The 143,100-nt window shown below is 41.6% G+C and overlaps 7 protein-coding genes, 1 long non-coding RNA gene and 2 pseudogenes across 8 annotated transcripts; 6 read left to right on the top strand and 4 right to left on the bottom strand.

Moving 5' to 3' along the window:
- Positions 1–6,543: 6,543 nt before the first annotated feature.
- LOC127769548 (uncharacterized) lies at positions 6,544–9,322 on the bottom strand. The gene is made up of 3 exons (XR_008016814.1): positions 9,180–9,322; positions 8,837–9,096; positions 6,544–7,715 (listed from the first exon to the last, which is right to left on the bottom strand). It is a non-coding gene; the product is annotated as an uncharacterized LOC127769548 (long non-coding RNA).
- A 10,693-nt stretch (positions 9,323–20,015) lies between these two features.
- On the top strand, positions 20,016–28,805 carry LOC127769547 (subtilisin-like protease SBT3.3). The gene is made up of 9 exons (XM_052295143.1): positions 20,016–20,144; positions 20,347–20,438; positions 20,594–20,691; positions 23,604–23,759; positions 24,489–25,105; positions 25,248–25,312; positions 25,406–25,808; positions 27,780–27,951; positions 28,033–28,805. Exons 1-9 carry the CDS (start codon positions 20,034–20,036, stop codon positions 28,554–28,556), a joined length of 2,238 nt encoding a protein of 745 aa, XP_052151103.1. The 5' UTR covers positions 20,016–20,033; the 3' UTR covers positions 28,557–28,805.
- A 3,268-nt stretch (positions 28,806–32,073) lies between these two features.
- On the top strand, positions 32,074–39,386 carry LOC127769546 (subtilisin-like protease SBT3.8). The gene is made up of 9 exons (XM_052295142.1): positions 32,074–32,223; positions 32,388–32,479; positions 32,617–32,714; positions 35,950–36,105; positions 36,552–37,171; positions 37,278–37,336; positions 37,429–37,819; positions 38,282–38,453; positions 38,564–39,386. The coding sequence occupies exons 1-9, from the start codon at positions 32,074–32,076 to the stop codon at positions 39,088–39,090; spliced, it is 2,265 nt and encodes a 754-aa protein (XP_052151102.1). The 3' UTR covers positions 39,091–39,386.
- A 761-nt stretch (positions 39,387–40,147) lies between these two features.
- Positions 40,148–46,495, top strand: LOC127770144 (wall-associated receptor kinase 5-like; annotated as a pseudogene).
- An 8,901-nt stretch (positions 46,496–55,396) lies between these two features.
- Positions 55,397–59,801, top strand: LOC127772012 (subtilisin-like protease SBT3.8; annotated as a pseudogene).
- An 11,932-nt stretch (positions 59,802–71,733) lies between these two features.
- LOC127771591 (mediator of RNA polymerase II transcription subunit 15a-like) lies at positions 71,734–77,059 on the top strand. The gene is made up of 11 exons (XM_052297518.1): positions 71,734–71,875; positions 72,565–72,676; positions 72,982–73,720; positions 73,850–73,902; positions 74,029–74,106; positions 74,221–74,519; positions 74,776–75,589; positions 75,686–75,952; positions 76,097–76,291; positions 76,396–76,481; positions 76,578–77,059. Exons 1-11 carry the CDS (start codon positions 71,769–71,771, stop codon positions 76,795–76,797), a joined length of 2,970 nt encoding a protein of 989 aa, XP_052153478.1. The 5' UTR covers positions 71,734–71,768; the 3' UTR covers positions 76,798–77,059.
- An 11,004-nt stretch (positions 77,060–88,063) lies between these two features.
- Positions 88,064–92,413, bottom strand: LOC127769944 (cytochrome P450 89A2-like). The gene is made up of 3 exons (XM_052295602.1): positions 90,930–92,413; positions 88,681–89,688; positions 88,064–88,608 (listed from the first exon to the last, which is right to left on the bottom strand). Exon 1 carries the CDS (start codon positions 92,390–92,392, stop codon positions 90,947–90,949), a length of 1,446 nt encoding a protein of 481 aa, XP_052151562.1. The 5' UTR covers positions 92,393–92,413; the 3' UTR covers positions 88,064–88,608; positions 88,681–89,688; positions 90,930–90,946.
- A 14,345-nt stretch (positions 92,414–106,758) lies between these two features.
- LOC127770149 (cytochrome P450 89A2-like) lies at positions 106,759–108,222 on the bottom strand. The gene has a single exon (XM_052295812.1). It carries the CDS (start codon positions 108,220–108,222, stop codon positions 106,759–106,761), a length of 1,464 nt encoding a protein of 487 aa, XP_052151772.1.
- A 4,342-nt stretch (positions 108,223–112,564) lies between these two features.
- Positions 112,565–114,192, top strand: LOC127771789 (uncharacterized). The gene has a single exon (XM_052297722.1). It carries the CDS (start codon positions 112,620–112,622, stop codon positions 114,012–114,014), a length of 1,395 nt encoding a protein of 464 aa, XP_052153682.1. The 5' UTR covers positions 112,565–112,619; the 3' UTR covers positions 114,015–114,192.
- Positions 114,193–122,216: 8,024 nt separating this feature from the next.
- On the bottom strand, positions 122,217–124,311 carry LOC127769772 (probable indole-3-pyruvate monooxygenase YUCCA5). The gene is made up of 2 exons (XM_052295399.1): positions 123,170–124,311; positions 122,217–123,074 (listed from the first exon to the last, which is right to left on the bottom strand). Exons 1-2 carry the CDS (start codon positions 124,199–124,201, stop codon positions 122,847–122,849), a joined length of 1,260 nt encoding a protein of 419 aa, XP_052151359.1. The 5' UTR covers positions 124,202–124,311; the 3' UTR covers positions 122,217–122,846.
- Between the last annotated feature and the right edge of the window lie 18,789 nt (positions 124,312–143,100).

Raw genomic sequence — 143,100 nt, forward strand, 5'->3', positions numbered from 1 at the left:
GATGAGTCTCCTGTTAATCATAAGTACTGCTTTGAAGCATTAGACCGGACTCTACGGGATATATTATCTGATACCAGCCCACATTCAACACACAGGCAATTTGGTGGTATAACAGTAGTTCTTGGTGGAGATTTTCACCAAACACTTCCAGTCATCCAAAATGCAACAAAGCAAAAGATTTTGAAATCTTGCATTGTTAATTCTTATTTATGGAATCAGTACATACTACTTCATTTAACTGAAAATATGAGGCTTAACTCTGCATGTCTTTCTGCATCGGAAAGAGAAGACCTCAAAAAATTTTGCTGAATGGCTTTTGAGAGTAGGCAATGGTGCAGAACCTTATGTTGATATCCCAGACCAACCAAAGGGAATGTTTATAGAGATCCCTCAGTCTCTCCTTCTATCTCCAGATTGTAGAAATTTGGATGGGTTGATTTCTTTTGTGTATGACTCATGTTGTCAAACAACAGATCTTAGATCGTACTTATGCGAGCATGCAATTTTAGCACCTACAAATGATGTAGTTTCAGAAATAAACAACAAAATGATTGCTCAGCTAGCAACCACTGAAATGTCATATTATAGCTCAGATTCAATTGATGATAGTTGTTCCAACCATACCACTTTAGAGGCACTATATCCAACAGAGTTTCTAAACACAATTTCTATAAATGGACTTCCAGAACATGTGTTACACTTGAAAATTGGTGTGCCTATAATGCTCTTGCGTAATCTTGATGCATCAAGAGGGCTCTGCAATGGAACTAGGCTGATTGTCACACAGCTAACAAATCGTGTTATCGAGGGAGAGATAATCACAGGAAAGGCAAAAGGTACAAAAGCATATATTCCTCGCATCATTACAACATCAGCTCAGTCCAAGTGGCCCTTCAAATTGAGACGCCGGCAATTTCCAATACGTCTTTCATATGCTATGACAATAAACAAGAGCCAAGGGCAGACCTTGAGCAGAGTTGGTCTGTATCTGCCTTCTCCTGTTTTCTTCCATGGTCAATTATATGTTGCATTCTCAAGAGTTACTTCCCCCAAGGGTTTGAAAGTTCAAATAGAAAATAGCCCTGCTTCTTATGAAAACTGCACACAAAATGTGGTATATGCTGAGGTATTCAGCCAAATATCAAGACACATGAACTAAATATCTAGGTATATTGTGCATGCGCTATCTTATACAATGTTTTGTTTCATTCTACTTTTATCTACATACTCTGCTCAATAAAAATAATAACTTAGTTATCTAATATTATTTGTTATTGTTTCAGATTTATTTCGATGGCAAGCTCGGCTACAGCACTCAAAGATGTAACTATTGGCCAGCAAAACTGCAAGGTTTTTGGCCATCTAATAAGATTATGGGATGCTCTAAACATGAAATCAAAATCAGCAGATCCATTGATCAGCATTGATGGAATCCTATTAGATGAACATGTGTGTCAATCTCTTTTGTCTTACACCAAATATTAACCATTCATTTACATTTCGTTGGTCTACTCAATATTAACCATAACAATCTTATGCATAACAATCTTGCAGGGTTCCATGGCACAAATCAGTGTACCAAAAAAGCTTGAAAAACAATTTCGCCCCTTGCTAAATGAAGGATCAGTCTACCTGATTACTAATACTACTGCTGTTGATGCTAGAAGAAAGACTTATATCTATCAGCACCAAAACTACATGATCCAGTTCAAACACGAAACAAAAGTGAATCATCTTCTCTTTCAGCTTTTGCCCATTTGATCAAATTCCAGGAAAAACCATCACCTCTAAACCCCTCATAGGTAATCCTTGCTTTTTAATTTACCCCTAAACACTTCCTATTATACTTGATATTCTTTTAACTTTTTCCTTCAGATTTAATTGGGGTAGTCAGCCGTATTGGTCCATATGATTTCGCGAGCCCAACATCAGACAAAAAACTCAGAAGAATTCAAATTCAGAACCAAGAGTATATGCCTTTTTCAAACATTAAACTGATAATTCAATATTTCACTAATTGTTTTTTATGCTCTACCTTTGTAGAGAACAGACTCAAGAAGTACTTCTTTGGGGACAACACGAAGAATCATTTAATGAAGCTGTAGCACTTGAAAAATCAAAGGAAGGAATTGTAGTAGTCATCTTTGCTGGTCTTACTGCAGGCAATTTTGTAGGTTCATTCCATGAAAAGAATATGCCTCCTCACATAACATACCTACAAAATTTAAACTTATCATTTACCACATACAATTGCAGGTAAAACAGAAGCATCTTCAAGCTCCGCTACTCAAATTCATATTGACCTCGATATACCATAGGTGGAACAATTTCGCTCCAGGTAATTTCAATTTAATCCCTTCAAACTACTTAAAGTTCAAGTTTCCTGTTCAATATTTTTCTTTTTCGTATCAATTATGATGCCAACCTATATTGTTGCAATTTTAAGCTATAAACTGGGATCTCCAAGCCTTCAACAACAGCATCCTAAGATTGTACGTTTATCCCCACTTCAAGCAGTAGGAAAAATTTACAACTTAGAAGAAATATCCGCTATGCCTGTTTCAGCTTTTCAGATAAAACTGAACACATAAACAAACATCTATATTCTTATTGGAATTCCATATTTTTCTTCAGACAAGATATAACTCTTATAATTTTCTTCATTTAAGGGAGGAGTTACTTATAGTGCAGTTGCAAAAGTGTCTTCAATACTGTCATCAATTAAGTGGTACTACATAGGATGTCATCGTTGTGACAAAGGGTACAACAATAGTTCTAACTCCCCAAGATGTGATTATGCGGTTTCATTCCCCAAACCAATGTCAGTTTCTCACCTTACATTCCATCAATTAAAAATAATATGATATAAATAACATATATGCCACTGACTATTTTACAATGCTTTAGGTATAAACTCCCCGTGACAATCACAGATAAATCAGGGAGTTTAGATGCAGTGGCATTTTCTTTTGTTGCTGAAGATTTAGTTGAGCTTGATGCAGCCCAAGCTTCTCAGAACATGAAGATAGACTCAGTTGATCATCCAGTAACTCTTAATAAAGCCATTGGAAAAACAAGACTTTTTATTATAGGAATGAATACTGATTCATCTTCTAAGTTCCCTATTAGCTATGTGCTCAAAAGGAGTTTCTCAATTGATGATACTATGCCAAATCCGCTGCTGCCATCTGAAAAGGTTAGTAAATATCATCTGAAGATGCTATTTATCATTGGTTCAATATTTCAACTGAATTAGCTTTAACTATCTAACTAATTCACCTCTCCAAGAACAAATATCAACTCCAACTCCCACCACCTATGACATACAAGTAGCCCAAGGTTTACTGTTCTCTCATTTTTTTCTATTCATCATATCCATATAAAACTATACTTACTAACTGCTAATGGCAAATTCATTTCAGCACAACTATTGATAATACAGGATTATCCAAAGATAGTACACCTCCAGAATCATCTGCAGCTGTCAACATATCCACAGAAAAGAACATGTCAGAATTACATATTCTAACTACTTAATTAAATACATGCATTTATTCATTAAATCTATTATATATTTCAGCAGCACATCTACAAAACGAAGCATTGATTTCAGTGAGGACTCCACTGACAAAACTAAAAGGTATACCTCTACTGCACATAGCTCATTTAGTTATTTAAATTTCTCAGTTACAGTTTATCCCTTGCAATAATTTTCTTCTTCATGGCAGTATCAAACAACTTGATCTACCTGCTGTCAAACGTCAGAAGGAAGAGTACATACTTCTAACCCACCTTCCAAATTGCAAAGTTAAACTATAATGCTAATTCCAATTTCTTATGAACCATTTCAAACAGCAAAAAGCTCCAACCAGCAAAGAAGGATAAGCTCACACAGAAATCTACATGATATGCATGGTACTTGCTCTTCACAGTACTTCAGATACAATACATCATCATACAAGCAAATCTTATTATCATTCATTCTAATACATTGTCCAACAAAATTTGTAGGTCGATACATAGCATACAACTTAAAGCCTGAAGATGCTTCCGAATAATAATCTCTGTTGGTTACTATTTCCGCAATCATCATCTATTGTAATTTGTTTTCGTTGCCAGACTATGTCCAAACTAAACACTCTAAGTGCTTCCAAATAATCATATCCATTGATTACTGCTTTCTTATTATTGATCCATCTCAGCTTCCTTTCATTCTAACAAAAACTTTCGTGTACCCTATCAAATAATCAAAGTAATATTCACATATTGTCTTACTTTACAGTCCTTTTGCTTTCACTACAAACTATTCTTCTAAATTTTTTCTACAAGGTTCCACAGCAACGCGCGGGGTACCTTCTAGTTATTGAAAATTAATCATGCCATATAATTTGATTAGAGCATCACCAAAACTGATTTTGAGGGATTTTAGTCAAAAAAAATAGCTCCAACAGATCCCCTACTCTGCTACCCAAGTTTTGAGTTCCCTTCTCCCGATTCCTCGCTCCGTTTATATGTGGGCACAAAACTCGCTCCCAATCTTGCACTCCTGCCTCTCTCATCCCGTTCCCGCGCGTGGAGATAGCGATCTTTCTGTGCGTGAAAGAAAAAAACTGGAATTTTCTGTTGGTAGTTTAACAGAAGGGCCCACTTTTAAGTTTTGGGGATTGAATTTAGGCTATTGTTGGAGGGAGGAGTTTTTTCACTTCCTATTTTCAGTTTAGGAAACCCAAAAACAATTTTTTGGGGAAAGATTATACGTAAGCTTTTGGTGATGCTCTTAATACATTACATCTTTTTATTCGTAAACAACATATCATTTGGTAACAAAATACTAGCGCTTATGGCTCATATTCATTTTTGATGAACCATGAAAGGGCTATCGGTGGGGTGAATATCTAGCTTTGAACATGATTTGTTTTGATTCCCATTGCAACGCACGGGCACACAACTATTTATGAACAAATTAACAAATTAGCATTGTACATCGTTTGCTATATTGTTTATATGTGATTGAGAAAAATTCATTTTACTTCCGTGAACTAATTCAATGGAACACTTAACCCTCTAAAGTATTTTTTTTATCTCATTTTACCCCTTAAACTATTAAAAATGGTTCACTTTACTCTGAAACAACATCTCTTTTTGTTGCTTTTTTGTATTTTAAGTTGAAATTTGTCATGGCTATTTGGTTGAACTTTAAAATTTTGATGTTTAAATCAATCTTGAGTGCTTTAAACCCACATAAACAGGTAAAAAAATGAAAGAAAAAAATATTGGAAGCGCAAGTTGTGAATGCATCTATGTTCTATCAAATTTTCAGTGCAAAATAGTTCTTGGGTGTAAAATAAGAAAAAAAAAAGAGAAATAGCGTTAGGGGAGTGAAGTAAACCATTTTCCATAGTTTGGAGTGTAAAATGAACCCAAAAAATAGTTTATTGGGTTAGGTGCTTCGGTGAAATAGTTTAGAATATCTACTAGAAAAACGATTTTTACCGATATTGGCTTTTATTTTTTCAGACGGATAAAAAAAATCCTCTTATAACCATTTGCGAAAATAGCTAAAGAACCTCTATATTTAACCCCGTATGCGAAAATCATTTTTTCTAGGCGGATCCCTTAAGAGGTCCACCTGCGAAAATAAAGTTATTTTCACATACGGATCACTTAAGGGGTCCGCCTGAAAAAAAATATGATTTTCGTAGGCGAAAACTTATGTGGTTGCCTGCAAAAATCATGTCTGCAAAAAAAATATCTAAGTACCGTCCTTATCTTCTCCTCCACCTTCCTATCCTCTCCACCACTCATTTCCATCTCGCTCCTCTCTCTCTCTCTCTCATCACGCATCAGCTGAGTAGCGTCGACAGCTCTAAGGTCCGCCACCGGCTGCAACGACGGATGATTGTGGTCACCCCGAGTCTTATACCATCTAGTGTCCAACGTGACCACAACATACTATTGGAGAAGTGGGATCCATACACGCATAAATAGCCACTCGTCCTCAATGTGTCCATGATCGCGGTTGACAACCTTCTGTTATAATAACCGGAATGTCGAGTAGTGAGCACAAGACATAACCGTAAGATAGCTTGCTAGTCCACTCCGTCATATGTCTGTCAACCACTCGAAGGTGGCGACCAAAAGCATACCCCAGTGACTCGATCCAAAGTGCTATCCCCGATTATCTCAAGCGATCAAAACCCGTTACTCATGCTTAGCTAGTCCCCAGGAATGTGACTAGCCTCACACTTTCATCGCAAGCAACTAATAAACATACCAAGTACCATAATAGGGTTAAAGTGCAACGAGGTACATGACACATAATAGGGTCCGAGGTCCCAACATTCAACACATAAATATAGCAGTTGAAGTCTCAAATAATAAACAAAAGCATAAAGCAAAACCGGTGGCGCCATAACCCCACTAGGGCAAACCAACTAGGCAAGAGCCAAGCTGCAAGAGATCACTCATTGCCCTCGCCGCCATCGGCAGAGCAATGACCACACAAGAAACATAACTCATAACCGGAATCCTCTCCTGAAATTGCAGACACCGGGTTAAGTACAAGATTGTACTCGCAAGTCCTACCCAAAATTATATATATACATAAGGGAGATAGAAGTATGCAAGCTTTCTAGCCTATAGTGGGTCTCTAGGTTCAACATTTACATAAAGCTAATTTTATTGAGCAATTAATGAGTAAAATAAGCAAGGACAAGTAAATCTAGCATCATTTTAATTTATGGACAACAAGTATATAATTCTGAAATGTATAAGCAAATGAGCCCAAACGGCACTCTCATCATCAACCATGGACTACCAAAGTCCATACCAACATGGCACAACATGCCAACACCACCATCAAACATAATCCCATCCATAATAATCCACACGAAATGAACAAAGATCAAATGCTACACACCCCGTCGAGTGCGGTACACAAGTGATTCAAGCTCATTACATGCCCTTTCTTAGCCCCACCCCAACCACCTATACCACGCTGGGGTTCCCGACGACTCAGTCACATGCGTGCGTGATGTGACCAAGGCGGGCGCGCCACGCGGGAGGCACCCCCGGCCAAACCTAGGCACTCGAGGCCCTCCAAAGGCTACCTGCCTCACGACTCTCCAACGTGGTATAAACGATCACAGTAGAACTAGTAACAAGCCGATCCCAAATAAGGCATGTGGTAAGTACGTAGGGTGCTTGATTAGATGTCAAAATGTTCGGTCCTTAACGATCTAGACGGGGCTACTTGCATCAGGGGAAACCAACCTCCCATCATCGCCCTATCACCCGTCCAAGTCCAACATATTTCATCAACCATTATTTAGTGTAAGTGCTCAAGTTTTATGCCCAATAATGCAAGTTGTTTATATACCACAATTAATAGCACTGTCCATCCCTATAGTTCTATTAGCACTAAGCATGGCTAAGCATTAATGAATAAGACATCCCAAGTAATTCTAACCAATGGTAATAGGATATAAGGACAGCAATAACACAATAACTAAATGCATAAATAGGTTCTACCCATACACCATAAACCGACAATATTAATATCTAGGCAATGCATGCATATATATACGTATAGATTGCAACCAAATCATTTTTAGAGAGAAAGTATAGGTTCTATATGCTTAGGTGCTTGCCTTGCTGCTGTGTGGAAACACACTCAACCTCAAAGTCTCGCTCCATGAACTCGGAATTCTCCGAATCTACCGATAAGAGGCAAATATGCAAATAAGATTCAAATAAACATGCATATGCAACATGCTCTATAAATCATAAATCATGGCCTAATTACAGTAGGTAGAGAGTATGATAAACTGGTTTTAGAAACAAGAATCATCTCATTTACATTTGTGGTTTGAGAGATATAAAAATAACAAGCCATATACACTGAAAATGGCATTTCTATAATTACATACGAACTACCCTAGGTCATATGAAATGCTGACATTTTCTAGTTAGATTTCACAAGTGCTATCATTTTTAATTCAAAAATCATAACCCACTGGTTCTAAAAAAACTTGGCTCACTACATTTGGAGTTAAAATATTTAGTTATGAATTTTACAACTTTAATAAAAAGAGGATTACTTAATCGCTTTAGACTTACTTTAGGAGGTAGTTTTGTCAAATTATTCCTTTTCAGATAAAAGATTATATCTTTATAAGGTAACCAAAAGTGGTTTCATAATTTTAGGATATAGCATAAAGTTCCTAGAGATTATACAACTCCTCGGTGCAAAAATAAGTGTTTTTACGAAACTCACAATTTTAGTGACTTTTTCAGTACCGAAGTTGTAATGTTTTAATTTACAAACATAAAGATTACAAAAATATGAATACATAGAAATTTGGTTCACTCGAAAATGAGTTAAGATGAATTAGTTATGTATTTTTGAAGTTTTCCTAGTTCTCATATATGTTTTCAATTATTCTTTTGGACTGTACTTTTGCATGTCGAACCCTGAGATTTCTAAAACTTGCAACAGGTCCAGGTTCTTCTCCACTCGAGCAGGAAGCAGCGACAGCCATGGCTGAGCTCGATCTCAAGCTCGCCGGCGGCAAACGGCGGCTCTAATGGGGGCGAGGTCAGAAGATAAAATGTAGAGCAACACATTGTGATTCCATTCCTCAACTTTTCCCCAGCCAATGGTGACTGGAACGACGCAGGCGGCGGCTGCAATCGGAAGCGCTCGGGACGCCATGCATGCATCGATGCGTCACGGTGGACGGCTCGATCTATTGCATGCATGTCAAGAACATCACATGCAGGATGTAGAACACCACCTAAGGTTGCTACTACTGCAAGAAATCGACAAATGGCTCACCGGTTGAATGGGAATCGACGACGGAGGCGCTAGATCGGAGTTGGAGAAGACGGTGGTCGATCTCCCTCCTCGCTGCACGGTTCTGAGGGATTCTTGGGGCGTTTTGGAGAGGATGGTGAGGCGAAGCTGGTGGAGCAGCAGCTCAGCCGGATTCGCCTCGAGGCGACGGGAACAGCTGCGCGAACCCGCGGCTGCGCGTTGACGACGGTGTGGCCGCGCTCCAGAGCTCCCGTGGCGAGGTCGGCGTTCCCAGAGATCGGCTGCAAGAAACGGGGCGAGATCAGAGAAGAGGCTATGGCGTGCAAGGGTGAATCGGGAACATAAAGATGGCGACGACGATGACCAGTTGGGCGGCGGTGATGGCATCATCCCGGCGGCCGGCAAGAAGATGATGGCGAGGAGAGCAAGAAGGAGCTCTCCCACTCTGGTTTCTTGGATCTAGGGTGGACTACAGAGTGAGGAGGGATGGCTGGGAAAGCTAGAGAGCAAGGGGGTGAAGAAGGAGAAGGTGCCACGATGTTGCAACGTGTCGGTATTTTTCTCTTATTCAAGGTGGGTCCCACGCGATAAAATGGTGGAACACGTGTGAGCAAGCCAAAGGCACTGCCATGTGGGTCCAGGTCGTGGTAGACTAGGTAAGGGTGAGGAGAATGGCTAGGAACACATGTAAACACATGTTTTATTCAGTTTATATGATTTTCAGAGATTTTTTTTGTTTCTTTTTCATTGAAGTCCAAATTGACCAAGTTAAAATGATGCTAAAAATTTGATGATTTTTGTGGTGATAACCTATGCTACCCAGATTCCATTTCTCAAAGTTCACTCAAAAATTTGAAATATTTTAATTCTGACAAAAAGATGAAAAGGGGTAGGCTGAGAACTAAATTGAATTTTGAGGAGGTCAAAACTAAGGGTAACAATTCTTGAAAAATTATATTAACTCTTGATAAATACTGTAGCATTTGAATAAATTATAAAACCTATATCCTTCTGTTCAACTTAGGCACATTTAGAAGTTGCTTCATTTTGCCAATTAGGTTTCTAATTAATTTAGTTTGACTATCTTGACTGTTTTACTTGAGGTAGTAAAAAGTTTGATACAATCACAAAACCTTCATAGTGGTCATCTTAGGTTGGCTAAGTGACAAGAGGATATTCATGGATTTTATGTTGCTTAGATTTATTACATAGTCTCTAGGTTTATTTAACATGCATCAACCAATTATGAACAACATAAAAATCACTGCAAAAGTGTACACAAGCACACAATCACTAGTTACTTATTCTACTAGCCAATTGCTAAGCATGATCGGGTAGATTATCCAAAGAGCGAAAGATTAACGACTATACTACAACGTTTCTTAACTACCGCTTGACCATTTAATTTGGTTATATACAAAGAGGCTTGGACAAAGCTTAGAAGCTAAAAAGTAGAAGACACCAAACACCAAACACCAGAGCTTCATGGATTATCAAGCATTGAGTCAGCTTGGTCTCTTGAAACAATATTCCCCTCGTGAAAGGGAAAACACAAATTAGTCGAGCTACTCCTCAAAAGTGTTGTAGATTTTATTAGCGCCAAAACAATCTCTGAACGTTGGACGAGTCTCTAAAAAAAAGTTTTCGTTTATCTACCAAAAGGTTGTAGGGTCATTAGTCTACCTATAATGATCACTAAAGTTTCATATTAACTCAAACCAACAGTTTGGGAAAATGGTTTTAATTTCTACCCATCTTTTTTATACACAAATTAACCGTATGAGGTTTTGAACCCAAATAGCTTTAAAACTTCCAACTTTTACTAAGGACATACCCCGATTTCCACTTAAATTGATTAATTAAAACTGCAGGATGTTACAATGATTGCCGTCAAGACGAAAGCACCGACGGCTGGGTCTTGCCGCCAGCTGCAACGACGCCGTCTAGATCCGCCGCCGGTCGGTCTCGGGGAGGGGATGGGAGGCGGCGGTGACGAGGAGGTGAGGCCACAGCAGCGGCTCAGCGACGAGGAGGGGAATCGTCAGCCGTGACGAGGAGGTGAGGCGGTGGCTCGGTTCCTCCCACTCCTAGCCAGGCCGACAAGGAGGGTCAGTAGCGGCTTGGCGACGAGCGAGGATTAGAACTTCTTGTATGAGTTTGGTTCATGGCTTTAGGCTTCCTACCTCATGTATTATTAGAGAGGGAGGGTGTGGCCTCCCGGTATCGTTTTAGAGAGCATCGAGTTGAGAGTTTAGTTAGGGTTTTGAGTTTAGTCGAGATTTTCGTGACGAGTGTTGTTTTTGCACTTTGTAAACATAGAGAAAAGTAATAAAGTTGTCATCTACATCAAGAGTTCTTCGATTTGTGTTTGCTCGGGTTCAGTGGTCCAACCGGCGAGACACCGGCGGTGTCACACCCCAATCTGGCACCGCCGTACAACGGCACCTGACAGGAGCGTGTCATAGGAAAAACGGCGCAAATCGCTTCCTACGAAACCGCGATCTCAGTACCAGTCCCAGGACATAGCACTGGTACCCACAGTGACAAATATGAATCATTGCAATCCTTAAAATAAATAAAGGACTTATTTACCTTAACTTAGGTTACAGCTCAGAACAGCCCGAGAATGCAACCGATGACGCTGACGAGAAAACACCAACAACAGCGGCAGCAGCGGAACCAACGGTCTAACACCCAACACCACAGGCGACGGCTGGGAACCAGGACGAAGCCCTAATCTTCACTTTACTTCATCTTCAACTTCCGGGCGGAGGAACTATATATATATTTATATAGAGCAAGGGTGAGTACTTTCGTACTCAGCAAGTCACGGGAATTTAGGTGTTTAATGCAAGCTTGGAAGAGAGGCAAGGTTGTTTTGCAAATCCTTTGTTTGAAATCATTTTGAAATCACTAAGCGATTTACTTCTTGTTACGTTTGGGTCGAAAAGAGACTTGCGTCTCAAATCGACTTAAGAGATGCTTTTCAACAACTCAATTGGTAATGTACCGACCTCCTGGGTCAGATCATTACTTTTCAGCTCCCAGAGCCATTTCATTTGATTAATCGGCTCCCAGAGCCTTTTTCATTTTCTCGGACTCCCAGAGTCCAGCTGCCCAGCAGCACAACAATCCGCTTCCACTCGGGAAGCCTAGTCTATGATGCCCGTAGACATCCCGAATTACACAGATTCGTTTCTGACCACTTAGGTCATCCATCTGCCACAAAGGCTGATTCTGGTTACGATTCCCAATCCACAACAACTTTTCACAAAGCACAGGCAAACAAATCTACGCAACGGGAACCACCTCACATCCGCCCATGACCGTGGGCACGGCTGTTCGAACAGTTAGTTAACCTCTGCAAAGGGGTACACTTTACCCACAAGACACGAACTTACTCCACACACTGGCCGGTGTCAGAGGTTCGCGACAAAGCCTTTCCCAAGCCGACTCAGGGTTACCTCATGCCACATAGAAGGATCAAATCCTCACATAAATATAGGCCATTTTAGTTTTCATAAATCAAACTCCAACCACCTCGATCGGTAATTCAGCAAGCTTCTCTTCCTTGCTTACCAGGAACTCGGTTTGGCTCCAACCGACCCCGCCCTGGCGTTCCCAACTATTGGCATGCGACGTTTCCCTGAACCGACTAGTTACTTAGCCAGGGTGTCCCATTCCACCTTGTGGTTGCACATTGATTATGTTCGATGAGTTTCCCACAGGAATCGATCCTTATATGCGAATACGGGACAGGGCCTCATAGGCACAACCCCCGCATCGCGAGTTTTCACAATTCATTTTATTTTCAAACACACCGACACCACATGTCGGGCTTTCAAAGCTTCACAAACCCATTTCCCAAATTTTCGACAATCAACGGTGTGTGTGGGATACTTGATATACGTGCTCAGAGAGCACGGATACCGAGGTACCACAAGGGTGGAGCGACAAGGAATCAGGGTAGTACAACCTACAGGAATTAGTGCGACTACTGGGTAGGTCCGTCGGTTTGACATGCAAACCGAGGCCAGGCATGTTAAGTGTGTGATTCTAATAATGCAAGTTGCAAACAAAATAATAATGATTTTCCAATTATAGGAGCAATTGGTCAAAGGGTGACTTGCCTTGCTCAAGGTCTTTGCGAAGCTTCACGAATCTTCAAGAAATCCTCGATTGATGAAAATCCGCAACCGCAACTATACGCAAACAATCAAAAACTTAAACAAAAGACCAAAAGAAAGATCCTATTTAGACTAATTAATAGTGCCATTAAATAGATCTCAATTTTATGGAAATACTGGAAGTTGAACGGAGTCAATCAGAGCTACGGATTGAGAGATATGAATTTTGGAAGTTTAATTGGAATTTCTGGGCAAAGGAAGATATTTGTGGAACAAGGGGAAATTGATTTATGAAATCTATAGAAATAATATTCTCAAGAATATTATTGACAGTCACGGACGTGCGGGACCAAGGGAAATGATTCATGGAATTTTGGAATAAGGAATTGATTTATGGAACAAGGGAAAAAGGATTTATTGCATTTCCTGGATTAAAGAAATGATTTATTAATTCATGGAAAAGAATATTCCCAAGAATATTCTTTAATTACTCATTGACACACGGGACCAACAAGGGGGGACCAACAAGGGGGAAAGATGGACTTTTGTGTAGGGGAGCTGATTTGATGGAGGGTGGACTTATTTCTTAATGGGGTCGGCCGATGGGCCAAGCCCACGAGCAAGACAGAGAGAGGAGGCGGCTGCGGCTGACTGGGCAGGCGCGGACTGGTCAAAGGGGCCGGGCGGGCTGAGGTGGCGGCCACGTGGTCGCCACGTCGGATGGGGAGGGGAGAGGAGGCCGGGAGTGGCATCGCACGGCTCACGGTGCGCGGCGGAGCCCGGCGAACGGCGGCGAGCCGGAAGGGGCGGCTAGCACTGGCGGCAGGAGGAGGAGAAGGGGAACTCATTCCACGGCTCGGATCGGGAAGTCGACGCGCGACGACGGCCAGCGGCGGCGGCCAAACTCGTCGGCACGCCGATGTGGCTGCGCGCGAGGAGGGCGAAGGGCGCGCGGGCTCGGGCTTAGCCGAACCAGTATGGCGTTGCGACACGCACGCGGTGACGCAGGACCCGATGGTCACCGGTGACGCACGCGCGGCGGCGTTATGCGGTGGCGGAAGCGGCGACACGGCGCGGAGACAAAGGAGAAGGCCAGCGGCCTTAGGGCAGCCAGGGAGAGGTCAAGGGGATCACTAGGAGCGTGGCGGCGAGAGGAATCGGCGCGAGAGGAGCCGACGATGGTGGATTGCGGCGGCGGCAATCACCGGCGAGCAAAAGGGGAAAACACGACGAGACGACGAGGGTTCGATTCAAAGGGGTGGGAGCATCTCCGGGGTTCAAGGAATCCGTTTTCGGCGCCGGATGGGGCGAAGGAGCACCGAGGAGGGCTAGCGACGGCGGCAGCCTCCGGGAGTGGGCGGCAATGGTGGCGAGGCTATGCCGAGCGGCGGCGGGGCTTGGGGCTTCGTCTACGCATGTTCGAGAGGCTAGCCAAGCTACCACGCGAGTTGGAGGTGGCGAGAGAGAGCGAGGAAGGGGAACGGAAGGCTACTGCGTCAGGACGGGCACTAGGAGATGGCCGACGGCGCGGGGCGGGCTCTCCGGCCTCGGGCCGGGGAAGGGGAAGAAGGAGGGTGCCCGGAGTCCTCTTCGGCTCCTCGCGCACACGCCGGCTTCACCAGCGTGCGCGACGGCGAAGGGAGGCGAGGTCGACAGCTGCAAGGCGGCAACAAAGGCGCGGCGGCGGTGGAAGAGAGATGCCGAGAGAGAATGAGATGGGGAGGCTCGGCCTGGGCTTTATAGATGGAGAAGAGGCGGTTTGGGAGGGGGAACCGACATAGGCGGTCAAGGGTGCAAGGACGACGAGCTGGCGTGGTCAAGGTGGTAGCAGGCGGTGACGCCGATGGTGGTCGGGCAAAAGGAAAAAGGTAGAGAAGAAAGTGAGCTCTGCTCCTTGCTGTTTCGGGATAAAGGAAAGGGAGAGGGAGCGAGGCCGAGGGCTCTGCCTCCCTCCCTTGGACGCATCCGCACAAGCGGGGCTGGGCGACGCGCGGTCACGGGTGCGGCAGGGCTGACGGCGGCAGCGACTGGCCGGTCGGCCACGCGCGCGCACGCGGGAAAGAGCGAAGGCGGTGGCAGATTTGAACGACAATGCGGCGGCGCGGAGCGCGGGCGAGAGAGAGCGAGAGAAAACGAGAGAGAGAGATCGGGGGAGAGAGAGGCGCTTTCTCTCTGGCAGGGCACGTGCAACGCACGTGAGGAGGGGAGCGGGCTGAGAGGAGATGGGCTGGGGAAGAAGAGTCGGCTCACCGAGCCAGAGGGAGGTAAAATAGACTTTCACAGAGAGGGCTGATTTGGAGAGAATTGGAGTTTGGATTTGGATTCAAATTTGATATTCGAACTCGAGGGTTCAGGGAGGAATCAAGGAAGGCTCAAGATAGAGTTTGGTATTTTTCGGAATTGGGAGCAAGCGTTTAGCGAGGATTCAAAGGATGCAACTGAATTTCGGAATTTGATTTGGAGACTTGAATCGGAAGAGGAATTTGAGGTGGAGGATTTTGATTTCGATGAGAGGGAACAACAGGATTTGAAATGAGATCTTGGCACGACTTAGACTCGCACACAAAGAACGAAAATTTTCGCAATTAGGATTTTGCCGAATTAGTTTTTAACGTCTCACGAAAAGCGGAGCGTTACAGGCGGTCAGACCGACATCATCGCGGCGGTCAGACTGGCTGCTACACAATGGTCAGACCGGCGACAGCGATAGGCGATTGCAACATCTTCGGGCGGTTGGACCGGGAAATCAACACCGGTCAGACCGGCAGTACAGGCTCGATCAGACCGGCAGTACAGGCTCGGTCAGACCGACAGATCAACTCCGGTCAGACAGCGATTCATCAATTCAAGGGTAACTTTTATTTCCGCTAAAAGTTTTGGTTTTTGGTACACGGCTTAGTTCTTCCTGTTCGATTCGACACCTTGAGTTGAAAAGGAGCCCAATTGATGGAGCATTTCAACCAAGTTAGTGAGAGCCAAAAGCTTTGGGATTTTCTTACTAAAAATATATTTAAATCGGAAAGTAAATATATTTTTCAATCACGTAGTCCGGATTTTTTTGGCATATTACAACTGCGCAGTCAGTTGACTTAACCTACCACCTTTGAAAAATTATTTTTATAGGTGGTTGTCTTAACAGAGCCACCTATAAAAACTTTATTTACACCGATGGTTTTATTAAAGATATTAAAGTGTTTTTTGGGCTGTTGATTTTACATATGTCAAAATAGCTTCTTTCCACATACCCTAAGCTACATGTGGCTGGATAAGCGCCGATATAAGGCTTTTAATCCCTCCTACAAAAATATTAAGGGGAATTTGGTGGGGATTTATTCTACACTTATTGTGGTATAAAATTATTCCCCTTAATTCCCTCTATTCCCTTTCTCTCGGGAATTAAACAAAAAAGGCCTAAAGTGGTTACAAACCACGTGTGGAATTGTTTCCTCTAATGTATCTATCAACTTAGTTGTTGACAACAAGCAGGTATGCATGTGGTTGTATACTTCATTGTCATCCTTTTTCCATTTGATTGAAATATTGGCTACCATGCATACGTTGCATAACTGGTCGAGTTTTGCATCTTAATTTCATAGTATTTTTTTCTTTGCAAAGAATCTTTCCAGAGGGAATTAATCATATTGTCCAATCATAACAATATGATTTGATTGATCCACATAATTTCTCGAAAAAAATTAAGCAAAAGAAACGATAATGTGGATAACATTGAACCGCTTATGGAGACCATTTCAAAGGTGCAACTGCGTGTATATACCGGTCGCAGATTAACTAGTAGTTGGGATTTTTTATGACTTGGTCGATCTATCTAGTTTCTTCAAATAAATTAAGCAAATGGATGATAATTTGGATAACATTGAGAAGACTATGGCGACCACATTAAAGGTGCAACGATTTGGTCAATCCATGAATCCATCTAATTTCTTCAAAGAAAGCAAAATTAAGAGCTCCTTTGGGTTGAAGGTTTTTTAAAGGATTTTGAAGAACTTTAAGCATATAAAAAATTCCTATGAAAATTTGATGGATTGCTCTAATTTTATTGGAATTTGGAGGATTTATTAGGTCCAACCTCATGGGAAACTTCCCTTGTATTTTTTTTCAAAACACAGTATTGACATAGATGCTTATATAAACTTACGCACACACTCACCCCTATAAACACACACATAGTGTATCCCTACGAGTACAAACGAAGATTGCACGAGCATATCGTAAGATATACAATGTATGTTATCACAAGTGCCTTGCTATTGATAGAGACATCGCTTACCATTAAAAGAATAATTAACCATAAATTAATACGAGTACATGTATATGCTTATACTTTGGAATGGAGGTACTAGTAAATTTCATACATGAGGAGTTATAAAGCAAAAGCATGAATCCGGGGGAAACCTGAGCCATCCGTTATGGGCTTACGGCAGATTACATTCAACTGCTTTCAAGATTTAGCACCACCTAGCATCCAAAAGGACAACTCCCTCCTTCCCAAATTATGTAATATGTCGACGTTTGAGATCGCGGCTATTGTATTTGTATGGTACGGGGATTGTCGGTACCAGGGTATATGCGAGATTGAGGTAAAAGAGATGGAGACAAGAATTTTTATACAGGTTTAGCCCTACTCCTATTGGCCGAAGCCGGTGTCGCTCTTATTCATCATAATCACACTAGTACAATATTTGGGATAACCTATCTAGCTGTAGTCGATTTGGTGGTGGCATGGATAACCAACACGTAGTCGACGACAGGGTAGTCTTTCTCCTCGAATCCGCACTCGGCAAGATCAGAGATAGCGCTAGATCCCTCTTGTTGGCCTCCGCAGACAGCATATTGGGTTTGTCTAGGCTTATATCTGATGTCGATATCCAACGGCTTGTCTTGGCGTGTGTTGGCTTGTGTATTGTGTGTCGATCTATTGTTGTTGTTGCCTCCCCCTCCTCTTAGGGGGTCTATTTATATCCATGGTTGTCCCTTTGTCCAAGTAGAACTAGAGAGACCAATATGAATACAATCCGAGTAGTCTTTAAAGTTTCCATTAGAACTCTATTCGTCATTACTTATCCAGAACTCCTTATATATACGATGTATCATTCCGTATAAAACTTGGAACATGGTGGGCCCTACCAAGCTTAGTCAACTACTATTAGGTATGTGGTATCTATAACCATGACATAATAGAATCCAAAATTTCTCAAATTGATCATCATATAGCTGCATGGACACAGATTTTATCGAAATTCAGTTAATGCAGTATGGGAGAATGTGTTTATGCTAGGATGTAATTGGTACGGGGTTTTAATCGATGCATGTATTGTGGGAGAATGTGTGCATGGTGTCTTGATTGATGTGATTTAAATTATCAATTTGGGAACGAGAGAATAACATGGAAGGTGTAAGGGTATTATAGTATTTTCTTTTCATTATGTGTATACCCGAGTTATCCCAAATCAAACTTGATGGCTCTTTCTAGATGGATAAAAGTGGCCCCTCCGCATGTCACCTATCACTGTTTTCTCGAGATGCTAATGAAAAGTCCATAATGGAAGTGTTACCATTTAGAATCTAGTAACTTTATAATAAAGTAATAAAAAATGAGCCACCACACGTTATCATGGACTAGAAAGCACGTTAATAAAGAAAGAAAACAAACAGAGTCCAACTAGATATACAAGCAAAAAAAAATTGAAATAAAAAATAAAAAAATAAAAGAAAAGTCCATGCAATTTTTTTTTAAAAAAACTAAAATTTTAGCAAACATTAAAATAATCGATATTGTGATAAGAAATGCAATTCAGAAAAATCAGATTCAAAATTAAAAAAAAAGTTGAATGTTGAGAGAGTCCATTTAGACAAACAATTTAGTGTGATTATTGGATTAATATTTGAAAAATAGTTTACGTTGACAGAATAGTGCTCGTAGAAATACAATTTTGAAGTATCTAAAATTCAGAAAACAAAAATAAATATTATAGAGAAAAAGTTCATGCATGAGAATAATTTAGAAATATTTTAAATTCAGATTAAAATAAATGATATTAAGATAAATGGTCCACGTAAAAGTATAATTTATAGATATATCAAATTTCAGTCAATATAAATATTAAAGAGAAAAAAATCTTTTAGGGATACAATTTAGAAATATTTTAAATCTTCACTAAAAATAAATAAAGGGATAGGGAAGAGCACATACCTTTTGCTTATGTTAAATGGAGGCTTTTTGAGGAGCCCCATATTAATCCTATAAGGTGAAGATAGCTAAAAAATTCTCATGTTAATTGAAAATTCTTAGAATTCACATGTTAATTGAAGAAAAAGAGAATAGGTTGATCACCCAATCCACATTAAAAAAACAATGAACATATGAGATTGGATCCTCAAACCTATGCTAACATGACAATGGATTTTCTAGAATTTAGATAGTGAGCAAGAACATTGAAATAAAATATAAGAAAACCAGTAATAAAGAAATGTTTGATGACGATCGATATTTCTTATTTGAAACGGGTTATAACTATCGTGGATATATGATACAATAAGTCATCTTTAGTAGGTGAAAGATTGTCATTAGCGATAATAAGAAGATTCTACTAATAGTCTAAGTAAAGATAGAGGGGAGAAGAGAAACAAATATACAAATATATATATATCTTTGCTTGAATACTAAATGATCCATCACATTTGCTTTATGGATACTTGAATTACTATATTAATAAGATAATCTTGATTCTTGAACAGTCACCGTTGGGGTGATCGATGATGCTATATATCGAGAAGGATCACGCCAGTGTAAGCAGTCGCCATTGCACATCGCTGTTGGTCCTCAATTGGTGGGAAAAATAACTAAATAGCAAGTAGCTAGATATCCAAGTCAGGAAGCATTACACACACTGCACCTACCGGGTAATTTAATTTCCCTGAATCCGTGTCCTCCATCGTCTACCTCGCTCGCAACAAGTACTATGGTTTCTGAATATAAATAGCAGACGATCGATGCAAGCCTTGCACAGTATACGACTATACGTAAGTATCTAGCTTGATCGCCAGTTAATTAATTAAGCTCTATCAGACTCATGGCTGATGCTGCTTGTAATGAAGGCAGCCGTCGCCGAATAGTCATCGTCGTCCTCCTCGTTCTCCTCCTTCCATTGCAAACATCCTGCCAGCAGAGCACAACTAAAAAGGTAAATATATATACAGATATGATCATGATAAATTGCGTATACTGTATTATGTACGGTAGATAACTTGTTACTGTACAATTTACTGGACGTACATATTGTTATCTATCGTAGAAGTTCTCATACAGTAGTAAATTAAACCAGCGTTCGTGACAATATATAATTTGCATACTTAACATGCATGCACCTATCACCTATGATGCAGCTCTATGTAGTGTACCTTGGTGACAAGCAGCATGAAGATCCAGAACAAACTACAGCTTCGCACCATGACATGCTTACTACCATCCTTGGAAGGCAAGAACCACTAATTTCAGTTACTGTACAAGATATATGCACTATATATTCATTTATATCTGATGTATATGTATATGTATGTATTGTGACTTAATTAACACTAGAAATAGAGATCTCATGCATCTGACGGCCAGGCTCCTTTAATTAATTTGCAGCAAAGAAGAAGCGCACGATTCCATTATCTACAGCTACAAGCATGGCTTCTCTGGATTTGCTGCCATGCTTACTGAATCTCAGGCACAAGACATTGCTGGTAATTACTCCATCCGTCATTAAAATACCTATGTTTAAGCTAAAAGTTTGTCCCACAGATATTATTATCCTTTTAGATTGGAGTCCCCTATAACTATTTAATACAACATCATTTTCTTTTTTAAAAAAAAAAACCTATCCAGTAGTACGTCGTACTCCTTCCTCTCTTTGTTTACTCCCCAAATTAAGTTTGAGATAAAAATAATTACGAGTGGTTAAGATAATAAAGTATGTGAATAAATGAAACGAGAAATTGTTGTGACTGGTTGAGGTGAGACAATATATAGGTGAAGAAATTACTATATTTTAGGATAAATTTTAAATACTATAAGTTACTATATTTTGGATGAAGATAAATAGATTTCAACTTCATTTATAAATTAATGCTAGTAACGTTTTCTTACTGGTACGGAAGAAAAGGCTGGCAAAATTTCATTAATCAAGAAGGAACCAGAGATATATAGTATTGCACACAGAAAAAAAAGAGTTGCTTGGTTTGATATAATTAACAGTGTGTCTTAGGCAGTTTTGAGCTTGTTTGGTTTATTGACTAGCATCTTATTGTACATGTTAGCGGTCTTTCTCGTTATCCACTCTCTCTATTCTAAAATAAATTTCATGTAAGTTTTGCAAAAACAATATCAGTACTGTCGAAAAAATTCTTTACCATTTTCACCCAATTCTACAATTCTACATCATCAATTTGGTTTTATTAAATCAAGTAATCTACCACCGAATATATACATTATTATAATATATTTTTTACGTTGAAAATGTTGCTATATTTTGTTTTGTAAATTTAGTTAGAACAAACCAATATTGAACGATGGCACAAAGAGAGTAATAACGTTAGTGCACCGACAAAACATAAAGCACTACTAATCGTTTGAGAAGTACTATAGTATGAGATGTTTGGGCCTAGCTCATTATGGCATGCGAAACAAAAACAAGTTATTGACACGTGATTAATTATAATAACCTTAAAAATATATTTATTTGAATTTTTTAAGAAATTATTTTTTTTTGCATCGCTATTATATAAAAATAACATGGATCCAAAAGAGCATCGCCAACAGAGATATCTAAAAATCTATCCTGAAAAGTTGTTTTCAAGAATCCTAAATAAAATTTGAGGCGTAAAAATATTCGTCTTTTCAACATAAGACTAAAACTGATTTCCTAAAACTGGGCCATGTGGTGAAGAAGAAATCTGAATTGTCAATCCTCCAGATCGCCCGTCCGTGCCAACGGTTCCTCACGCTCTTAATTCGGATCTGCAGATTGAGAAAATGCTGGACCACCGACTTGTAGAGAGTAAGATATATGAGCAAGATAAATGCTCTAATTTGTTGACGTCACTCTAGGGGAGCTGTTGGAGCTTTAAATAAATCCAAAATTCTAAGATTAGGCGTAGTATAGGATAGTTGGCATCCTTTCTTTGGTGAGTTTAAAATTCTAACAAGTTTCATCCAAAAAAGTTTAACCTTAGAATAAGATGTGATTTATTATAGGAAAACGAATATTGGTAAAAGTTTATCCAGATTCGTCATCGGATAGGTCATATCCAATCTTCGATCAAGTTTTCTTTTTTAACCCAAAGAGTATGTGAGAATCTAGATTATTTGAACACTGAAGATTCTGAAAGAAAATGTAGCTGAATGTTCCCAAAACTGAACCAAAGCTTCTTTCTCATAGAGTTCGTACATCTATAACTCGTTAAAGGCTAAATGGGTGATCCGATTTGAGCACGACAGGGCCTAGGCCTGGGCTCGAGATCAGTCGGACTTGCATGGCCTGTGCCGGCCCACTTGCTGCACCAACAGCCCAGACACAGCCCGGGCCATATCGGGCTGGCGTGCTCTCCTTGGAAAAAGTCTAATTTTGCCTCCATCATCTTTGTGGGCCATCCCTTGTATGGCTGAATAAGTCTATTTTTTCGTTGGACCGGGCTAGCCCATTGTGTGCCAAGCACGACCCAAAGGTCGGGCCGAGCCAGCATGGACCCGACTGTGTTTTTGCCAGGCCGAAAACCCCGTGCCATGGGCCGGACCGTCGGGCCCGGACCTTTTGGCCAACTATACGTACATCGTTCCCTTCTCTCAACATAGAGTAATCTCTCTCCAGTAAGGCAGCAACTCTGTCTGCTTGACTGCCACAACTTCACGATGCCGCCGCCGCTGATCCACCTTATATACCGGCTGCCGCTCCTCTCGCTCCCGCCCACCTGCTTCTACTGGCAGCTCGTCGCTCCATGCCGATTGAGACAGTTGTGCTGATCGATAGGTTGACAGGCAGCATAAACGGCGCCGCTGAACTGACGCCGACGACGCGCGGGGTGGACCTAACGACACCGGCGTGCTTCACTGCCTCCATCTCCATCCACTACGCCGCGGTGATCTGCTCGCCCCTCTACTCTCCTCCTTTTCTTGATTTGCAGCCACCGTTACTTTCACGTCCCGTCCATTGGTGTGGTCATGGTACACCTAACTCTGATTGTGCACCGCAAGTGCTCGACGAATTGCCCACCTAAAGGAAACAGTGGAGTTTCCAGCTTAGCTCACATTTTTTGAGAGATTTGATAATTTCACACCTGAAGTGCTGTTTGTTCATCCAAAATTTTTGGACTGGGCAAGACAAATCGTTCTGAAAGATAGAAAAACTTGCCCTATTATCTGTAATTCATTTCATTATGCTGTCTTGAAATCCTTTTGGTCTATATACAATTCTACTTATACATACATGAGGAAGCATAAGATTTACTAATCATGCATGCATGGATAGTGTGTCTCTGATACGATAACCTGATGAAAGTCGTAAAAAATACAGATCAAAGATGCACATGTATCACATAATTCCCAAAGATGCTTTTTGATGGAAGCACTTGTCATGTTAACACTTCATTTCAATGTGCAGAGCTACCTGAGGTACGCAGCATAAAACCAAGCAGTGTTCACCGGTTACACACAACTCATAGCCAGGATTTCCTTGGATTAGACTACACCAAACCAACTGGTCTACTCCATGATGCAAAGTATGGAGATGGAGTCATCATTGGAATAATCGACACAGGTAACTTTTTTTCTCAGGTTTGACGTTCATTATTCCAACATGCATGTTTCTACTCATTTGCTAGAATTTGCACACTATGTAAATCACATATGCAATTTTTTTTAGACAATGAAATCACATACTCCCTCTGTTTTATAATATATGAAGCCGTTGGTTATTCGTCTTATTCCAAATTATTGTGCAAACATACAAAAACATAAATCAAGCTTACGTAATTTTTTGATAAATCAAGTTATAACAAAATAAATGATAATTACATAATTTTTTGAATAAAATGAATGGTTAAACATATCTAAAAAAATCAACGGTGTCATATGTTAGAAAACGGAGAGAGTATAAAAATTTTAAGGTTGACCGATGTTCATTCGTAAACACAGCGGACTGACTTGCAGTAGCCAGTAGATGCTATTGATGTTTTTCCTGGTGTTTTTTCCATGTAGACTATCACAGCGATTGCTCAATCTAAACCACCAGAACTTGAAAAATATATATGCACATTCAATTTTATAATCATAGTATATTACTTGATACTCTTTCCGAAAGTAGTTTTCCACAAATTGTTCTTGTAATCAAAATAGTACTTAAGAAATGGTGATGCCAAAGCCAAAGTAACTGCATAACTTGAGGCAGCTGCCAGGATACACATATGTGGGGATTAAATTTGTCATGAATAGATTAACAATATCAGAGATGAGAGATGATTAATTGAATTGTTCTCTGCTATATCAGGTATCTGGCCAGAGTCTGCAAGCTTCAGCGATGATGGGCTTGGTCCTGTGCCTTCCAAGTGGAAAGGCACATGTCAAACTGGACAAGAATTCAGTTCTAACCAGTGCAACAGAAAGATCATTGGAGCTCGATGGTATGACAAACATCTGACGCCAAAGGATCTTGAGGGAGAGTATAGGTCAGCCAGGGATGCAAACAGTCACGGAACACACGTGGCTTCCACTGCAGCCGGTGCACTGGTGCCAAACGTTAGCTTCCATGGGCTCGCTGCCGGTTATGCCAGGGGTGCTGCGCCCCACGCGCGACTAGCTGTTTACAAGGCTTGCTGGGGACAAGGGGATTGCAGCGAGGCGGCTGTGATGCAAGCAATTGATGATGCAATACATGATGGTGTCGATGTGCTGTCCCTTTCTCTTGGTTTACCCAGCTCTGAATATTATACCAGTCTCCACGCAGTGAATAATGGCATAGCTGTGGTCTTCGCGGCAGGGAATGATGGCCCTGCTCCTAGGACTGTTACGAATGCATCCCCCTGGGTCATATCTGTTGCATCGGCCACAATGGACCGTGCTTTCCCCACTGTTATCACACTTTCCAACAGCACCAGTAACTTTGTGGTATGTTGATTTCCTCCTTTCTCTTGTTCATTTCAAGTAATATAGGTTCTTGGGTGCATGCATGTATAAATGTACACAAGCCGTAACTTCTGGATGCATGATGCCTCACTCACTCCTTATTGACACTGGTCAATCGTCCCAGGGTCAATCTTTGTTCTATGATACAGATGATAAGAATTACAACTGGTATGAAGTCTATCAGTCTAGGTATGGTCGACATTGATTTTCTTATTGCCAAACAATTAACAACCCATAACATGCCCTGTTTTCCTGGTTGAATTATAATGTTTGTGCGTGCAGCTGCCTTTTTGGGACTCCGGAAACGTCTAATGTAACTCTTGCTGCGGGGAAGATTGTGCTTTGCAACAGTCCTAGCTCTGTGAGCCTAATTTCACCAACAATTCAACCGGTTTGGAACATTTTGCTTGCTGTAAATGCTTTGAAGGAGGCTGGAGCAAAGGGAATTATTTTTGCCGCATATGCTTTTGATATACTGGACGCTGTTGAAAGTTGTGGCAGCATGCCTTGTGTTTTGGTTGACTTTGAAGTTGCACAACAGATAAAGCAATCTGCTGATGAAAACACCGCATTGCTAGTTAAGGTGACTGCAGCTCAGACTTGGATTGGAGGTGAAGTGCTCGCTCCGAAAATCTCAGCCTTCTCCTCCAGAGGACCTAGCCCACTTTATCCAGAATTCCTCAAGGTGCGTGCATACTGACTTTGATCCATTCCCAGGAGTAGTACGTTAATATGAATATAATTTCTCTTTCACCTAACTAATTAACTATGCCATATTGTATTTTTATTACACTATTCTAACTAATATTGTATCAATAACTTCTTTTGAGGGTTTATTAGTGCATAAAAAGTCGATGGGCTAGCAACATTGATTTAGCATTTCCACCAAATACAGTTGAGTAAATTCCATGTGTACCTCCGAAAACTCACTCAATCCCGTTCATACCCCTGAAATTTACCTGATCCCTTCTATACCCCTGAAATTTCAACTTGATCCCTTTTATGCACCTACCGTTACATTTTCCATTATTTCACTATTTCACTATTACGTTTGGTTGCAAATATCTTTTTTGCCATTGATGCTTTAGGTTTGAATATAAGCTTCAAAAACGATTGAAAATTTTGTTTGAGTGCATAGTATGTGCATTTTATGAAACTAATGAGACTAAATAATTAGTATGGAAAATTTTGACATGAATTTTGGAAATAAAACAAATGTAATAAATTAAAATTTTTATTTGAAATTTCAATAGGACAATGGATTTTTTTATCGGGAGCATTCATAAAAAAATTATTGTGAATATTGGTAGTCCTATCTTTGTACGAATGCTCCTTATTTTTATGACTTTTTTAAAAATAAATACATATTTTTTATTTCATTATCTAAAAATAATTTTTGGGATAAATAATGCATCGCACAACAAACTCATAACTATAATAGTCTCATGCGAGAAGCTTTTACATTTTTAATAATGCAATTCAAATTTCTATGTTCATCCAAAGGGAAAAATGGTCATTTTTATAGAAATTAGACAGTCAACTAATAGTCAACTGACAGGAGGGGTATGGAAGGGATCAAAATCAAATTTTGGGGGTTTACAAGTAAGCAAAATTCAGGGGCATAGAAGAGATTAGCTAAAATTTCATGGGATACAAGGGATTTTCTCTACAGTAAAACGCACCAGCGGTCCTTAAACTTGTTAGGAGGTTTCACTTAGGTCCACGAACTTGCAAAGCGCACATCGAGGTCTCTAAACTTGATTTATTGTATCATCCCGGTCCAAAGCCGTGTTTGACCGCGATCTTGCCTACGTGGCATGCCACGTGGACGATGACATGGAAATTTTTTTTTATTTTTTCTCCCTTCTTCCTTGGCGAGGCGCCGGCCGACCGGCGCAGCGGAGGGAGGACGGCGGAGGCAGGGAAGCCGGCATGAGGAGGCCGTGTCCGGGGTCGGAGGCGAGCACGTGGCGGCGGCGAGCGCGCGGGGGCGGCGTTGATGGGCGGAGGACAGCGGCGGTAGCGTCCTCCTCTCGCCGGTTGGCCGCCACCCCTCCCCGCCTTCTTCGGATCTCAACCGGAGAAAAAAGAAGGAAGACAGAGAAAAAAAAAGAAGGAAGAAGGGAGAAAAAAATATAAAAAATCCATGTCATCATCCACGTGGCATGCCACGTGGGCAAGACCACGGTCAAACGCTGCTTTGGACCAGGATGATACAATAAACCAAGTTTAGGGACCTCGATATGTGCTTTGCAAGTTCGTGGACCTAAGTGAAACCTCCTGACAAGTTTAAGGACCGCTGGTGCATTTTACTCTTTTCTCAATACAGTTAGGAAGAAGTAAAGAACTACCATAGTCTGTTCTCACCACTGAGCCTGTAAAACAAGTAACTGAAAAAGGGAAATTAAGAAAGCGCATAAGTGTCAGGAGGTAAAATAATTGAGACTGAAAATATAGTAAGATCTCTTTCAGAGCACATACTCTATACAAGGCCTGAGAAGAACATACCGATAAGAGCCAGTAAACTCTATCAAGGTGGTCAGTTTAATCACATATACATAGTTTCCCTTTTGTGACTTAGGACTTTATAAGTTCATTCAATTATTTATCCCTTGTTGGCTCTCCTTGCCTCACCTATAATTTTGCATTTCTATAGCCTGACATTGCGGCGCCTGGATCTAACATCCTGGCAGCAGTTAAAGATTCATACAAGTTCAAGTCAGGAACTTCAATGGCATGCCCACATGTGTCAGGTGTAGTTGCATTACTCAAAGCATTGCATCCGGATTGGTCTCCTGCTATTATCAAATCAGCACTGGTGACTACAGGTGATTTATATTACTAGAAAATACTTCTCAAGCATATAATATATCACTAATTCAGTTTCCCACCTTCAACATGTTCTCCAGCCAGCAACGAAAAATATGGTCTCCCAATATTAGCTGATGGGCTACCCCAAAAGATAGCAGATCCATTTGACTATGGTGGAGGCTTCATTAATCCAAACAGACTTGTTGATCCTGGCCTAGCATATGATGTCGACCCAAAAGACTACATAGCGCTGGATTGTGATTCTGCCAACTCAAGCTGTGAATCTGCATACAAAAATCTCAACCTTCCATCAATTGCAATTCCAAATCTAAAACAGCCAACTACTGTGCTGAGAACAGTAACAAATGTTGGCCAAGCAGATGCAGTTTACAAGGCTGTTGTACAATCTCCTCCTGGTGTGCAGATATTAGTGGAGCCATCTATTCTACAATTCAGCCAGAGCAAGAAGAAGCAGAGCTTTAAGGTCACCTTCAGCATGACCCACAAATTTCAGGGGGGCTACCTGTTTGGGAGCCTAGCATGGTGTGATGGTGGCGCTCACTATGTGAGGATTCCAATTGCCGTTCGACCAGTGGTTTCTGATAATTATGCAGATCTCTGATGAAGCATATAACTACAGAATGTTCATACTTCAGAAATCAGAAGGTTCTGTGGAACAGGTTTCATCTTATTTTATCCCCTCAAAGTTGAGTTTGCCAGCATCGTCAAAACCGTTGTCCTATTTTACATGTTCTGTTTTTCTGTTTGTAATTTGTGATTTCACTACACTAAGTGACACCTCCTATTGTATGAACAGAGGTCTGAAATAATAATGGAATAAATGAGGGACATACCCGTGTGTACTCCTTAACTCCCACTAAAAGAGATGGAGGGCATTGGCTCCTCTCACATTGGTATTTGGTCATGCCTAGGGAAAAATAGTTTGTCAAGTTGAAAACGAGTAGCCTTTTAACCGAGCATTTCAACCGAATAATCGAGAACCAAATAGTACTAATTTTTTGTCCGTTTTAAGTGACCAGAGGGTGTCATGATGAACATTTTGATGTAAATTGTTGGAAACTACCACGAGCATAATCAACTTCCAAATGGAAATTAGTGGAAGTTTAATCCTATTTTGATCAATCTATCTATACAGATTTTAATTAAAGAAAATTATTTTAAACCCATTATTATCATCATTTTCTGCATATATCGTTGCTTAATTTGTGTGTGTATGTATGCTACTTACTTACATAGTTACATGTGGATCCTCTATGTCCCCACAATGTCATTTTTTTTTCATTTCCATAAAAAAAAATAGCGAGTTGATAGTGGGGTGGTTGATATGTGGACCCTCCAGCCTCACATATACCTTTCTTTCCTTTTTTAAAAGATAGACAGGTGGTGTTGGAAGTAGTGGTAGATTCATCACTCACTACTATCCGTACTCTTCTTTATAAGAGTATAGATTGAGCACCGTCTATGGTGGTGTTTGAAACTTATGTAGATAAAGATGAGACGGTGGTATTTGAAACTTATGTAGATAAAGATTAAGTGATTTACGTAAAACGATGTGGTATTTACGTATGACTAATTTAATTTTAATTATTACAAACTTAAAAAATATATTTATCTGATATTTTACAGCAACTTTTATATTGAAAGTTTTCACACGAAACACCATGTTTAGCAGTTTGAAAAATATGCCCCGAATATCTAAATTTTCAGTCTACTTTTGTTGAAAAACACACCGTTTACTTATATTTATACTTGTTTGGCACTTCTGAGATTCATTTTTTGGTTCACATTGTACAGAGAAATGCCAATGACAGTACATACAGGTCTGTGTCAGTGTCACCGGGTCCCCAGGAGGCGCTTTGAGCACGCGTGACATGAACTTCCAATGCGTCTTCTGAACCCACACGAGGTCCACGCGCGCAGCAAGGCTGCTCTGCTCCTCTCTCTCCCTCCTGTACCAACACAACACATGCCTCTCTTCAGCTGGCCCGTAGCCTTTTCTTCTTGGCTTATTACACCACCGGCATGCTGGTCCGTCTTTAGATCGATGCACTCCTCTGATGCAAAGTATTTTGCTAGCTGCCCCCCAAAGACTCCAATTTTTATCAATTACTCCTATAATAGAAATACGCGCGCACACACATACACCAGCAGTCGCGGATTTACTGCCCAATAAATTTGAATTCTTTCAACATGAGTGGAAAACAAAATTTCCATATGTAACAAACATGTGACAATAATAAAATTTGCCCGGCTCTGATCTGCCATTCCACACCATCACGCATGTACACCACGGTCATACATTCATGAATATGTCCCCCTTTTAACATGGTCTCAAGAGATGGACACCCAACTATAAATATGTGGTCTTTGATCTTCAAAAGTGCATGTTTGATTTAAAGAAAAAGTTTGCATAATCAAAACATTGCCATTTTGATCAGTACTTTGGCAATATTTGGTTTGCTGTAAACACTTGCCTATACAACATTCATGTTGTCAAAATATTAATTGGCAATACAAATGGTAGCAGACCAATTAAAAACATCGCAAATAGAATATTGTAAGTGGATCCTCGTATATGTAATCGTTAATATCAGAATTTGAGCCTCGCTTGGAGTTATATACGCACTAATTGCCACGACGCCAAAAAATATATGTTTGAGTTTGAGTTTAAAGTTGAGCTTTCTACATTTATCCTTCATAGCTACCTGTCTTTCAGTAGTTTTAATTGTATCTTCATATATGAATTGTGTTTAAAATTATATTCTTTTAGTATTATCAAATATTTTTGGTAAAAATAGATCAATCCCTCTTGATTAGGTTATTTGGTTTTGCCAATAAACATGAAACATGAGGTTGAATGACATGTTTGGTACATGTTTATGCGTCAATATAGAGAAAATGCCGTTGTCAGTTTATCACATAGGGTACTTTTGTTGTGGGTCTACCGTCATTTTTTGTTTTGCGTAACATGAATTTACACTGTATATTGATGGAATCTTACTGCAGATCGATCAGATTGGTGTAAGAATTTTTGTCTTGTAGCTATCAGGCTCTGCAGTGTCAGCTGAAGAAAATTAGTCACGTGGAAATTAGTAAGAATAATTTAAGATAGAAAAAGACTATCCATATGAGTTGCGCCCCCCTCTCTCAAAAAATAAGTGAAATTGTTAAATTTTACCACTTAGTACAGGATTAATAGCAAAATTCAACAATAACTATTTTATTAAACTAATGACTTTATAACTTTAGATGGCTATTCACAAAACTACAATAAGTATTATTGCATCTGTGTATAATAGGTGGGCCCAAAACTTGCCAAACAAATAAGTTGTAACTTTCTAATAAAATCGTACTCTCTTTGTCCCACAAATAGGTAAATCCTAGCATCCCAAAACAAAATTAAAGGAGAGGATAAATGATCAAAATACCCCTTATTATTAGTAAATTAGTATTGGTGGGTAGATTGGTAAGGGGTATTGAAGAAATAAAAAAATTTTATTTGCAAACCGAGAGTAAATAAAAAAGTAGAAATTAATTTATTTTGGGACAAAGTTTAAATTCTAGAAATAGATTTATTTTGTCAAACAGTAAATAGATAATTTGACAAAATGTCTGTAGTTATCTGAAATTTACTCAAATTAATTAAAATGTGTACAAATTCGATGTTTTCCGTGTAAAAATACTTCCTACCGATCCAATACGGATTATAAAATTCACAGCTAGCTGGTAAGATCAGCTAAATATTGGCAATTAGGCCTTGTTTGGATCAGGGAACTTTAGTCACATCGGATGTTTGGACATTAATTAAAAGTATTAAACGTGGACTAATGATAAAAACCATTCTATAACCTTGGACTAATTCGCGTGACGAATCTATTAAGCCTAATTAATCCATGATTTGGCTATGTGATGCTACAGTAAATATGTGCTAATTATAGATTAATTAGGCTTAAAAAATTTATCTCGCGAATTAGCTCTTATATATTTATGTAATTAGTTTTGTAAGTTGTCTATGTTTAATACTCTAAATTAATGTCCAAACATCTGATGTGATATAGGCTAAAGTTTAGTCCCTAGATCTAGGCTACTAGCTGGGAGATATATATCGTCGTTGTTCCATGTCTGGAACAATTGCTGCCATGCCAGGTCGGATGCCTCCAATGGCAACCAGCGTCTTCCTCCTCCTCTCAGCACTCCTCCTCCTCATCCTTCCACTGCAAACATCCTACTTTGTGGTCGCCCAACACAACAATAAAGCATCAAAAAAGGTAATTAATATCTTTCCATTTTAGTTTCATAGTGCTCAAGCTCCATCTCGTTTTGTATATAATACGACACACATCTATATATGCACAAAAAAAAAATGAAGCTTTGATATCCAATCAAGCTTTGTAATTTTGCTCACTTGCTGTTTAACTAATGATATGTGCAGCTCTACATTGCGTACTTAGGGGAAAAGCAGCATGAAGATCCTCAAGAAACAACAGCTTCACACCAAGATATGCTCACCAGAATAATTGGAAGGCAATCATGCATCCTTCACCACAATACTTATAAATCATTGTCAAGCATGAACACAAATCGATGTAGTTAGCTTCTGCTTGTAGTTGTAGCTAGCTTTAATCTTAGTCGTCTAATCAGATATAACCAATAATTTGCAGCAAAGAGGCAGCACTTGAGTCGATTATTTACAGCTATAAGCATGCCTTCTCTGGGTTCGCCGCCATGCTCACTGAATCACAGGCACAAACAATTGCAGGTATATATCATACGTTAATTTGTTTTTTTTTTGTTATTAATCAACACAGATTTGATATTCAATGATATATAGTGTCTTGCTGTTCGGGATGTAGTTTTATTTTCAACACAAAATGTGATATTCAATTTTATAAAATCGTCGGGAAACATAAATCCCATTTCCTTCACAAAGAAAATATATTTCGGGCTTGGATTAATTGGCACAGTCAAAGACAATATATAATTATGGACGTAACTACAAGTATACCCATAAAATACATTCTAATTATGGACATAAGCTAGCAATAGAGAAAAACATAATTTATATGGAAAATTACAACAAACTTAAGCTGTGTTTGTTTCAACTAGTTGGGAACACATTTTCCTCTTGCAAGGAAAAAAAGTAGTTTATTAGCACATGATTAATTAAATATTTAAAAACATAAAAAATAAATTAAATATGACTTTTTACAGCAACTTTTCAATATAATTCTTTTGGAAAAAAACATACTGTTTAGCGGGGAGATGTGCACATAAAAAAAAAGAAGGAATAGAAGATAAAAAATGAAGAAAAGAACATCGTCAAATTTCACATTTCCAGTATAAAGTTTCATCTTTGGAGCGGAAAGTTTCATGCCTCGTGTACAAAAGTATCGAATATAAAGTTTTACATTCGATTGAAATTTTTTTGATAAAGTTTCAACTAAAAAGAAACTACTGTAACTAGGGGAGCCCTGTCCTGTTCACTTCTATTGTGCCACACAAACATGTGCATTTTATAGTGGAAAATATGTAGTAATTCCGTGTAAAGAAAGGCGAAAAAAATAAAAAAAAACCAATCTGTCCGATTAAAAAAAGAATCGGGAAAAAAACCGGGAGAAAAAAAAACAAATATGATTCCGTGGACGCGGTAAAAAAGGGCGGAAAAAATTAATAAAACAAATTCCGTCTGATTAAAAAAAAGAATTACATGTGACGCGGTAAAAAAAAGTCGAATCATATATGTGACGTGCTACTATATTTGTTTATCTTCTTTATATCTATCTCTACTAAACGTTTCTATCCTTCGTAATAAACCAAAAAAAAGGCGAAAGGAAACATTAAAAAAAAAAGAAAGTCTGATTCAATTTACTTTCGTCGTCCGTGAAAATCTTATCTAATCTTAAAGGTCCATGCCGCTCGACGCTCATCGCCGTTTGCGCGCCCGCTTAGCCGGACCTCCGACGCTGTGGCACGACTTTGCGCCACCCTCGGGTGTGCCTCCCAGCCAGCGAAGCAAGAGCCGCTCGGCGGTCGTCACCGCACGCGCTCACTAGCTCACTGGACTGTCGTTGCTACCTTCGCCGGAGAGAAATAGGATCGGGAGAGAGGGATTTGGGAGCTAGGGTTTTGCCCCTCTCTCCCAGTCGGCGCTTCATCCGGCACGGGGACGATCGGAGCCATCCATTAGATCGGACGGCTCAGATTTGCCCAGCATCGGGCCGCCGCTGATTACACTGCGCCCAATGGGCCGCGGAAGTGCATCAGACCGTCCCCGCATACGTGGGCCGCGCTCAGCTGCTCGGTTTGCGGGCCGTCGAATTGACTTAGCTCGATGAAGATGGGCCAGCCCAAGTTTGGACCGGATAAGAAGACCTAGGCCAAAAGCAAATTTTATCAAACAATGTGGCTCAGATGTTTTAAATTAAATTCCGTCGGATAAACTCCTAAGTAGGCTCGAAAAATAAATCTAAAACTAAATCCTAAATTCTATGCTAATTCATCAAATTAGACTCGGTTCTGCCTATTTGTTAATATATCAAATTAGACTTGTTTTTTTTCTCGATTTGAGGTTTTCAAGTTGTCACATTATCAAACGGTGTGTTTTCCCATTGCAACGCACGAGCACTATTGCTAGTATCTTAAAAATATATAAAACTAGGTGAAACCGCGCATTGCTGCGGGAATTTAGTATGATAACAATAAAAAAATAGCGTGTAAGTAGCTAGATAACATCAGATTAAGTAAATTAATGCGGTTTATGATAATTTAAATTTAAATAGTATGTAGAATGGTGATTCAAACATAAAAAGTAAGGTGATATGACTTTATGGAAGAAGAAAAGTAGGAAGATAGTTTGAACCGTAGATTAATCGTCTAAAGGCTGAAAACAATTGATGTGATATGACTTAATTAGAGGAAAAAGGGAGAAAGATAATTTGGATCATAGATTAATCATTTAAGCACTAAGTGAGGATGAACTATATAAGTATATAGGATATCATAAAACATAATAAAGATATACATTGAACATTATGTGAATTATGTTAGATGATAATTCAACATGTATGTATTTGAAAAGCTCTTAAATTATAAAAACTATAAAAACTATAAAGATACATCATATTTGCATGATGTTTAAATGTGATGATTGTTAGCAGATGATGATGTGGCATCTTGTTAATTAGTAGATGATGATGTAGCATCTTGTTAGTGGATGATGATGTGATATGTTTGTATGTTAAGCTTAAAGGAGCTAGTGGGGGATAATTTTATCTCGTCTTCATCGCGCTGTTGACACACACTCGTGTTCATCTCAACCGAGTAACCACCAGCGGCGTCGCCGGCGGCAACCCAGCGCGCCGTGCCGCGCCGCCATCGGACGCCGGGCCACCTTAATTGCTGGCTTCCGGTGTTCCTCTTCCCCCTGCGCGCATCTCGTCGCCGCCGATTCCAATCAGCTGACCTGACCACCAGCGGAGAACCCACCGCTCGCCGCGGGCGCCGCCTGATCCGACGTGGTGGACCTGGCAATCTTTTTTTCACCACTGATTGTGCTCAATCCTCTATCCTCTGCACGGTGATCTCCTACTCCTCTTCTTTGCAGCCACCTTTACTTGCTCTTGCCATGGTGTAGATGGTACACCCCAAGTGAACGCACACCAACTGTTCGACGAATTGCGCAGCTAACAAGGCAAACCGTGGATTGGCCAACTCTATCTAATTAAGAAATTTATTATTGATGATGTTATCTTGGTTTCTGTGAAACATTCATTCATGATGTTGTCTTACACCCTGTTTGGTTCTAAAAGCAAATAAACTAGTTTATGGATGAGGAAACGTAAGATTTAATCACCATGTATATCGTGTCTCTGATTTGATAGCCTGGTAAACATTATAAACAAATATGAATCGAGGTTGTGCATGTATCACATGATTTCCAAAGATGCTGTTTTATGGAAGCACTTATCATGTTAATGCTTCATTCGAATGTACAGAGCTACCTGAGGTACGCAGCATAAAACCAAGCAGAGTGCACCCATTACATACAACTCATAGCCAGGATTTCCTTGGATTAGACTACACCAAGCCAACTGGTCTACTCCATGATGCAAAGTACGGAGACGGCATCATCATTGGAATAATCGATTCAGGTAACTCCTTTTCTTTTCTCACATTTAATTTGGCGTTTATTTCAAGATTTTATACTCAGTACCTCGAGTAATCTAATCTCATGTTTGCACTATGCGTGATAGGGTCCTGAAAATGAATATCAAATCAAATAAGCAGTGCTGGTCCATTTGCAAACAGAATGCATGCATTTCCATGTCAAGTTTAAATATAACCTCACGCATTGGCTAATTATTGCTCCTGTGTGTTCCAAAGATGCTTGAAAAACTGTTCTGCTAAAGCCACTTGATGATGTACCTCTGTGAAAATGAAATTTGCTTTTACATACACTTGGGAAATTGAAAGTGTGTGCTGAACAAGGTGCTAGTGATTAAACCTTTTGCGCTTTTTGGTTCAAAGTTCAGAGTACTCTAAATAGAATCAAAATGGTGAATAAATATGAGCACTGATTCCTACTGTGCTATGTCAGGTATCTGGCCTGAGTCTGCAAGCTTCAGCGACCATGGCCTAAGCCCTATTCCTTCCAAATGGAAAGGCCAATGTCAAGCTGGTGAAGCCTTCAGGTCAAACCAGTGCAACCGGAAGATTATTGGGGCTCGATGGTATGACAAACATTTGAGCGCAGAGGATCTGAAAGGAGAATATAGGTCGGCCAGGGACGCGCATGGCCATGGGACACATGTGGCATCCACTGCAGCTGGTGCCCTGGTACCAAACATTAGCTTCCATGGGCTAGCTCCTGGTTATGCCAGGGGCGTCGCGCCCCACGCACGGCTTGCAGTCTACAAGGCGTGCTGGGGACTGGGGGCAAGCTGTCATGATGCGGGCATCATCAAAGCGTTTGATGATGCCATACATGATGGCGTCGATGTGCTATCCCTTTCTATTGGTAAGAGTGGTGATGAGTTCTTTAGCAGCTTCCATGCTGTGAAGAATGGCATTACTGTCATTTTCGCGGCAGGGAACGAGGGCCCTGCTCCTCGGACTGTTACAAATGCATTACCCTGGGTTATAACGGTTGCATCAGCCACGATAGACCGTGTTTTCCCTACTGTTATCACACTTGCCAATGGCAGCAGCAGCATTGTGGTACACGCTAAGTTCCACCTCTCTATTTGTTCTTTTTAGTTAGCTTGCCTTAAATAGTTAAATGCTGAACTATGACTCGCTGACTCGTTGTTCACATCAACCGTAGGGTCAGTCCTTGTTCTATCAGCCAAAGGATAACAACTGGTATGAGATTCATCACTCCAGGTATGATGGGCACATAATTTCTTCTTATTAATGAATTAACAATTTGTCGTGCTACACTAATTCCTCAAAATGTCTGCATATTATGGTCGCAGCTGTCTAATTAGTAATGGGGAGAAAATTAATGCCTCCCTTGCTTCTGGGAAGATCGTGTTTTGCTACAGTCCTCTTTCTGTGAGCATAACTTCACCATTTGGCTATGTGTCCCTCGCTGTGAAAGCTGCCAAGGAGGCTGGAGCGAAGGGGATCATTATTGCCACATATGGTCTTGATATTCTTGACTACTTTGAAAAGTGTGGTGCCATGCCGTGCATTTTCGTGGACTTCGATGCTGTAGGACAAATAAATTCATCTGGTGATGAAAACACTACACCTTTAGTTAAGATTGCTCCAGCGCGTACTTGGGTTGGAGGTGAAGTTCTTGCCCCAAAAATCTCAACATTCTCCTCCAGAGGACCCAGCCCACTTTTACCACAATTCCTCAAGGTACATCTTAGCTTGATCCATTACCAGGAGCTATTAATATGGAGATGATCTCTCTTTGACCTAACTCTTCTAACTGATAGTTGATCTATAACTTGTTTCGGGGTTTAGTGCATAAATAGTCCATGACCTAGCAACAGTATAGTTATAACCTTTTTCTCCAGGACTACTTGGACAAAATATTAAGGAAGCACTTATCAAGGTCTGCACTGTCCACTGAGACTGTAAAATATAAGGAACTAAAAAGGGGTGATTTAATGATGAACATATGTTAGCATGAATAGGTAAAATATAAAAGATTGAATATGTAAGATCCTTTCTCAAAGCATATACGTACTCGGTCTGAGAAAACATACTCAACCTGTGAACCATCAAATAGATAGCTTCATCACAAATAGCTTAATCATTTATTTGTATCTTGTTGGAGATATCATTTACCTCACCTATACTTCTGCATTTAAACAGCCTGATGTTGCGGCGCCTGGATCTAATATCTTGGCTGCTGTGAAAGATTCGTACAAGTTCCAGTCAGGCACTTCAATGGCATGCCCACATGTGTCAGGTGTAGCCGCATTACTCAAAGCATTGCATCCAGATTGGTCTCCTGCTATTATCAAATCAGCACTAGTGACTACAGGTGATACTACTTATCTATATCTTATCCCCGGCAAAATGCTTCTTCCAAAGTTTCAATATCTAAATACATCACAGATCAACTTATTTCTCTATATTTTGAACATGTCCCAGCAAGCAATGACAGATATGGTCTTCCAATATTGGCTAATGGGCTACCGCAAAAGATAGCTGATCCGTTTGACTATGGTGGCGGCTTTATTGATCCAAATAAAGCTACTGATCCTGGACTAGCATATGATGTTGACCCAAAAGACTATGACTTAGTCGTTAATTGTGAATCTGCCAACTCAAGCTGTGAATCTATATTTCAAAATCTGAACCTTCCATCAATTGCGATCCCGAATCTGACAATGCCAACAACGGTGCTGAGAACAGTGACAAATGTAGGCCAAGATGATGCCATTTATAAGGCTGTTGTCCAATGCCCTCCTGGTGTGCGGATATCGGTGGAGCCATCTGTTTTACAATTCAAGCAAGGAAAGAAGAAGCAGAGCTTCAAGGTCACCTTTAGCATGACACACAAGGTTCAGGGAAGCTACCTGTTTGGAAGCCTAGCATGGTGTGATGGTGCCGCTCACTATGTCAGGATCCCAATTGCCATTCGACCAGTTGTATCTGAGAATTATGCAGATCTCTGATGAAGCATAGGACTACAAGATTTTCAGAGATTCGATCAGCTGAGAATGGCCTATCCTATTTTAGATCCCTCCTCATAGTTGAATTTGTCGGCCTTGCTGAAACTGCTCCAGTGTTGAAATGCATGTTTAATTTTGTATGTAACTCTGTGATATCTCTATGGATATTGGTGTGAACTAGTAATGAATAAGTGAGGGGTTGTTTAGATGGAAGGTTATATCTGTTGCAATCTCCTTTCTGTTTTTGCCAATATTTGACACAATTCTGAGTTTTTCTCTCATATTCTTTCCACTGTATTTGGCATCTACCATTTGTTTTTGCCGTGTTTATCTGCAGTCTGCACGATGTGTGGATTCAGCTGAGGAATACTTACACTTGCAACCTATAGCACCTTGTACCGTTTTAATAAAGCTAGTAGTTGAGTGAGTATGTGCGAGAACACCCGTTTTGAAAGAGTTGCAACCTATGGCACAATGCTGCTTGAGTTTCCCAACAAGCTACAAGTGATTTTACGGTTTCGATGGACACCATATCTCAACAACCACAAAGTCTATCATTTATTTTGGAATGGAGGGAGCACGCTGTCGCTCCTTCATTGTCTTACCAATGACTGCATAAAATAATTTGGCCGTGCAGTGCTCTTTACTTTATTTTTATTGTACAGATAAAAAGTTTATTAATTCTTCCATCTATATTTATTGTGCAGTTAGGATAGGAGGAAAAAAGTGAACTTAATTTATACTACCTTCAAGCCTATAAATACCACATTAATTTAAACAATGTTATTTCTTTTATTATAGTGGATCCAAATTGTAATTGTGCAAATCAGACAATTTTTATTTGGAGGAATTGGATTGGTCGATATAGTTATATATTATAATTGGCATTTATAGCGGCAGTGGCTAGGACAAAGACGACGGGCAGATCTGGCACCAGTAAATGGGGCAACAATGATGATGGCTCCTCCGCTGCTCCCTCTCCTTCTCTCTTACCCTCTCCTCCGCTTCTCATCCTCTTTCTTTCTCTCACTTTGCAAGCCAGTTCACTACGGTGACAACGATGGCGGTCCAGCGGCACGTGAGGAGGTAAGCAAAGGAGGCGGGTGGTCCAGCGGCACGCGAGGAGGCCGGCGGAGGAGGTGTGCATCGACGGTGGCAATGGCGTGCGTCGACAGCGGTAGTGGCCTTCTTCCTAGCGGATCCAGTATTGGCAGACTCAGGAGGCGCGGTCCACCGCCACCGGCCTCCCTTGCAGATCCAGCGACAACAACGACGGTGGCAAACTGCCCAGCAGCGGATCCAGTGGCCCCGGCCTCGGGAGGAGCGGATCTGCCACCGCTAGCCTCGTGTGCGGCGGGGTCTTGACAACTATGATGGTGGCGGCAAACTGTGACAATGGCGGTGTCGGACTGCGACGATGAGCATCGACGATGACGAGAGCGGCTAGGGTTTCAACTTCTTGAATTTGTTTTTTAGGCAGGCGGTATAATAGACCGCATAAGAAAAACAACTTTTGCACACGGTTGTGCCGCCTGCGTGGAAAAATGTTTCAATCGTATGTGAAAATGAGTTTTGACCGTATAAAAAGATCATTTAAATCTAAAGTGCCAGATGATTACTCATAGTAGGTAGAGTAAAAAATTTGTTCAGAGTCGTGAGCGGTACAAGTCAAGAAGTCATGGTCGAGATGTTAATTTTATTACCTTGAAATTTCTTAGTTACACACGCGGTAGGTTTGTTCTGACAGATCAAATGTCTCCTGGAAATTCGTGGTTGCTAATTAAGCATGCGTTTACAATAAGGCACAAGAGGGTGTAACATTCAATTCTGGCCATATATGACTGTTTAGTTCTACCGTTTAACCTGTCAAATTGCGTACTTTTCTGTGATCCCATTGCTAATCGTACGCGCCATTCAGATTTCAGCATATGGACAAATACCTAGTTCAAGTAGTATACATAATTATCATGCACATTTCTTTATCTTTTTTCATTATATAGGCCCCAAATGGAACATATAAGATTTTAACAAAATCGTTAGGTCATTTTGAACAGTTCCCGGTAAAAATTGTCTAATAATTTTTGTCAAAATTACGTAAAAAGGTACATATGAGATTTAATTTGTTGCGAATATATAGTCAGACCATGTGTATTTTTTTCCGGGAAAAACCATGTGTATTTTTAATTATATCTTATGATATATCCTCTAAAATGAGGCTGATTATTCTCGAATAGAGGTTATTTTGGTTTCATCTATAAACAAGACGTTCTTGAGTGACATGTTATGTACACATATATTCCTTTCAACTGTGGTGCAATTAATTATCACGCTTTTTATGAAGTGAGTATAGCTCAACTGGTTAGGTTTTTTATGGCGGAATCAGCCCACCTAAATTCAAGTCCTAGACTTGACACGAATCATCACCAAATGTTGATAAAAATTACCAAATCTCTTATCCATCTTCATGTAGAGAGGGCCACCATCTGACGGATGCAGTACATGGTCTGTCCGTTGACCGGTCAATGGCTGTGACGAAGGTCTCGGAGATGAGGAGACGATGGCGGTGGTGATTCCGCCCCATCCATCCCGCGTCGACGTAGAAAATATATTTGTTGATTTCTCTTTATATATTATAATAGAAAATATTGGTCACAGTTATTTATAAGATATATACAAAACGATAATTATTTTTAATGACGAGGGAGTAGCTAGGTAGATATGTATAAAACAACTAGTCAAAGAGAGACAACGACGAGCGCCCCATTCTATATGTTTAGGGTCTGTTTAGTTCACGTTTAGTTCACGTCAAAATTGAAAGTTTGATTAAAATTAGAACGATGTGATGGAAAAGTTGAAAGTTTGTGTGTAGGAAAGTTTTGATGTGATGAAAAAGTTGAAAGTTTGAAGAAAAAGTTTGAAACTAAACAAGGGCTTAATTGCGTTATGTCGACAAAACTCATTGACTTGCTAATAGACTTTGACGATGGACTTAATTTATTACGCTTGGAAGATGGAATGGCCACAATGGCGCCACATATGGTAGTACTAGTAAGCAAGGCAGCAAGGAATTGATCGAAGATCTCGACAGTCAGATTGCTTTTAGGGGAATATGCAAAAAGGATTGCTCGACAGTCTCAGACCACCGTGGGACCTGTGCTGCTGTGCCTAGCCATCGCCGCCGCCACCGCCGTGTGCGCAGCATCATCAGGAGCACCACCATCTCCCGATGCGGCGGCCGTCGCCGTTGGTAGCTGCCCCACGTACTCCGGATCAGGTTACTCTTCTGCATCTGACGGCGGCAACCAAGGTATATATAGACAAAGTTTTATACATACTTGAAATGATTAGATTCTGAAATCGTTGGTTGCTGTCTTGTGGATAGAAAGCAAATAAATATACTTAGGAGAAGTTCAATTTTTTTTCAGATCATTATTTACGAACATATTTAACAGGGGAAATATCATGTGAAGATAAGAGTGTTTGAAAACTCGTGAAAATCATACTTAAATGTTTTCTAAATTCAAGAAAACATTACAAGAGATGGGCATAAATATTAAATACACTTACCAAATCTAAAGTCTAAACTCAACTTTATTTGAGAGTAAAAAAAAACAAATTTCAGGTGAATAGTATCTTGTTCCTATTCATCCGAAAGTTGAGATTTGGTAAGAATGTATTTTATATCTACACCTATCTCTAGTAATTTTTTTATGTATTTACAAAACTTTTAGGTATGATTTTTATGAGTTTTTGATACTTAGCTCGTTGTCACCTGATATATATGTCCTCGATTTCAAATGCCATGTATGTTCAAAGTTTGGAGTTTTAGTAGTAGTGTTTTTGTTTCTTTTATTACATTACCAATTGTATATGTTGTTTCAAATAAGAAAACATACTTCAGTTCCAAACTTTAGAACAGTATGTGGCATCAAATAGACTTTCAATACTAACAAAATATCCATTTACGACGTGCGCCTTTACATGGGTGGACCTCAAGCCCTCAATCCCCATACATTCGTATGTATAGGCGAATATTTTGAACTAAAATCTGCCTATCCACTTGGATGAGCAGGGATTTTGACTAATAAGGCCTATATCAAGTACTATTAAATAATAATATAATACATAACATAAAGTTTAGGGAAATTAGTGCATCATGAAAATATATCTATTCAACAATGCAAACCAGAAAGTCTCTTGCCACATCTATGTAAAAAAATGAGCAGGGGAACCAGATGATATACATATTGGGGATCTGGAGTTAAGTTTTACTGTATCTTTCATACCGTCCATATATATATATACAACGTTCTAATGTAATTCTCTTTTATGAAAAATGTTCTAATATAATTGATATATACTGTAATTGTTCATTGACATCTATAGTTCCATTTTGTACGACTGTAAAACCTTTTGTTTTACTTGCTATAAAAGAAATCTTTCTTGTACCTTTTGGAACCAAGTTGTTTATCATATTTTCTTCAGCCAGGTTAATTGAAAGTCTGAATTGCTTATTAACCTTATTTAGCTATTCTTTTGCAATTTTCTATCATACATATGTCTAACATCACTTTTTATTGTTAATATTTTTTAACAGAAGAGTATGATCCCAATAAAGAAAATCCGTGTAAACGGTCATGTGGCTCTATGTCCACTCCTTTCCCATTCGCTCTTCTATCCGCATGCTCTGGCAGTAAAAGATTTCTCCTAAACTGTACATCAAATAAAACACTTATCGGAATTCCGCCAGCGCAATATCAAGTGATAAATATATCATTAGACGATGGTGTCCTATTTGTGAACAAGCCCTCAAACCTTGGAGATATCATCACAACGCCAACGGTGGCAAACGAGTTACATGACTTCGACTTCTCTGGGAGCCAAGGCATTTGGAGATGGGCTGTCGCCAATCAAACATGTCACACAGCGAGAACTGATCAGCTATCGTACGCTTGCGTGAGCAACAACAGTTTGTGTGTTGATAGATCTACTGGCTACCATTGCAAGTGCTCTTTGGGCTACGGAGGAAATGCCTATATCGAAGATGGCTGTGAGGGTATGCTGTCTCTGATAAGCTTGATCGCTATCGTATTTACTATTTGACTGTTTTAAGGTACATCAAATTGTTTTACTCTTGCCTCATAGGTGGTAAGATGACATATATTAACATTTGAAGCGTACTAATATCAGTTATTGCATTCCAATTATGAAAGAAACATTGTTTTCTTATTTTATTAATGTGTAGAAATTTGAATTATATGTAATATATAGACCAGTAAATTCTAAATTTTAAATAAAATTTCAATATCCATGTTGTAATTTTAAAATGAATTTCAAATTTATACCCTAAAATGGCTCTTTACTATTTCATCACTCCTCGGTTGTACAGATAGCAGAGGTTCATTATGACAAAAAAAAAACTGTTTTTTATACTAAATCAACTAAGCAAACAAATTTTGTAGAAAAAACAAAAAGTAATTAAGAGAACCAGCATGTTATACTATCTACTTCAACTGATCACGTTTGATTACGTATGTACTCTGCAGATATTGATGAGTGTAGTCTACCCAACTTTTGTAATGGAAATTGCCAGAACTTCCCAGGGAGCTACAGGTGCTCACTTTGCCCTCGTGGTTCAATTTTTGATCCTGCTAAACGTGTATGCATATATGGACATGGCCTTCATCCAGCTGGTATGTGATACCTCTCTTTTATTGACAAAATAAGTTTGCCACGAAAAGTAGTGAAATGTAACTCCAAGTATATTCATCTGTGTTACAGGTCTTCTAATTGGACTTGGCTGTGGTATTGGAGTCCTTTTTCTTGTAGTAGGTCTAATTTTATTTGTTCGAAGGTGGAGGAGACATATGCAAAGAAAAATTTTAGAAAGGAATACTTCCGAAAAAACAAAGGCCTCCTCCTTGAACAATTGATGTCGTCTGATGAAAATATAGCACATGATCCAAAAATATTTTCCTTGGAAGAGCTAGAGAAGGCAACAGACAACTTCCATTCAACACGTATTCTTGGCTGTGGAGGCCATGGTACTGTATACAAGGGAATTTTTTTAGATCAACGCGTGGTTGCTATTAAGAAATCTAGAATTGTGGAGCAGAACGAAATTGATCAATTTATCAATGAGGTAGCCATTTTGTCTCAAATTGTCCATCGGAATGTGGTAAAACTTTTTGGTTGTTGCCTTGAATCGGAGGTACCTTTACTTGTGTATGAGTTCATCTCCAATGGTACGTTATATGATCTTCTTCATGGTGAACAGAGTACAGCATTCTCATTAACGTGGGAAGATTCTATCAGAATTGCACTTGAGGTTGCAAGTGCTCTTTCTTACCTCCACTCTGCTGCAACGATACCCATATTCCATAGAGATGTGAAATCAGCCAATATACTCTTAAACGACAATTACACTTCAAAGGTTTTAGACTTTGGCGCGTCAAGATCCATCTCCATTGATGAAACTCGTGTGGTGACAATTGTACAAGGGACATTTGGGTATTTGGATCCTGAATACTTCCATACATGCCAACTAACTGAGAAGAGTGATATTTAAAGCTTTGGTGTTATACTTGTTGAGATACTGTCAAGGAAGAAGCCAATCTTAGTAAATTGTTTCGGTGAAAAACAAAACCTAGGTCATTGCTTTCTTCAAACACAACAAGATGGAACAATCATGGAAATAGTGGATCCCCAAATTGCTAAGGAAGCAAATGAAAGTGAAATCAACGAAATGGCGTCGCTTGCAGAAATATGTTTACGAATCAGAGGAGAAGAAAGGCCTAAAATGAAAGAGGTGGAGTTAAGACTGCAGCTCCTAAGAGCTATGATAACTGAGAGAAACCGTCAGGAGTTACTAAGGAACAATGGAATTGGGCCATCAGTACAATCCAATTCCAGCACTACATCTATGACCAGGAGTGTTGTGCTTTGTGCAGGTATTGGCATATCCACTGATCAGGATGTAACTTGTTGCTATACCATGGAGCAAGAGCTCATTTCTTGGATAGATCTACCGCGCTAAACTGTTATGAGACATCACAAACTATTCTCTGCCGTCTTTTTCTGGACTGTTTCCTTTTAGCGTGTGAAAAAAATCAGATTAACTTTTTGAATGTTTGTTGGTTTAGTGAAAGATCTTCTTCACTTCCTCCCTCTAGAGTGGGCCGAGTTAGTAACTTAAGAGGCTGTTTGGCCGCAAGTTTGGTATAATACTATGACAATTATGCAGATATCTGATGACGCATATGACTACAAGTATTCAGAGGTTCTGTGGTGCATGCTTCGTCCAAAACTATTTTACTGTTTTACTATACGATTTTGTTTGATTGTTTGCAATTAATTTGTGATATCATCATTCTCTGTTATACCTTGTATTGTAAGGAAATGTGTTGGAAAAAATAATGGAATTCAGGGGGCTTCTTTTCTTTTTCTCAAGTTGCTGATCGAGCAAGCTGCATTTTCTGGAGTTGTAGCCAAAGTAATTCTTGCAACCGGTGAAAATTGATTCATTCGTAGTGGTTGGAGATCGATCAAGCTGCCTGACAATTGTTTGACTTGTTGCAAACATCTGCTTAATTTGTTCCTGATAGAGTATGTGTCTAGAACAGTTTTTGGATCGTAATAATGCACTGAATTTAGGCTGAGTTTGGCACTCCATCTTCCCAACCCACCTCTCTCGTTTTCTGCACGCAAGCTTTTCAAACTACTAAACAGTGTGTTTTTTTTAAAAAAATTTCTATACGAAAGTTGATTTAAAAAGTCAAATTGACAGGATATCTTGCTGTTTAATCTCATCTCTGTGTGAATTGACGACAGGAAAATTATGCGCCGGATACCGATCATACTAGTTGGTGTCTTTCATGTTCCGTGGCTTGGAATTGGATGGATCTCCATGGAGGTTTGTGATGTGTCAAGCTCCATAGATTATATTAGACTAGATGACGCGCTTCTTGTTTGCTCTGGATAGCACATTGATCAGCCTAGCTTAGCTCACTTAAATTTGGATTTCTAGATGAGTAAATTACAAGCCAAAAGAAAATGTCAACAAAGAAAAATTATATTGCATGGCGAACAAAGTAAATGCTGGAAAACATTTGACTCGAGATTAATTTGCAGGAACTGCTCCCATCGATCGAAGCATCAAAATATGGCATGTCTAACAAAGAACCTGCAGCATACAAAAATTACGATGTGTCAATTTATAAATGATATAGGGAATTACGGATTCCACATTATCTGTAACACCAGTAGATCTACACAATGTGCTTGGCAAGTAACATTCAAATGTTCAAATTTAAAGTCCATAAAGCGAAAATAATAACAGATTTGAACTTATCGGCATCTATCTATCTATCTATCTATACCTATACTAATTGATCACTTTTACAAGTTCCAACATTAACTAGGAAAATCTGGCCTTTGATGATTAAATAGATGGGATATTCTTCACCATTGGTCATAAAACCAAATCGCACATCACATCTTTAAAGCGATCTAATCTCCATCCAATTTTAAAGCCCGTTTAGAGCCCATATAACCATTACATAACCGTATCGATTTTGCTATATCTCACTCGAAAGATTTTTTCTTATCTCTCACTCGATTTTCTCACTCAAATTTGCAGTGTATTTTTTTATAAGTTACAATGTAATTTATGAAACTTACATTGTAACTTTTGTAAGTTACAGTGTAATTTTTGAATCTTCGCATGTAAGTTTTAAAATTTATATTGGATTGGTCTTTTTCTTAAAGATATGGTAATTTAGTGTCCATTATGATGTTTCTTAGTTGCTTTTTGTCTTTTACTGTGTTTATTGGATTTTAATCCAAAGACTAAAAATCTGTGTGATATGATTATAAAAATCTTTTGAAAGATGCATAGGTACTCCCTAACCGTATATGTATGTCATTACGTAAGCTTCTAATCTATATTCATAAACATCATCTAGCTAATTTATTTCCGTCCTGACTCGAGATGTGGCCATCTCGAACTCTCACGCCATCGACAAAACCTCAGAAGCAAAAATAGCATGGTCTGTAGCTATATATACGGATGGCAAAGGTTAGAGGAACTAGAATTCTGGAATTAAACTTTGATGAATTGGGCATTTGTGTTGCATGCATCTAGCTAGGCGATGCTAGATCATGGAGTCAACATTCGATGAATTGTACTATATATATTTATGTCCTAGAGGAAGAAATCATTGAGTTTAATGGAAAGAGGAAGCCAGACAGATAGATTAACCAAATCTACGCATGCACCTGTGTATGGTCCAGATGTCCCGTCAAGTAGAGATAGAAGGTCAGATTGAATCATGTATATAATCCGATTCGATTCCCGTCGGTTGCAAAATATAATAAGAGAGAGAGCAGCCAGCCACGGCTTGCCCGACACGGGATAGCGAATTTGATCACTACCCCATTGGCGGGCGATCGATCGCCAATTAGGGCTGCCCCACACACGTGGCAGTCCCACCTCCACTTCAACCAATTAACGAGTACTCTCCACTAGCAATCTATTTAAATTGAGATCCTTTTCATATAAATTTTTAAGGTATTATTGATCCCTTAACATTAATTGCGGGCCAATAAAATTTAATAGGAATAAATCGGGCCTAGCCCATTTATTCTAACAGATCGTTCAATATTTTTTTTAAAAAAATAATCGATCGATGTTGTTGTATATGAAATATAATTGGCATAATATAACATAGGTAAGTTTAGACTTCTGTCGGCATTGAATCATGACAAAATATGAATGCAATGATTTAAAATTCTCCAGCCAAATATAGATCGTCGGTTTTACACAGCAAAATCTAACCGCGCACCAGCGACTCCCTCCGTTTCATAATGCAAGACTTTCTAGCATCGCCCACATTCATATAGATCGATGTTAATAAATCTAGACAAACTGTTGGCAACTTTTTTGGCAAGAAGACAATCACGGTCGCAATACCTAAACGTCTTGCAGTGATATGGAGTTGCCAATAACCCCAATCTAGCAAAAAGCTAGACCAAGATGGGTTTTGATAGATTAAACCAGCTAGCGGAACTAATTTAGATAGAACAATGGATAACTACCCGTCTCGTGGGCAAATGGAAGGTTTACGGGACAAACCTACGAAGGATTTCGCACTCTCGCAACGAAGGCGGACGATTTACGGCGCAAATCGACAAAGATGGACGAACTAAAGTAGAGCTATATGAAAAGTAGAAAGCAATATTGAAAAAAGCGATTCGATTGATTGATCATTGTGTGATTTGATAATTAGGTTTTGTCCCTTAAATAGGAGTTGGTTTTGCCCTCTACAGGCCCTCCTCCATATCGAACTCGGGGTAGAAACCAAAAGGAACCCGAAACATAACCTCCCGAGTAAGAAATCCTAAGACCCGACAAAACAGAGTTTGTCTCGGACTTTGCCGGTCAGACCGGACACATGCGGCCGGTCTGACCGGCCCTAAGGTCGCGGTCTGATTGGCCCAAACACGGCGGTCGGACCGGTCCTGTGGAGGAAACCGACAGATCTCCCAAATCTTGGCAATTTTCCCTAATTCAATCCTAGGTGCCAAATCTAGGTGTAAACACCGCCTTTTTGATAAACATCGAGAATCTAAAAGCATAGAACATGTTGTCTTAGGACGATAATCCAATTACCAGCTATAGAACCTCCTAAGCATCTTGCCAAATGCTCGGGAAGTAATTCCCATTGATTGCTCTCTGAAAATGCTCTCCTTGAAGTGTCTCCAAAAAATATGCATTTTCTCAAACAATCCCGCACATTCGGTAAGGACCCTCCCAACTAGGCGACCACTTACCGAACTCCCTAGATCGAGAACCCAAAGGCAAAATTGTCTTTCACACCAAGTCTCGAACTTGAAACAACTTTGCTTTCACCCTTTTGTTGCAGGCCTTAGCCACTCTCTTCTTCTCTTTCTCTATTTCTTGCAAAGCCTTCAAACGCTTATCGATCGCGTCATCAAGATTGTCTCCCATCAAGGTCTTGTAATCTTCAACCGACAAGTCGTCTTGCTTTATATACCAAAGAGAGCCAAGATTTACCTCAATCGGTAAAACGGCTTCTTGTCCATAAACCAACTCAAAAGGAATGAATTCTTTGGGTGTTCTTCAATCTTCTTCTTGACCAATTTCAACAATGTTTTATTACTCGAGTCGGCTTGTCCATTAGCCTAAGCGTTGTAAGGAGAAAAACTCAACAACTTAATACCATAAGATTCCGCAAAATTTTGAAAAAAGTGATTCGATTGATTGATCGTTGTGTGATTTGATAGTTACAATTAAACCGACCTTGTCCTTTAAATAGGGGTTGGTCTTGCCCTCTATAGGCCCTCCTCCACGTCCAGCTCGGGGTAGAAACCAAAAGAAACCCGAAATATAACCTCTCGAGTAAGGAACCAGACACCCGACGAAACAAAGTCTGGACTCTACCGGTCAGACCGGCCACATGTCGCCGGTCTGACCGGACCTCAGGCCGCGGGTTTGACCGGCCCTGTGGAGAAAACCAGCAAATTTCCCAAATCTTGGCAATTTTCCCCAATTCAATCCTAGACACCAAATTTGGGTATAAACACACACATATATCTCTAGATTCATTAATATATATATGAATATTGACAATGTTAGAAAGTCTTACATTATGAAACGGAATTATTATCACGCCCAGAAATTCACGAACCAGAATTTCTATGCTGAATGTGCATTAAACCCCTGTCCAGGACCAGCCAGGGTACAGAAACGACAATTGTTGACATACAGATCCACGTCTTACAAAAATATAAAAGATTACAAATGCAGCGGAAAAGATAAAAGCGAGCTAAACTTGGAAGCTTGACTTCAGCGGCGGGGCGACTCCACTCCACAGGCAATCCTTGACGGCAGCGGCGAAACCAACTTCATCAAGACAGCTCCAACTAGGAAGATCTTCAGCTCTGGTGTGGGGGAAATGAGAGCAAGACTGAGTACTACCCACTGTACTCAGCAAATCATACCGAAAGAGGAGGTATGATGCAAGATATATCCAAAGGAGGCTTAAGGGTTCATTTGCATAAAGCAGGCATTTAAAAGCAGTAAAACAATTGTAGTAGATTAAGCAAGATTAACCAATCACTGTCCAACGCTACACCACGTTGCAACAGGCCCAACCAACCACCTGAACTACACCAGTTCATTAAGCTAAACTAGGGGTGAGACTAATCATGGTGAATCTGGTTGATCGCCCATAACTGCGGGCACGGCTATTCGAATAGTTTTACTCTAGCTAGAGGTGTACAACTGTACCCACAAGACACGATTCCACACATGTCGCCATGCCCTGAAGTATCACCATGATACTGCAAAGGGGGAAATCGTGACAAGACCCTCCGCATAACCCTCCCCTAACCATCCACACCACGCTAAGGTTTCACCCCCACACCTCAAAAGGCAGTGGGCGGTCCCCTCTTGCGCCGTGGTGAATCCGGCAGCTGGACAACCGGACACCCCGGCCGACCCAACTCCATCACGCCCACCCTCGCCACCGGTGCCTAGGAAAGGGTCGAGCTATACTTCAGATCAAGTAGTTACCCACTCCCGCTTGTGGTAAGCACGGTAAGTCTCCTAGGGTTTCCCGTGAACCGGTCCTTAATTGCCATGGGTGCGACCAGCAAAACCATGCACCCACAGCCCACCATTCAGTGTATTTTAATTAACTAACACCATTGCGGTGGCACCAATCCAAAGCTATGCTAATAGTCAAAGTCTATGTAATAATGTGATCTCCATTTGTGTACTAGTTGAACTAAGCATGGCTAAGCATTTCCTAAACCAACATCTTGTCATTTTGATACCCAAGTTATCAATGGCATAAGGTAAACAATATATGGCTAAGTAATAGGACCCATCCCACATGACATTGTAAAAGAATGCAACATTTAATAGAAATGCGGGATATTTGTAAATTGGGTACAATATGATCAATTGTATTGCATGACTTGCCTTGCTCTCGCACTGACGAGACCTCAGCAACATCTTCGAGAAACCGCGGATCGATGAAACGGCCGAAATCTACGCGACAATCAAAGCACACAAGCAAAACACACTATAAGACTACTGAAACAGAGAACAAAACCATTTTTAATGGATTCTAGGGATTTTTATGAATTTACTGAGACTTGAATGGACTTAAACGGAGCTCGGATGAATTAGATATGAATTTTAGAAGATAATTTGTGTTTTTACTAATAAAGAAAAAGTCCTTAATCAATTTATTGCGCAATATTGCCCAGGACTAACGTCAGCGAAGGGGGGGAGGGGGGCGGCACCAACAAGCGGGCCCCGCATGTCAGCGGCACAAAGGGCGGCCGGTCTACCGTGTACCGGGATTACGCGGGTGGTCCACCGCCGGTCCACGGGACCAACGGTCCAGATCGGCCCAAGGCCAATCGGACGGCGCGGGCGGCGGCTAGGCACGGCTCGGCTAGGCATAAAGCCGGCCGGTCAGCCGTGGCGAGAGGCGGCGGCGCACGCGGCCGCCGACGACGGCAAGCAGCGGCGCGGGAGGCGGCGGCGGATGGCGCAAAAGGTTGCGGCGTCGGCCAAAGGCGACGACGCACGTGCGGAGGGTGGCAGTGTGCACGGGAGAGAGGAAAGGAAGGAGGAGAGAGAGGTGGTCCTCACTGGCGATGCGAGGGAATCGGGTTCCGGCGGCGGCAGATGGCAACCGAGTGGCGGCCGAGGTGCGGGCGACACTGGTGAGTGCGATGGCAGTGGTTTCATGGCGGTGGCGCGCGGCTGGAGGCGGTAGTAGGCAGCGGCGCGTGGGGAGAGCGGTACGGCGACGACGCACAGAAAGCGAGCGGCGGCCGAGGTAGCTCTCGCGGCGGCGAAGCTAGCGGCGGTAATTGTGCGGCGAGGCGATGGCTCTAGCGACGGCGGCGTGCGGCCAGAGGTAGCGGCAAGCGGCGGTGCGTGCGGCGAGTGGCGCGAGCGCGGTAGGAAGCACGGGAGGGTGGTGAAAAGCGGAAAAGGAGAGAGGAGGACGCGAGGAGCGATTTATAGGCGGGGGGGGGGGGGGAGGCGGACGTGGCCAGGAAGGTGGCCGAGTTGGCCGGCGACGTGGGGGAGTGGAGGGAGAGAGAGAGGGGGGATTCAAATTCGAATCCCAGCCTCTAAACAAGCGCACGCGCGCGGGGAGCTGCGGGGGAGGTGGGCGGCGTGGGGGCGCTGGCGGCATTGGCTGTTGCCGCCGGTTGGGGCTCGGGTGAGAGCCGGCTGGAGGAAAGGGATGACCCCGACAGGTGGGCCCCACCTGTCGGCGTCCCCGAGAGGAAGGAGGGAGCGGGCTGGCCCAAGAAGGAGAGGGGTGCGTGGGCGACGGGGTGGACTGGGCCGACGGCCCAAGAAGAGGGAAAAAAGAGGAGAAGAAGAAGAAAAAGAAGAAATGATTTTTCCTGGGATTTAAAATATTGCGGTTAATGAATTTTCATTGGTTAAAATTATTTATAGGGCTCTGAAAATTCCACTAAAAATCCTATTAATTAATTGTGACATGTGGAATCCAAGAAAAATCCCACAATGCTATTTCCAATTATTAATTGCATTTATTACTAAGGGATTTAGCTCTAGGTTAACTAGAACAATTTCATCGGACGATTTATTAAACCCAAATTTTAAAGAAAGAAGAAGGGGTAAACTTCAGGGCGTGACAATTATGAAGCGGAGGAAGTAATTACTGATGGTAGGTAGCAATTTTATGAACTCTTAATCAGTAGTTCAAGTCAAGAAGTCATGGTCAAGAGGTTATTTTCTACCTTGAAATTTCATAGTTGCGTTTACACCTAGGTACAAGAGGGTGTAAAATTCAATTAATTCTGGCCATATGTGTGACTACACATAATTCTACCGTTTAACCTATCAAATTGCGTACTTTTCTGTGATCCATTGCTAATCTTACGCGCCATTCAGCGTATGGACAAATACCTAGTTCAGGTAGTACATAATTTATCATGCACATTACTTTATTTTCTTTGTTTCATTATATATATTTATATAGGTCCCAATTGGAATATATATATATTTATATTTTTTTCAACAGACTTCAACCAAAAGAGATTTTCCATGGAGGGAGAGATAGAGGGAGAGAGAGAGGGTTGAAATTACCCTTTAATTTTTTGACAAATTCAATTAATATTAATATTTTGGTTTTCAAATTTTGTCAAATAATTCCACCCCTTCTATTTTTTTAGATATGAAATTGTTTTTACCTTAAGAATTGTGTTTTTTGAAACAAACACTCATGTCCAAGGAAACAACAATCAACTCATGTTCAACGAGCATATCAGTAATTATAAACGCACATCAGGGCTAGAAAAGACATATATAAGGCACTACATTCGTCCCAAAATATAAAATATTTTAGAGTTGGATATAGTTATTAGAAATGTAGGTAGAATTAAATAGGAATATATTGTGACTGGTAGGGAAATGAAAGTAGATGGGAAAAGTAAATAGTTAAGGACTGTGATTAATGTTGGCAAGAAGCTATTATATAATTTTGGGATAAATTTACAGTGTTAAAAGTTGTTATATTTTGAAACAGGGCGAGTAACTTGGCACGTAAGCATAAGGAAGTAATAAGATAAGCATAAAAGAAGCGACGGGAAAGACTCTGGAGCACACTAGTAATTTTTTTCTTTCTTTTTCAGGACAGCTAGCATATTACTCCCTCCGTTAAAAAAAACTTAATTCCTGGGTTTCCGGTTATAACGTTTGACCGTCCGTCTTATTTTAAAAAATTATAAAAAAATTTTAAAAAATAAGTCATATATAAAGTATTATTCATGTTTTATCATATATATAACAATAATGAAAATACTAATTATAGAAAAATTTTATATACACATTGGACACGGAAACCTAAAAATTAAAATTAAGTCTTTTTGGACGGAGGGAGTACGTCAGATCGAATCTTCCTGCAGACCATCACTCTTGGCTAGTTGTACTATATGAGATCTCGAGAACAGTCTAATGGAAAATTAACAAGAAATTATAGAAAACGACCGTTTAGATCGATGCACATGTGTACGCTTCAGTCTTGTTTAAAAGTGAATAATTGAGATGTGCAATTATTTGGCTGCTTTTGTGGAAAAAATGCACTTAACTCTGCATGTACGTAGCACGTACTATCCAAGGGAAAAAAAACAACTACAAATATCACAGTTACTGGCGGCTTAACAAATTGTCTCAGATCACTACGATAACATACAAGCCATATCTGGAATTGCAACCATACTTCCCCGGATGCCTCCAATGGCAGCCATGGCCATCCTCCTCCTTGCAACCCTGCTTCCTATGGAAACATCCTCTGTGGTTTCTCAACAGAATGCATCGAAAAAGGTAGGTACTCCTCTAGCTCCCCGTTTTGCAATGTTCAACCAACAGTCAATTAATTCTCTCTCTCTCTCTCTCTGTGTCTATATATATACACACACATAGCGCCACAGACGCGCTACGGAATTAGTAGCGCTCCTCCTGGTTTTCCATTTTCTCTGACTAGTCCACCTCTTATCTCTTTCCTCTGTTTTGTTCCCACCCCTCTCCTATCTCGAGTTAAAAAATTACCGGCTACCTCACAGAGCACCACATTTTCGGTTTTTTTGGTTTTTCCTCACTGACGTGCCAAAGTACTTCCTTCTTCTGGTCTCCACGTGGCCTTCGATATCGGTCATAAGTAGAAAAAATTACTGAGTAAAAAAGTTACCATAGTAAAAAAATCATGTCTATCTTTGCATGGAGTAAAATTTTTACTCCCGTAATTACTGAACAAAGTCAGGGCTCGATAATAGTAGGAGTATAGTATATTTTTCACTCCTGTAAATTTTTTGCATTACTCTCAATTTGTTTGCAGTAATATTTTTATTACATCAATTTTTGCAGTTATTTTAGTTAGTAATAAATTTGTTTAATCATTCCATATTGAAAAATGTGTGTAAAAATGTTCAGTCATTAAAATACGAGTATCATGTTCCTTTTTGGCTGGCCCACACAATTGTGTAGCTAGCACCCGTACGAAATTATCTAATTTTTTTACAAATGGTTTTCTTTAATTTGTTAAATAGTCATCTTATTTTGTTGTCCTAGGATTTTTTTTAAAAAAATCAAACCTAATCATCATCGGGTTTCTAATTTTATAGTTTTTAAAAGTCTCATCAGTCACCACCACTTACTATGCCGCCTTTTATTTGCTTGCCTGGTCTATTATGACTTCTTTTCATTCTCCTTGCAACCTTTGAAAATCAGACTTCATTATATCATCTGATTCTGTCTTTGAAAATGCTGCCACTGTAATTCTTTGCGGTCTGCACACCGAACCCCCTCTTTATTGTCACTAAAATCTAAAAATCGTACCAGATCATTGTTGGTTTCTTTTTCTTTAACTTTCTAGAAATTCTGTCAACCACTACGACACTACTCCTTCACGGCTTGCCCACTGCCTCTTCTCTTAATCATCATTAGAATTCTAATTATCGAATCTAATCGTCATTGGGGTTTTTTTTTAGAGATTTCAGATATCCCATCAACCACTACCACCCTACTTCTTTATGGCTCCCTCGATGCCCTCTGTCTCTTTATTGTCATTTGCCACCGTTATGTTCTAGACAAACTGCTCTTTCAGTATTTTTTTATTTTCTTTTATTCTGATTTTTGTTATTTATAAATTGTAATTATACTTTAACTCTGTTTTGTTTCTATAATTTTGGAATTTATTTTACTTTTATTTCAAATTTTAATTGATATCCTGTACTGTTATAGATTGACTGTTTTTTCAATATTCTTTGTTTTTTATTCTGAATTTCAGCTATTTCTAAATTACGTTCCTACGTAGGAAACTCTGTTTTTCCCTTTTTTAATTTCGAAATTTATTTTTTTTGAATTTTAATTAATCTCACATCGGGTTCTATATGTACTGTTATTCCAAAATTTCTTATTCTTAATTTTGAGTTTCAGTTATTTCTAAATTGTACTCATAGTTGATATACACATGTGGGGATGGGTTAAATTTGTCATAAATAGAATAACACTAATGAAGAAAGATGAGAGATGATTCCTGGAATTGTCCTCTTCTCTATCAGGTATCTGGTCAGAGTCTAGAAGCTTCAGCGATGATGGGCTTGGTCCTGTGCCTTCCAAGTGGAAAGGCACATGTCAAACTGGGCAAGAATTCAAATCTAACCTGTGCAACAGGAAGATAATTGGAGCTCGATGGTATGACGGGCATCTGAAGCCAAAGGATCTTGAGGGTGAGTACAGGTCGGTCAGGGATACTAACGGTCATGGGACACACGTAGCGTCCACCGCGGCTGGTGCCCTGGTGCCGAATGTTAGCTTTCACGGTCTCGCTACCGGTTATGCCAGGGGCATTGCGCCTCACGCGCGACTTGCTATTTACAAGCTAGGCTTGCTGGGGCTAGGAGGGAGTTGCAACGAGGCAGCCGTGTTGCAAGCGATTGATCATACCATACATGATGGCGTCGACATTCTGTCTCTTTCTCTTGGAGGGCCCAGCTTTGAATATTATACTAGCCTCCACGCTGTGAACCATGGGATAACAGTTGTCTTCTCGGCAGGAAATGATGGCTCTACTCCTAGGACTGTTACAAATGCATCCCCCTAGGTCATGTCAGTAGCGTCGGCCACAATAGACCGTACTTTCCCCACTGTTATCACACTTGCCAATAGCACCAGTAACCTTGTGGTATGTTAAGTTCCTCCTCCTAGCAGTTGTTCTTTTCATGTTAAGTTCTTTGGTGTATGCATGCATGCATGTAAAGAGGCATTAATTGATGGATTATGACACTGAAATCTTGTTAACATTGACCCCAGGGTCAATCCGTTATTCTATGAGCCAAAATATAACAACAACTGGTATGGGATTTATAACTCCAGGTATGGTTATATATTAATGATCCATCATGCCATGCTGCTTTTCAAGCTTGTCAAAGTATACTATACTGTTCGGACTTTCCTAGTTGAATATAATACATTAATGTTTCATCAAATGTTTGTATGTTCGTGCATGCAGATGCTTTGATGACACTTCCGTCACGATTAATGCCACGCTTGCTTCTGGGAAGATTTGTCTTCTGCTACAATCCTGCACCTATGACGACAATATCACCAATCTTCTACACCTCTAAGGTTGTGAAATATGCCAAGGAGGCTGGTGCAAAGGGGATCATTCTTGCCACATATGCTTTTGATATGCTAGATGCCTTCGAAATCTGTGGCAGCATGCCATGTGTTCTAGTGGACTTCGATGTTGCAACGGGCTTGTATTACGCTCTCGTTCAAAACACTGAACTAGTAGTTAAGGTGACCCCTGCTCTTACATGGTTAGGGTCTTAGGGAATGGAGTGCTTGCTCCAAAAATCTCAACATTCTCCTCCAGAGGACCCAGTCCACTTTTTCCAAAGTTCCTCAAGGTACATCTGAGTTTGATCCTCTGCCAGGAACCCAGTAGCAATAATGTGGACATAGATAATTTCTCTTTCCTAATTATTATTGTAACTAATATTTGGTCTATAACAATTTTGAGGGTTTATTGCATAAATAGATGATGGACTAGCAATAGAGGTTTTATAAACATTACCCTAGGACTAAATTAACATTTTGGCAAAATAGAAAGAGAAGTCGTAGGGAACACTATTATAGTTTGTACTGACCACTGAACATGGAAAGTAATGAACTTAAAAGGGAGATTACAGGTGAATCGAAATTAGTGCTGATTCGCAAATATAAAATATTGAAAAGATACAAACCAGAGAATTACATGTCGCTATTTTCTACAATTATTTGTGCCTTGTTAGACGTATCCATATATGACCTATACTCTTACATTGCTATAGCCTGATGTTGCGGCGCCTGGATCTAATATCTTGGCGGCTGTCAAATATTCATACACGTTCAAGTCAGGAACTTCAATGGCATGCCCACATGTGTCAGGAGTAGCTGCATTACTTAAAGCATTGCATCCAGATTGGTCTCCTGCTATCATCAAATCAGCAATAGTGACTATAGGTGATACTATTTGTAAATTTCCAAAACAACGAAATGCTTTTTCTAGCATATATATGTGGCACTGATTTGTTTTCCTTAACTTCAACATGGCGCAGCAAGTAATGATCGATTTGGCTTACCAATATTGGCTGATGGGTTACCTCAAAAGCCAGTAGATCCATTTGACTATGGTGGCGGCTTCATTGATCTAAACAGAGCTGTTGATCCTGGCCTAGCATATGATGTTGATCAAAAAGACTATATCCCATTTCATGATTGTTTTTTAGCTGGCAACTCAAGCTGTGAATCTGAATCCAGAAATCTGAACATTCCATCAATTGCGATCCTAAATCTAAAGGAACCAACAACTGTGCTAAGAACAGTGACAAATGTAGGCCAAGCTGATGCAATTTACAAGGCTGTTGTGCAATCTCCTCCGGGCATGCAGATATTAGTAGAGCCATCCATTCTAAAATTCAGCGCTGGCATGAATAAGCAGAGCTTCAAGGTCACATTCACCACGACACACAAGGTTCAAGGTAACTACCTGTTTGTTAGCCTAGCTTGACATGATGGCGGCGCTCACTATGTCAAGATCCCCATTGCAGTTCGACCTGTTTTATCCAACAATTATTATTCAGATGTCTGATGAAGCCTCCGACTACAGGTCATTGAGATGTTCTGTACGGAGCTTGCCTCATCCTATTTTGGCCCCCTCAAAGTTGAATTTGTTGGCCTCGCCAAAACATTTATGTTTGTCTGTAATTTGTGTTTTCCATATACTCTGTGATATCTTGTATTGTATACTCTGTGATACCTCGTATTGTACAAAGATATGAGTGAAATAATAATGAATAAATGAGGGGCTTTGTGAAGAGTTTTATCTGGATTGGCCTGATACTCCATCTAATTACTTATTTTATTTCAAGTTGCTGGTCGAAAATTAATCTGGATTCTGGAGTGCTGCAGTAATTCTTTGCAACCCGAGATCACAATTGATTCACTCGTAGTTGTTGGAGACCACAAGCTGCTGACATTTGATTTGACTTGTTGCAAACATCTGCTTAATTGGTTCCAGCTTCCTGATAGATAGAGTATGTGCCCAAAGCAGTTTTGGATCCTAATATTGCACTCACAATCAAGTAGATAGCTTTGCTATTTATTGTCATTAATTATGAGATGGACTTAGCAGAGCAATGAGAAGGGGCGTGTGGTTTCAACCCAAGGTCTTGGATTTAACGTTTGGTTTGGAGGGATGTCTCTTCCTCCAAATCTTCTCTTTTTTTTTAATGTCATTACTGTGTGAATGGCAAGAAAGTTATGTGCCGACTGCCAGTCATACTAGTTACTGGTAGTTGGTATGTTTCACGTTCTGTAGCTTAATTTGGATGGAGCTTTTTCTAAGAATATGCAAAAGGCCAGTGTATACATTAAGAAGAAGAAAAGTTGTACATTCTCCCATAACTTACTCCTTCCGTCCCTAAAAATCAAATTTTAGAGATAAACCTGTATAAGCATTTGTTCATATTCATATCTATAAGTTGTCTTTTTCTTGAGACGAAGGGTGTATCTAATAGGCGCAGGTATTCGAGGATGGCTTGTACACCCAGCACTGTGTGTTTCCTGCGCGCAGCATTAGGGATCTTGCTGCAAATTAAAACCTCCCCATGACACGAAATCGGACGCCTGAGCGAGACCGAGCTTGAAGAAGACACTCGCCCTCTTAATTTGCACCGTGCAATTAATTTCCGGGCAGATTGTCGCCCGGACCACCATCAAGTTGTCCAAAATATTGCACCGACTTTTGATGAAAGCACTATGATTCGTGCTGACAAGCTACTTCATCCTTGGCTCAAGGTGAAGCGCCAGTTACAAATTAAAGCTCAGTTAAGCTTATGGAGACGACTGATGCTGTCCAGGCGAAAGAGCAGCTGGTTGATCGTTGCCATCAGATGCTCTTTGGTCAGCTCCCAGCACTGCTTGTAAAGCCATCAGGTCCAGCAGGGTTTACCCTTTTGTTTTCCAACAAAATTACAGAATTTCGGTGGTCGGTACTTTTCATTAGGAAATTATATGAAAATTTTACTAAATATGAATGAATTTAAATAAATTTTGAGCAAATTCATAAAAAAAAATAAAATTAGATGAGATATGTGCTTGTTGGTGGAGGGTGAAATTACCGAAATTTCTAAAATTTTGTTCCGAAATTGTATCCCCTGATTCTGGTCCAGGTTCGGTCACCCAGCATGGCTTTGATTTCCGATCGACCAAACTTCCTCCAGGAAGTATGATCGTCGTTTGTTCCCCATGGTAAAATTTATCTAAGAAAGTATACATAGCGTGCACCTCAAAAGTAATTTATTGAGCTTAAATTATTCTCTTGTCATCTTCGGTCAAAAAGTATGTCTTGTGTAACACACCAGTACAAATGAGTTACTGTACACTTTCTTAGAGAAATTAAATGGTTTACTTGAAAATTAAATTGCCACGTTTGCCAGTTCTTATTCAATAGTGGTCATCTAGTTATGTTTCTATAAAAATTGGATCATTGTCAACTTTGTAATCATAAAAAATGCAATTTTATTGATGCTATTTTTCTCTTCTGGCTTTAAAACATTCATATGAACAGGTCCAGGTTCAAATATGGTTTTGTGCATGTGAGAACAAATCGCACATTTATATATTTACTCATCGCATCGCGATATCACGGGTTGAAAGACCAAGAACGGCTATAGAGGGGGGGGTGAATATAGCAATTCAAATCTTGCCCCCGAAAATACTCATCAAGCCGGATTTCTCAAAATCCTTATTAGAACCGCGGCTATTAGAGAAGCTAGATCTAGAAAAGAAGAGAAAAAGAAGAGAGAAGGAATTCCCGAAACTAGAAGAGGAAGAAAAAAGGAATTCCCGAAACTAGAAGAGAAGTGAGGAGGAGAGAGCAAAACTCATCATCGCAAAGTTCAAATTGCAAGCGGAATTTAAATTGCGGAATTTAAATGGACAAGGCAAAAACGAAAACCTTCAAATCATTTCATTCATAGGTGATGCAAAATAACCGCTCAACTAGGAGCAAACATACACCTTCAGAGGAACATTAACACAAACTTAAAATCTCTCGAACAAACACACTCCAAACTAATCCTAATACAAAATCCTCTCGGGCAAACACACTCCAAACTCACACGGAAACTTTCTCACCGAGCATCTCAAAAGGATTACAAAAGGAGCAACCCCCACCTTTGCATCCATCTCTCTATTTATAGCCTAAGACCCCCTAAGACATTGTCACAAATGCCCTTAGGGCGAAACCCTAACACAGGTGTAATCTGGACCATCTGTTCTTCCTTACATTCGAAGGAAAGTGCCTTGATCGTTGCCACGTAATCGATCCAATCCGCATGCCTTGCACAATCCGCGTGCACTCCATCCGAGCTAATCAGCGTGCACCGATCCGTGTCGTGCTCCTCCGAGCCAACGCACGCGCTCCACGCGTCCCAGCCAAGCCACTCCCGCGCGCGCTCGCGAAAAGTCGGAGGCGCTCGCGCCTTTCTCCCAGCCGGGCCCGCATGCCAGCGAGCCGAGTTGCCGCTCTCTCCAGATTCCCTCGCGCCACCCGCGCATATGCCATCTGAATTTGGTGTGGGTCCCGCATCCCCGTGTCTGCCTCCGAGTCGCGCGAAGAGAAGGACGCCGCGTGTCCCCAGATCTGTACGGTCTCCCGCCTCCGCGCGCGCATGCACCTGCCGAGCCGAGCTGGGCCGTCGTCTTGTCTAGGGCTGCTCGGCTTGGCCTCCTCCCATACATCACCTTGAGCCGGCCCAGCCACGTGCCAGCCCACAAGCCAAGTGGCCAGCTCGGGTTGGCCTCCCTGCCAACTGAGCCCATGCATGGCTAGCTAGCTTGACTTTTCCACCGAGCCATGCTAGTAGCAACCAGTACAGTGCAAGCTCCTCCTTGCACATGTACAGTACGTGTACATGCATGTATGCTAGCTACAGTAAGTAGTAGCAATGCACTTGCACAGTTCTTTTTCCCTCCGATTTCTTTGCGAATCCCGGCGCTTGCACACTTGACCTTGCGAAGCCCGTTGCGAAGACCTCTTCACACGGTGTTCGTCCACCGTGTGCAACCTTGTGTCCAATCTTGTCACCCGGCATCCTTGATCGCTTTGGACCTCAACTCCTCCCTTAGTCTAGTCCCGATCCGCCGTTGACCAAGATCGACCCCGATCACCTGTACACACATGAACCAAACAACCGTTGTCTTGGCACAGATGTCGCAACCTGACCAATGTTAGTCCACACACACACTTCTTCCGGTACTTGTCAATTTCCCATCACCAAAGAACTATAACCACACATGGTTTCACAAGGGTACGTTATGTGAGCCACTTCGGCACGTAGAATAAATAATTTCTTGAGCTTAAATCATTTCTCTTGTCATATTCAGTCAAAATGCACGCCAAATGTAGTACACCATCACAACATAGAAATAAATATTGGCATGTTACGATAGGTTACATACTTTTTTCATGTGCGGTAATGTCTAGAGTTCCATGCACATGTCAGAGTGTTTCTCTGGTGATACTCCCTCCGTATCATAATGTAAATCATTTTAGCATTGTCCACATTTATATATATATTTATATATATGTTAATAAATATGTTAATGAATCTAGACATATATGAATGTCTGGATTCATTAACATCTATATAAATACGGGCAATGCTAAAATGACTTACATTATGAAACAGAGGAAGTACCATTGATATCACAATGGGCTAGCAAGACATGTACATGTGAATCGGTCTCATACTCACAAAACGAGATAGATATAGCTATTTATACCGGTATTTTAACGCACTAACAGAAAAGGATTAGTATCAATTAATATATATCCATTTTTTCTAAGAATTAGAATGAACGTGTAAAAAGAAAAAAAAAGCAATGATTAATGTAATTATTATCCTACAATCATAATAGCTATACCATTTAGTTAAAAAAAAGATAATTGCTATGCATCCATATTTAGTTGGTAATGTTCTAATTCTTAGAAAAAAATTTGACGAGCAGACGTCCCAGCATTGAATATGCAAACCTGCAGCATATGTGGAGTGGAAAGGCGTTGGGCTACTCTATCTCTCATCATCACTACAATAAAAATACTAGAGACAATTTTTTAATACTATTGAGACACTTTTCAAGTGCCTTACAGCGAATTGTCTCTATAAATAACTAGTTGGGTGCTAATTTGTGCCGCATAATTTGCATACAAATTGTTCTAATCAATGTTAAATTCCATCAAGAAATTTTTGCCACGAGTTCACTTGTTTGTCGTCACAACATGCTTTGCTTGCCATTTTCCTTAGCAGAAGGATATCAAAAGGACTAAAACCTGTAGAATGAAAACTGTTTTTTTTAGCATATTCGTCGACATACTCTTGTAATAGATGTTTAACTTTTTCTAAATAAAGAACTAACCTGGATTACAAATCAAAGAAGCAACCTGCTATTAATTAATTTGGAAAAAATCAACAAGGCTTACAAATTTAAAAATACAACCAGCTAATAATTTGGATAATTTAATATGCCGAGATGACTTCTTATATGTCTAACTAATAGAAAAACCATGACCACAGAAAATGATGATATAAGCCTTAGATCTTATTGGTCAACATACACGAACAGGTCAGTTGGATAATTACGCTAGATATTTTGACAACCTAAGGGCAGTTACATAGACTGAAATAGATTCTACATATGTGTACATATATGAACAAATCAATATATTCATATTTGGTGAAGTCACTCTGCAAATCTGATCATGCAAGTGAGGCACATAGTGTATTAATATTTTATTCTTAACTAATACTGATAGAATTAGTTATAACAATAATTGAAAAAAAAGAATGTGATAAATGCATGCATGTGAAAAAATAGTTTTACACTATTATTCAGAAAACAATTCTTCTAGCAATCATCTAGCTACAGTCTTCTTGAAATAAAATATTTATATATTCTTCTCTGTGCCACCACCACCTTAATGTTGTTGCAGAAAAGGCAAGAATAGCATCATAAAAAATATATTAATCATCATCAAACTTCAATTTAACTTTGTGATGGTCTCAAATTTTACAGATAAAGAGCTGGTACTATATAGATGGTTCAGAATATAAATTTGTAAGATAAGCATGAAGTAGAGCACTATGAGTTATCAGAGTTCTTCGGTACAACATATCTAAATATCTATGACAATTTGAATTGATTTTATATGATCCACAAGTATTTGCACCATGGATCATTCAATGGATGCGCTTTTTGCCTTTTTCGACATACTCATCGAACTGCAGCCAAATATCTGCAGACAGTTGATATCATAAGGAAAATTAGGATTCGTATATACTTACTAAATGAACCATTTGAGGTACTACATTGATTAATCAGTATAGAATGGTACCCTTGAGTAAGTACCACAGCAACAGCCTTCACCATTATCTATTCTAAAATAGTTCAAAGCAGTCACTAACGAAAAACAAAGATTCCTAAGATTATACATGGCCAGCCATTTAGCTTTGAAGTTACCTTTAGATGGCACGAGGAGAAATGTAATTCCAGCGTTCAATAAAAACAAATGCTAAAAATCCTGGATCCTGAACAGTTGATCCTCGGTGAGCACCTGAGTTGCGATTCCCCTGGCCATGCAAGTGTGTCGATGATATATACCATTAGTTCCTAGGGTCCCATCATTCCTATAGCATTACTGCATTAGTTTTATAAACAAATTATAGAACAATAATATAGAGTAAAATTTTCAAAAGTCAGTCCTTGCATAAAATTCAGAAAATGGTAACTTTTATACCAAATGGATTTGAAAATTTGAAGGATTTTGACTACACTCAGATCCGTGCCCCTGATGGCATTCCCAAAAAAACACTACCTGAATTATGGAAAACAGTTTACCTTCACAGTTGATTAAAAATTAACAAAATCTCTATTTGCTACAATCTAAAAAAACTCGATAGAAGAATACTAACTTTGTTTCTCAAGGGGGCACGTCTGGTGTAGTACAAGTCTTAAAATGCTTCCATCAAGAAAAGCTTCTATACCTGCAGAATGTCCATGTACAGAGTTGTTGTCATCATGAGCCAACATTCTCAAATTCTAAAACAGCTTTCGCATTTGAAAATACTGAAGAACTTACCATTTTCTGATTCCATCATCAGCAACCATACATTCAGGCATCCCAGCATGTATACAACATGTTATTGTACAGACATCATAGGCAAAGACAAATTCCCCGATCTGAAAATTTCTAGATGGATTTGAAGAAAGAGATGGGAAAATTTTAGGGTTTGGGGATAGATACCGTGCAGCCGGATGGGGTCGTCATGTGCCGTCGTCAGCTGCACTCACCCTCAGCACGCCATGCGCCGCGTGCTCACCCTCAGCCCTCTTGTGTCGGAGGATACCTGCGAGGCGGGAGAAAAGGCGGCGAAGATCAGGGGCGAGGTGGAGGAGGCAAACGACTCGCATAATGGGGTGGCGCGGAGGAGATTGGCTTCCGGTGGCACGGGTCGTCGTGTGCCCTCACCCTCATGCGCCGCTGGGGTCGTCCTGAGCCCTCTTGTGACGGAGGATACCGGCGAGGCGAGAGACGATGGGGGCGGTGAAACGCGAGGGGATCAACGGGGGTGCAGGCGGAGGAGGGAGAAGCGCGAGGAGAGCGCCGCGAGCGCGAGGGGAGAGGATCGATCCGGGAGCGGCGTTGTGGGTGGGGTCGCGGGCAGGGAGGGGTGGGGAGCGATTTCACGATCGCCGATCGGGGCGCGGGCGGTGTGAGTCGGGTGAGAAGTGGGAGGGATCGATCCTAAGCCGTTGGATTGGGCGATCGAACGGCGTATGCTACGCGTGTCTGCCTAATCCAATGGTTAATAGGCTACGTCTACGTTGGCTTCACCATCACCACTACGGATTTTTTAAGTAGTAGAGAGTAGAGAAGAGGCATTTTATAACAATGTCTCTATGTCTTGTGACATTTTAATAGAGGCGTTTTTTATGTCTATAAAAGAGTAGGGACATTTTCTAGATTCAGTAAATTGTACCGCAACCATATAAAACCAGTGTGAAAAACATAAAAAATATTTCTCCTCGCTATTGCTAATCCTTGAGTGACCTCTTCAGTGATTCCTTTTTTATCTTCAATACACTACCCAACTCAACTTTATGTCATTACTTGTGCCTTGTGTTACTAATATCTAGTTCTTGAAGTGCCTCTACTAAGCTTAAAATGTCTCAAGAAAATGCCTTTACATAACAAAATGTGCTGAAAATGTCTCAAGCAAAGTTTATAGTGTTGAAAGAATGTCTATATAAGATAAATTTTAACAAAATGTGCTAAAAATGTTTCCAAAGTGTCTCTAGAGAATTTCAATAAAATGTGCTGAAAATGTCTCTAAAGTGACTCTAGAGTAAAATTTTTTGAAGCAATCTTTAAAGTGCCTCTAAAAGTGTCTCCTGATTTTAGAGGCCATTTGAAAATTGCCTCTACATCATGTTTTTGTTGTAGTGTGTGTTGGTTGCTTGGGAATATTGGAAACATTGGAATGGCCGCATGTTCAATCCACTACAATGATGCCTATGTCGCACTCTTTTCTTCTTTAAAGAAATGACCCGCAACTCTCCTATATGTTCAAGGAAAAAGAAATGAGAGACTCGACTATATAATCCTAGTATACCATTCAAGTAAGCCATTTGAATTGAGGATTCATCTTCCATTCTTTCCTGGTGATAAAATTTATGCAAGGAAAGCATAGTAACTCGTTAATATAGCATGTAAATTAGTTTGTTGAGCTTAAATCATTTCTCTTATCATTTGCGTATAAAAACACACCATGTTTAGTACATCATCACAACATAGCTAATGGATATTGGAATCTTGCGAGGTCACATGTTTCTTGCCAACAAAGGACATGTTCCACCGTATAGTGGTCCATGCACACGCCAAAGTGTTTCTAGTTTAGTATTATATGTTACTACCATTGGTATCCTAACGGGAAGAAACACATTACGTCTGAATCGGTAACATCCTCGCAAAACAAGACAAATATAAACCACACGCTAAAGAAAAGGTTTAGCAACAATTAAACGGGTTAATTTTTTATGATCACGATATACATCTATTTCCACCAAGTAAAAAACAACTGGCAAACATTCAAATTACTAAAGAAAAAACATAATAACTCTTTTATATAGCGAGTACTTCTTGTTAACTTGTTGTGATTAAATCAATTTCTCTTGTCATTTTCGAAAAAAAAACCATGCCATGTGTAGTACAATCAAAGCTACTAACAGATATTGGCATATGTTACAAAGCCACATGTTTCTTCCAAAAACAGGACATGTGTTCTACCATGCAGAGGTCCAGCTTGACTGAAATGGAGAGGGGTGCCACATGCTTGCTTTACTCTGTTTTGGATCAAATTCAAGCTGATATGAATGTCTAAGTTTGCACCTAGGGGGGTGCATATATGGTGAAAATAGATAAACTATAGCTAAGAAATTTTCTTGACCGGGTTCCTAGGCACCCCTCTCTGAACATGTAGCTCCGCCCCTGTGTCAGTGTTTCTACTTTAGTATTATAAAATTGTTGCAACTACCATTGGGATCACAACAGGCTAGAGAAGAAAAACACTACGCGTCAATTGGCCCCTTCCTCTCTAAACAAAATAGGCAAAAACCCGCTCATATTTATACACAGTTGTTTTGACGCATTGAAAGAAAACATATAGCTGATTACTTTTTACGATCACGATATACATATATTTCCACCTAGTAGAACACAGTTGGCAAACATTCAAATTACTAAAGAAAAACCATAATAGCTCATTTATATAGCACACACTTCTAGTTCTAGTTAGTTGAGATTAAGTCAATTTCTCTTGTTGTTTCTGGGAAAAAACCACACCATTTGTAGTACATCATCACATCATAGCTAATAGATATTAGCATGTTGCAAGGCCACAAGTTTCTTCTCAACATAGGACATGTGTTCTATCGTACAGAGGTTCTCGCATATGTCAAATATTGTTCCTACTTTAGTATGATATAATATTATGCTGACTACTGTTGGGAACACAACGGGCTAAAGAAGAAAAACATTATGTGTGGATTGGTCCTATCCTCACAAAACAAGATAGAGATAAATCCTCTCCTATTTATACACAAAAGTTTCGATGCGCTAAAGAAAACATTTAGTACAATTAAGCCGATTACTTTTTCTACAATCACGATATATATCTATTTCTACAGAGTAGAACAATTGGCAAACATTCAAATTACTAAAGAAAACACCACAATAACTCATTTATATAGCACAAAATTCTTTGTGGAGATTAAATAAATTTCACTTGTTGTATCCGGAAAATACCACGCCATGTATAATATATCATCACATCATAGCTAATAGATATTAGCATGTTGAAGGGCCACAAGTTTCTTCCCAACAAAGGACATGTGTTCCATCATGCAGAGGTCCTCGCACACGGAAGAGTGTTTCCACTTTAGTATTACAATAATGTGCTAACTACCATTGGGATAAAAAAGGGCTACGGAAGAGAAACATTACGAGGGAATCGATACCATCCTCTTAAAAAAAGATAGAGATAAGCTCACTCCTATTTATACACAAACGTTTCAACACGCTAAAAGAAAAAAATTAGCAAAAATTAAACCGATTACTTTTCTTTACGATCACAATATGCATCTATTTCCACCTAGTAGAACAATTGGCTAACATTCAAATTACTAAAGAAAACCATAATAACTTATTTATATAGCACACACTTCTAGTTTGTTGAGATTAAGTCAATTTTTTCGTTTCTTGAAAAAAATCACGGCATGTGTAATACATCATCATATCATAGCTAGTAGATATTGGCACATGTTGCAAGACCACATGTTTCTTCCCGATGAAGGACGTGTTCTACCATGCTGAGGTCCACACAAACGTTGGAGCGTTAGAACCTTTCTACTTTAATATTATAATATTATCGTGACTACCGATGTGAACAGGATGGGCTATAGAAGAAAAACATTACGTGTGAATCAGTCCCATCCCTTCAAAACAAGATAGACATAAAATCGCTTCTATTTATAAACAAACGTTTCGACACGCTACAAGAAAACATTTAGCAACAATTAAACCAATTACTTTTTACGATCACGATATACATCTATTTCCACCCAGTAGAACTGTTGGAAAACATTCCAATTACTAAAGTAAAACCATAATAACTCATTCACACACTTTTTGTTCGTTGAGATTAAATAAATTTCTCTTATCGTTTTCAGAAAAACCATGCCATGTGTAGTACATCATAACTAATAGATATTGGCAGTTTGCAAGGCCACATGTTTCTTCCCAGCAAAGTACAAGTGTTCTACCATGCAGATGTCCATGGACACGTCAAAGCGTTTCAAATTTAGTATTGTAATACTATTGTGACTGCCGTTGAGATCACGACGGGCTAGAGAAGAAAAACATTACGTGTGAAATTGTTACATCGATCCTCACAAAACAATATAGACATAAACCCTCTCCTCTTTATACACAAACAAACATTTTAACGCGCTACATGAAAAAAAGTTTAGCAAACAATTTAACCAATTACTTCTTTATGATCACAATATATGTCTATTCCACCTAGCAGTAAAACAGTGGCAAACATTCAAAAATTTGTAAAGAAAAACCATAATAACTCTTTTATATAGCACATACCTTTAGTTTGTTGAGATTATATCATTTCCGTTGTCATTTCCAAAAAAAAAGCATGCCATGTGTAATACATCATCGTATGGCTAATAGATATTAGCATGTTGCAAGGCCATATGTTCCTTCGCAACAAAAGACATGCATTCTACGATGCAAAGGTCCACGCACACGTCAGAACATTTCTACATTAGTATTATAATATTATCGTGACTTGGGATTAGAACGTGCTAAAAAAGTAAATTTCATAAAACCCCACCTATTATGTTCCAAGTTTTAGAAAACCATAATACATAAGGTTATGTGTTATGTGTCAAAATACCTATAATTTTGTTCAACTTATACCATAGTATGTGGTGTTTAATGTAATTCACTTTTTTTTACAAAAAAAAGCATTATGTGTAAATCGGTCACATCCTCACGAAACAAGATAGATATAAACCTACTCCTATTTATACATAGACGTTTCGACGCGCTAAAAGAAAAAAGTTTAGCGAACAATTAAACTAGTTTACTTTTATACCATCACAATACATACCTATCCCACCTAGTAGTAAAACAGTTGGCAAACGTTCAAATTCCTAAAGGACAGCCATAACTAGATGAGCTAAGCGAAAAAAAAAAAGACATGACTAAACCAGATTTGTACAGAACTAAAAAGTGGTCAAGAAGTGAGAAGAAAACGTGATGAAGCCGAGACGGAGAGCGTGGACGGCTGTGGGCCCCACCCGGCGCGTGTCCGCTATAAATACTCTCTCTCTCCTCGCTGCCGCCTCCCTCCACTGCGTCGTCTCCAGATTCCCTTCTCCTGCAAGCCTCCTCTTCCGATCGCCGCCGCCCCCGCCGCCGATGGAGGGCGCCGCCGCGGCGCACCCCGCCGCCTCCTCCGTCTCTGCCGCCGCCCACTGGATGGCGACGGAGGATCCCGGCCTCCGCAGCAACATCATCAACAACATGTGCGTCACCACCCGCTCCCCCCCTTCTCCTCTTAAATCCTCTCAACACGATCGATTTTTATTTTCTTTATTTGATTTCCTCATGGGGATTAATCGGAGTTCTGTGAGGGAGGAGCTAGCTTGGATTGCGGAGTCTCCGGCGGCCGGGGGTTTTGGTTGGCTTGTTTGGTCGCCGCCGTCGTTGCTCTAGCTGCTGTGGTTTTGGGGGTTCTTGATCCGGGTCGGCGGCGGCGGCGGCGAGGTGTAATGCTGGTTTTGCGGAGGGTTTTGCTCCATGACACCGACATGGTCGATTGATGCTCGATGCGTGCCGTACTGAATTCAGGGTTGGAGATTCACGGATTCGATTAGCCGCCGTCGCTTTATTATGATCCCGACGATCCATTAATTAGCTCTAATATTGCTTTGTTTGTGTATATGTGCATGCTATTGCAATCTATCCCAAATTACTTTGCTCTGTTTGGCACTGCTTTTAAAGCTGGAAATCTGCCATATTCCTTTTTGGTTGCTAATTAAGTGAGATGGTGTATATAGATTTATTAATATACTGATGCATTGCTTGGTTGTATGGGCCTGATTCTTGGTTGCAAAGATGTGATCAACTGATGTCAACATGTTGTTATGAGGTGTGATTCAAAGATTTTGAATTGATAAAATCTGATCGGGTTACAATGTCGACTGCTTTTCAGGGTGAAGAAATTTATGACCATTACCAATTCTCAGCATGATCATCATTACCGGGAGATCCAAAATTATGCTGTCAGATGTGAACAGGACGCACTTAACAGGACTACCAACAAGGTATATACATATATTTGTGCAGCTAATCTGTTCCTGCTCTATCGATCGGTAGATAATTTGTTCCCTGTACCAATTCGATATTCATATCATCATTCGCGTGCAAGTGCAATAGTGTGGTGTGTCCACTTTGTTTTCGGTGCAACAATTCATTTATATGTTCTTTCTACTTAAGCAATGCTACATGATTGCAAATCAATCTGCAATTAGTTTGCTTCCTATGTTATGCAATTATGTTTGCTGTACAAATAATTCTATGTTAGTTTGTTGGGGTTATAATTAATTGCTTAACTGTGGGGGTTCTCCAGGAAGATTACTTGAGGAACATAGCTCAAAGAATCCTGAATATGGAGATGAAAGTAAGACGATCACAGTCACTGCAGGCAGGGACGACGCCTAGTGCACAGAGGCCATCTTCTCAGCAACAAAACGTATGTATCATGCCACAAAATCCAGGCCAAGTGCCAGACCAGCACAGGGCTTCTGCACCAAATTCGCAGATCGAAGCTAGCCAAGAACAGACTGTGATGGTGGCAGCTCCGGATCGTTACCTCAACTTCAATACCACGGCAATTAGTCCAGTGGCAATGCATGTCCATCCTAGCCAGCAACCTCAGAGTCAACAACACCAACAGCAGGCCAAGCAACTACATCCCACAAACGTTGTCGGATACAACCCAACCAGCTTGAATCAGATTCAAGGACAATCAGTTAGTGGACAAAATTTTCAGCAGAATCCTGTACTAGGGCAGAATGCCAGTGGCAGTGGCACACAGCAGAGGCAACTAGCTGAGACACCGGAGCAGCACCAGCTGTTGAGGATGAAGCAGCAACATATGAGGGGAAACCAGCAGCAGAATTTCACCCAGAGGAACCAAATTCTTCCAGCACAGCAGGCCCATCTTGGCAAGATGCAGATCGGTCATCCTGGAGTACAGAACAATCAGCAGAATGTTGGGGTGTTATGTCAGCCTATGACTCCGCCTCAATGTCAAGTTGCCACAGCTCAACAAAGCAGTCTTGGTTGTCACAGCCCTCAAACTTCAGGTACTTACCTTTCTAACAACATTTTAATGAATAATGGACTGTGAACGCCATAAGTCCATAACACTTGGCTCAAAGCTATATTTTTCTTTGTTTTTCACCGGATTTTTATATTCTCTTTGTCACTCTCAGAACCGATGGTAATTGCTGGAGAAGTGGATTGGAGGGAAGAAATATTTCAGAAGGTGAGGATCCTCTATTTACATATTTGGGTCATTCACTATACAAGTATCACTAGCTATCCCATGATCGCGTTAGGTTTAATCCCATATAATCATGATTTTGAAAATTTTTGTTTTCTTCATCTGCAGATCAAGTCATTCAAGGATGCATTCCTTTCTGAAGTTTTGGAATACAATCGAATGGTTCAAGTTCCGAAGTTAACAGAGGTCTTCTGCCCTTCTCATTTTCAATTCTGCTCCTGCAAACAACTTCTTCAATTCAATCCCTTGTTATTTCTCGTGCATAGATCTCTTATATTCGTTCGTTTCATTGTCATGTAGGAGCAACTCCGTTCATTACCTGTCGAGAATGCTGAGAAATTGAGGTGTATAAGACAAGTCAAGAAAATTATCGCAATGATGCTAGACTTGTTGAATACCCAGAAAAGCAACGTGCACAAGGGTATGCAGAATATATTCCCCATATTCCAACAGTACCTGGGGCAATTGCGACTTTCCATATCAAAAAGTAAAGCTCGGAACACAGTGGCAAAAACAGGGTGTCAGTCGCAGAATTGCAGTGAGAATTCTCAGATTGTCAATCTTGCTGGCAATACAGCCCCATTCACTTGTGATGCAAGGTTAGTAGAAGCTAATTGTTCAAAGTTTCAATTTGACACATTCCTGAAAGTGTAACTTCACATTTATTTCGGAACATGTTGATGCAAAACATAGTGAAAAACAAGTTAGAATTAATTGACAGCTGAAAGTGTAACTTCACATTGTGTTTGATAGTATAAATTCCAAATCGTTGTTAATGATTATATATCCACTCATTCTTTTCATAGGAAATAAATATGTGTAATACTTTTATGCATCTTTTTTTTTTTTTTGCAGTAGACAGCAAAAACAGCAAGAGCAAGTTACCAATGCTAAAACTTCCAGGATGGAGCAAACAATCATGACCCGAACTCCCACACCTCAACAAGAAAGTCATGGCTGCCACCTACTAGGAGTACCAAGCCCTTGTTTTTCACCAGAAGCACTGCAACCTTCCTCAACCAATACTGTTGAGGAGTGCTTCACCCCGTTCCCGGTAACCAAGACAGTTCAACCAGTTAAAGTAGCTTCACCCCATGTTGCTTCACTCAGTGCTTCTGTAAAATCATCCGTTCCCAAGCCTGGGGTTGCACGAGTTGTTTCACCCTCTGCTTCGGAAAAGTCAAGATTGGCATCATCCCCAAGCAGGCCAGAAGGTGCACATGCTGCCTCGCCCAGTAGTACTTCAGTTGAATCCACATTGCCAACTCCTATTGCCAAGCCAGGGACTGTACGAGCTGCCTCACCTTGCACTCCAGTGAAGTCCACATCGCAATCGCCGGTTACCAAGCCAGGAGTTGCAGAAGTTGATTCACGCCGTGCTTGTGTGACATCCAAATTGAAATCTCCTGTTGGCAAGCCAGAGACTACAGGAGCTGCTTCACCATGTGCTTCTGTGAAGTCCAAAGTGTCACTGGACGTTGACAGTGTTACTGAATTCTTGCAGCACCGCGTTGTAGCACCTGCAGCAGCAAATGGTTCTTCTAACCAGGCAATTCCTTCTCTGGTATCAGCAGCGCCACCTAAAGCTGCTCATCAAGCGGAGGATCAGGTGCACGATGAAGCTGAAAAAATCGAAGCCAAGAGGCCCATCAGCCGCCTAATCGAAACAGTAAGTCTACCAGATTGCTCATGTCAACCAGAATTGATGCTTATGTTGTGAACTCTCCTTACAGTGTTATGCTTTGTCCCTCCATCTGTCTTTCAGCTCCTGTCTTCATCACCAGAAGCGCTCCGCCACTCAGCTAATTCCATGAGATTGGCTATCTGGGAGGCTGATCGGATACCAGCACCATCACCACTACCATACCGACCAAGGAACGGTAAAATGAAGCGTGACTTTGATCATGTGACATCACGTCCTGTCTCATCACCATTGAGCAGCACGGATGAGAGTTGCATGACTTCTGAGTGTGCCGCGTTCGAGGATGAATCGAGTGGGGAATATACTGCGAAGAGGCAGAAAACACAAGTGGTATGATATGGCTGACCATTACTATTTTGTCTGAAATGGCAAATTCACTGTTATATGTTACCTTGTCTATCTGTTGGAACATAATTTTCTTCTGGTTAAAACCACATAGAAATCTAATAATACACTCTGAACCTTGACTTGCAGAATGCCAACGATGCTCTGGTGCACGAGATCAAAACTATCAACAACAAACTGGTTGATACTGTGATCAGCATTGCTGATGAAAATGGGACAGATGAAATCATTTATCAGAACGGTGGTGGGACGTTGATCAAACTCTCTTACAATGCCATCTCGCTTTCGCCAAGCCTGAAATCTCTTTTCGCAGCATCTGAAATGGTATCTTGGTTATATTCTCGTATAACCTTTCTGCATCCTATTTTTCACATTGCACCACAAATGTCCCAATATTACTGACTGATCATTTCTCTTAATTCATGCAGACCATTGTCATGCCGGTGAAGCTGTTGGTCCCCGCGGATTATCCGAAAAGCTCTCCGATCCTTGTCGACAATGACGATGAACAGAGGTAATTTGAGTCTGCTGATGCTTTCTTCTATCATCAGTTTGTCCCTGCCTGTGCTTGCTTCACTTGCTGTAACAATGGTCGTCGTCTGTTCTTCAGGAGGCTGAGTGACATCTCGCACGCGGTCGCCATGGCATTCGGGCGCGCCGTCGGCGAGCTGCCGGAGCCGCGGTCGATCGAGGCGACGGCCATGGCGTGGGACGGCTGCGTGCGGCGGGCCGTCACCGAGGTGGCTCACCGGCACGGCGGAGGGACGTTCAGCTCAAGGCGCAACCAGTGGAGGGCCGTGCAGCTGCATGGGCCCATGGTGAGCCTGTAGACTGGCTCCATCTCTGCCCTGTTCGTTGTAGACTTTGTTGTAGTGTGTATGGTCAGATTTAAGTTATATCAATGTATACCGGTTATTTACTCCTGGAAGTTCCATTATAGAAGACAAAATTGCATATTTATACAACGGGAACAAATGAGGCAGAATCACCAATACATGTTTGTATTTCGATTAGTTGTCTTGTAGGAATATCATATAATATGCCTTTGTATGTTACTGACATTAAAGTTTATTGTCAGTAGTACTGAGTTGTATGCACAAAACAGTTTAATCAAAAGGCTTGAATTGGTGAGTAAACAAGGTCATTTCACTTTTCCAACACTCCCCTGAAATAAGGCTTCCTGAAACCTCAAGTGTAGATTAGAAGTAGCCTACATTTTTTTTGTCCAAACGTGTGCTAGACTGGATTTGAACTCTAAGATCTTTTATTCTGATACCAGATCGGCTCAGGTGCAGGAAGCCCTACAGAAAGTTAAATGTAGGGCAAATAAAAATGTGACACATGTCCGGGTTAGGCCCACCCAATCCTTCCCGTAACAGATATTTAATCGTGAGTACATGATCGCTGAAAATGAGCTAATAGAATGATGAAAATCAGCTAACAGAATGATGTACCCATGGAAATACCTGACTCGCCATATCATAGTTCTCACTATTCCTCGCCTCAGTCCTCACTACCGCCTGAGGAAGATCAGAATCCTCGTGAAGCCGAAATGATTGCAGAAGCTCCAGTCCAGCCTTCTTCTGTAACACAGAGCATGTATTTTTCCATGAACCTGCCAAATCTCTGCCATGCATTATTACAGAAGATTGGTTCCAAACATGAACAATCGGGGGAATTTTGTGTTTTTCCTGCATAAAACTAGCGCTAACATAATAATGAATATGTTACTTCTTGGTTATGTACATCAAGAAATGAGAGATGTCAAAGACAAAAATAGAAACACCACTAATGATTATTGTGTCAAAAGGTTAGAGCCAGTAATTGGCATGGAATTTGATAATGAAGATATAGCATATGAGTTCTACAACAGGTATGCAGGAGATATTGGCTTTAGCATTAGAAATTTTTGGCATGATAAATCTTCAACAAATGTGATTTGCACGAAAGAATTTGTATGCTCAAGGGAAGGTTTCAGATGCATGCCAGCGAAAGTGAGCTGATACAAGAGTGGGTTGTATGGCAGAGATGATCATCAAGATCACTTCTACCGGGAAATATGCTGTTGCTAGCTTTTCAAACATGCATAATCATGAACTCATAACTCCAAGCAAAACACATTTTTTGCGTTCTCAGAGAAGAATGACAGAAGCTCAAAAGGCTCAGATTGACATCTTAAATGATTCAGGTGTTAGACCCAAACTGGGCCATGAGGTGACAACAAAGTCTTACATTCACAAGAAAAGATTATAAAAACTATCTCCAATCAAAGCATATGAAATCAATCCAAGAAGGAGATACAAGTGCCGTTAGTCAGTACCTATAGGAGAAGCAAATGGAAAATCCTTCATTCTTCTATGCAATACAAGTTGATGAAGATGAGATGATGACAAATATATTTTGGGCAGATGCAAGATCAATATTGGATTTCGATTATTTTGGTGATGTGGTATGCTTTGGCACCACATACAGAACAAATAATTACGGCATGCCATTTGCTCTTTTTGTAGGTGTCAACCATCACAAGCAAACAGTTGTTTTTTGGAGTAGCATTGTTATACGATGAAACAACGTCAACATTTGAATGGTTGTTTGAGACTTTCAATAGAACCATGTCAGGTGAAGAGCCAAAGACAATATTAACTGATCAATGTGCAGCCATTATCAATGCTATTGGAACAATCTTTCCTAATTCAACCCACCATTTATGTGTTTGGCACATATATCAAAATGTTGCGGTGCATTTGAGCCACGTTTTCCAAGATTGAAAAATATTTAAGAAAGATTATAGCAAGTGCGTTTTTGATTTTGAAGAAGTTGATGAGTTCATAGCAGCATCGAAGAAAATGATAGAGTACAAATTGAGTGATAACAAATGGTTACATCATTTGTTTGAGAACAAGAAGTGGGCTTTGGTTTATGGTCAGCAAACATTCTGTGTAGATATGAAATCTACACAAAGAAGTGAGAGTCTGAATGCACTAATGAAAAGATACTTACATGTGCGGCTTGATCTATTAGAGCTTTTCAAGCATTTTGAAAGAGCAATAGGGGATAGAAGGCATGCTAAACTACAGAGCGATTCCTATGCAAGCCAAACATCTCCAAGACTGCCAAAAGTGTGTATGCTGATACAGGCTTCAAATGCATATACACCTGCCATTTTATAAATTTTCAGAGAAGAATATGATATGGTGATGGGATGTTGTTTGTACAACAACAATCACACCTTATCAATTTCTGAATACAAGGTTATTGATTCAGCTAAGCATGGAGAACACAGTTTCTTGGTGAAGTTTGATTCAGCTAAGTTTCTTACTCATGCAAAAAGTTTGAATTTGTGGGGATATTATGCCGCCACGCATTGAAGGTGTTGGACCATAACAACATCAAGGAGTTGCCATCCTATTACATCTTGAAGAGACGGACAAGGCATGCAAATATAGGTGCGTCACAGGCTAATCAAAAGTGTTGAATGCTTGAAAAACTTATACTGAGCCGAACTGGTGCTTGCTACGTGGGGACGGTGGGAGTGGGATTAGGGTTGGTTGCTATTGGGCTGTGATGGGTTTACTATTGGACTGAAAGACTGGAGCTGAGAAAGGTCACGCATGGGCTGGCCCAGGACGAGTAGGGCTGGACCATGGAAGGTTGAGAAAATCTTAAAAATATATAGCGCTTGGGCCCAAGCTGCCCCAGGCCCAGTTCTGCCCCAGGAAGCAGCCACATAAGAATCTCTAGATCTTCTCCTCACAGCAGGTGAGCAGGTCAACCATGAAAGCAAGTATCGACCATACCTGCCTGCAGGTACAGATCGACTTGATTACCTAGCCGGATGCGGAGGTGGCGGATCGTGACGGCATGCTGCACGGACCTCGAGGCGTACGGTGTCCCCTAGCCTCATATCAGTGCGGCGAAATCCCTACTCGTATCAGTCTCGCATTTGGAACGTGAACCGTCGGACTCTACAGCGCGCACATGGCACGGATTGGACCTACTCTTTAACAGATAGGAGTGGGCCTATGGATTTTGGGGGCCTAGAGCAACCCCTCCCCCCTCCCCAGGGCCGGGCCTGCGCGCTCAGAAATGGTTGTGCTAGGAAATGGGTCGAAAGGATGGAAAAGGAAAGAAATAAAGGGCAATGAAGCGGTACGTCCGTACGTGTAGCTGTGGACTATAATACAGAGAGTAGGTCCCCTAAGCACATGATGAGATACTATTGTTTGGAAGTTAACAGCCAACGGAATATACACGGTGAAGTTGGCCTACATACTACAGTTTCTAGGGGCAGAAACAACGATCTTCAACCAGATAATCTAGAAGTATTGGGCTCTGCTGAAATGCAAATTCTTCTCTTGGTTAATCATTCAGAATAGAGTATGGACGACTGATAGACTGCAAAAGAGAGGTTAGGCAAATCGGCGGATCTGCTCATTGTGTCACGCTTCACTAGAAACAGCTTTGCACTTGTTGGCAAGATGTATGGTTTCGAATAGGATCTAGGCGTAGAGATGACATTGGATGGGTCCCGATCTAAGGACGCATGAGTGGAACGACTGTGCATCAGTGGAAGAGTACATGGTGGCATCGAGTCACCTGAATACCACATAACCCAAGAAAGCCTCTGCGGTCGGTGATCATTCTGGTCGCTTGGGAACTCTGCTATCAGAGAAATGCTCGGGTCTTCCAGCACATCGCCACTATGCTAGCCACCATCATTGACAAGATAAAGGAGGAGGTACATGCCTGGATCAAGGCGGGAGTTGTCAAGCTCACATAGATCACCCACTCAGGAGAATAGTGCACCCATGACCTAGTTTGGTGGACCATGGCTTTTGCCAAGGCTCTACAAATATTTTGTGCTTTGGTTTTTGCTCCTTCTCTATCAATATAAAAAAAAGGTAAAGGTTTTACCTTCCTTTCAAAATATGCAAATTTTGCTATATGCAAATTTTGCTATAGGACATCGCGACTTTGTGGTTTTAGCTGTAGAACACCAGCGAAATGACTTTTAGGGGAAGACACTGTCAAATGTTGGATATTTGCTGGTGGACACCGTGCTCATTAAAATAATAATTTCTGGTTAAAGAGAAGAGAGAAATCACGTGAAATGTCAAAAAATACTCTTGGGCCCACGTATCAGCTCTCATCTCTTCTTTCCTCTCTCTCTATCTTCCACCTTTCAGGGTCGCGCTGGCGTTCGGATCGAACACCAACCCGAAGCCCAAGCCGGGTTCTTCCGCTGGGACGCGCTCGCCGACGTCTTCCTCATCGTCCTCCTCGTTTGCGCCGTCATCTCCCTCGCCTTCGGCATCAAGGAGCACGGCATCAAGGACGGCTGGTATGATGGCGTCAGCATCTTCCTCGCCGTGTTCCTCGTCGCCGCGGTCTCCGCTGTCAGCTACCACAGCCAGGGCGCAAACGATTCGACGGCTACGGCAAGATGCTGGTCACCGCCGTTGGCATGGACACAACGTGGGGCGAGATGATGCGCACCATCACCAGGGAGAACACCGACCCGACGCCGCTGCAGGAGCGCCTCGAGGGCCTCACTTCCAGTATCGGCAAGGTCGGCATCGCCGTCGCGGTGCTCGTCTTCGCCGTGCTCACGGCGCGCCACTTCACCGGAAGCACCAGGGAGGAGCACGGACGGTACTGCGAGGCGAGGCGGCGAGAGGAGGTCCAACATGGGTGCAGCGCCCGTGCGTGCGGCGCGACGAGGCGTAGTGGCGCTGCAGCGGTGGCTCGCGGCGACGCCGTGCGGGATGTGTCCGGCTGGGGCTCGCGGCGGCCGTGCTGGCGCGGCGGTGGCGGCTTGCGGTGATGCCGTGCGGGGTGCGTCCGGCGGCGGCTCGCGCCAGCTCGTTCAGCTCGCACCTAAGCTTGTCCAGCACTTGTTCCGCGAGCTGCCGCCTCCGCGCCCACCCGACCTTCGCGCCGTCCGCATGGCCGCCGCGCCACCCGCACGGCCGCCGCAAGGCCCAGCCGGACGCACCACGCGCGGCGGCGGCGAGCCGCCGCCGCCGCCGCCGCCGCCGCGCCACTACGCCTCGCTGCACCGCCCGCACGGCCGCCGCACCAGCACCAGGCCTCCCCTCGCCGCCTCGCCTTGCAGTGCCGCCCACACGGCCGTTGCGGCCGCGCCCCGCCTCGCCTCTGCGACGCTGGAAGGAGGACGATAGAGAGAAGAGAAGAGAGATAGGAGAGCTGACATGTGCACCCAACGGTATTTTTGATATTTCACGCGATTTCTCTCTTCTTTTCAACCGAAAATTATTATTTTAATGAGCGCGATGTCCACCAGTAAATATCAACATTTGATAGTGTATTCCCCAAAAGTTACTTCGCACGGTGTTCTATAGCTAAAACCACGAAGTCGTGATATCCTACAGCAAAATTTGCCTTCAAAATAAACAGAGGACACGCACGCGGGTGAGAAAGATGCGAACATAAGATGTGCACGCGCATCGGACTCTTCCCCGCTGAGACTTTGGTAACCTTCCTATAGTGCGCTAACCACCAACCTCAATAACAACGAGGTCCCTCACACCTTTCTTCGATATGGACATGGCTTGATTAGCATAAACTTTCGGCGAGTACTTATATGTACTCTAAAAGTCCAAGTTTAAGCCACGTTTTGGAAGCTCAAGTCATCTGAGGTCTTTTACTGTGCTTGAAATGTACCCAAGTACCTTCTTAATGATTTGTTATCCACCGTTAATCTATAAAAGGTAATTTAGGAACAAAAATTTCTGTTAACAAGGATAGCTTAGTAATTGCTCAATTCCAACCCCGACCAGTGCCTAACAAATCAGCTAACATTCAAGATTAACCCTAATCAAACGAGCCAGCACGTACGACAGCGGCGACCGGCTGGCGCGACGGGCTTGTGCGGTGGCGGTGACGGCGACCTGCTGCTGCGTACGTCAGCTGCGACCAGCAGGCGCTACGGGCGCATGCGACGGCAGCGGCGACGGTGATTGGCTGCTGATTTCGTATGCTGCGACGGAGGGCGCGTACGGCGGGCGTGTGCGGCCTCAGCGAGCGGAGGACTTTTACGGCAGCGGCGACTAGCAGGTACTTCATGTAGGTTCCTCTCGCACACGTTCTTATTCTTCCTCTTGTTTTTTTTTCTTTCTCCTGCTGAAACGTTTGTAGCTTCTCGAGCATGTTGCGCGCGGCGCAGTGGCCGCCAAGGTCGACGAGGCCGCATATCAGCGCGCACGCCACGGGGCCCGACGCGATCGCCAGGTACTTGTTGGCGAGCAGCGACCTCAGCGCGGCGCAGGAGCGTCGGCCCGACGCACCGCCTCTCCTACTCCGCCTCAGCCACCTCCAACTCCAATCCCACCGACGCCTGGAACGGATCGGCAGAGGAGCGCTCAACACAGCGACGGCGGGGACAACGGGTGCGAGCTCATGGTCCTGGGCGCTGGGCTCACGGTCGTCGACGCCACGCTCCGATGGTCGGCGAGCCCGGGAGCCTCTGGTTCTCCCCCTCCGCACACTGTCTTCTCAGGGCCTACCGACGCCTGGAACGGATCGACGGAGGAGCGACGGCGGGGACGTCCGCCGCGAGCTCGCGGTGCTGGGCGCCGAGTTTCGATGGTGGATGATCCCGTCGTGCACCTCCGGTTCTCCCCTCCGCCACACAGACTCAGAGAAGTCCACCGACACCTACAACGGATCGGGATCGGGACACGGATCGGGAGTACTAGAGAAGACGCTTTTGCCCTTTACCCAAAAAAATAATGATAATCAATTGCCATTTTAACCTTCCACCTTCCATACCTGGCCCACCCTTTTAATAGCTTTCTTCCAGGTACCTTATCTCTCTCTGTGCGTTGGATCAATACTGATCAAGGGCCCTAATTGATTCCAAGCATAGAAGAAGAACTCTTTCTTCTCTGGTATTTACCCAAAAACAGAGGCGGTGTAGACAAATTAGGTATCTGGGATACGGTCGTAGTGGGACGGGATTTGGGGGGAGGGTGATGTTGACGCGAAAAACACACACTGCCTGGGAGATTTGCTTAGCTCCAGTGCAGGTCCAAAACTTGATGAGATGTAGGCGTGCCAGTCAGTTTGATCCTGCAACTGATAAGATATGTAAACATCAGATAAAACAGTCGATCGGCTAACAAGCCGATGGAGTAGTTCCAACCGATGCCAATACCAGCCGATAGCGATAGGGTTTTGAGCTATCGGCTATATGTCCAATGTAGATAATGATATAAAGATGATCGGCTGAAAATAATTAATGTAATTAAACAATATAATCTAGTAGAACGTTAGAAACCAATCGGCTAGCAATGATATGATAGAATAAGTGTTGATTCGATGGTTAAAGCATACATCGGCTGGAGGTCCGATGTCATAAAATCCACAAGATTAGATAAATCAATGAAACCTTTGTTATCATAGGCTAAATCCAACTTATATGTATATATAATCCTTATAAGCCGATGCAACGTCCAAATAACTTATCGGCTAGCACCCCGATAAAACACTAGCATGAATCTATCGGCTTAATAAGATTTATATTATCAACAACAATCTAGTAGGTCAAACCTAACCGATGCAGCACGAGATTGTATATGATAATCTGATACTCGATGAGCCGATAGATCTGTCCAATGTGATGGATATAACAAATCTATTTATAACAACATTGCGATTGTAGAGATATATCGGCTAAGACAGAAGATCGGACCTAACCGAGGCAGTCCCAACTAAACCGATGCGTCTCTGAACACAATGCAAATAGAGATAGAATTGAGATATCAGGTAGGCAAATATATCAACCAAACCAGAGCGATCTAAGAGATCGAAGCGATGCAGCCTGGAACAACACCGACGTAGCCAATAGATTCACCAAGGCTGGCGGAACGTATGACTTACCCCTTCGCCGGAAATCAAAAGCCGATGCAGCCCCGCGTCAGGTGCCAAGTTCCGTCGGATGATAAGTAAAAACCTCGGTAAAGAGGGTGGCGATGCGCCGAAAGTAGTTTTATTGATCGAGAGATAATTTACAATGACCCCGGGTGTACATATTTATACTCATGGGTAGATACTAGTCCTTGTAGGACAAGAAAAAAACTTTCCTAGAGATAAAAGGAAAACATAAAGTCCTTATAGGACACTAAACACACTTTTCTAAAGATAAAAGGAAACTAACAAACTATTTCTAATTAATAGATAACTTGCCATGCCGCATCCTCCATGAACTCGGACTCTTCTGGATAAATTTCCTTTAATTGATTCGACTCCACCAAGAACACGATTGGTTGCAATTTGACGACTCTCATCGACCGATTCCAGAACTTTGAAGCCTATACTGACTCTAAGCCAATGATGACTTCAGGCTTACCAAATTTTGGCGTTAACAGGGGAGTGGAACATGGGATTTTTCTTGGGCTTAGAGAGATAGTACGGAAGACGATGACTCGATGGGCGGCAGACACAAGCAAGCGGACATGGCACTGTCGATGATGCATGGTTGGAAGATAGCATGAGCAGTGGGAGTGGTGGATTCGGTGATAGAAGTTGTTGTTGCAAATGTTAATTGGATCCGGATTGACGAAAGGAGGAAGGGGTAGGCGTATTGCATTATTTTTTTAGAAAAGGATGGCTATGTAACATGTGACAGAATAACCAGCGTCACCATATGTGTTTTCTAGACCATTACTTGGATTCGGTTTGAGAGTCATCCAACCCTCTTCAACCTAAGTTTCCTTACTCGCCATCCTCCTAGTTCCATTCATGCGATGCTTATTCCCCATTTCCCAATATCTCCAACTGCCTCCTCCACCGATCGCCTGCTAGCTACCACCACCACCCAATGCCAGCGCTCGGCCTTTTCAGCATCGGTGAGACCTGCTGCTTTGCCTCCTCCTCCTCCATCTTGTCCAAGTCGGTGTTGACGAGTTCCCCTGCTTCACCGTCTTTCCCATCTCCGGCAGAACCCCCACTGCTGGCCTCCATATCCCCGCAACTTCACTAATGCCACTACCAACTCACCGTCCGTTCATTCCATCACCCACCACTGTCGTCCTCTATGGCCAATGAACTCCCCCCTCTTGATCTTCCTCTGGTCCGTGTACCACCATCTCATCGGAGCTGGAGGAAAAGGACATCATGAATCATGATGTGAATCCAATGCTAGAGGATTCCACTGAAATTCACCCCATTTTTCCATCAAGTGATAGCAATTCCATAAAAACAATCCAACTATGAATAGTGTATATGCATGTACTCTACTCTTTTTCTAGACTAGTGCTATGCCCCGTGCAATGCAACAGGATTTGGAGTAATACGGGTTGGGAGGGGTAGGCTGGTTCAATTCTTTACTAGGTAGGAGGGGTGGGCCGACTCGGTTTATTATACAATTTTCTCGTACTGTGTGTGGTACGAAGGGAGGTGGATGACTATGTTTTCAAAGTAGTATAGATGTGTAGATGATATAGCATATTGCTCTCTCTGTATTTTAATGTACGACACCGTTGACTTTTTGACAAACTTTTGACCATTCATTTTATTAAAAAAATTCATGTAATTATCATTTATTTTATTGTGACTTGATTTATAATCAAATGTTCTTTAAGAATAATATAAATATTTTTATATTTGGACAAAAATTTTAAATAAAACGAATGATCAAAAGTTGGTAAAAAAATCAACGCCGTCGTACATGGGAGTACTAGTGTAGTGTATTGTATATACTAGTAATATGCCCGTGCTAACGCTACGACACTATTATTTTTATTATTATTATTATTATTATTATTATTATTATTATTATTATTATATAAAAATATTAGAATCTCATGTTAAGGAAAATAATTTTCGTACAATCCATTGAATCAAGGTTCAAATTGATTCAATGCCGTATATCAATTTAAAGTAGGCAGATAACAATAATAGTAACAATAATATTATTTGCCTGAAAATAATAATCCATAACCATTGATTACTTCAATATACAATATACTTTGCCTGAAAATAATAATCCATAACCATCGATTACTTCAATATACAATATACGTGAGCAATATATGTCCACATAAAAAAGACAAAAAATGGTAGAGAATTATTCCATTAATTTGTTGTGGTCATAAACAAATAAAAAAAATATTTGGTAATCGGTACAATATAGAATATAACTTTGAGCATTTGTGATATACTTAGGAATCTCATCACCCCGCCGCCATGGCGAAGCGGCCAACAGCAGGGCACATCGAGAAAGTGCGGGGGTGTAGCAGCTCGATCCATCCGCTTCCTCATACGCCATCCCCTCAGCACCTCCGAATCTAAGCCGACCGCTACCCTGGACTCCACCTGTTAGTGGGTCTGTATTGGTTACTTACCTTAGGACCTTGCTCGGCACTGTCCTTAGTATGATGGATTAACCACTGCTTAGTGGTATCGAATGATACAAAGTTGTTCAAGGAGCTAAATGCGAACACAAGAAATTACCTACCTTAGATGCCATAAGGCTTCCTTACCCATTGCTACTGTCAAAGAGCCCAAGAGAGAAGAAAGAGTAGAGTATCTATTTTTCTTATATTGACAGCATCGAAATTCTTTACACCGCGGTAAATATATTACACTTGTATTTTTCGTGGGTCCAAAAAAACCCTTTCTGATCTATGGACCAAGCTTTCAAGCAGGTCCAGATTCAGCCTAACGGTTTGCCACAATATTAACCACTGAATACATGAAAACTATTCTATATGATACAGAGACCATATATATACCTAAATATCTCTATTCGTATGCTGCTGCTCTTTGGAAACATAAACAATCTAGTAATCTCTAGTAATATGATTACTGTTGTACTTGCATATAATCACTACCATAGAGCAAAATAAGCAGAACATCATGTAAAAAGAAAAGATGAAAACATGGTAATTTGGTTGAGCAACATGACACTATGAAGGTAATATGGCCAATGCAAGGTACTCCCTCCATCACATAATATAAAGGATTTGGAGGGATGTGAGACCGTGTATCTGGATATTTCTGTCAAGATACATGGTACTAGGATTAGTCACATCCCTCTAAAATTCCTTATATTATGGAATGGAGGGAGTAATATTTTGATGAAAAACAGTTTCCAGAAAATCGTAATATATTTGTCTAGATTCGTTCAGTTGCATTACACCCAGTCAACCCCAACAAATGAGTTTCACTTGTTAAAGAGAACATTTGCTAAATTACTGCAAAAACATATTTCACTACCCCTCAATTTCTATATATGCTCCACAACCCCTCAATTGATATTTCACATATTTGCAAGTTATCAAGACAAATGCTTCTCCACATGCCTGCTGGTACATGGCAGCATGCACTATATTAAACATCCAAAAAGTGGTCCAATGTGATCATGTTCAGACTACTACTTAAAAAAGACCGTAATGGTGGTCGTGAAAAAAACGGCCCCTTGCACGTCGTCTCCCCGCAACGCACATCGCACCACCCCACACCTGCGATACGCATCGCCGCGGCCCCGCTGCTCCTGCTCGCCCGAATCTCCATCCGTCGCCCCGCTGCACGCCGAGCCGCACTGGCGCCACGCCGCAGTCGCCAGCTCGTCGCCGCCGCACGCCGCTCGAATCGCCGGCTTGTGGTCGATCTGCAGGCTGTCAATGATGCAAGAACAATGGTAAATGTCAGATTCAATTCAGGGTTCTTGTTCTTGTGGAGTAACTCACATTCAGATGATGCAGCTGCGACGAGGGCACATCACCCAGCTTCTGCTGCTGATACTTGCTCCCGTTCGCCTCCTGCAGGAGATCAGCATTGAAGAGGCTGCCAAAGCCGAGGCTGTGCGGCGTTTCTTCTCCCGCGGCCATGGACGGGACACCTCCCACGGCATAGGACGCCGGCACGTGCTGCTCTCCGACGAGGAAGCCTCCTATTGCAGGCAGGGCGGAATGCTCGCTCCCGCTGCAGATCGGGGGGGGGGGGGGGGGGGGGGGGCACGGCAACGTGGCTCAGGTGGGCGGCAGATGGGGAAGGCGAGGACGGCGGCGGGGCGGTCATCAGGTTTTGCAGGGAAGCTGGCCCTTGGCAGTCACCGTGACGACGAACTGGCGGTCGGGGATCGGTGGCAGTATCAACGCCGATAGCTGTGAGGGAGATCGGCGGTGGCGTCTGAAAGGGAGAGGGGGGGGGGGGGGGGGGGACCGCGGGTGTGGAGAGAGCTAGGATAAGGCGCCGTGGTGGGCAGAGGGGGAGGCGGTGGTGGAGTGCGGGAGGGCGAGCGTCAGGTCGGGGGCGGGCAACGGCGCCGATCTGGGCAGCGGACGGGACGGGGGCGCGGTGCGCCGCGCGCGGCCGTGGTGATGTGCGGAGGAAAGGTTGCGGAGGGGCGGCGATTGATTCGCTGGCGTGCGTGATTTTAGGACGGTCACCCCGCGTGCGCGCAATCTCTCTCCCACTGCGTGACCCCGTGTGCGCCGGTACCGTGGGATCTTGAAGAGTCGGATGATTTCCCTCCGTTCGATTTGATGAATGAAATATGAAGGATGTAAGCATCAGTTGGTGAATTATAGGGTTGATAAATGAAGCACACACTGCGTAGCAATTATTAGACATACATAGTCCATACAGTATATATATGATTGATGGAGCCCGGATATCCCCCGAAGGCAGTAAGGCCGCGGCATAGATGATCGGCTCACCAGTTGCACTAATGGATGGAGAAGGTTGACCATACTCTGAAAAGGTAAAATCATGAGAATTGCGCAAGATTGATTAAGTATAAACAATGATAAGAGAAGTTACTTGAGGGCTCATAGATGGATTGATGGTAGTAAGATAAAATTCGGCCGACAGATGAAAGATGTGCTTCTTTCATTCATTCCACTAATGTTCATAAGTCAAGTTGCATAACAGAGTGGGTGTAATCCTTTCTATTTCATCTAGGGGTGGACCTTCGAGGTTAATAACCTTGAACATGAGCAATGCTGATGTTACTATACCCCTGGTTTAAATTCTAGTAGAAAAGTACAAACTAAATGGGAGCTGGCCCATTCCTAATTGTCTAGCACTAGCAGCCATCATGGGATGATAGAATTCGTAAGAATTTTGTGTGAATCAGCACTAAGATATGTGTTAACAATGGAATTTTACATCAGATTCGGAGAAGGGAGAACAAGATTGAAGCGGATTTGGCGTGGAATAGAGTTGATCTTCAAGTCGGACTGCGCATCGGCTGGACACCATATTGGCTTGAAATAGAGCTTAAGTCAATAAAGGTTGATATGGATGATGGCCAATATGATATAACTTGGCCTCGGCATGGGTCTAGATTAGAGTAACTGTCATTAGCAATTAGAGATAAAACTCGAATAAGACAAATATATCTATTAATTAGGATATTTAAGTCGGTTTTGTTAGATTTGGTAAGAGGCCACCGTATATGGTCTTGTTTGTATTTTATCTGGTTTGAGTTATGTTCATAATGGACGAAGTCCGTACGGTTCAGTTTTTTACTAGGAGGTGTGGGCTGGCTCGGTTTATTACATAATTTTCTCGTACAGTGTGCGGTACGGAGGGAGGAGGATGACTATATTTTCAAAGTAGTATAGATGTGTAGACGTTGCAACACATAGCATATTACTCCCTTTTAATGTATGACACCGTTGACTTTTTGATAAACGTTTGATCATTTGTTTTATTAAAAAAATTCATATAATTACCATTTATTTTATTGTGACTTGATTTATAATCAAATGTTTTTAAGAATGATATAAATATTTTTATATTTGAATAAAATATTTTAAGAAAATGAATGATCAAACGTTGGACAAAAAGTTAACGACGTCATACATTAAAATACGGAGGGAATACTAGTTTACTACTGTACTGTACTGTATGCTGAAGCACACACTGCATAGCAATTATTAGAAGTACATAGTCCATACAGTATATATATATATGATTGAGCATCACGTACATAGATGCCGCAGCGTGTCACGCGGACGCGCGTCGCGGCGTGGCGCGCGCCCGGAGCGGCGTCCGCATCATCTTGAAGAAGCCGTTCACCTCCGTCAGGTCCACGCCGCCGGTCGCCGCCGGTGCCCACTCGAACTCGCGCACGAGCGCCGCCACGAAGAGGCAGGCGTGCGCCACCCCGAGCCCCATGCCGGGGCAATACCTCCGCCCCGCGCCGAACGGCATCATCCTCACCTCCTTCGGCCCCGGCAGCGGGCCCACCCCCTCCGCCTCGCCGCCGACCATGAACCTCTCCGGCCGGAACTCGTCGGGATCCGTCCACGCCTTGCCGTCCCGCCCGATGTCTCCGAGGATGAAGTGCACCCGCGCGCCGCCGCCCGGCAGGGAAAGGTGTTCGACCGCCTGCGGCGAGCGGACGTCGCGCATGGTCAGCGGCACCGGCGGGTGCATGCGGAGGCTCTCGAGTATCACGGCGCGTAGGTACGCCGCCGGCGTGGTACCGCGTTCGCCGCCGTGGCGGTCGGCTTCGGCGGCGGCGACCTCGAGGCGTAGCTTGTCCTGCATTTCCGGCTCGATGACGAGGTGCGCGAGGGTCCACTCGACGCACGACACGACGGACTCCGTGCCGCCGCCGAGGAACTCCGACACGAGGCCCACCATCTCGTCGTCGGTGAGCGCGCGATGGGAGAGGTGGTGCTCTTCCTTGCCCTCGCCGGCGGCGTCGTCGCCTCCCACAGGGACGCGTAGGTCGAGGAGCGAGTCGACGTAAGGACGGAACACGCCGCTGTCGGCGTCGTCGCGGTGCTGCGTCCGCCGCCGTCGGGTGATGAGAGGGAGGAAGACCTCGGCCTGGCGGCGGCCGGAAGCGACGAAGCGGCGGAGCCGCCACCAGTGCACGAGGTTCGCCAGCATCGAGCCACCGAATCCCTCGACCACGACGTCGAGCTCGAACTCCCGCAGCACGCGCTGCAGGTCGCGCACGTCGCGCTCGCCGATGCCGTCGCCGAAGCAGAACCGCGCGGCCACCGGGAACAGGGCGTCGCGCACGACGTCGCGGACGAGCACCTCGCCGTCGCCGTCGCCGCCGCCGCCGCCAACCCGGGAGGCGGCGATGCCCGCGACGAGGGCCTCGACGGCCGTCCGCTGCAGCGGCGCCAGGAGGCCGGCGCGCGACGGGTGGAGGATCCCGCCGGTGAGATTGCGGCGGAGCACGCGCCACTGCGGGCCGTACGGCACGGTGGTGAGGTTGTCGCTCCGGCGGCGACCCGGCGGCCCGGTGAAGGGTAGTATGGCCGGGCGGTCGATGAAGGCGTCGGCGTAGTCGACGAGTGCGCAGCGGGCGAGGGCGGCGTCGTGGATCTCAACGGTTGGCTGCCGGATGGCTGCCGGAGCACGGCGGCTAGTTCGCCGGAAGACGGCGAGGCAGAAGAAGAGGGTAGCGAGGAGAGTAAGAAGCAGCATCATGTTTTTCTTCCTACTGGCACAGTACAGTGACGCTCGGAATTGAGTATATGTGGGAGCATTTATATACGGACGCGACTACACGTCCGTCGCCCGACGGAGAACAGGGGAAATCGGCCCGATTTACGTGCAAAACTACTTTAAACTGATTTTTTTTAAAATTATTTATCCAAATCATGATCTGATTACACCATTAAATTCGTTGCAATTAAATCTTCAAAACAAGACCACACATGGATATATTCCGACGAATTTTTTTTAACTTATTATTGAATTATTTTTAAATGTTTCACGATGTTCCACCAGGTATATCGGAATTGTTTCACTAAGTAGATCGAAAATGTTTCACTCGTTTAAATCAGGTGTTGTTTCACCTTATATAAAAACAATGTTTCAGCAAATAGCGAAATAATGTTTCAGTTCACTACAACATTAGATATATACATAGTGAAACATTATGAGTACACTAGGTGAAACATTTTTCGGTGGAACAAAAAAATAAACCAAATTCCCTTAATAGGGGTTCCAAAATATGTGGGTTATTTTGTTGCAATGAAATGTTTCGTTCACTGCAACATTAGATCTATACATAGTGAAACATTGTGAGTACACTAGGTGAAATATTTTTAGTGCAACAAAAAATAAACCAAATTCTCTTAATAGAGAGTTTACAAAATATGTGGTTGATTTGTTGCAGGTGAGGACAGGTAATGTGGTGGGGCCAACAATATCGGGGCGGGGCCGGGGAGCGCCCGATTTTTTTGCTCCCCCGTCGGTCGACCGACCAAGAGCATTATCGTTTATATACTGGATGAAAATTGGATTATTTTTCCTAAACGCCTATGATTATAGTATTTTATTTTATTTATTATACTTTTGACAGGCCATTAAAGTTTATAAATATTTATATATGGTTTCTTCAATTAACAGGTTTTCTCATAGAGGCTAGGTGAAAACAGTCGTTAACACTCATAAATATTTTCTGATCAGTTCAACTGGTTTAATTGCTTTTCTACACATGATTGGTGAAGAAACGGAGGCCTTGGTGCTAAAGTCTTTAGAGCCTCATGTAAAGATGATCATAAGTAATAAACTAATATTTATTATACGACTTTGTACATAGAAATGTGTGGTTGCAAGAGAATATACTCTCTCCATTTCAAATTAATCTACATATTTCATAGGTACATTAAGAAAAAAAAAGCTAATAACTCTCTCATAGTATATTTACTCTAGCAACAAACTCGATGCATGCACCATCTCCACTATTTCCTCGTCAGTAGCAAATCAAGATATTGCATGTGGGTTATAAATACTTGTGTGTATGGATACATGCATCAATGTCCATTTACTCCAATGCACAAATTAAATAACAAATAGACTTAATGAATGAACACAAATATGATGATCATTTAAGAATAATCTAAAAAAAACTATGTAGATCAATTTGAAATGGAGGGAGTATTGTTTTGGATAACCTTAAGTTCAGAGATAACCATAAGAAATATAAAATTACTTTATATCTTTTAAATTTGTACGTTGGTTTGAATCCTTCATGATAAAAGGATTAGTAAAAGATTATTTTTTTAGAGGGTCCTAGCTGTACGCCAACAGAAGAACTAAACATGGTATCATTGGGGCATTGGCTATAAATAAAAAGACACATATGTATGTTGGTCATATTTTATATATGGTTGTTGTGTGGCTCAATATTGAAAATGTTTATGTAATTTCTCCATGCATTCAATTTATGGGCCATCTGAGGCCTGGCAAAATGCATGCTGGGTGCGCCATATGGAGAGATATATAATTTTTCAGAAATAGAAGAAAACCTCATGCACAACTAATTACTATTCAATAGCCAGAAATGATTGTGGTGACAATATGGCTTGGCTTAGTTCTTTTCTTCAACTTGAAACTACAATCTTAATTTTCGTTAACACGTTTTCAAAACCGTGTGTTTTATATAAAATATTTTTTTAAATATCAAATAAACATATTTTTAAAGTTTGTAATAATTAATTATTTATGTACTAACGACTAACTTCGTTTTGCGTGGCGTTGATAAGTTAAATTGAGTTAGAGTTTCAACCTACCCTAGCTAAGAAAAGAAAAGCATTAGCGCCTAACATTTAGTGGGAGCAGCGATATATATTGGCGATTGTACGATAGGATAATATATATTTATTAGTCTGCTCGACAGAGTATCGATCAATTATGTAAATTGAGCAAGGTACCAGTGGAGTAGGTGCTTGATGATCGACACGAGATATGACAACATGGATGATATAAGTGTACAATCATATATACTCCACATAGTACCGAAATTAAAGTGGGAGCAGGTGCATCCAATATTACTACAAATATGAGCTATGCACTGTGCTGTAAACGACGAGTAAGTAGATCACGTGTACAGATGGCTTGCCCACGTACGTCACCAGCCACTACCAAAAAAATCGTTTTTACATACCGGTAGAAGTGATTGTTACATGCGACCAACACAATTGTATGCGCCAATACGTATGTGAAAATCAGAATTTCACATGCGGGTAGCGAATTTGCATGCGGTCACTTATACCGTCTTTATGCGAAAATAAATTCGGTGACCAGAATAAAAATAAAAATATCCTAAATACTAGCCCACCACCGTCGTTTATGAGATCCGCGTCGCCTACCATCGGAGCACCGCATCCGCCACCCCCACCGCCCACCGTTGTTGCCAACCCGAATCTGCCGCCCCACCACCCACTGTCGTCACTAGTGCCGGATCCTCGTGAGGAAAGGTCCCAGCGCCAGATCCACGCGGGGCGACACCACCTGAGACGCCATCACCTGTCGCCGCCTGCTCCCAGCCGTCACCCACCGCTGCCGGCTCCCGCTTGAAGGAGGAGAGAAAGAGAGAGAGGAAAGAAACAGAGCAAAATACCAGGAGAGGGAGAGAGAACAGCTGGAGGTAAAAAAATTTTGAAGTGGTGAGGAGGGATATAGAGGAGAAAAAATGTGACAGAACAGCTCGAGGTGAAAAAAAATTGAAGTAGCGAGAAGGGACGTAGAGGAGAAAAAATGTGACGGCGGCAGCGCGCAGGTGCCCAACTGCCCACCACACCTGCAGTGGCGACACATCACCGACCACGGCCACATTCGACGTCGACAGCAGCATGAAGAAGGTAATCTCGCTCAATTCTCGCACAGTACTCAATCCAACCAATTTTCTGCTAGCGTTTTAAGCTCAGTATTCATGTTGGATTAGGCTCATTTGATCACTTGATTAGAAGAGTCTTTACATGTATCAACATATGTTGCATATATTTTATTTGTTAGATCTTTACATTGTAAGAAAAAAATATCACCAACCCATCTACTAAAAGTTACACTGTAATTACATTATGGTTACACTGTAACTACACTGTAACTATAGTGTAATTATAGTGTAACTATAGTGTAATTACGGTACACTTACATGCCATATCAAATAAAACATACAAATGTAATTTTAGTTATATAGGACTGTAATTTTATATTTTAAAGGAAATAACAAATACATATTTACTTACGCAATATTTTTATCAAAACTATAGTGCACTTATATATCGTATCAACTGAATTTACCAATGTAATTTTAGTTATATAGGAATGTAATTTTCTTCAATCTCTTTGCCTAGCCGCATCGACGTGTGATGCATGTACTCATCAATTATGTGCCAAGCTAGATGTTGCTAGCCTCATGCGTACGTGGGAAGGAAAGGCATCACAGCCACTAATTAAATCATGCAGATACTAATCTAAGGGAAGGAAATCCGAGTGATTTTGGGGGGGAAAATCTGTCGCCAGATGTTTAGCAAAATCGTCTAACCAGATATCTGGGTATATAACAGCTCTGGCTTCACAGCTAGTGAGTTTCTGGCTGGCTTCACGGCGAGCTTCAAGCCAAGCCGTGAACAGCGAGCAGCCGCCCCAGGAGTTCAAAACGGATGAGATCGACAGTGACAACATGGGCGATGACTACACCTACAACGGCGAGGATGATACAGTTCTAGAGGCCGAACCCGGGCAGTGCCAACACCGCGCCTCTGCCGGCGACAACCCCGGCATCCGTGGTGCCAACCTCGACTCCCACGAGCACCTCCTTAGAGCATGCCCAACAGCTTCCTTTTCCAATTCCCTATCCTATGATTTAGGGAATTTTGATCAAGAAACAGATCCAACAGATTCTCTAACTGATATCCCAATATCTCTGGTTCTTCAGTCCGGATATATCGTTCCTCACAAACAGGAAGCGATTTTGTTCCCAATATTTCCTCGTCGGTCTCTCTCGCGCGCAAAGCAGTCTCTCACGCGCGCAAAGGGAAAATGTTCCCGCGCACTTCTCCGCGCCCTCGCTCCTCAGCGGCGAAGCCTTCTCCGCGCCCTCGCTCCTCGGCGGCTGCACCTTCTTCCTCGGTGGCGGCACCCTCTTTCTCGCCGGCGGCGTCCTCTTCATCGGCAGCAGCTCCCTTTTCCCTTTTGCAAGGCACGGGGCGTGGTGTCCCGATGACGGCGGAGGTATGCCGTTTCTGCGGTACGACGAGTTCTGGCCCGGCGGCCATCCGTGCCCTCCACCACCGCCTGGCGGCCATGCGCGGCCCCCACCGCCGCCCGACGGCCATGCGCGCCCTCCACAACGCTACTCCGGTTTTCAGGCACCCGAGGCCATGGAGAAGCTGACATCTAGCGAGCCACTGGATCCCCTCTCACACGAAGCTTCTATCAGCAGTTCCTCCAGAGTATGGACTGTAGGTGACGAAGAATTCCTCCGCATGAGCAATTTCGGTAAGTCCAATCCTGATTTGTTCAGTGTTTAGTTTACATGCTCTGAATTCCTTCACATCTGAAGCTTTCTTAATTGTGCTTTCTTTTTTTTCTTCAATCTGGATAGTATTGTCTAATTTATACTATCTGATAGAGGTTGCATTTTCAGAAATTTTCATCATGTTATTTTGTGTATGCTTGCAATTGTAGCAAAATTGCCTGACTTGAACAAGGGTATGTCTGCTGTATGTGCTGATGTACTTCACTGTGGTGTATATCCTGCATTTATGTCCAGAAGTATATAGGGTATGTACAGCATGCAGGAAAGAATACTCAGTGGTGTTGTGCTGGAATTTCAGTTTGACACTATGTAGTGAGTATAATATGCTATCAAATTTATGCTCTGAGTTTGACACAATGGAAATTCAGTATGTACTGAGTTTCATATACGATGCTCTGAAATTTGACCTGTTGAACAGTTATCTGAACCTTGTCGCTGTCAGGATCGATATAGGAACATTTCTATGAACCTTGTCATTTTCAGTATCCAAATTAGCAACATTTGTGTGTTCTCTCCATGCGAATGCACAGCTTTTGATTAATATTATGTGTACACAAAGTTGTCACCATCCAATACATGTGAACTTTCAGATAACAGAATGCATTTTTTGTCCAGAAATTATCACTTGTTTGTCTTTTGTTAGTCTTTTTTTTTTCTCAAGTACAAGGTTATGATTTTTTATCTATGGACAGATGATATGGAGCGAGAGCGATATTACACAAACTTGATCAATGATGAGAGCAACCATTTTGGCTCGAGTGAGATGGGAAGCCAGTATGATGATAAACAAGAACCAGTTGTGAATGAAAATGTTGCTGTGAGACCGAACCAAAAAAGATCAAAAAATTTCAGTTTGGAGGAGGACAACCTTTTGGTGTCAGCGTGGATAAATGTTTCTTTCGATCCAGTTCAAGGGACGGATCAATCTCACGGTACATATTGGGGACGTATTCATGACTACTTTCATCAGAACAAGGAATTCGAATCAGATCGCTCCCAAAGTTCACTTGTACATCGTTGGTCCACTATACAAGAACATGTCAATAAGTATTGTGGTTTCTTAAGTCAGATTCAGAATCGAAATCAGAGTGGTGTCAATCATGAGGACATGGTAATATATTGCTTGTGTTGCTTATTTTCCAATCGTCTCCTTTATGTTTCTGACTTCAGTTCATTTATTTGCAGCATGTGCAAGCAAGCCTGATGTACAAGAAGAAAGAGGAAAAGAAGTTTCAGTTCATGCATTGCTACAACGTTTTAAAGAATCTGCCAAAGTGGAATGATAAGCGGAATCAGCTGGCAGCTAGTAAAACTTCAAGCAAGAAGCAGAAGAAGACCGCCAATGATTCTCTTGCGATATCTACTCCTGCATGTAATGTTGATGAGAATAGGGCTGCTGATCCTGAGAATACAGTAGGTGAGGGAAGACCCATGGGGAGGAAGAAGGCGAAACAACAGATGCGCGAACGCTCGGATCTATCACGGAAAGAGTCCTTAGACTATCTATGGGATAAGAAGAAAGAGGCCGATGCGGAGAAGGAGCGAAAGTTTGAGGAGAGGTACCAAATTGCTTTTGCACTTGAGCAAAACCGGATTGATTTGGAGAGAGATAAGTTCGAGTTCAAGAGAATGATAAAAGAAGATAAGCTTTTGAGGACTGATACTAGTGCAATGAGCATCGAGGAGCAGGAGTACTATAAAAATGTGAATAATCAAATTCTAAGTCGTCGTTCAGCTCAAGCATAAATTAGTCTTATTACTCATCAATTAGCATTCAAAATTTGTTAGATCTTTAGCTATAGAGTCTACTTAATGGACTAGTAAATTTTACTATCTTGTTTTGGTACTGTTTTATGTAGCCGGAGCATTTGCTACTACTACAAAATTGCTGGAAATTGTTTTTTTGTTGAAAATTGCTGGAAATTGTTGCTGATGGAATTGCTTCTTCATCTCAAATGGCCCTGTTACTGATAGTGTGCCCGGTTGTTACAGAGCCATTCAGGCATCAATTTTACAAGGGTTGAAATAAGTTTCAGTCCATTAAAGTAACTGTCAGAACTAGTAGCAATGTTCGATGATGATTGGCATGTAAAACCTTCAGTTATGGCACCAGTAAGTCCCTCATCCTTCACTGAGGAAGATTGATTACCAGCAGGTTCAGTTTGTGAATAAAACTGTGAAAAGGCGCTAGCAAGCTGATCCCTTAACTCCCCAGTATCAGAGCTAGTCTCATAAATCGCAAGGTGAAGTGCCTACCTTCTGAAATACTTTGAATGGCTTAAAGTTCAGATTTTCAGAGTTTACACTATGGGACCATCTTTTTCTGTCTCTCATTTATCTGATGCTACCCTGACAAGTGCTATTCGCACTACACATAATGCAAAACAAAAGCAATATGCAAAGAGTTCATGGACTTGCATATGTAGCAAAAATGCCAGAATTTATCATCGGCTTGCATATGTAGCAGTGCATATTCTGATGTACACCCTTGTGGTGTATATCCTGTATATATCTCCAGTCCTGATGTAGCGCCCGTTCCGTCGTGGCGCTTAGTGGGAAAATTAAATTCTAAAAAACCCTAATTGCGAAATCTGTTTCTTTGCTTGTTGTTAGTCTCCGTGCCAATTCCAGATCTCAAATCCCCAATCCATCGTCGAATTCAAATCCCGAATCCAATTCCTTCCCAAATCGAATTCCTCCGCAAAAGTCTATTTTGCGTCCCTCGGGTTCGATGGGCCGATTCCCTCTTGGTCCATCTTTCTCTTTCTCTTTCTCTCTCTCTCTCTCCCCCCCCTCGCTCTGCCCGCGCGTGCGCGAGAGCCGCGCCGAGTGCCTCCCCCTCGCTCCCCCTCTCCCCGCCTCCTTCCCCGCCGAGCTCCCCGCCCGCGAAATCGGCCCCCGCGCGCCGTGGTGGCTGACCGCCTGGTCGCCGCCGCCGTTAGCCTGCCGCGCCTGCCCGCGTCTGCCGCCCGTGTCGCCGCTCCGCTCCACACCGCCCCCGCCGTCATTGCCGTCGTCACGACCCGGCCCCGCCACTCCGCGCGCTAGCTTCCAAGGGACGGAGGCTGAGCCCCTCCTCCCTCTGCCGCGTCGCTCTCTCTCCCTCCTCCTTTTTCCCAAAGAGGCAAGGGGCAAGCCCCCTTTCTCTCCCCCTTTTCCCCTTTTCTCTCCCGCCGGCGTCATCCCCCCCTGTCGCCGTTTTGGCCGCGACCGCCGAGCGCCAACCCGCTCCTTGACCGCCCTAAGTCGGTTTCCAAACCGACATTGCCCTCCTATTAAACCAAGGCGCCCTCCCTTCCTTTCCCTCTCCCATTCGCCCTCGCTCCACCGCGCCATTGCCGTCCCCCCCTGTCTCTCTATCACCGACCGCCGCCGTCGCGTGTGCCGGAGGAGCCGGTGCGCGCTAGGACGCGGAAGGGGACTCCGGGTGCTCGTCTTCTTCCTCTTCCCCGGCCCGAGGCCGGAGAGATCACTCCCGTGCCATCGGCCTCTCGTCACAGCGCCCCGCCTCATCTCGGTAGTGCACTCCTCGTTCTCCCTCCTCGTTCCTCCTCTTCCCCTTAGTTTTCGGTAGAAGCTTGTATAGCCTCCCCGTAGCTAGCTGGCGCCGCCCCAAGCCTTGCGTCGCTCGCTGTGTGCTCGCCGCCGTCACCGCCCGAGCTCGGTAGCCCCTCTCGTCGCCAGCCTCTCTCGTAGTGTCTCCGTCCAATCCGACGCTAGAAACGGATTCCCGAAGTCGCGTAGATGCTCTAGCTCGCCCGAATCGATCTCCCGTCGCGCCGTCGCCGTTTCCCCCTTCTCTCGCCGCCGGTTGCCGCCGCCGCAATCCGCCGCCGTCGAGCCCCCTCCGGCGAATCCGAGCCGTTGGCTCGTCTCCCCTCGTCTCGTACAACCACCCGGTGTGCTCGCTTTCGCCTGTATCGCCGTGGTTCGCCCCGCCGTACGCAGCCGCCGTCCGCCGTCCGTTCCGACTGACGTCGTCGTCTACCTCCCGCCGGCCCGCGTGGCTGCCATGAAGGCGCCACGTCGGCGCCACCTCGGCCACGACCGGGTCAGCCGACCTCGGTCAGCCGCTCCCCTCGGCCCCGCTCGCGCACGCGGTCCACCGCGGGCCGTGAGGCTGCGCGTGGGCCCGCCGCATCCGCGCCCACCACGAACCGCGCGTGCGCCGCGCCTCCCTTCCCAAACCCCAGCACGCCCCGCGTGCACCTCGCTCACGGTGAGCCGAGCCGCCGACAAGCGGGTCCCACTCGGGACCACGCGAGGTGAGCCCGGTCCACCGGCTCCCTCTCTCCTCCCCGCCCGCGTGCGCGCCTTGGGCCGCCTTCTCGGGCCGGCCGGCCCGTTAAGCTCGGCCGAGTCGCCCCTTTCTCTCGGGCCGTGCCCTACCCGCCCGAGGGAAGTCTAATTCCCCTCCCTCTTCCTTTTCTTTTTCAAAAAGGATTTAAATAAATCCTTTTCCTTTAGACCAAAAATCCAATAATCTTAGAAATTCAATATCTTCTCGACCGTACATCCGATTGACTCCGTTCAACTTCCAAAATTCCTCAAATCCCGAGATCTATTTAATGGCACGCTTAGAGGTCAATAATAGGGCTTTATTTTCGCCGTTTGTTGAGTTGTTCCGTTTCGCGTGTAGTTTCGGAGCCCGAAGACCCGCCGTGCGAGGATTTCGAGGATCAAGCTCAAGATCTCGAGCAAGGCAAGTCACCTCTGATCATCTTGCACCTATAATTTAACCTAAGTATTTCTTTTCCGCAAATATTGCATGAATAGGTATAACACAAGTAAAACGGCCGAGGCTTGCGAGATAGCCTACCGGCCCCAGTCCTAATTGCTGCAATTACCCTCCATGAATTATTGAACACTTAAACCTTCTTTGTCAACTGTTGTGCTTCGATGCACGGGCCTTCGGGTACGTGCATCGGAACTCCTCCCCCCCAAAAATTAAAATATCTAACGATGGGTAAAACTTGGGGTTTTACAAAAGACTTGGAAAACCCGACACCTGGGTCGGTGCTTGCGAACTAAATGAATTTCCAAAAATCGCGGACCAGGGAACGTACCGGGAGTACGGTTTCCCGCTCTTGCACTTAAGGACCGTTTCCTTGGAATTTCATCCGAACATAAGACAAGTGCGACCACATGCGTGAAATGGGACACCCCTAGCTGAGTAATTAGCTAATCGGGGGAAACATGATGCCGAGAGACATGTGGATTCAACGGGGTGGTATCGGGGAGAACCCCCGGGCTTCCTGGCACAGTATGGTCTGGGACCTAACCTGGTGTTGGTCTGGGACCCCTCTCATTGGCATATGGTGAACCTGTGTCTGCTTTCGAAATGCCTTGTCATGAAAGCCTCAAGGTCTCCAGACGTGGCTGTTCTGCGCGGGCTGGGTGATCCGGGTTAGTAATGTCGTGTGGGTAAAGTGTACCCCCTCTGCAGAGGTTAACAAACTGTTCGAACAGCCGTGCCCACGGTCATGGGCGGATGTGAGGTGATTCCTAGCGTAGTTTTGTTTGACTACTGCTTTGTGAAATTGCTGCTGTGGAATGGGTTCAATGTTTGGAAAATCTGCGGCTGATGGGATCAGCCAAGCCCGGGTGGCTGTTTGAAAGTCGTTGGCCGGGTGCCAACCTTGAATCAATTCAAAGACTGATACATTGCACATACTTCGACTGGACGGGACGCACTGCCTCATCCGTGTCGTTTGAGAAGCACTCACTTAGCCATTTCAAAAGGAGTTTAAATAAAGTCAATCGCAAAAACAACAGCCTTTCCTTTGAAGCATGCATTTAAACACTTAATTTCCCATGGCTTGCTGAGTACTCCTGTACTTACCCTTGCTCTATATAAATAATCCCCCCCCAGTTGCTGAAGAAGATGAAGTGGATCCCGCTGACGAGGAGTTCTTCCAGGAGCAAGTCGGCTACGATGAGTTTTAGGGTTTTGGCCTAGTTCCCAAGTCGCGCCTGTGATGATTGGTCCAAGTCTTGGCTTCCGCTTTTCCTTTTGTAATGCAGTTGTGAGCTCGGGACCTGTCCGCAGCCCAACATGACTGTACTCCTACTCTGTAATAAAGAGACCTCTGTTGCTGTGATATACTGTCTTCCTGTGATACCAGCACTGTTTCCTGGGACTGGTATCGATTAACAGGTTAATTTGGAGCGTCACGAGCTAGTTCCGCTCGGGGCTAGTTCGGGGCGTGACACCTGAAAAAGGATATGCACTACTGTATCGAATTCAACAATAAATCACATTGTCAATAAATAATTACTATAAGCTCAATATGTACTAATTTAAAAACAAGCTGTGAATCTCCAATTATTACAATCTATGACATTATCTATAAGAATATATAATGTAAAATTAATATCGATCTGCATGATGATTCCACAAATGTTCGATGAGGTCTTCCCTTAGTTGGTTGTGAACTTCCTTGTCTTGAATTTTTTCGTACTGACTAATAAAATCATTAAAGTTGGTCGTACGTTCATGGGAACCACCCACCTGTTCTCCCATCTCATCATAAACTAAATCAAAATCACCATCGCGCTCGTCCTCCACAATCATGTTATTCATGATTATACAAGCTCTCATTATCTGATTCAGAGTAAGTGCTTTCCAAAAACGAGCTGGTCCACGGACTATAGCAAAGCGAGCTTGAAGCACTCCAAATGCTTGTTCAACATCCTTCCTAGCGGCTTCTTGTGCTTTGCTAAAATATTTTCTCTTATTTCCTTGTGGCAGCTTAATGCTCTTCACAAGTGTTGCCCATGAAGGATAAATACCATCTGCAAGATAGTACCCCATAGTGTAGTCGTGCCCGTTAATACTATAATTAACTTTAGGAGCCTGCCCTTCAGCTAGCTTTGCAAACAGCGGTGAGCGTTGAAGGACATTAATATCATTGTGAGATCCAGGTGAACCGAAGAACGCATGCCAAAACCATCGGTCACGTGAGGCAACAGCTTCTAAAACTATAGTAGGAACTCCCTCTTTCCCTTTATACTGGCCTTGCCATGCAGTCGGGCAGTTCTTCCACTGCCAATGCATACAATCTAAAGAACCCAACATTCCTGGGAACCCTCTTTCTTCCCCCTGAGCAAGTAATCTAGCTATGTCATTCTCGTTTGGTGTTCTCAAATACTCCTCTCCAAAAACTTCATCAATAGCCACCACAAACCTGTTAAAACTCTCAATAATGGTACTACCTCTAATACGAACATACTCATCAACTGCATCTGCCGCTATTCCATAACATAACATACGTGACACTGCTGTTACCTTTTGCAAACATGACAGTCCAAGCACACCAGCCGCATTTCTCTTCTGCACAAAATATTCATCATGTGCTTCTATAGAATTCATTATGCGTAAAAACAGAGGTCGTCTCATTCTAAACCTGCATAGTAATTAACGATATTAATTATCTTTAATATCAATTTTGCAAACAAATATTGTCAAAACAAAGCACTGCTACAAACCTGCGTCTAAACTGAACATCGAGGTACGTAGGTTCTTCAGAAAAATAATCATTATATAATCTCCGATGTCCAGCCAATCTTTCCCGATTAATTACTGCATGACGTATAACAGATCCACCACGCTTTGGAACTTCATCATCGTCGAACTCATCGTGCACTATATCAACCGCCGAAGAAATAAATTCTTCGTCGCCATCCGATAAAGACTCCTCATCCAATAGCATTTGGAGGAGGGTACTTCGACGACTCATCTTCTCTTTTTTATTGCCACAGGGTTGGAGCGTTTACCACAGGGATGAAGTGCAATGGAGAGAACCGATGGCAGGAATACAACAATAATCAATCTATAAAATTAATTATTAGATCAAACTTAATATTTTCCAACAATAGATATCCACATAACCAAATAGAGACAGATATTGACTAGGGCACAAGAGATCAATAGGATTTGCTAGGGATTACCTCCTTGATGACACGAATAGCTATGGCATATCCTTGGTATTCCGTTTTTGTAGAAACCACAGCACTCAGGACACTGGTTGGCTGGTGATGATGCGATTTACTCAGATGGCGGCGCTGGTGTGGGAGGGAAAAGGTGCGGGGAGGGAGAAGTCTCGGTGCTGGTGCGGGGAGGGAGACGATCGATCGGTACCAAACTAGGCCCACCTTGCTTATGTGGCAAACTAACAAATCATAGGGAATTAATTTTTGGGCCTCTCTTGGAGGAGGGGGTGATTGTTGGGCCCAATTCTTATTTTGGAATTCCTAATTCAGATTTTTTGGGAATCAAATATTGGATGACTGTTGGGCATGCTCTTAGGACCCAATTTGTCATGCCAACATCACTTAGTCACCACGTCAGCTGAAACCGCTATCCAAACCGTTTTAGAACTTTATTTGAACCGGTTTTTAAGTTGGGGGATGCGTCATATCTAGTATTGCGTTTTATGGACGAATATTAGACTCGGCGACAAATTGAAGGACCTAAAGTGAACTTATTTCCAACAACAAAAGGACAAAACAGGCATAGGCACATATGGGTTAAGGGAGTGTGAAGGACCGAAACCATCTGGCACATCTATATAAAATCGCCCTTCCAGACAGTGTTAATGATCTAATCGTAAAAAAATTATTTGTATTCGAACCCTTTCCGCCGGTTTTAATTGCTTGAAAACTAGTAATGTTTATTCGACACTCTAAATAATTTTTAAATATAAAAGTAATAAACTACAAAGTCTTTTATATAGAGTTTATTTTCATAAAATGTCTTTTAAAACGTATATTTATATTTTGTTAAAATACGTTTTAGATTTTGTAACGAACATTTGGACATGTAAATAATCTTAAATGAAAATAGTTGTTACCTACAAAGTTGTATATCTTCTCAAGTTCTAAAACTTTGATACAAAGTTTGATTTCATCCAACTTTATATGATATATTTTTAAATTACAAAATCATTGAGTTCACATACTATATTGAAAAAAAAATACATTTAGGTCCTTAAACGCCCTTTGCAAGGGCCTTTTTTAGAGGGCGTGAGACGTCTAAATTTGAAAATTTTCAAAATGAATAATTATTTTTTTAATAAAAGATGTACTACCTCTGCCCCAAAATAAGTGCAGCCATGGATATCCGTGCCTAACGTTTGACCGTCCGTTTTATTTGAAAAATTTGTGAAAAATTTAAAAATATTTAGTCACATATAAAGTATTATTCAGTTTTGTCATATAATAGCAGTAAAAATACTAATCATAAAAATTTTCAAATAAGACGAATTTCAAACGTTAAACGTGAATAGTGCAAAACTACACTTATTTTGGGATAGAGGGAGTAAAAATATAAAACCTCCCCGCGCGCGTGACACACGCACAGAGTGCAGGCAGGCGGTGCGCACTAGTGGGAGGTGGGAGATGCTGACACGTTTCATATCCTATGGCTGGAAATACAGCTGATATCTCAAAAAATTTCAGCAGGCTTGGCACATACTCCTATATCGTCCCTTTATTAAAACAGAGGAAATACACAATGTTATTACGCGGGAGCGCGTGGTCGTGGCGTGGCGCGCGCCCGGAGCGGCGTCCGCATCACGTTGAAGAAGTCGTCCTGCTGCGTCAGGTCCACGCCGCCACCCGCCGCCGGCGTCCACTCGAACTCGCGCACCAGCGCTGCCACGAAGAGCCCGACGTGCGCCACCGCCACCCCCATGCCCGGGCACGACCTCCGCCCCGCCCCGAACGGCATCATCCTCACCTCCTTCGGCCCCGGCACCGGGCCAACCCCCTCCGCCTCGCCGCCGGCCATGAACCTCTCCGGCCGGAACTCCTCCGGATCCTTCCACGCCTTGCCGTCCCGCCCGATGTCCCCGATCACGAAGTGCACCCGCGCGCCGCCGCCCGGCATCGGCATGGCCGCTAGCTCGTCGAGCACCGGCGCCGCCGCGCCGCCGACGACTTCTCGTATGACGAACGGCACTGGCGGGTGCAGCCGGAGGCTCTCGAGGATCACGGCGCGCATGTAGGGCGCGCGGCCGCCATGGATGTGCTCGCCGTCGCCGACGTCGGCGACCTCGCGGCGCAGCTTGTTCTGCGCCTCCGCGTCGATCACGAGGTGCGCGAGTGTCCACTCGATGCACGACACGACGGACTCCGTGCTGGCGGCGAGGAACTCCATCAGGAGGCTCACCATCTCGTCGTCGGTGAGCGGAGTCGGAGTGCTCTCGCCGTCTCCGGGGACGCGTAGCTCGATGAGCGCGTCGACGTACGGCCGGAATGTGCCGCCGTCGGCGTCGCGGTCGCGGCGTCGAGCGGCCATCCGCCGCCGCCGCTCGTCGATGAGAGGGAGATAGAGCTCGGCCTGCCGGCGGCGGGAAGAGAGGAGTCGGCGTATCCGCCTCCAACGCCGGAGCCTCGCCAGCGCCGTCGACGTCGAGACGGGGAACACATTGTTGGCGACGCCGACGTCGAGCACGAACGCCCGGATCACGCGCCGCAGGGCGAGCACCTGGCGCTCGCCGACGCCGTCGCCGAAGCACATGCGCGCGGCTAGCCTGAACACCGCGGTGTAGGCGGCGTCGCGGACGACGACCGTTACCGCGCCGCCGCCGGCGGACTCGGAGATGCCGGCGACGAGGTCGTCGACGGCGTCCCGTTGCAGCGGCGCTAGGAGGCCGAGGCGTGAGGGGTGAAAGATGCCGGCGGTGAGGTTGCGCCTGAGGACGCACCAGTGCGGGCCGTACGGGACGGAGGTGAGGTTGTCGCTCCGGCGGCTGCGGCGGCCGGTGACGAGGGCGACGGGGAAGGGCAAGAACGGGCGGTTGGCGAAGACGTCGGCGTAGTCGACGAGCGCTCGGCGGGCGACGGCGGCGTCGCTGATCTCAATGGTTGGCAGCTGGACGGCCGCCGGAGCACGGGCACGCCGGGCAGCTCGCCGGAGAAGGGCGAGGCAGCAGAGGAGGGTAAAGACGAAGAGCACAAGAAGAAGCACCGACGTATCCATGGCGTTGCCACTGTCATTCAGAGTTGAGTGTGCATGCGTGTGTATATATATAAGCACTGAAGCACTCAAAACTGTTTCACAACTTGTTCAAAATGTATCTACGGTATTTTTTTTATAAACTTCTCTCTTTTTGTTTAAGTAATGATCAGAATGGCACATAATAAGGTGTACAATAAGATAGATTTGTTTTGTGCCTAAAAATATTGATTTCATATGCTTCCTCCCATGGTCGGCATTTCTGCTCAATTATCAAATTATAGAAATATAATTGATAGCAATAACCGGATTTTTCTAAAAAAAATGTATATATGAAAAAAATTTCACGTAAATTTTAAAACTTTTTGTTGAAAAATTAAAAGCCATACATAAAATTTAAAATTTCGACTCAAAATTTGAACTTTCAAGTTAAATTTGAAAATTTTCGACTCAAGATTTAAACTTTGAAGTCAAAATTTGAAAACTTTTAACTCAAACTCTGAAAATTTTCAACTCGAAATTTAAATTTGTAAGACAAATTTTAAAAACTTTCAACTCCAAATTTGAAAACTTTTAATTCAGAGTAAAAAACTTCCAAATCAAGATTTGTAAACTTTCAGCCTAAAGATTTAACAACATGCGTGCTGAAGATTAAATAAATAAATAAAAAGAAAAAAGAAAAAGAAAAAAACAAAAAAGTCGCTAAAAAAACAACGCATAACGCGGGGAGGGGTGCCAGATGGCGCGCATGCGCCGGATAGCAACCCCCTATATCAATGATACTATAGGCACATATCCTTTGCCACACATACAACAGGTGCAGTATCAGGCATTGTACAGACATATAGGTCCATCGAATCTCACCGCCAACACATCCACCACAGCCTACGGAGCAGGAGCCTACAGGAGCCAAGTCGCCGGGAGATCTAGTCAGACCAACTCGACTACGGTCTCGTCAGTATTATCGAGTTCTGTTATTCCCTTTGTAAACTGTGGTTTCCATCATATAATCCCATACCAACTGGATTATGGCTATTACCTACCAAGGGGCCTGAACCAGTATAATCCTTGTCTTTTGTTTGCTTGATGTCGTACTACGTAGATCCTCGTAACAGCGTACCCCAATACCCTCTATATCCGGTCTACGGGTATCCCCCGTCGACATATATTTTGTAACATTCTTATGTTTTAATATATTAAAACTACTTGGCGATGCCTGGTAGTAATTTTGCTCAAAAAAAAATATTGGATCGCAGGCTCACACCATCCAATGGCTAAAAATTCTCAGGGTTGCCTATATAAGCCAAACCCTTTTGGCGTGTCCTCTACGGCTCTGCCACCTCTCATCTCTCCCCACATTATTTACATATCATCTAAACGGTTATAAAAAAATTAAAAAAATTGACAATACATATTAATACGTGATAGATCTCTCCACAAACATGCAAGCTAAAACACAACTTCTACAAGTTACAACAAAAAACAAAAAATTATTTTATTTTGTTACAACTTGGAGAAGTTGAGTTTAAACTTGCAAGTTTGTGGAGTCATAAAAAAATAAAAAATTCAACAAGACATATTGATACGTGATAGATCACTCCACAAACATGCAAGTTAAAACTCAACTTCTACAAGTTGCAACAAAAAACAAAAAAATATTTTTTGTTGCAACTTGTAGAAGATGAATTTAAACATGTATGTTTGTAGAGTGATTTATCACATATTAATCTATCTTACTAGAAAAATTTTAATTTTTTTAATAATCATTTAAATGACATGTCAACAACAAGGGGAATGTCCTCTCGAGAGTTTAAAATAGTTTCTTTTTACAAAACAAACAAAACTATTTTACTAGCTTACAAAACATGCAAAACTAGGTATTATTTTAGTAAAATACAAAACTAAATATCATTAAATATTAGAATTCAGTGAACTCTTGAAAAAATAAAGATTAAATGCACACTCCATCAGCCATAAGTGATACTGTTGGTGACCTTTACAAAACTTAAAATGTATTGCCTACAATCTTTAATAGAAAAAGCTAAGTGACATAGCTCAACTGGTTAGGTTGGTGGAACCAGCTCAACTGGGTTCAAATTATAGTTTGACATGGGTGTTCGCATTTATGGCTATTTATTCTTACAGTACTATGCGACGTACCCGTCGATAACGAGACGTTCATTGTGATTTTGTCCATCTCAAGATATGTTGGTCCAATCTTTCATTGGTGCTCATAAGGGTAGGATATGCGTGTGTGTTTTGTCGATAACGAGACACCCGTTGTGACTTTGTCATTCTTAGGATATGCTGGTCCAATCTTTCAAGACATGAGGCCAAAGCAAAGATGGGAATCCTTCTCAAAACTTGGTGGCTTGTTTGGCTACAACGAAACGCAAAAATTTCCAATCTTCAGACTCCCAATCTACATCGAACGATTTCATGCATTCTTGACGACATTGATGAGTAAGAGATGGCTTTCAAGCCGCCATGAATAAACTAGTTTTACCCTGTTATTACTCATATAGTTGTAATGCATCTTTCCTTGTAATCCTTACCTTGTAATAGCACTCTTTCTAACCTCCTAATATATTCAGTAAATCTTTTGCCGCTTCCACTTAAAAAAAATAATTCTTTCAGAGGTGCTCGTAAGGATAGAATATACGCGAGTGTGCGCGCATTGTCTATACTGTATTTCTTAAAAAAAATTAAAAACACTTTGCTGCTCGTAATATATAACTTCACAAGCATGCACATGCCCCTTTAGACCAGATCAAAATGACATCGTACAAAACATCTATTGTAGGCTTGTAGCTTCATAGGCTACAAGAACTAAATGCAAAAGCACACAAGAAGAAAAAATTACAAAAAGCCATAACGATAGATCTACATGAATCAAAACAACTAAAATGCGCACCACCGCCATGAAATGGATCAGATCTATTACATACTTCGAGTTTGGGGACACAGACCCCTCATATCGCTAATATTCCGTATGTGGATGAGCCCCATATATTACGACAAATGGGATGCTGCGAAATGGCTTGTCAGGAACTGCCGGATTTGCCATGCTTTGCCTCTCAACCATCTCCGCCACGGTCGGGGCGGCAAAGCCGTGCATCGGCAGTGGCAGCTGCATTGCGACACGGGACAACGGCTTGGTACTCGGGGAGCCTTATGCGACTTGGGCCGTGCAGGGCTGACCCAAAGGTACGAAAGTCCAACGTGCTTCTCCTTCGAATTTTTTTATTATCTAAACACATACGAACCACTAACTATAAATATGAGCACACGACAATCATATTTAATTATTTAGGCAAGATGCTCATATGTAGCCCAACAAACTGGCCGCTGAATTGATCACGTTAACCCAACAACCCACATCTAAAATTCTCCATTGTTCAAATCTAATTCATCCGGTAGTACATGAAAATCATAGGGTTTATGGTTGCACACGGTGAGTTTTTTTCATTGTTCAAATCACAAAGAAAAATACAAACAGCCGCGGTATTATACTACTAAATTTTCAATACTAGCGATTCATATTAGTGGATCAATTGTTTGCTCCATGCTAGCTAGTTTGATTAGTCCCATGTGCTCAGAATTGATGAATTTTAGTTGTACTATGACCACGCTAACACTGTCACTGTCGTAGGTTATATTAGATGGTTTATGCATACACACACCATCGTCGTGCCGAGGCTACCATCATGGCACCGAGCTAAAGCTAAGAAATGAGGAAGGTGTAATACATTTATTTCTTAAGCAAATAGGTTGCCCATATCGTGGACAGTTAGCACCAAGTCAACCAGATTTATGGTGGTAATGTGGGCAGGTTGCTTAGAAGTAAGAATTTCAACTTTTGCGTGCTCATATTTATAATTAGTGGTTTGTTCGTGTTCAGATTAAAAAATTTGGCCGCTCCTCCTTGAATAAATCCAACACCAGCTGCGGCCCCATTAAATTAAACAAAAGCACGAATCTTGCAGCAGGATCGAACGGTTGAAAATTTGAGTGCGAAGACAAAAAAAATTTTCCGCGAGTGATGTATAGCAAAACCCAATTAATAGGTAAGTATGTATAGACTTTTCCGATCCGTTGTCATTTGCGATTTCGATAACGCGTGGGTGGACAGACTGGCCCGGTTCAGTCGAACACCTAAAGTCTTTGGGGTCAACGGTCAACGTTATTATTTTTTAATTAGCATAGCTTTTTTTATTAGAAAAAGGTATTTTTACCTGGCCACTACATTCAACTGGATATATACGGCCATTGAAATATGAAACTTAGCCCTGCAAACAACCCAATCTGAAATTCGCTCCTATGAAAATTTAAACTCAGAATCTTTAGTCACTACTCAGGTCCCTTTCGTAGAAATAAAAAGGCAGTATATGCCAGCATGAACTACCACCGCATCTCCGGCAATGTCGAGCTCGGACGAACACCATAGGCTGCCGCCGCGCTCTGGCCCCGGCGCACTCCACCACCGCGGAGCCACGGCGGTGCCGGCCAATGCCATTAGTTTGCACGTAGATGCTGAGGCTGATGATGGTCCGGCCGCCGCCGAGAGGTCGTCGACGACGAGAGAGAAGCGGCTGGAGCGGTTCATGGAGTACTCGAAGCGCGCCCTGCTGTACGAGTTCCCGCTGGCGACCTCGCTGCTGCAGCACTGGACGGCGAGCTTCACCGGCGGCAGCGCGTGGGCCAAGGCCGGCGTCGCGCTCCTCTGCGCCGCGCTCTTCGTCGACCTCATGGGCTCCGTCTACCTCGCCCTCGTCACCAGGCTCCTCGACGCCGAGGTCACCGACGCGAGCTGCAGGTGGCACGGCGTCCGCGTCTATGCCTCCGGCGTGCTCCTCATGTCCATGCCCTTCTGCCTCCTCATGTCGCTCAACGCGCTCTACGCGTTCCTCGCCGTCGCGCTCGTGCCGCCCGTCTACCTCGTCTTCCTCCTCTTCGCCAAGGAGCACCGCCACGGCCACCGCGGCGGCGTGCTCCACGAGTTCCCGCCGCTGCGCGGCGAGAGGACGGCGGCGATTAGCTACGAGGACTACGACGGCAAGCTCAAGGGCCAGTTCGACGCGTCGGCCGCCGTGAACACCATCGCCACCGGCGCGGGGCTGATGGGCACCTTCTTCGGCTACTCCACGGCCAACTTCTCCCCCAACCACGACGTCACCGTCTCCGAGAGCCTCCTGTTCCTAACCATCGTCGGCGCGCAGTTCGTGATGCTCGTCACGGCGGCCCGGCCGATGTTCCGCAAGGAATCCTCGCCGGCGAGGCTCGCCGGCTTCCTGGGCCTCTTGGTAGGGAGCCTGCCGGTGCTGCTCTCCCTCAGCGCGTTCGCCGGCGCCATCGACTTCCTCGGTGGCCTCGCCCTGCTCGCCTTCTCCATCGACTTCCTCGAGCTCGTCGTCTTCTTCAAAGCAACCTTCTACAGGGAGGCGCTGGAGGAGGAGCCCGATGCGCCGCCGCCGCCACCAACATCGACGACGACGACGGACGGGCTGCAGCTGCTGTGGCTGTGCGTGATGTACATCTACTTCACGGCGCTGGAGGCGCTGTACCAGGAGCTAGCGAGGAGGAAGACGGTGGGGTGGATGGACAGTGGCAGGGTGCTGGTCTACTTCTGGGCCTTCTGCTGCTGCAGCCTCGACGGCGGCAGGGGGAAGCTCCCGCTGCTGCCGCCGCTGGAGGAGCTGAGAAAGCGACATCACCAGTCGCTGGGGCGAGCTCGCTACGCCGTCATGGTCCTCGCCGCGCTCGATGTTCTGTGGCGTGTCGCCAGGATGTTCCTCGTCGGTGAAACAGGCTTTTAAACGGGGAGTGGATTTTCATCCTCGAGAGATATCCCCTCGTTGTTTGCATATCACTCAAATAATTATGAAAAAAATTGAGAAGATGTATTAACATGTGATATATCACTCCACAAACATGCAAATTCAAATTCAACTTCTACATCTCGCAACCAAAAAAAACAAATTAAACTACAACTAGTTAACGTATATTCACAGTCAAATTTGTTTTTTTTTCGTTACGAGATGTAGAAGTTAAATTTGAACTTGTATGTTTGTGGAGTGATGTATTACATGTTAATACATCTTCTCAAATTTTTTCATAACTATTTGAGTGACATGAAATTAAACAACGAGGAGATATCCCCTCGAGGGATGAAAATAGTTTCCCCTTTTAAACATCTATTACGATATGTTTGAACGGTCACGATGTTGAGTATCCTCTTTAAAGAAAGAACGGGACCAAACCATATAATGCACAATTAATAAGGGAAAACAGACAAAAACCATGACTACTATAACATTCCACCAACTAAACTAAACTATCAAGGAAACGAGAGCAGAACAACCAAGCTTAACACTCAACAAATGCCGTTCACATGAACAAGCAACTAGCTAAAAGAAAACAAGACTCCCATACACCGGCAAAGACGCAATGTTATCGTCATCACACCAAACATCTATTACCAATACAGAATGTGATAATAATGTGCTGTTGATCCTATTTTGAATGCTAACTAAAATTTAACACACTACAACAAAAACCTTAATTGGTACCGGTTGGGATCCCACAAAGGTGCTAGATTTTGCAACCAACACCTAGAAGGCGGCACTGATGTAGAGGTTAAATAGGTGACCAACACCTTTGAAGTTCCACAAATTAAAAAAAAATCCGACTCGAGCCGATACATCGAGCAGCTCTCCTTCAACCCAACCAATCCAATAATATCCAAGAACACTACAAACACTGAGAATGGGCCGACGTCAGGGAGGTCTGCCACACGCCGCCTCACCTCCTGCCGGATTGGTGGACCCCACCACTGCCGCCGTCTTGAAAGGCATGTTCTTGTCGTGCACCATCTCCCACAGCTCGGTGTCCATGTCGTAGCCGCAGGTGCCCTTGTCTTCTTGCTGCTACTTGGCTGCACCAACACTGATAGGAGGATGTGGGAGCCGACGAAAGCGTGCGTCGCAACACGCACCTTTGGAGATTCCAGCCTATAGCTCTATGATATACTCGAACATGGAGGATTACGAAGTATGGACAAGATTGTCACCACCTGCCACCTACCTCTACAACCCTAGAGCACACAACAAACAAAGATGACCTCCAGCCTGGACATCGTGTCTATGCTATTGATTACTACCCTAATCGTGACGTCACATAAAAGATTAAGGTACTCTACCTAAGCAGCACGATGAATGCACAACGATGAGAATATATCTTACTTAAATAAGAAAAGTAAATACCAAAGGAGATCACAAGTACTTATTTATAAAAGAAGGATTCGTCGAGGTACAAGATCACACAGAGTGTCGACATCTCCAGCACTCTTTCGAAACTCCCTTGGAAGAATTCCGACATCTCCAGCACTCCTCCAAAACTCCAAAGATAACTCTAACATTTGGGGCTCTCCTTTCGGAGCTTCCCCTCACTCTCTTCCTATATATATTCTAACTCTACTAGAGAGTAGACTAAATGTGCAAATGAGTTGTACTCCACTTGTTGTGTGTCTTGAGAATGAAACGGAGAACTCCTTTTATGGAGCAGTTATGATAGTTACTAGGGTGGCAACCACCCACAACCATCATTGGGAGTGCATCCTGGTCCTCCATGTGGCAGCATATAGCGAGGGGAGCCGATGTCGGTACGGCCAACCTTTGGATCCACCATCTTTAGCCGCGCGGACCTGAATGGACTCCTAGGGTCGGTGGGAACCTCCTTGCCAAAGTTGAGCCCAAGAGGCCACATCAATGGTTCGGCCAAACTCCTAGATGGCCTGAATAGGCCGTTTTCAGCCGCACCACCCTAGATGGCCTCTTGGGGTCGGTGGAAACTACCTTACCAAGGTTAATCCTGAGAGGCCACAACAATGGTTCGGCGAACCACTTTTGGCTCCTCTCGGCCTCCCCTTTTGCCAGGTCACTGTCCAGTGGGCCCTCATCACAGTGCACGGCGGTTGGCCTCAAATAAGTTGCTTTTGCTATGGTTTGTGGGCCCTCCCAATCCGTGTACTTGCGTCTGATTAGCTGGAGGTTTGTTTTGTCGCATGGCGGGTGGTTTTCATCCATATTTCATCTGCATATAAATATTCACTAAGACTTGTGGAAATGGTCAGTAGTAACCACTATCTATAAGTTTGGTATTTTATTTTATATTCTTTCATTTACTTTTATGCAGGATTTGACGGTCGGATTTAGTACTTAAGGATCGTCAACGATAAATTGTTAAATGCCACCTTTAAAAGCGGTAAATAGTTAAATATATCATAAAATAAATTGATTCGGTTTCAACAATTTAGGAAGCTTCCATGGCGGTTGAAGAAGTTAAATTAAACTCGGCCTACAGTTCTGCAATGCAAAATGAACCTTTTCGTTAAATAATGGGCAAAACGGGCTTAAGATAGTTGGGTCATGCAGAGTAGGATGGGTTTATTATAAGTGGGCCTTATTCTATTTTCGTTCCAGATCCTTCGGTGCAAAATTTATCTGATTTTTTCTTTATTTGCGTTGAATGTGGTATTAGGTTTTTCCGCGAAATATTAGCAGACAACCCATGGGCTGGCCCACTTGCAGTTAATATGAGCCATCCCTATTACATATAGATTATGGGCTAATTTGCAAAGCCCAGCAAATTAGAAAAACAAGAGTAAATTTCACAAACCCGGCCGTAATTTTTGGTCATATGTAACACAAAACCACATACTCTCTTCGTACTCGTAAAGGAAGTCGTTTTGGACAACGACACGGTCTCCAAAACACAACTTTGACTTCTTGTTCCTATAAAAATAATTATTGAAAAGTGATATATGTATACGTTTATGAAAGTATTTTTTAACACAAATTTATTCATATAATTTTTATATTTTTAAAATCAACAACTTGAGAGTTACTCATGATTTATATTCCTAATGTTTGACTTAAATATTGTTTTAAACGATTTCCTTCATAAGTATGGGGAGAGTACATTTCAATTTATTTTCAGGATAAAATGTTTCAAAGAACCCCATGTTCAAGCTCATATTATCTATTTGGCTAATAAATTTATATATAATAATTGTAAAATAGTCTTATTTTCAATACTTGTTTTTTAGGGCATTTTCAATACGTGTTAATTATTGAAAGTATAAACCATTTTTGTGTTTATTCATTCAACCGGTTAATCTGTCAATTTGTGCAAAACTTTCAGTACGAGAGTGAGGAAGAATAAACATTAGACATGAGGAATGCTTTTTGAGCCAATTTATATGTGAATATGTACTGAAAATAACATATATAATAATATAAATGAGTATTCCTCAGAAATCTAACTATCTAAGGCTGCTAGAAGCAAATTGCGTTACGCATACGGCATACCCCCAAAAACCTGAGGTTTTCTAGCTAAAATTTACTGAAAACAACGAGACGAGATTATACACATGAAAGCAATCAGCTCTTTATTCTAAAAAAAATGAAAGCAATTAGCTCTTTATTTCTTCTATAATGCAATGAAAATGACTCCAACATGATCTGCAATCGAATCGAGCTGCCTAATTATTGCGTAATCGAATGCTCTTTGAATTTGTATCTACGTCATATATTGTTGTGGGGTATATCACTGAGTTCAATTTTCTTTTTAATTTGCTTTGCAAACTTACATAAAAGCAAAACATAGAGAACCCCAGAATTATTCCCTGTGGATGCTTGTTAATTTGATCTCATCTCAAAAAGAATTAAATTCATCACAGAGATTTCCAACAGAAGACGTATGCATATATATTGGGCCAAATTTGAACTGGGCTGGACAAGCACCATGCACCATTTGTTAATTTGGACTGTACATGTGTGTATCGATTTTGCTATATATTTGTCGACAAATTTTCTTCTAAAAATTTGACAGATGTAATTACAGTACAATCGTAGTGTAATTACACTGTAACTTGCATGTAATTACACTGTAACTATAGTGTAACTTGTATGTAACTTTTAAAAATCTCTACGTAATATGTTATTTCGGTAAAATAGAGGTTGTGGGAACAAATCCTTACACATATGTGTGTGCTGTGATTTTATTTTTCTTTCTCACCAAAATAAATCTTGTAATAGATCTAAAGATTCAAAATTACATGAAATTTATATACAAGTTACACTGTAGTTACGTGCAAGTTACAGTGTAATTACATATAAGTTATAGTGTAATTACACTACGATTGTACTATAATTATATCTGTCAAATTTTTAGGAGAAAATTTATCGACAAATGTATAGGTGTCCCGTGTGTATATGTATCTTCCATATTCCTTTCTTTTCCTTGCTCTTCTGATTCCATTCCACTAAATTGTGTGCATTCGAAACATATGAGAATTTCACGGGATTTCTTTAGAAATTGTGCTATTTCAACTGAAATTCACGGAGTTTAATTATGAACTGACCTTTATTCTCTCCGGGCAGCTGGGGAACTATATACGCTCGCTGCAAGGACCAACAAACCGTTATCTCCACATTTTCTTTTTCACGATAACACATAACACTCCTGTGTTTTACCTTACATTTTTGTAATAAAACAAGAACAGTAAACATATTAGAATTGTCACAATATTTTAGTACTTTCGTACTATCCGAAATATTCCTTTCTTTAGTGATTGGGCCAAATAATTGCACCGTTTCACCTACAGATGGTTATAAGTCATAACATTATTAGACAAGAAAATAAGGTAAAACTTATATATTGTGTTTTTCCTTAAAAGCGGATGCTGAAAAATAAACTACGATGAAAGAAAACTGAAGAAAAGTTGAATTTTTAACTCAAAACTAATTTCTAAATTTAAATGTTAGATGTGGCTGATAAGCTGAAGAGAAAGCGGAAAACGATGGAGGTTTTTATGTGCAACTGCATGCTCACATGAATATAATATTGTCTATCTATAAATATGGTGACAGATTTTTAAGGTAAAAATATATTAATTTAAACCTTGTGCAATTGCATATCTAATTAGTGTAATTACATATGTAATTTAGGGACTTATATTTAATTTTGGAACTTACATAAGTCCCTAAATTACATATATATTTACAATGTAAATGCATGCCAATTTTCTTTTTATGAAATATATGGCGACACATTTATAGCAAATCCGATATAATAACCATAGACTCTGCAATAGACTCTGCAGGAGTACGGTAGGAGCTTCCCTGTGGTCGATCGAGAAAGGAGCGAAGTGTGGACCAAACAGGTTTTTTTAGTTCCTTTACAGCAATGGTTTCCACAACTGAAGAAAGGGATACTTGTTCGTTAGGGTCCCCTTATTTTGTACAAATGAGCAGCAGCAATCACTGTGAAATTCACAGTGCAAAATTAAGTGCATGATGCTGCAGAATATTTGATGGGGATCATTTCATCATTGATGAGTCCCTTTCCACTTTGATGCTTCTCTCTTCACCTTTTTTTTTCTCTCTTCCAGTAAGCTTAACCAACACCAAAGTGTGTGTAAACCACTTGACATTAATTAGTCGATTTCGCTGGACCCTTGTGTCCCTTTTTAACTCGGAAACTTCAAAAACACAATTTTTTGATGCTTTTTTTAGATGTATGTTGGGAGACAATATCCTGTAATTGTCAATTGTCATGCCGCATTCACATGTTTTCTTTTTGCTTCAGATATATTTATTTCTCTTTGACTCAAAAAGAAATTTGTGTTTTTCCACTCTTGGATGAGCTACTAATTAAATAAATTGAATGTGGTGTTTTTTTTTCCATACAGAAAATTTGCTCAGTACAATCCCAAACAATACAGAGCTACACAACATCATTATTATTGCAAAATCAAGGAGATGCAAAATACCATTACAAAGTGTGAAACTCTTGAAGATGCTATTGGGTTTTCGTGTGTATCAGTAAATCTGTTGATACTGGTTTTGAGGATTCAGTAAACTCAAATAGTTTGCAAAAATTTAACAAGCAATTAAAGCTTATTAAGGAAATAGTACACAACATAGAATTCTGCTAAAAAGAACATGAGAAATTTTACGGTATTTGAGAAAGTAACCTCTAAATTTTAAACTAAAACTTTTAGATACCAAATTTTACACTAGAAAATATGGTACCTCCCATTTCCAAGGATGGTATATAATTACTAAAGAAAAAACATAAACAAACTATACAGGGCAATGGTGTTTTGCAACTCAGGTTCCTTTGCAATTGTGGTGGGAAAATTATCTCATTTTCATATGGTTAGTTTCATTCTACTTAACACTGCAGTAAAATCGATCAGATAAATTTTATTTTCATGCAAAAATCAAGGGTTATAATTGTACAGTTCTATTGCAGGGGTGAAGCATAGTTTTAGCCCTGACCTCATTAGATTGTTCCTAATTAATTAACACAATTTATTCCAGCAAATTAACAGAGTCTGAACTTATAATCTTATTTGTAACAATGAACATGAAGAAAATGAGGGAAAAAACCTCATAAGAAAGTGGAAAACATACGGTCAGAATGACGAAACCAAAACAACAATGGGTGAACAAGGAAAAAAGTGAATCATATTCCGTTTTATGTAAAACCGACAAGATGATCCGAGATCCGGTAGTCATCATAGGGACAGTATCACAAGAATATGAGTTGCATCAATTGAAACAAAAATAAAAAAGGAGAGAAAAAGAACAGTGGAAAGCCCTGGCACCTCAGGAAGCACAAGATGATGGGAAACAAAGGGTCTGAACTTTCATCTGTGCCCAACCAAATCTGCTTATGCAGTGATATTGATGGGGAGATCTGAGATGTCCTGTGATTTGCTGGGGACACTCACTCCAAGGGGGCCACATGTGTTGGGACTACTCTCTCTTCCTAGCCTGTTCCCCTTTTCTTTTTATTGCTTAGTGGGGGCTTTATATCTACTACAGCTACCTGGGATACAACCCACACACAGCTAACAATTTGCCCCCCTTTTTAATTTTTTCAGATGAAATGATCATTCACCATGCATGCTGCATGCTCATCAGTGACCACTTGATTCTCTCATCATATGTATTGAGTTGCATGAAATAAATGAAACCCTCTTGGACCATAATAATTATCTGGATATTTTTGTTGGCACCTGAATTTGAAAGGATTCAAGACCCGAATGTGTCCTACAATTTGCAGCATATATTAGCTATCTGCAGGGCAGTTCAGACTAGTTCAGAAAAATGCTGAATGAATAGCAGGATCAGTTGCCCAACTGAAATTTTATATGTATTTTCATCATATCACTTAGGTGCAACTGTAGCACCTCAGAGAAGTTGTTAGTAGTTACATAATCATGTATGCACTTGGGGGCAACTGTGCCATAATCATTTGAGTGGCGCCTAACCCCCTCTCATGAACCTACCAGGCATGCATCTTTTTCAGATTTGAAAAGATATGGAGAGTGTGCGATACATTTGATTCTTGAAATTCTTTCCATCATAGCACATATTTATATCCATATATGTGGGTTTGCCTTGGAGTTGCAATTAAAACTGTAGAAAGGGAATCTAGCTATATATGATCATTTGCAGTGATTTTTCTCCTTTTTGTCAGTGGAAGTGATTCTGATTTTACTGAAGAATCTTGGAAATGGCCCAGGGCCAGGTAGAGGGCAGAGGATGAGTGGTGTGGCAGGGTGAGATCTATTGATTCTGACTTTGCTTTCCAGAGCACCAGGAGCCAATTGGAGACAGAACAGTGAGACCCAGATCCAAGTGTTGGGACAGCCAAAGGACAAGAAGCCAGGAATTCCACAGCCCATACCCACCCTACCATGTTTCTTGGTTCTTTGATCATGGCTCATGAAAGAGACATTTCATTTCTCCACTACCTTATTAGTTGTTCATCATATATATCCTACCTCAGCATACAGTGCTGCAACAGTAGTTTCTTCTTCTTTTCTTTTTCCTCGAAAACGCATGAGAGCTGCGCTCAAACTTATGCAGACAAAATATTATAGGCAACAGTAGTAGTAGTTCTTGCAAAAAAAAAAGAAGTAGAATATGAAAATATGGTAAAAATCAAGCAAAACATTACACTAGTTATATATATATTCACTCTCAACTCTCAAGTAAAGAGTTGTTATACAAAGGGAGTTACAAAAGGTGATTGCAAAGATTACAAAAGAACTGTCACTGGAGAGGCAGTAACAACTAAACTAAGAGGTGCTTACTACTACTACTAATCATCATCATCAGATTAATTAAGGCTACTACATACTACCAGTAGGGGATATTATATAAGATTATACATACATATATAGAACAAAAGAAACAATAGGTCAATGACAAGAGCCTCATCTTCCATCAACTGGCAAGCTCACTTCTTCTGTACACCAGACGCCTCTAGCTGCAGTAAAAATCCCCTAGGGCTCTCACTTCCCACTGACGAGAGGGCTCCACCTTGTTTCTCTTTTTCTTTCTTTTTTTTTCAACTCTCAAATAATTAACCTTATTTTTTTTATACTCTCTCACTCTCACTGCTGTGTCCTACAATATCACTAACCTAGCAACGTAGTATGATCACACTCTCCTAGCTTAATTTAATTTAATTCTTCAAGAAAGAAAGAAAGAACCAATCTTAATCAACAACGAATTTAACCAAGGGGATTGATGGATCGAGTAGCAGTAGCAACGGTGGCCGGCGGCGGCTTAGAAGATGACGGAGATGCACCTCCGGTGGCACGCCGTGCTCTTCTTGGTTGGCTTCGTCGCCTCCTTCCACACCCTGGCAAGGTCCTTGGCGGCGCGGATGGCGTCGGCGGAGGCGCCGGAGAGGCCGCGGCGGGTGAAGCCGACGGCGTACAGCCCCGACTCACCCTTCCATCCGTTGGGGAACGCCGTCTTTGGGTACCCGTCCTTGTTGAAGAAGTCATTTCCCTGAACAATTTCACAAATCACGTCAGCTAAGATGTTCTTGATAGAATGATTGCGTCATCAATGGCAATGGAACAGTGATTGGATTGGATGTTTACCTGTAGCCATTGGGGCACATTGCTGCGGTAGCCGGTGGCGAGGACGACGGCGTCGAGGGCGATGACGCGGCCGTCGGCGAGCTCGGCGAAGCCCTTGCCGAAGCGGGCGACGCCGGGGACGACGGTGATCTCGCCGGAGCGGATCCTGGCGAGGGCGCCGTAATCGAGCACGGGGGTGCGACCGGTGGTGTTCTTGAGCTCGAGCGGGCCGGTGGCGGGGCGGCGGATGCCGAGCTTGGCGAGGTTGCCGAGGACGAGCCAGGCGAGGAGGACGAGGATCTTGTCGACGAGCCAGAGCGGGAGCCACGCCATGAGCAGCACGGCGAGCTCGAACGTGGACTTGCCGAGCACCTCCCGGGGGAGGACGTGGACGGCGTCGCGCACCACCATCGCCGGGCGCGCGCCGTGGTCGCACAGGTCCAGCGACACCTCCATACCGGAGTTGCCGCACCCGACGACGAGCACCCTCTTGCCGCGGTACGCCTCGCCGGACTTGTAGTCGGCGACGTGCACCACCTCGCCGCCGAACCCGTCGATCCCGGGGATGTCCGGGACCACGCTCTCGGCGTTCTCGCCGGTGGCGACGACGAGCCAGCTGCCAATGTACTCCATCTCGGCGCCGGCGGACGAGGAGGCGCGCACGCGCCACAGGCCGGACGTCTCGTCGTAGCGCGCGGAGAGCACGGTGTGGCCGAAGAGCGGGTTGATGTCGAACGCGGCGGCGTAGTCCTCGAGGTAGTCGATGAACTGGCGGCGCGTCGGGTACTCCGGGTAGTGCGCCGGGAACGCCATGCGCGGGAGCTCGCAGAACTGCTTGGGGAGGTGGAGCTTGAGGCGGTCGTAGGTGCGCTTCTGCCACAGCGACGCGATGCAGTCGGCGCGCTCCAGCATGGTGAACGGCACGCCCTGCTCCCGCAGGCTCGCCGCCACGGCGAGCCCCGACGGCCCGGCGCCCACGATGATCGGGCCGCTCACCCAGCTCGTCTGCGGGGAGAAGAGGCTGTCCATGCGATCACTGTGTTGGAGCACCATAGCTTAGCTTGCTTGGATATCGATGAAGCTTAGGCTTAGCTAGTTGAGGAGTATTTTGGAAGAAGGAGAAGCTTGTGTGTTGCTTGTGTTGTGTTTGTGTTGGTTTTGCAAGTGATTTGTGTTGGTGGATAGGAGGTGAGCAAGGGGTGCTTAAATAGAGGTGGTAGGGGAGAGAGCGAGGAAGAAGAGAGAGAAAGCGATTGAGAGAGAGTGTGTGTGATGATGGTAGAGAGAGAGAATCATAAGCATACTTAGCATAAGAAAAAAAAAAGGTAATCAATGATATTAGAAGATATATAGAATCTAACTCCCTTTTTTGAATCAGGCATGTTAGTTAACTAATCTAGCTCGAGCTCTGGTTCTGGTTCTGGGCGCGGCGAAATCATGAGAGAATTTTCGAACTGATTTTGTAGCCTTAATTAATAAGTAATTTTTTTTCTCGTTGGCTTGATGAGAGAGAAATTAAGATTCTAATTAGTGATGAGGCATAAACACATGCGGTGATGCCCTAGGCACGTACACCAGCAGCCCACTGTTTGGGGTTAGGGGGTTAGATTCCCCTGCCCTCATGGGTTTGAAGCTACACATTTTTGTATATATTGAGATTCCAACTCTTTGCTGCAGTTAAGCGAGCATGATGTGTGTTAAACTACCTTGTTAATTGGAGGTTTGGTCAATAAGGGTAACTAACTAAGCATGCATGCTCATGGCGTTGGTTAATTTGTTATTCACCCCCTGTCACAATGTCACCTGCGTATATTCCGAGCAATAAATGCATGGTTGTTGTTACCGTTGTACTCTATTTATCGATGATATTCCCTGCTGAGAAATTGTGCTAAAATGATAAATTAATGGAGCTGAAAATGTCTTCTCAATGCAAGTAATTACTACTTAAGAATGAGTAGTTTCATAATCATGATATGAAAGTGAGTTTCAGGGAGTTGGCAACAGGTTATATGGACATTTGGAGGTGCATACACCTCTGTGCACTACTATTTTTACTCTTACAGAATATATGTGGATTATCACATATTTTCCAAGCTACTAAACGGTATGATTTTTATAAAATTAAATATCTATTTAAGTCTTTAAGATTACTTTATTTAAAAAAAACCTTTTGAAAATGAAAGTCTTACACATAAGTTTGCTTAGTTCTTATCAGGAATGAAAATGAGTGGTAAAATGCAAATTAAGAATGAGAAATGAAATTAAGTAACAGATTTTTTTCACGGACGCGTAAAAGGATTGCACATCAATATATTAGAATAAAAGAGTTTTTGTTACACAACGCAATCGGAAAGACCGGCTTATGCCAAGGGAAGGGAGAAAAAACAAAACCAAGGAAAAGGGAAGAAACTACTACGATGGCTAAACGTAACTCCAATCAGCGGAAAGGGGGCGGAGCCACACTACACTCCCATGAAATCCCCAAAAGTAGCAACGCCAGCTAAAGACCATAGATAGCCCTTCCAAAGGATGGACTCTAGAACCACCGAGACCGAAGAGAGTGCAGAGTCGAAAGCACTAGAGTTTCGTTCCTTCTACAGTTGCCAAGAGATCAGGAGGACCAAGGAGTCGAAGCCAGCACGGAGATACTCAGGTAAACAGGCCCTAGAAGATGGCCACCATTCCTGGAGCCAGCTGCCATAGGGAGGAGAGAGGCAGCCCAGCCAGGAGGTGACAGCATACGGAACCAGAGCTGCCGAGCGAACACGCAGTCGAGGAGGATGTAATTCGTCATCTCAAGCTCCTGAGCGCAAAAGGGGTAGGCCGAGTGACTATCAATGCCATGCTTCTGGAGGAGATCGGCCGTCCAGCAGCGCTGCTGAAATGCAAACCATTAGAAGAACTTGAAAATTAAGTAATGGATAAATATATAGACAATTTTGTTTATATGAGAAAGGTTCACAGTAATAATATTGGCTGGTGAATGAGAGGGTTCAAACTTTGTTTCTATTAATATACTGAATTTTATGTTAGTTTTACTCTTCTTTCCCAACCGGGAAGAGGTTTACAATCTAAGAAGTAATACAAACTAAGACAAAATAAGCATGCATCAGGCAAAGTTTTCTCATTATCTCAAAGTATGATCAGGCTCCTAAATGATTTAATATTTTTAACTAAATATTTTGTATATGCATTTGCATGGACGGCTAACGATGCGTTTGTTCGCGAGGTTTGCTGGAGATTTCCAGCAGCACTCGAAACAACGAAGGTCATTATCATATGATTAATTAGATACTAACAATTATAAATTTGAATAATGTAATTATTTGATTTTTTTAAGAAACTTCTATATAAAAATTTTATGCACAATACGCATGGTTTAGCAGTTTAAGAAATGTGTTCACGATAAACGATGAAGTAGCTAGCTGGCCTAACTGAGAAACTGTTCAGAACTCAAGCCTAAGTTGGCACAACGGTGGATATCAAATAGCAATTAGTTTTCCTAGACATAATATAAAAATACACTTTTTATCCATATCATTTTCAAAAATTGGAAACTATTTTGCATATAATTTAGATAATTTAGTTAGAATATACATAACAACACAGCACAGCACAACAACCACAAATTGATTGTTGATAATTAATTTGCACACAAACACTTTCCATGGTCAAAAAAGTTGTGTCAAATATATGTCACTGCCAAGCTGGAGCATCATGCAGCTAGAGATCACCCTTGTGATATACACTACTCTGATGAAACCGTGTGTAACATGAAAACAATCGATGAGGGAAACAAAAGGGGTACCAACTGGTGCCATGCTGTTAAAGGTTCAGCCACCACCTTCCAGTGCAAGTTCCAAGGAGACCAATCACCAAATTCCAAGTGTAAAATGATAGCTAGTCAGCATTGCATGCATGCAGCAACCTGCAGATGGGTCCCTTTTCCTTTACAGTGCATTGCCAGCATTTGCACTGTACATCTAGTGATCGATGCAGACACAGATTAAACTGTGATCAAGCTAGCTGATGATGCCTTTTTTGTGATTCCCTATCCAACTAGTGTGTGTTGTTGTTAGTCATCTTGATCCTCAATATGCAAGCTGAGGTCTCCACCTCACCATGCCACCTTTGAGCTTACCAACTACCCAAAAATTCTCCTCCTCCTCTCCCAACTTGTGAACTTCTTTTGTGCAAATCATGATCTCGTTCTGAGGATCTCCAATAAACTAGGAGAAAGGCATGCACAGCTCAAAAGCTTTGCTGTACAACTCTTGTGTTTGTCATGGGCATCTAGAGGGTCTAACTGTAGATATATGGAGTGAAAGTTGGTTGGTATTCAAATATATATGGCATCGTTTACAACGCACTATAGCTTTGTACGTTTCCAAATGATCGAGATCGAAAAGTTATATTCGCATGCGTATCTAGGCATGCATACACCATTTAGAATTGGATGGGGGTAAGATAATACAAAAGAGTTACGTGGCAACTTTTTTTTCCATGTACTACGTTGATCTCTGTGTTTACAAACAGACGTCATCTATGATGTATGCAGCCAAATCTCGAAATCTTATGCATAACTAAAATAAAAATATGCAAAAATAATATTAAGATTTAATATGTAAAAACATACTAGTAGATGATTTTCATGAAAAATAACATCGTGTAGTTATATTCTAATAGCTTTAAATCTGCACTGGAGATAATGTCGGTGGAGAAACGCCCAGGGTATTCCAGCTAGCTCTACAAGGTGATGAGCTAGACGACCTGGGTTTAAAGCCTCACTCCTTTTAATTATTTGATATTAGGACTTTCCCTAATATTCGCGTCTTCTTGAGATAATGTCGGTATCCAAAATAACAAGTAAGAACATTACATGTTTCACTTCATGCATGCATGGATGCCTCTTAGCTTGATGGTAGAGTGCATTTCCGGCCAATAAATTTCACTAGAATTTCCTAGATATATCAAAACCAGTTAGTAAAAAATAGAGTAAATTAAATTTCATAAAACTACATATACTTTAATCAAACTATTGCAAAACTACGGATTTAAATATGTGTATCACAAAACTACAGATTTAGTACAAAATTTATCATCACAGAACTACATATTTAATATATATCGTATCACAGATTTAATGATGAAATTATCAGAGAATTACACATTTTAGAGTTTATGTCCATACAATATTGATGTTACAAAGGTGATAAGACTGACATTAAATCCGTAGTTTTGTGATAGATTGATCAAAGTAGCTGTAGTATTGTGAAATTTACTAGAAAATAATTTCCATTGTTAATTCTGATTTGGATACCGCACGATCTCCTCTTTTACCTGTAAATCCATGCATATTAGTCCAACAGTTATACTCGTCTAAATATAACCAGCAGCTGCTGAGCAGCTTCATATGCGATGTGTCTCCTTCGTTGTTGCAAAAATATTACATCTGCCGACCTATATTTATCAAGAAGAAAATTAAATAAGCAAGACAAAGAAAAGGTATGACGCAGACATATTTTCTTACACAAAAAGGAGCTTTCAAGCGTCCAAATTTTGAAGAGCTCCAAGCAGCTTCCTGCTGAATTGGCCACATCTAGCTAGCTAGCCCTAAAAAGGTGATACCAACTCAGTCACTTGCATCTCCTCCCATACCCCTGCCATGTCATCTCATTATCTGCAAATTCTAATTAAGCAACTGGGCTAGCTTGACTTTCTTCAAATATTAGTTAAAAACTAAGTTTCCAATTAGTTTAATTAATTATCTAGTGCTGAATTTGTTTGTTTCAGGAGTAGTGCTAGTGCACCCATACCTTATATACCTAACATATATAACATTATGTATTGTATCTTTTCTGTTTTGTTTTCATCCTGGATGACAACAGTGCAGTTCACAGGCCTCTTTTGCACCTAATATTCTTCTTGATTATCCTACACATATCAAAGAGGAAATAAACACAGCTTTCTTTCAGAGATTCTTCCGCGTAGAGTAGATAGTAAGTAGTGCATGACATCTAGCTTAATTAGGGGGCAAAACTATATATATGTGTACAATTAATAAACTTCTCAACAAAAAAAAACGAAAAACGCGTCCAAGAACAACGCAAAAACTTGTTTGATCGATGTGTTGATACTTGAACCCTGAGAATATATTTATATTCAGCTTTAAAAAAAATTGATTGCACAAGTTTATATGCATGCATATACTTTATATACATCGACATATACAACACTTGCCCTTGTTGTTGACATCTCAGCTTAATGAAAGGGCCATTTTGTTTATATATATAGCATGATTTTGGCTTCTCACATGACAATTAAATATATGGTTATTTGTCAAAGTTTAAATTGAAGACTTGAGGCGCAATTTTCTCAAATATATGAATACAAAATCATCAATGCAATCATTAGGTTGGTGTGCCGAAGATGTTTCGACACCTGTCACTCTAGGTTAATTATGTGTGGTTCATGCATGCATGAACTTGCATGACCATATATGCTTAATTTCCATTGAGAAAGAGAGAGAGAGATAGATAGGTCCCCATACATGACCATGAGCTTATATATATATAACCAAATGCAACGTACGCCTTTCGGCCTAAATACACAAGTGATCGATTGACTGAATCGAGGTTAACATCTCCTAGCCTCTATTTGGTTGATTAATTGCATTTGTTAATTAATTATATGTAGCTTGTACTTTTAGGGAAAGGAGAAGGGGGTAGATGTACATATAAATAGATTAATTACATCAAGTGTACATATGCATGCATGGGCCATGCATATGAATCCATTTGCATGGATACAACAAATTAACCAATGCATTTGCAACAATTGCATGCCATTGTGCATGCATAAGAGGGTAGCATGTGCAAGAGGCCTTGTTTCCCTAAATCCACACTCCTTTTGATAACCCCAAAAGGATATCATTCACAGTTAATTTGTTTTAGCTCTTCTAGGGAGCCACCGACCCCGTGCACAAGGGCTACCCTTTAATTTTGCAAACCCTAGAATAAGGAACACGTAGGAGCTTAGCTTTGCCAATGGCATGGCCATTTTTATAACCCTTCCAAGACACCTCACCCATGACGCAATTGGCCAAGTTGATGCAAAAAATTAACATTAATTAGTTTGGGCACTCTTACAACTAATGAGCTTGTGATCTCCAAGAAATTAATCCCAGCCATGGAAAAGTGAGCTCTCACAAGAGGCTATAGCTTGTGTTCCTCCATCTGCCTCTGCCATGCCCTAGGAAATCCACTGCTTAAACCAGAAGAAAGCCTGTGTACTGCCATGGTGCACAATGTACCACATAGCTAGCTCATCACCGTGGTCGGTTACCGCCCTCGGAAGTCGTGTTCTCTCTTGATCACCTAGCCTTTTGAGCTAGCCCTTAAAGCTTGTGCTAGGGTTAATTATAAACTAATATCAAACCCCTAGCTTGGCTAGGGTTTTAGCAGCGTTAACGAGTATAGGGCATGCACTAAAAGGCTATCGCTCTTAATTAATTATCTTGGGAAGCGGCCACTCGCATGATTGTCCAGAATCGCCGACCTATACGGATAGAAATTTCTTACACTCCATGCATGAAAGTTTCTATACTTGGGAACATCATTAAAAAAATCATTCTGTGCTTGATTCCAAGATAGGTAACTAGGTCCATGTATGGTTCCAAGGTGGGTATACTTGGGTACAAACCAGCCGGAATCCTTTGCAAATTATTGAAGAAATTAAATTCACAGTAGATCAGCATCAACAATGTGTCTCATTTTGTTGTTGGACTGGAAATGCACATGAGAAACTATATTTGATTGGACAGTACCTTAGCAACCAATCTATATATTGTTAATTTCTATATATCGATCAGATGTACCATGAACCTCCATATTTGTCATTTTTATCTGATCTCCTAATATCCCTACTCCAAACTTTCATAATTTAAAGCCTTCAATTAATATGATTAAGGTTCCATTTGAATCAGAGGATAGGCTACGTTGATTGCGGCGCGCAAAACAAGATGAGTGATTAGCGTACGATTAATTGAGTATAGAAGTTTTCGCAAAAAAATGTGTCACGATAAACGAGTAAGTAGCTCCTCCTAGCAACAGAATCAAACGCAGCCTAAAATTATCTAAATTGGCTACATGAAACTATATTAGAAGTAGCTAGGTTACTAATTTTTAATTAAGCACCATTATGTAATATTTTAGTATATATTAATATAATGTTATAAAATGTATGAAAAAATTAAAGTTCACCTTGGAGACCATGAAATTCCATAGCATCAAAATAAATAAGAAATGCACTGTTCCCTTTAGCTTGTTCATCAGATAATTGAAATGAATTATTTGCTCCACCCTTCAAAAAATAAGTTTTCTGAAAAACAAATATCTTCTATTGTATTCCTTTATAACAACAGCGCCTAAATTGTAAATTAGAAATATTGACCATCATTTTATAAAATTTTCCCTAATTCGATTATTCAAACGTGCAAAATATTATTGCACAAATTAATTTAAGGTGAACTATGCACAGTTAAGTGCAAAGTGAAGTTCAGGATTAAATTAATATGCATTTAGTTTTTAAAATGCCTAGAAAAACCTAAGCCACGTGTCATGGAGTTTGGATCAACTATCTATATATTTCACAATACTCATATAGGATTGCAAAGAGAATTTGTGTGATGTAAGGATGAAAGATACTGCTCTTAGTATATGCATATATAGCAACTGTTTTTTTTTTTTCAAACTATACATGCTCGTCACCGTCCAAGTAGAGATGGATGAGCTTCTATGTTCCTTCATGGCATAGATGGCACTTGCTACGTGCTTGCCCTAGTATGGCTATGGGATTAGCTCAAAAGTGTAATCACCGATGAAAGAGCCCTTTTGCATTAACAACGCACTAATTTGGAGCCTTTTCATAGCCAAGCTCGAAAAGGAGGGTGCTTTGCATGCAATCACTACAAATGATTTCTTTAGGGACTTCGTGATATGCATTCTATGTTTGTTTATGAGAAGCTAATCCCAGAAACTTTATGTAGAGGGATTTGTTTAAGCCTTGCTCAATATTCCGTGGGGCATAGGGGAGAAAAAGTTTGATTATTGAATATATATACTCTACACATAATTAGAGTAGGGTCATTCACAAAATAGAGTAATGCTAACTATATGTGTACAAGGATGTCCCCATCACCATATTGGGAAGAAAGTCGTTGTTGTGTTTCAAATATCTCTCTGATGCATTGGATCGTTTATGATGAAAAAATGTGTACATATTTTCAAGAATTGATAATAGTTTTTGGTAATGATATTGTTGTAATGAACAACTCCTATGACGGCCATAAAACTAGCATTGTATATAGGGAATGCATCCTATGCACAAAAGCTTACAGTGTACATTCCGTGCACACCAACTAAGTTTTATTAAAAATTATATAAAAATATAACACTTACTAATAATAGTACTACGCCCATATGCAAAGTCTCATAATAAAATTCATTATATTTGAGCTATAAAAAAGACAAAATTCTGGCAACTATATACTTAGAGGTATGATATTCCCATATCCTAACCCGTATTTTCTTTTAAATTCGGAGCTGGGTACAGGTAGTGCCGGATAACATATATATATCACTCATCCCGTATCCTATCCCATATTATTTCCTTCAAATCGGATTCGAGAACGGATATCTATTTGTATCTCTAATTCATCGATATTAAATATAATAAGGTAATTAAAGTATTTAAAAAGATACATCAAGAAAAAATAGTACAATATTACCTGTGAGCACGTAAAATAGTGATTAACCAATTTTTATCATGTTTTTAGGTGGATTCATAATAAACTTTTATACATATTTTATAATAGGGGACATACGGACGGATACATGTCTTCTCGTATCCTAAACCATATTTTTCCAACGAATTCGGCAGGTATCTTTTTTTTTCTCCCATATTCCTCCTGCGAGCCTCAAGTCAAGCGGGCAATCGGGAAATACCTGTCCCATTTTCACCCCTATATATACTCTTAAAACTGTCAAACTTTTTCTTTTTTTATATCTGAAATATAATGAATTTGAAACTAAGATTTTACAGATATATGAAATACTATTTAAAGTGTATATACATCTTTTTTAGAATTTTTTATGACAATTGTTAGTTGGTGTGTATAAAGTGTGCATCGTAAGTTTGTGTGCATATGATACTTTGAGCGTCTATGTATGTGATGTGTTTTGAGAGAGAAATCAAATAGAGAATGATATTGTATTATGCGTGGTGTGAAACAGAGTTGTTTATCAGCGATTACATGGACGTAGAACGGAGTTGTGGATCAGCAAGAACATGAAGCATGTATGTCCACATCACCACAGACTGGCATACATATGCTTCTCCATAAAGCTACTCAAAATGCAAGGAGATGACTAATCACATATATAGAAGGAACCTGCTGATAGTGAGATGGCTTTCTGTGATGCTTAAGGCAGTCTCTCCATGCTTTGACCTTGGGAAAAATGAGAGACCTTATCCATACCATCTCCCTAATATAGCCAACTTGTCATCTCAAGCATGCTAAACAATATAGATGTTATTATGCCACATTGTAATAACCATCATTTCTGGGTATAAATTAGAATAAATACCTAATTTCATGATTTAATTAGGTATTGGGCAAACCATTGATATTGAAGTCAATTTTTTACATCATGAAGGTATTACTTCCAGCCTCTACACCAACTAGAAATACACAACATACCAACTAGAAATACACAACACAACAATGTTTATGCAAACTAGAATTTGAATTCTGATGGTAGAGTTACTATTAATGGTGCTTTCCTATTCATGAATTGTATGTACAAGTATCACTTGGGAATTGCCCTATTCAGTGGGCGAGTCTTAACAAGTTTCACTAGAAGATTAGTTTTTTTTTGCCTGGAAAGCATTGGTAATGGGAAAGTGTCAGTATTTAATTCCAAATCCATGTGTACATCTATGCATGAAGCCATCACTTGCAGCCATATGCTTATCATCTGAGTCATGCATGGACAAGTATATAGCTAAGCTTCTATCTCTTCCAGAATCAACTAGTCCTTTCCCTCAATTTATTTTTTCTCCAAAAACAAAAGAACCAATTCAACTACTCCTCAGTTGGCTAAATACTCAAAACATATATATGATAGCTCTTGCATTGAGCATTTGACGCCGCCATGTGATCTTCTAACGTATATACGGCCAATAATTAGCATGTACAAATAATTGAGTCAACACAGCTAATTGCATATCATGCATATGAGAACATGGCAGAGAACTTTGTAGTGATCATAACCAAGATATCCAATGGCTATCATGCATCCAACAACTTGGTTTGAAATAGGTCACAATTGGGTCATACGCCATGCATATATTATAGCTAGCTCGTATATATATGATCTATTCAAGTCCCATCGGATCCTAACTTAAAGATTTAATTATATACTACAAACATTCACCTTTATGAGATTTTTAGTTGGTAGCAAAGGAGCTAGTAGTGCTCTAGTGTCTGATCATTGGAATGTTTTTTCGGTAGTTCAGATTCTAGGAGGCAATTATTATTATTCTTGACTAATTTCAAGGGTATGTTGTTCGGCTAATATCATCAATTTCTGATATATATACTGTACGTAGTTAGATTCACCTAGTTTCTAATTAGTCTAGATCTCTCTGTTTTCTGCAGTTGACAAAATGGTACCATTTTGTCAACTGCAGAACTCGTCCATTTTCACCACAAAAATATATGTTCAACGTACACTGCAAAATCATATTTGGCTGAGGAAACATTTGTAAAATTGATCTCATTTCATACAGCACGCCAAATGCAATATTTATTATTTGGGGTGGGGGAGCATACCACAACAAATATACCGATTCAGAAAAATATCACTACAATTCGTGGTATCTACTGCGTGTCACTGGAATTTTATAAAATTGAAACAATATCATTGTCGTCACGTTTCTGTCATCGCCTTGTTATATCCGTCAACCACCATAGCTTCTCTGTCCCCGACACCGATGCCAACCACCACCACCAGTATTAGTAGTGGCAACACCTACATCCATCGGACCTCGCCACCACGCCAACCGCGCGCCGCCACTGCCCCAACCGCCCCGCTGATGGCTCCGCTACGCCGGACAGGGCGCCACACCATGCAAGCACGCATCGCGCCGTTTCCCTCACCAGTCGTCTTCCATGCAGCTTCCGCAACCTCGAAATCACCGCTGCTGCAGATAGGGTCAAGGACGGCAGTGGTGGCCGAGCCCTCCCGCCGCGGATGGGGTCGAAGACAGCGGTGGCTCCCGAGCCCTCCCACCGCGGATGGAGTGGAAGATGATAGCAGTGACGACAGTGGCTCCCGAGCCTTCCCGCCGTGGAGGTTGACGACGGCGGCAACGGCGGCTCTAGAGCCTCGCCCCCCCCCCCCCCCCCCCCTCCCGCTAAGGAGGAGGTCGACGATGGCGGTGAACCCTGAGCTCTCCCAGTGGTGGAAGATGATGAGCGTCGGGGAGAGAGTGGAGAGAGGTAGGGGAAAGAGAAGAGAGGAAAGGAAGGTGAAGAAGAAGGAACTGGCTGCTAGGTCCCACATGCAGTTGGGGCTAACGGAGATTTTGACAGACATCGTGATGGAGTGGCATAGTTCCAATTTTCTCAAATTCCAACGGCACGTAGCCGATATCGTGAATAGTAATGGTATTTTTGTAAATCAACATATTTGCAATAGCATGGATCCAATTAATCCTAACTTAAATGGAAAAACTGTGTACATACATGTCCTCCTCCATAAGCCTTTGTACTCATGGTTCCATATTTTTGGAAACCAAAGAAACTCAGCGGTCACTGATAGACCAAGCTTCATGAATTTCATAGAATTTCATACCCCAAGCAAATGAGTATATTTTACAAAACCTAAGGTTTTGGGGCATACGTAACGCAAAAGCCTCACGTTTTACAATTTTTTTTCATTAAATCCAATTTTGTTGTAAAATGTTTCACAAAACCCCAATTACAAGCTTATATCATCCATTTGACTAATATATTTATATAAAATAATTGTAAAATATATATTAGATATTTTTTTACTACAAATAAATGTTATTTGCTTTTCAGCAACCGTTGATCATTGTGATTGATCATTTATGTGCATATTTAACCAATTATTATGCCATTACAGTTACGATTATGTTAATTTTTGTGAAGTGCAAAATTCAGAAAAAGAAATAAATTAGACGAGAGATATGTGTATTTTGAGTAAAAGATTGATATTGAAACAAATTATGGTTAAATTTGAAGATTTTTTACATTAAGAAAAATGTCGCCAAAAGAGTGTCCAACCCAAGGGCTGAAATTTTGACCAGAAATATTGAAGCTTGAAGCGAGATCAATGAATAATGTGTCGTTCTTCAAATTTTAAATATTTTATTTTTCATTTAAACTATAAAATTTCAATTTAAAAATTAAAAATTGAAAGTTTTCAAGTTGGAATGTTAAGATTTAAAATTTATTATCCATATTATTAAAACTAGAATAATGAAATATGTGGCCATACGTTACGAGGTTGCAACAAAGGGGCAAGATTGATGGATATTTTAGGGCTCCTTTGAATTCAAGATTTTCACAAGATTTAGTTGAGTTCATTAAAATTTCCTAAAATTTCCTAGTATCTTTTTACTACTAAAGATGATTGGGAAAATGCAAATAGCCGGGAACAACAATATCCACAAGAGGGGAAGCATTTACGATATGACTCCACCCATTGACTTTTTATTATTTTTAACATTTTAATTTTAATTTTAAAAAATGAGCCTTTCTAAAACTTATTTTCGAATATAAACCATTTAGCCATGCCATTGGCGTGGAGAAACAACACTGCCACGCCACGAGGGTTTGGAGTGATAACGTTGTTTAATTTTGTCACGCTGATCTAACTAGCATGACCAAAAGTTTTAGATTTAAAAAGGGTTTATTTTTAAAATTAAAAATAAAAAATATTAAAATGTAGGAATTAATCTTGGCGCCCATGTGTTATGTACATGCATGTACACTTTCAATAGAATTTATAGAGATCAAGATTTTATTGTTGGTTTATGTCTCTTTAAGTATGTGTTAGAGGATGCACTCATATGGATGTGTTAATATGAAGTACACGTAGAGGAGCAAAGTGTGTGTGCTAGCATCTTCCATGTAATAAAAAAAAAATATAGGAACAAGTTTGCCAAAGACAAAGGGTTTTTCTTAGTCATATAAATTCAACAGATTTGATGTTACAGTTTCACTCACACAATACAATTACATTTCTATTTTTTGAAACTCTAAATATAAAATTAAGTACCAAAGGGTACTCTCTTAATCAAAATGAGGATAAAAATTTGAGTCGTTAGCTTAACACCAACATCTATATCGATCACATGGCGTCACGGATTCCCAAGAATCATTTTATTTGGAGCATATTCACGCAGGTCACAAACCCCAATCTCAAACATGTAAGTAGAGCCTCCCCCAAATATACTAGTGACCAGGCCTTTCATATCCATGGTGTACTGATCATGCTTGTAAGTTGCCTATATATCTATCCATCAATCCCAAACGAGCGGCTGCTTGTTTTCTCTTCTCTTCCATTTTAATCATATAATTAAGTCCTTAATTAAGTAGTTCATTTGATGGATGTGAGATGACACTACTAGCCTAGCTTAGCTTGACTGCTGGAAAATTGTCCCTTTCCCCAAGGAGCTTGACCTCATACCAACTGTTTTTTTGGTCGGTTGTAACGGTTTAACTACCATGTGATAGCTATTAAATATGCCCTCATTATTTTACAGGCAATTTTCCCCTTAATTATGAGTTAACCACTATTGTTCTGCGGTTCTTGGATTATTTTAACCACTAAGCCTGACACAAAATTAGCTTAGTTCGGCGCTGACACTAGACTAATTATACTTAGTTTATTTTCAGGCCATATGAAGGCCTGAGTGCCTGAGAATCTCAGTCAGATTATATATGGAGGTTTGTCATGTGGTAGCCTCATGACCCCATGAGCTTTGAAACAATTGCATGTACTTCTTTTCTTACATTTTATTAATTTGTTTGGATTCACAAATCGATATGTACTCTCTGGTGTGTGACAATTAAGTGAAAGACACTGCGCCGTTTTGAGAGATTGCAAGTCTGGATATGGAAACAAAAATGCATATATTTTTCATCTTGTTCTAGCAAATAACAACTACTCCTAGGTGCATCACATGCAGGATAAGCATAGCCATTCATATTATATAGTCACATTAAGTATGGTAGCTAATTAATTCGTGTTTGTTTATTGTGGATAAGCCCAAATCATCTGGTATTCGTAATGAACCTGTGGTCTTTGATTTTAGTAGAGTGTTTTCTAAGTTGGTCAATGTTGCACTTGGTAGGATTCTCATGTGCTTGGGTTCATTCCCTCTTTCCCTAATGGGGAAATGTACAAAATCTCTGCAAGATACAAACTAACTCAATGTGAGCTTGGCAAACAAATATGAGATAATTTAATGGCAAAGAACATAGATCTATACTAGATCTCTGTGCAGAAAAAATGAGCTCAGTTTGCATCGCATTCATGTTCGAAGTCTCTAAACCTAGGGCAAATAAATTAACGGTTCTAGGCGTGACACAAATCCAACAAAAGATTTTGTTCAAACTTCAAACTCGACCTGGTTCATGGAAGATTTAACACATGTATACACGCACAGTTTAGTTAAAAACCTGGTAGTGCAAATAAAAGCGTAGCTAGAAGGTATTTGCATCTGAGAAGGAAAAATAGTAGGTATTTGTATGCATATTACATCTCTGTAGAAATGAGAGCCTTTCAGTGCTTATGCAAGCTCTATGAACTTTATCTGTTCTTTTTTTTCGTCCATGCGTTCTATACTACTAATGTAAAGATCATTTCACCATTATTCAGAGTCAAAAGCAAATCAAGCAGTTTATGTACCTATGAACGATTTGATCGACCTTGTTCCTGCCACAACATTTGCAGATTTGGATTCTACTGCCATGCTTACCATAGGATTTGCTTCCAAGGATATTTGATTATCCTAGATCCTTTAGATTCAACCACAACTATGTTACAACCTCAGATCGCTTGGAATAAACATTATGAAGCTACACAAAGAGTTAAGGAAACTTTACAGCGTTACAAAGAACTTCTATACATTATCGCGATTCTTGAGTTCGATGAATTATAGGAGGATCGTTTAACTATAGCATGATCATGAAAAAATTTGTGCTTCTTATTGATCACAACCATTCTTTGTGGCTATGTTTTTACGTCAGGAAAGTATGTTTTCTTGCGGAAACAATTAGGGAATTCCAACTAGTCCTTTTTAGAGAATTAAGGCCTGCCCCAACAGGCTTTTTATTTCGTAGAATGGAATAGCAGCTGTACATGCTATAACTAGCTAGTTACAGTTTTCATGTGCTGAGATTAAGCGGCTAGGTAAATTATTTTACTAGCTCTTTGTACTCTAGCCTTGAGGAGGTACCACACTTTTTAGATTAATTTCTAGTACCTCCCAGTATTTCCCTAATGTAATGTAAATCAACAGGTAATTTCTTTAAGGGGAGCGTATCCTATGCACACAGGCCCTCACATGTACACACCGTGTACACCAACTAAAATTTATCACAAAAAATTCTAGGAAAATTCATACATATACTTTCAATAGTATTACATCTACGTGCAAAGTCGCATCTTCAAATTCATTCTACATAGAGAATAACAAAAAAGATAAAATTCTGACAAAATTGCAACCTTAAAACTGTCAGATTTTTTGTTTTTTTTGTTACGGCTAAAATATAATGAATTTGACGTTAAGATTTTAACCCTAGGTGTAATACAATTGAAAGTATGTGTATGATTTTTTCTAGATTTTTTGGTGACATTTTTTAGTTGGTGTGCACGTGTGTACACGTGAGGGCCTGTGTGCATAGGATATGTTGCCTTCTTTAAGAACCTAGAAAAATGTCACTTTACTAGGTGCAGCAAAATGATGATTTCTTCATAAGTTAATCCCAAGCATTGATTTCCAATCTGGTGGGCTTGAAAGAGGGAACCAGCAGTTGTGCCTTCTCCACTATACCTGATTTGCATTTCTTCAGAGATATATCTTATTTAATATCATCTCAAATTAATCTTTGTATCAGCTAATCATAATTTAGTTAGATGCACGAGAAAACGACACGTTGGATTGGGATATATGCTTACACCAAGATTGATGAACTTATCAAGAACAAAATGGATGCTATGGATGGGATTGATGATGACACACTAAACATCACACACTCAAATTAATGACAGGCTATGACCATAGCATATATGGAAGAAGTGGGGCATGCAATATCATTGTACCATGGAGACCTTAGCATACAGATAGAGATGACAGCATATATAGTTTGTGTGCTCAAAGTCAAGAACCTATCAGGTACCACATATATGAGTGATCACTGTGAGATGTTGGAGCAAAGTCACATTGCCCTCTAATGTACATAATCATGCTGAACAGACCTCACAAGCAAGATTTGTGTCCTCCAGTAGTAGTGGAAGAATATACCATGACAAGAATGCATGCATGGTCTCAAAAAGACAGAGCCATAGAGGCAAATCATGATTGGGAGTCATTTCACAGAAGCATTTGTCTCAAGCTTTCTTAACAGAGTCAGGATCATAAATCCCAATCTGAGTACTAGCTAGCTGGCTGACAAGATTTGTTGGCAGTAAGAATGTCTAGCCAGACCAAACCAGTTAACACCACTAACTTATACTATGATTCAAACCACATACTGAACCTAATATACACTATACAATAGATTCTGCCTCTAGAAACTCTGCAGTAATTAATTTTGTTTGTTAGAAACACCACTCAAAATCTTTCTTTGTTGCAAGAACTTGTTGCATCAAATTTACTCACAACAAAATAAGTTAATTCATTTTAACTTTTGGTGTTCTGAACATATATTTTAGTATCTAGAAAAGGTTATGTTTTTTCTTGCATGTGGTTTGAATATATATGAAAGTTTTCACCAAAAAGCTAGATAAATTAAACAAATAAATGTCATCCTATATATCATTGGTCTTCAAAATTTTTTGAAGCATCTGAAACAAATATAGCATAAAGACGGCCAAAATGTTTCGAAAACATGCTGCGTAAACCCTCTTAGCAATCCAAAAGCATAAAAACAAGTCCAGCAACTAAAGACACTACTTCTATTGTATGAAAAAATTGGTAAAATACTGATGTCAATCTCAGTTAGATATACCATGCACCATTTTTTTTTTCTAAGTTAGTTATTTTTGCAAGTTTCAAATTAATTGTCACTGTTGTTGGCTCCACTAGTACTGAAATTGTCAATACATTTTGCAGAGAGGGATGGAGTACTAGTACTCTAGGTGTGCAAGAAACAACTAGTGCGGCAGAGGTAGTGCTCCAATACTAAGAATTCTCCCTGTCCCGATTGCAACATCACACAAAACATATCTTTTTTTTTTCTCTCCTGCTCTTTTTACATGGCATGGGCACAGCATGTTCAAAAGAAAAATGATTCCTCTGTCCAAATCTTGAGCAGAAGATCACAATGCCATGTTGGCTTCTCTTTGTTTTTTTTTTTCTTTTTTCTATCTCTCATTTTTTTTTCATGGGGGAGATGTTGGTGGCTTGCTTTGACCAACAGAAATCCATGTGAAGAACTGATCATGATCAGTAGTTCAGTACTAATGCAGGTGACCCAGATGGATGCATGGATGCCTGACACGTGCGCCGGCGACAAGTGGACGGTTGAGATGGAGAGAAAGATTCCATTTTGTGATTTTATTATTGTTACTACTGCATTTCCATGTGGCTTAGACGGCTAGGAGAATCTTTAACCCAAGTGATTCTCTGATGATAATTTTTTTTCTTTTCTGATGCTTTCTTAGCACACTGATTTGTGTTTGAAACTAGATCAGAAATTAATCCAAGGATATCTAGCAGTATCCATATGGGTGCATCTTTGACTGGTAAAATTCCGACCAAAGTGTGTCTGTTTTAATTTGTTCACTAAAACTATGCAAGAAAATGATGCATGCGCAGCCGACCCATGAACACTGTCAGTAGCATGAGACCAAATTAAGCATATCTGTTATTCTCTCAAATGTTTGATTTGGGTCAAGTTCTAATTGTAACTAATATTAATTTGCAACGGCATGCTTCTAATGATATATTAAGAATAAGAATCGATACGTGTCACGTAGCCCCAAGAACAATGAGCTCAGATGTTGACGGTTTAATCGTTTAGGACGGTTCAAAGAGATCTAAGAGTTTAGTTTAGTATATGCCGGTGATATGTATGTGCCGTCAAAATTACTGTTCTTGCATGGTTGAATGGGCCATCTCAGAGTTTGATTAAGGGGAGTTTAGGTGCCTAATCTCACTGTTACTGTAAAATGATGAGTATTTTTCTCATTATTAGCAATATAGAAGTGCATTTCCGGGTTATCACTTCATTGCCAAAATAAACCATCATATTTTGGCATTGCCAAATGCCCAAATTCTAGTAGGGTAACAAATTAATAAGATTTTATCATTGCAACCTTATCAGTTGTCAAATTTTAGTAGGGTCTAATTAAACAAGATAACCATTGCAGCCTTTACCAATTCTACCAAAAATTTATAATTTTAGAACCTTCCACTCACAAAACTACATCAAAACTTGATAAGGTATCAAACCAAATAGCACCTTCACATCTTTAACCTTGCTAAAATTGGGCATTGTCAATCTTTAGCTTTACTAACAAATGGTAAGATTTACTTTGACAATAAAGTGAATAAGCCCTTCTTTTCCTTATTGTCATGCTCAATCTTGGAGCATCAGTTTGGGCACCTTATATGGAACGCAAAAAATTGCA

Source organism: Oryza glaberrima, chromosome 4 (assembly GCF_000147395.1).
Source record: "Oryza glaberrima chromosome 4, OglaRS2, whole genome shotgun sequence".
In the NCBI taxonomy this organism is placed as follows: Eukaryota; Viridiplantae; Streptophyta; class Magnoliopsida; order Poales; family Poaceae; genus Oryza; species Oryza glaberrima.

Bases quoted from the DNA above. Each gene is read 5' to 3' on its own strand.
- LOC127771591 (XM_052297518.1), top strand. From the start codon at position 71,769: ATGGAGGGCGCCGCCGCGGCGCACCCCGCCGCCTCCTCCGTCTCTGCC. The intron at 72,677-72,981 runs GTATATACATAT...GGGGTTCTCCAG, and splicing joins TTAACAGGACTACCAACAAG to GAAGATTACTTGAGGAACAT. The intron at 74,107-74,220 runs GTCTTCTGCCCT...ATTGTCATGTAG, and splicing joins AAGTTCCGAAGTTAACAGAG to GAGCAACTCCGTTCATTACC.
- LOC127769944 (XM_052295602.1), bottom strand. From the start codon at position 92,392: ATGATGCTGCTTCTTACTCTCCTCGCTACCCTCTTCTTCTGCCTCGCC.
- LOC127770149 (XM_052295812.1), bottom strand. From the start codon at position 108,222: ATGGATACGTCGGTGCTTCTTCTTGTGCTCTTCGTCTTTACCCTCCTC.
- LOC127769547 (XM_052295143.1), top strand. From the start codon at position 20,034: ATGGCTGATGCTGCTTGTAATGAAGGCAGCCGTCGCCGAATAGTCATC. The intron at 20,439-20,593 runs GCAAGAACCACT...ATTAATTTGCAG, and splicing joins CTTACTACCATCCTTGGAAG to CAAAGAAGAAGCGCACGATT. The intron at 25,106-25,247 runs GTATGTTGATTT...CAATCGTCCCAG, and splicing joins ACAGCACCAGTAACTTTGTG to GGTCAATCTTTGTTCTATGA.
- LOC127771789 (XM_052297722.1), top strand. From the start codon at position 112,620: ATGTCGAGCTCGGACGAACACCATAGGCTGCCGCCGCGCTCTGGCCCC.
- LOC127769546 (XM_052295142.1), top strand. From the start codon at position 32,074: ATGTCTGGAACAATTGCTGCCATGCCAGGTCGGATGCCTCCAATGGCA. The intron at 32,480-32,616 runs GCAATCATGCAT...AATAATTTGCAG, and splicing joins CTCACCAGAATAATTGGAAG to CAAAGAGGCAGCACTTGAGT. The intron at 38,454-38,563 runs GTGATACTACTT...AACATGTCCCAG, and splicing joins ATCAGCACTAGTGACTACAG to CAAGCAATGACAGATATGGT.
- LOC127769772 (XM_052295399.1), bottom strand. From the start codon at position 124,201: ATGGTGCTCCAACACAGTGATCGCATGGACAGCCTCTTCTCCCCGCAG. The intron at 123,075-123,169 runs GTAAACATCCAA...GAAATTGTTCAG, and splicing joins ATGTGCCCCAATGGCTACAG to GGAAATGACTTCTTCAACAA.